The 101,904-nt window shown below is 34.4% G+C and overlaps 1 long non-coding RNA gene and 1 pseudogene across 1 annotated transcript; one reads left to right on the top strand and one right to left on the bottom strand.

Moving 5' to 3' along the window:
• Positions 1-33,209: 33,209 nt before the first annotated feature.
• LOC129924748 (dynein axonemal heavy chain 6-like) lies at positions 33,210-97,756 on the top strand (annotated as a pseudogene).
• Positions 39,293-41,357, bottom strand: LOC129924804 (uncharacterized). Its single transcript, XR_008776737.1, has 2 exons — positions 40,735-41,357; positions 39,293-39,445 (listed from the first exon to the last, which is right to left on the bottom strand). It is a non-coding gene; the product is annotated as an uncharacterized LOC129924804 (long non-coding RNA).
• Positions 97,757-101,904: the final 4,148 nt, after the last annotated feature.

Raw genomic sequence — 101,904 nt, forward strand, 5'->3', positions numbered from 1 at the left:
ATCAGAAAATTATTCTTTAAATGTTATATAAACATTAAAAATATATTCTCAAATTGCATGCAAAAAAAAAAAAAAAAAAGAACATAACTGAAACATTAAAAAAAAAAAACAAAAAAAAAAAACAACTTGCTAGATCGGTAGTTCCACAGCTTTCCTGTTCCTAATTAGCATACTTCAAATGAAACAATGAATTTAAATGAAAAATGCCTAAATCACAATGAATGGATTACTTGCCTTAAATAAACTTTGTAGCATAACACTTTACACATGTTTTAACTTCTGACCAGTTCCTCACAAGTGATGGTTATAATCATCTGATAACTAGACATTGATCTGAAAATGTTCACAAATTTAACTATGATAATGAATATATAAAACATTGACTATGAAATCAGAGTTGTTAAGTTTTTTTGAAGATAAAATTTCAACTTAACTATTAAAAATAGATCTATAAAAACTATATGAAGCTTAATGAGTTATTAATTAACATAATTATTCTTTAAATAACTTCAATTAAAAACATGCTCAATTTGCATGCAATAACACAAAAGATAAAGCAACACACAAAAAAAGAATGAAACTTACAGATATTTGCTTTGCTAAATCAGTGGTTTAATAGCTTGCCCTTGCTTATTAGGAAAATTTTATGACAATGACATTAAATTCAAAATTGTTAAATTCTACCTTTGTCAATGACTACTTGCCTTAAAGAATGCCGGCATCCTTGATACACCAATTTTTTTAGCGTTTTTATTTACTGTCTGCTTCTCAGAGGCATTAATTTCTAGCAATCTGTATGATGTTCCCTTTTTATATTACAAAGAAGAGATCTGTGTTTTGATCTGAAAAGAAAAGTTAAAAACTATTCATTACAACACTCCTGTTTAAAATATAATTGGTTGCTAAATTTTTTAAACACTATTATTATAGCTTTTATATAGCGCTACTTTCATGCCTATAGCATGCTCAGAGCGCTTTGGTCCAATCTTATTTGTGGACCAGTGGGGGGGGGGGGGGGGGGTATCTAGGAATTGGTTTTCCGTGCTGCCTTTAGGCGCTCAGTAAGCGCAACTCTGCCTGAGTCAGGTGTCGAACTTCGAGCCCCCTTCTAAGTAGCCAAGACAAGACAAGGTCAAGCACACTTAGTCTCTCGACCACGCTTCCCACTAGATCTAAGTTATATTTCTAGCATAATAAGGCACCATCTTTAATACAAAGGACTGTGAAGGTTATGGATAAGCAGACAGTCTTTAATACAAAGATTATGGATGAATGACACCATCTTTAATACAAAGATTATGGATGAGTGACACCATCTTTAAAACAAAGATTATGGATGAGTGACACCATCTTTAATACAAAGATTATGGATGAATGACACCATCTTTAATACAAAGATTATGGATGAATGACACCATCTTTAATACAAAGATTATGGATGAGTGACACCATCTTTAAAACAAAGATTATTATGGATGAGTGACACCATCTTTAATACAAAAATTATGGATGAGTGACACCATCTTTAATACAAAGATTATGGATGAGTAACACCATCTTTAATACAAAGATTATGGATGAGTGACACCATCTTTAATACAAAGATTATGGATGAGTAGGCCTGCAGTATTTCACATGGCTATGCAGACCAAGTCGTCAATGCATATTTTGACACAAATGAACAACTTAAGACCTAAAATCTAAACTAAGTAACTAGTTATGTTATTAAGGCAGCATTTTCTTTTCACAAATATGATAAGTACAAAGTAAGACTAGGCCTAGGATACACTTGATGCAGGTAACAATAACACAACAGTAGTTAGATGTTTACTAGATCTAGAATTCTCTCTCTCTCTCTCTCTCTCTATATATATATATATATATATATATATATATATATATATATATCTATATTATAAAGTAAAGTTCCCCTTTTAGACCTTGTGGTTTATAGGGCAGATGATGTAAAGGTCATCTGATGCTGTGGCCTACGGTTAACGAGGGTGTCATGTGGCCAGCACAATGACCAACAGCCTTTACTTTTCCCCAACTAATGTCAGGTACCCATTAGAGCTGGGTGGACTCAGAGGCGCCCAAGGATCCCGATATAAAAATCCCAGCCTTCACCGGGATTCAAACCCGGGACCCCAGGTTCAGAAGGCAAGCGCTTTATGGCTCAGCCGCTGCGCCTCCATATATATATATATATATATATATATATATATATATATATATATATATAATATACTATATATATAGATCTTTAGCCTAGAAATATATAGTAATAAATATGTAGATCTAGGCTTATAGACCACTAGAATCTCAATCTAGATTAGAGCTAGATCTATCTAGACTTCTAGATACTAAGAGTCTCTAGATCTAGATACAGATGAGCCGGTTATCGTTATCATGACGTAAGCAAATTTACTTTATCTAAAAGGCCTATATTCCCTATAAGAGTGAATAGTCTATATCTATAATCCATATTATAGTCTATAGCCTATACATCTCTAGAATCTAGACATAAATTAATCATGTTATAAAAGTTATTTAATCTTTGACAGAATTACCATAAAGTTGATAAAGAGTTAGTTGCCAAAGCAAGTAAATATTGACTAGATAATAAGATGGCATTACTAAATTTAAATTAGATCTAGAAGACACTGCAAACATACCTGGAACCGAAGATTATACACAAGGGACATAACGAGATAGGCAATAGATAGGATTAGCCTCATAGGAGCGTCCCATTTCATTTGAATGCTGGCAACACACTGAGCTCTATTCACTTCGACCGCACGTGACCAATAGGCTTCTGTGTCAAAACTTGACCGAGATTAGGTCTAATAGATTGGGATTGGCCAGTTTATCCGAGACATGTGCATTTGTTACATCCGGAACTAGATAGACCCACACTTCGACGTTTAGTTGCTATGACACAATAGATCGCTTAAATTACTCTGACCCGTGACCCCTCAATACACATACACACAATATACTAACCAGTGGTCGGCAAACTCGTCATCCAAAAGAGAGCAATATAAACAATACAAAATTGAAGTTTGATCAGAGTTAGTAGCCCTGGAGACACTTTTATTTGAAATAATTAGGATTTAAAGTACAATCTCGCGACTACCGTTACCTTTGTCTTAGGTTGGGGGGCCTACATCAAATTAAACTTAGTATTATACCAGGGCCGGATTTACCTATAGGCAACACATGTTAGAACTATAACTTCCTCACAAGCTACGGTCTGCGGGCAATTTCTGTGCACGGACCAAAGGTTTGGAACTCACTCCCCATTGATCTCAGACAGACATGCTACACTAAATTCAAGAAGAACATTAATAAGACATATCTGTTTAAAACTTTTTATTTAGATTAGTTTGTGTCATTTTAGCTCTCCTGTTAAAGTTTGTAATGGCCTTGAGCCTACATTTTTTGTTTGTTAACTGCTCGAGTCGGGTGTCGAACCTCGAGCCCCTTTTATAGGTAGCCAAGCAAAGTTAAGTTCAAGCGTTCTTAGTCTCTCGACCACGCTTCCCAGATGTGCCGACAAATTCGATGGTTAGATTACACAAAGGATTGCGTAATAACATGTCCTTTTTTTCACTAAATTATTATGTTTGTTTGTAAAATGTTTTACATGTTTCGGATGTTCATTCAGAGTTGAAGATAATTTACTTCCTAGTCCAAACCGTCCTCAGGACGACGGGAGAGGGGAGCGGGCTGGGTTTGAACCCGGGACCATCGCGAACGACAGTCCAGCGCGCATACCGCACGACCATCCTCGTAAATAATCCCCCATCGTAAATAATTAATAACCATTCCATCAAATATTGACTATGTTTATGACGTTGTTGATCTTTTTTAAATTAGCATTACATGTTCGTAATAAAAATAAAAGAGCTGTCATCTACAGATCGTTCGTTATCTCTGCACAGTGAATAGTGAATAATAAGATGTTTTTTTTTTAATCGGTAAAAATTGAAGCTTAAAATGTTTCTCTCTATAACCAACGAACTTTGTCATAGAGCAGAATATCTGCATCATAGATACACACACACTCTCTCTCTCTCGCTCTACTTCAATTAAAAATTCTTAAAATGTGCGAAGATAAAGATCACTAGATAAAATTCAAGTAGGCCTACTTTGCGAATTTCGGGAATTGTTTGCGCACTTAGTGATTCCTAATTAAAAAATCTCGTGAAAAATTTTTTTCTTTCAAAATTGAGACAAATCACAGACCTATAGGTCTTTATATTAACACCAATTTCTTCCACCTGTCTACTGTTGAAATAAAAAAATCTTATTTTCCTAATGGAATTATTTTTTTTAAGCACTTAGTTATAAAATTTGCTAAATCTACCTCAGGTATTATTCATTCAATTGGAAATTAATCCCAAAATTATTCTATTATATATGAGTATTGTGTATTGGAATGATTGCATGCCAAATGCAATCTTTAAATTAAGCGTAATGAAGGATGGCGTAACAGAGACCCACCCCCTCCCCCATGCGCTATAAAGATCAAATGAGGCGCCATTTTGATCGAGGTGACAGAGAAAAACAACTGCCAGAAAAGAATACATTTCATTAGAGTAGCACAATGATCAAAATCACTCAGAAGGTTAAAAAGTAAAGTAGCAATACTACATGACACTAGCTGTACCATAATTTACAAACACGAAAGGTCATCTGTCTTCATCGAGAAGTCCATACAAGTCTAACTTTTAAAACGCTGGTTGTGAAGTCAATAGAAGTCTAATTTATAAAACGCTGGTTGTGAAGTCTAGAGAAGTCTAACTTCTAAAGCGCTGGTTGTTAGGGTGTATTTGTTCCGTGTGTGAATGGTGTTCGCATTTGCATCTATATTGTTATTGTTACAGTAGTTACTTGAGGTGGTCAAAGACAAAGACAGTTCTATACAAACAATTTCCATTTGATTGGATCAATAAAAATTGTCTGAAAGTTTTCTGAAAACAAAATAAAATACTCAGAAAGACAGCAGGGTAAAGCACATTACTTGTTCCACGTGCTATGACAAATGTGTACAAGTGCTCCTTCTTCAATGGTGCTATTAGAGCATGGATAAGACAGGCGCAGTGGACGAAAAAAAAAAAAAAGAACGTAGACCTCAGAGAACCTGCTTTTTATGCAAAATATGCAGGTCGCAACTGGGTCTGCTTTGCCACGTTAAATGGGGCATTCATCTTTAGTCACACAATCTTCGGAATCAAAGGCAAAGAGATGAGTATGTATAAAGTTACTATGAAGCAAGCAGCTGGTGATCTCGTATGATGTAACCTTTTCTCACTGCTCGCTGCCACAACCGTGACCTCCGTGACCCCACAACACACCTGACCAGAGATTGATGTGCTGTTAATGAACAGATGCCCACTGTTGCAATAGGCCTACTTATCCATTCTCGCCCCATCTCTTCATTTGTGTGTGTGGGAAAAAAAAGAGGGTGCGAGTCAACACCTACACCTACACCTAGAGACGGAGGTCGGTCTGCACGACTGGTTTAAAGTCCCCGAGATTGTGGGCGCCTAGCTGGATCTCAGAATTCAGGGTCAGGTCTAAACTTGTATCAACTACATGTTATAATAATGGGGAAATGAACAAAAGTAAAACATGTAGAAAATCGTTAGAAAGCATAATTAGACTTTTTTTTTAAACTGAATTTGTGGAACTACTCAATGAAAGCAAACATGCTTTCTCTCCCTTGTTTTTAGTACCGGTATTATAAAAAGTATCCTTTCAGACCTCACCATTTGTAGGTCAGATGATGTAAAGGCCATTGTTTTTAGGGCCGGATTTAAGTGAGATCATGCCGGGCTACAGCCTCTATAAAAAAAAAAGAAAAATATTACCGAATTATGACGGGTCTGAACTTTTTTTTTTTTGGTCAAACATTCTATTTGTATTTTAGCCACCACAATCTTAAGTCGGTTGGCAACATTGTCGTGATTAACAAGTGCCCGCTTGTTGCATGCTCATGAGTCTTTAATAATAATATGTAAATGTAGCTCCGGATTTAAGTACCGCTATTGTTATTCATAATAATCATATAAGTCTTTTTAAAGCTTTTCGAAAAAGTGTATGGGACAAAATCCTGCCCCGGGGCCTGGACGCATTTTAATCCAGCCCTGTCTGTTTAAAAAGCCAACGCTTAACGATAGTGTCATGTGGCCAGCACAACGACCAACCTCCTTTACCCCGCCCCATTAATGCCAGGTACCCATTAGAGTTGTGTAGACACAGGCGTCATAATTATCACGAAATTAAAAATACCAGTCTTCAGAAATTCTTGCTGAGAACCATAGGAAGCCAAGTGCTTCACCACACAGGTATTTATCCCCCCCCCCCTTTTTTGGAGTATTTAGAGCGGATAAAACAAAATGGAGCTGGGGTTGTAGCTCATAGTGCACCCACCCACGTTCCCCTGTGTCGACCAACTGACATTTATACTGTTACGAAGTGTCCAGTTCGGCTGACCCATCGAACAGTTCCGTCTTAGTCTTACAGGTTTTCCCGCGCCACAGACGTCTGCCAGTCTACCATCACAACCGTCTATGAAGTAATCTTCTATGCTTGAGATTTTTTTTTCTGGTTGCGCTACATCGAAGAAGGCGTAAGTCACGGAGAGTTCATAAGGCTGTCTTTCCACAGCCAACGTGATATGACACGGAGGTCACGGTCTTTCCCGAGCGGGTCCTTCGCGATCAGTGCAGAAGTTGGCTCAGTGCAAAACATCGTGATTTAATATAGACCACGGCGACTCGTGCCAATAAGTTAATGGTCTTACCCAGTGCTTTTTATTTTTGTAAAAAGAAACTAGATGCCGGCACTCAGTGATGGATTGCCTTACTTTTAACTATTTATAAATTAATAATAAACGTTAAAATACAAGAAAAGCAATTTTTGGCCCACATTGAAAAAGGTGCCGGTACGCCGTAGCGGTGCGTACCGTCAAAAGAAAAGTAATGGTCATACCATATCGCCCCCTTTCCCAAAATAAACTATTCCAAATCAAATCAAAATAAACTATTCCAAATCAAACAATCTTTTACCTACAATCACTGACTGGTATATTGTTAATTACCAACACTGATTCATTGCTACACTACTGATTACCTACAATTGTGTAATCATCCTCTTTTTTGAAGCAACGACTGTATTAGATAAGATAAGAAAGATACGAATTATTGATTGGTACATTACCTAGTAGGCTATTTACAATCATTGATTGGTACAGAGCCATAAATTATGAGCCGATTTTTTTTTATTTATGTTTTTAAAGACATTTATTATAAACTTGTTATCTTGTCTCTGATTGGATATTCTAACTCCCCCACCCTTAGCGGCGAGACTAAAACTTGACACTCAGACATGACAGGTAGTAAGAGTTGTCTGCGTGGGTGTGCAGACGTCTGGTGGCCTTATTCTTTTCCCTACGTGTACTAGCACAAGGTCAAGGTTATTAATGGTTGGAGATGTCGTTGCATACTTGGTGTTGCTTTGCAAGAGACATGGAATCTTTCCAACCCAATATTATTACGATACCGCTACTACAATAAATTGTAAAAAATGTCATATTTTTAAATAGATCTATATTTCCCGGTGTTGAAAAACCGAAAACTAAATTTCTAAAATGTAGCTTATTGTTATAACAATTAGATCTATACTATCCCCACACCTTTTTTTCAAGTCTAGATTCTAGACTAAATCTAGGTCCATAATTTCCCGGGTACGCTGTTCTGCCTCATCGTGGCACCTGGGTGGAAACGGCAACTTGAGGGGGTAGCTAGGCTAAATGAATGGCGAAACATAACTCCCGTGGGGATGCCCACGGGTAGACGAGAGTCCACCTCTTGCACGGGAGGGGTTGTAAAAAAGTCCCCACAAACCTGTCACACATCCATGCGCTGTTCCTCAAAGGGCCCGTTACATAAATGGCGAGTCCCCCACGGTTAGCTTGGTATAACGAAGGAAAATGGCGGAGGCTCCCGGTGTCATCGGCCTTCGGCCATGTGCAGCCAAGCATGCGTCGGGGGCCAAATGCATTGGAAACAGCAATGCTTTACATAGGCATTGACTCGGGTCTCTCTCAAACAGAACTGTGTTCTCACAGGTTTTTTTTTTTTTTTACTGTTTGGCGTCCAAACATGTGTTTTTTTCAAACTTAGAGCTCGAAGAGCCTTCGGCTCAGCCCTTGGACATCAACAAGGTCCATTACTTAACACATAAATCAATCTTCCTAGCTTGCCATTATAAGATTCTAAGAGTCATTGGTTAATATGCCTGACTAAATGCATGACGCGTAGGACGTAATCGTCTTCTTTTTTGAAGTAACGTCTGTATAATTTAAGATAAGATAAGAAAAATGGCCTACACATCTCGATCGTTATTTCCCCTCGGAGAGTCGGACCACACTTACACCCGTGTACAAATCGGTTTTAAAAACAACAAAACCCGAAGTACAGTCCATTCAGTCATGGTCTGACGACGCTGTTTTACAGCCACAAAGTTGCCTGGAGCAAACAGATTGGGACATGTTTGTAAACAACTGCCCAGACAGATGAACTTACCACAACTGTTAATTCGTACATCCAGTTCTGTGGAAACTATAATTATATCAAAGAAGAAAATTAAAACATTCAGTAATACTAGACCCTGGATGACTAACATAAAAAAAAAAATTCTGTCATCGAGAATTCATAGAAGTCTATTTATAAAGCGCTGGTTATGCATGTGTATGTGTTTTTCGTGTGTGAATGTTGTTCGTGTGTGCATCTATATCGTGCATCTATATTGTTATTGTACAGTAGTTACGCTGAGGGTGTCAATTGTAGTCAAACTGAATTTCCATTTGATTGGATCAATAAAGTTGTCTTACATATTACAAACGTTACTTCAAAAAGGAAAATAATTACGTCATATCACGTGTCAATCTAGTACCAAGTGTCTGCAGTCAACCCCGCAACGTGTCATACAGCCCAAAAGTATCTCCGTGCTTCAACACAGCCATCGCGTGTGTCCATTAGCGCACGAGTTTCTCGTCAAAATAATGCCAACATTGGCAAGACTGCACTGGGTCGGAAATAAGGAAAGTAATTCAAGACATTATAATAGGTTAATGAAGGCCTGCTACCACTGTAAAAAAAAAATATGGCAGACAGAGAAAGCGATTAGAAAACAACAAAAGAATGGACGTGCCTGTCTTAGGAAGAGATTTTATACAAAGCAAAGGACAGAGAGGGAAGGAGGAAGACGGTTGACCGATCATTAGTGGTGCCCCAACGGGCTAACAAACCAAGGGATAGGTTGAGGTCAATAAAGGCGCCACGACAAATGGTGCAGAGACAGCTGGTTCAATGACACCGAGTTAATTCCAGATCCCCCTGGCCTTAAGGTGGCGCCTCGGTAGAAATGTTAGTGGAAGCAGATAGGCGAACATCGGGTAGTGAGTCTCGCTTCTGTCCGTTTTTTTTTTTGTTTTGTTTTTGTTATATGTTTTGTTTATGTTGTTTTTTTTTTACTCTTCATGTTGAGAATGAAAGGTACACCCCAGTCCCAGTCCAAAAAGTCCGACACGCCGTTCCACAAATGGGGCCGTCATCAGATACCCGTGGCTGGAGTGGCGGTCCCCGTGGTTTGTGAACGTGTGCAACTGGAGCTCCCACGCCTGTCCGTCAAATATAAAACGTATGTTAACTCTGAAGAAGATTCAATGACAATTCTTTGAAAACAATAATTAGTTCACTGGACAAAGAGTTTATCGACAAATGGCTCACGTGACAAATGGCGCGAAAAGCATACCAGGTCAAGACTACACAAAGAGAATCTTTCGACACCTTTAGTCCATCGTACAAATATTCGTGTCCCTTTTGGTACTCGCCCAGGGTCCCGTGCAATGCTGAGAAGCCATTGATTAATTGCTCTTGTAGTAACGCTATCTTCGATTTTTTTTTTAAATAAAGTTTTGTAGAAACAAAGGGAGGATAGTAGAATCAAAGCATACCGAACGACGAGAGAGAGAGAGAGAGAGAAACAAACAAAGAGAGAGAATAAGAGAAAGAAAAATATAGAGATGTTGACATTGTGTTGATGTGTTTGTATATAGAGCTATTCCCCTCGGTAAGCAAGCTCCTATTGTGTGTTATGTGTTATTAAAGAGTTTGATGTACCCAGCATCGAGTGTTAGCGTCGCATATAGAAAATCTAATCGACCACCGGCGAACAATTGTTATGCAAAATATGTAGGTCACGGCTGGGACTGTGTATCCACGAGAAATGTTGCATTCCTCGTTAATCTTCGGACTCGAAGACAAGCCTTATTATTTTTATTATTATTTAAGCTCACATGGATGTCTGGAAATTTAGGCACCGGATATTTAGGCTACCGGATAATTAGGCACTTTTTGACAAGGCGGAAAATTAGGCACTCTTTATTTAGCGACCTTAATTTTGAACATAATTAAACAATTTTAACGGATATTTTATCATTAGGCTATGGGCTATCGTTGACCTAAAAATAAATATAACGATTCTTACTAATTTTGATGATACAAAAGAAAACCAGAAACAAAACGGGGAAAAAAAAAATAATCATGAGAATGTGTGGCAAAAAAAAAAAGACTCCCAATTAAGAGTCATTATATAATATAGACATCACATGATTCAGGGGAGGGGAGGTAGAGATGATTCTCCGCTCATTGCTTCACCTCCATCACCAACCCCCATGGTTGTCGGATGAGTTTTTGAAATTGATAATTACGCGATTTGTGTACATGTTTAGTTACCAATGTAAATACGTTAGATTAAATAATATTATAAAATATTTATTATATATTATGTCGGAGAGTGTTGGTGATAAATATAATCGCCCTCTCCTCAACTGAAAAGGGAAGGGGGGGGGTCGTACTTTTGAAACGGAGAAGGGGGGGGGGTAAAAATGTTGATGTTGATGATTATCGGCACATAAACCTTTATTTCTTGTGAGATAGTCGCCTGTGTAAGGGAGCCTGACTCATTTTGTTTATTTTTTTTAAGAACTCAAGGTAATACTCATAGTAAGAACTCTACCGCTGAATAAGCGCTTAGGAGTATTCATAAGAGACCAATTTTCTCAAAACATTGATAAAGACATTTTTAACACACAACCCTAACCCAATACTCACAAAATTAGATCTTCCAAGTAGAATTGTTCATTTTTAATTAATATAAAAAGAGAGAACTATAGATATTTGGATTACTATTGTATATTGTATATAAACTAAATACTTGTATTAGTTTATTAACATAAAAACCGAGACATATTGCCTATTGTTATAGCGATAACAACGATTGGTCTTGTTTAAACCTCGAAGTAACGCACGTAATGCCCTTTAGCCCCCCCCCCCCTTTCCACGCACTCCCACTAAAAGGAGAGGATTAGTCGTGGGTAGATGTTGAACATGGCCGTGAAAATTACGTAATGAGTCTCAAGGCTACACACTGGCGGTGTAAGGAAAGTAGATCAGCTTATAGTACAAATGGACGTTTGGGGAATTCAATTTTATAGGCTTTGCAGAGCTTTCAAAAACTTTGGTAGACGAATTTCAGTTTTAACCATCATAATGTTAATAACAGTAATACAAATAATAATATAAAGGAAATGCAGATAGTTAAATTTCATTAGGCAGTGTTGAAAGGGAAACGAATGTGTCACCGGGTTGATTTTATATGTTATGAATGTGGCTGTGGTTATCAATGTAGGCGTGGTGGTGACATTGGGTTCTTGTTACAAATCACTGAATAATGAAATGACGCTGGGTGTAGCAGATACAATAAGTTTAATATAACACCACATAGTGAATACACCATACAATTCGACCCAGGAATGGTCAGTATTAATCCAACAGTAATATACGAATATCACAACTTAGTACTTATTCTATAACCAACTACTTTAAACATCTAACTCTACTGCTTATATCTTAAGTGACTCAATACAAGTGCTTGCTACAAGATCTCTATGTGGACTGACTGCCTTTAACTCTCTGGTTCACCTAAGGTCAAAAGTGTTCACCTTAGTGCAACATGGGTTGTGAATAAGATTCACAATATGGAATTAACATACACAATACAGAATTAGGGTTTCTACTCTATGGCACCAACTTTGAGGTGGTGACATTACCTATCACCCCCCTTTTGAAAAAAAATTTGAAGAAATTTTTTTCAGCTTGACGACATAATTATCATAAGTAGGATCAATTGGAATTCTTGGGGTCTATGAAATGTACAATTGCAGAGTTCAAATAGAACTACAAACTTGCAATAAAATATATAATATGACAGTGTTACACAAAATATTTGCTGAATCAAAAAAATTCATACAAGGGCAAAATTCTCTAATTCATCATATTCTTGTAAGGCAATTCAAATAATTCTCTGAGTCAAATACTTAACATCCCAAATAATTCTTTACATGTAGTTCTAATATATACATCAATATTCAAATGTGTTCAATATTTACAAGTCTTTTTCATAATAATATGTGCAAAGTGTGACAAAAATTTCAATGACAATCTCCTATGTCACAATGTGAAAAATTAATACAAGTTTTTATTCACAATATCTATTTATAAAAAATCTTTGACACTATAGAAATGTTAGAAGTCTGTTTTTTTTTTTTTTAACACCAATAGTACAATATGTACAAATCATGTAGAAAATGTTACAAGTAAGTCTCAATATGTAAGTGATAAGTATAGAAAAATTCAAAATATATGTCAAAATTCAAGATTAAATTGATTAATGATCATTGTTACAAATTCAATGTATCCATTTACTTCAATATGAGGTTTGACATCTCCATAAATAATTGTTGTGCATTAATATTACACAAGTAAATATGTATAATTCAAGTATCAAAATATTGGATCAAAAGTATCAACATGAAATCAAAATAAATATCCTTCATAGTGCTTTTACATGCACCTTATGTTTCCATTAAGTATTTCTCTATATGTCAGTTCAATTAATTTGTAGCTAGTAATGGCAAAAGTTTAATGTTACATTGTTTATCAAATAATTATTGAGTACAAAGTTCAAAAAAATCTTTGTCGAAAAACTTCAACTGAGAAAATGTGTCAGTTGTGATACAATCTTTGAGGTTACATTAATTAGTTCAAGCATATCTATACAAGCATAACATCATAATGGTTTAGTTGTATTTATTTTAATCTGTTGTGAAAAAATGTGTAAGTCCAATTTAAAAGAATAATATCAAGTGTCTCTTTCAGCACTTGAAATATCAAAAAGTTTGTACAACAATCTTCTTGTTTACATCAATGATTGTTACAAAAAATATAGTCCATAAGAATAGTTTGACAAAAATGTTTTCAAAAAAATACAAGTGTATGTCAATATTTCATTACACTAATTGACATTGAATAAATAAGTTACATTATGAATCAATCTCCTTTTTCAATAGTATTGAAAAATGTGACTAAGTTATATAATTGTGATAAATGACATAGTAAAAAAATTCCAATCTTGTTTACAATAGCTGTAGAAAAAAAAATTTGTCAAAGTTGTTCTCAATACAATGAGAAAAAATAATGTTTACATTGTATGGAAAAAAAATTAAGCTAGGTACTGAATAAGTTTGGAAAAAATTCAATGTTTGTTTACATTGTTGAGTACAAAAATGTTATTCTTGTTGACAAAAGAATGTGAAAAAAAAATTGTTGGTTACAATGTAGTAATCAAATTCCAAAGTTTGTTTACAAATAGAGTTTTTTTTAAAAAAATGGTTTCTAGTTCAATGTTTACAAATAGTACTCATTGTTTACAAAATAATGCTCAATATTTACAACATAATGCTCAATGTTTACCAGATGCGATGTATTAAGTCAACAACACTGATATTAATTGTGAGTCCCTTAATTGGTGTTCCATATATTTTATGTAATAACTCTTTGTAATGGCCAAAGTTTTTTATTTGTACCCACATTGACTCTCCAAGTTCTGGATGTTTCCAAACTTTTTTATATCCAAAATCACAAGTTATATCTTGTACTATTTGAAAAATTTCTTTCTGAAAATCAGAATCAGACAGGTCATAAAACCATATTGTTTTATGTATTACTGGCTTTTGATGCACTTTAACTTTTGGATAAGATCCAATAATTACTGGACTGATAGTATTTTCAAGTACTACAACTTTTATTTTCCCTTTTATAAATGGTGATTTGATTTCAGCAATGGCAGTTTTACATTCTATCTTTCTAGAGTTTGGTAAGGTTACAATGGCTATATCATTCAAATAATCTTCTTTTTCTACTAAATTGGGCTCTACAAAAGTGATTGTGGATTCTTCATCAACTATGCATACAACATCCTGATAATTGACTTCTAGATCATATACTTCTATCTGTTTGCTGTTTTTAAATGTCAAGGCTAATATTTCTTCTGTTATTATTACTTTAGGTGAGCTAGTGTTAATGTCATTTTGTATTTCTTGTTTTTCAGCTTTATCTTTATCATCTATTTGTATTTCATCTGTTTGTATTTCACTATCATTTGTTTGTGTGTTAATTGTTTGGCAATCTTTATTTAGTTTAGATGCTTCTGTTAGCAAGTGAGTTTGACATTCTACATCTATTTTATTTGTATTTGTAATTGACTGATTATCTTTAGTTGCTTCATGTATACTGACATTGTTGTAATCATGTGAATTAGTAGTTGATGCTAACTCAATATTTTCTTGATTCACACTATTAGCCCATTTTACTAAGGCTTCTTCTGATAGTTCAACTATATTCTCTATGTTCCCTATAATTAGTTCTTCAGCTGGGTTGTTCATTACTATGGCTTTGTATTGACCAGTGAACCATGGTGATTCAATGAAAACTAATGCTGTTTCACATACTTCCCATAAGTCTTTATTCGCATAAGTCAGTGTGACCTTGTCTTCAAGTATCTGTTCAGGTTTTACTAGTGATTTCTTCACAATGATTGAGGTGCAGCCGCTGTCACGTAATGCATATACCTTAATGCCATCCACATAGGCAGGATACACTTTTAATTTGGCTACCTTTGTCTGTATATATGCTACTGTTTCATATTCTATTGGTCTTTCAGTTGCTACAGCTGCCATGTTTTGTCTGGTATGATTGTTATTGTGGTAAGTATGTTGTCTATCTTGAAATTGATCTTTTCTAGACATTCTGTTGTTTTGCCATCTTCTGTTTGTTTGATGTGATCTACTGTTAGTTGGACTGTAGCTTTGCCATGTTCTTCTGTTATATTGTTGTTGATAGGATCTATTATAGTTAGGACTGAAGCTCTGGAAAGTTCTGTTATCTCTTCCATATTTATGGTTTCTATTTACATGTTGCTGTTTTTCTGATGCCATTCTCTTTCTGCACTCTGCTTTGGTGTGACCCAATATGCCACAGAAAAAACATTGTATGCTCTTGGCATATTTAAATTTATTTGTAGATCTTGGATGGTTTTCTGTCACTGTTGCAGCTACATTGTATAATTCCCTTTTGTCAATGGTGATGTTTGGGTGTGAGTCTTTATATGTTGTTAAGTTTGATATCAATTCAGCTTCATTTTTTATTTTTCTCTCCTTCAGGAATGAGAATGCTGCATCTGTAACATTAATTAGCACATTTTCAATGAGAAAGAAATCTAAGATCTGTTTGGGGTCTTCTAAGTTACAGTTTGCGAGTTGTAGCCACTTTATCATATTCTGGCGCATGTCATGTATTGTTCTTTTTAAATCTGTATTCTTTGCTAGTTTTATTTCCCTAAAAACTTTTCGATAGTGTTCCTCCGTTTTGCCAAAATGTTCAATAAGTCTTTGTTTTACTGTGTTGTAGTCTTTTCTTTGCTCCATAGTTAGTGTGTCGATGATGTTTAGTGGTTCACCTCTTAGGTTAGCTAGAAGTTGTTGAGCCATTTGTGCACTATTCATATTTGCTGTTTGACAGATGTATTCAAATTGAATTATGAAATTTTCCAATGTGTCTTCTTTTTGGTCAAAGTTCCTAAATTTGCTATGATACTGATGATGAGATGAAGTTTGACTTGCTGAATTGTCTTTATTTTCTTTTGCTAGCTTGGCCATTTTTTCTTCATGTTCTTTTAATTTTATTTCATGCTGGCGTTCTTTTTCTTTCTCTAAGTTTTCTTGTTCTTTCTCTCTCAGTCTTCTTTCATGTAGCCTTTCTTCCCGTTGCTTGTCTTTTTCTACTCTAATTCTATCTATTTCAATTTTAATGAATGCAGCTCTATCATCTTCTTTTAACTTTAGTTTATCCACTATCTCTATTAGTTTTTCATACTCAGCCATTTTCAAAGATTCAAATTAGTAATATAGTTTATTAATAGATATGTGTACACAAAAAGGTAGTTGTAAATGAATATTGTACAATAAATACTTATTATTGCTCAAATAGTAATTACAGGTAATAGTAGATATATATTTTGTGCGAAACAATTGAGGTTATGAGGTATCTTAAGTTATTCTTGGTACTTTGTCTAGTTCGTAATGTAATACTTTACTGATCAATTATGTGATTATGTATTTTTAGTATCTCCACTTGCAATGTAAAAGTTTATTGCAACAAGTAATTCACAATTATGTGAGCCTTATTAGTCTGATAAATAGTGATCAATGTATCAATAGTATCAAAATAGTTGAATGTGTTTGAAGAGTATATACAATATAAATCTTGTCAATCTCAAATCAAAATATATCCCATAGTGTATCAAGTGTGTAGTGTAGTGTTGATAATAATAAAAAATAGGTTGAAATAAGAAGTAAAATAAATATATATTAATAAGTAATTAGACAAACATAAATACACTATAGATACTAAACAGTCTGCTTTAAAGAGACATTACAAGATAGTAGAAATAGTAGACAAAAGAATTACAATGAGAAATAACTATGACGCAAAAGAAAACTCAACAGATGTAAACAAGACAATATCAATACAAGAGTTTAACAATATGATAGATACTTGACGAAATACAAACTTGACTAATACAGCTATACGATCAAGTATTTACTTTATCTAAAAGAGTCCCTACCAATACCTGGATGCTTACTTGAAAAAAAATATAAATGCTCAGACTCTATAGATAATTAAATTTAGTCCCTAAAGTCAAATGTATATATATATACAAATGTAAAAAAAATGTGGTGTAGTTCAAGAGAACTAATCAATACTGATAATACTAAGGGTAATTAAAGTTACTTCCCTTAAATATTCACTTGATGCTTGAATTGTACATAAAGTTCCGGTGATGCTCCACATAAAATATGTCCACGGTACAGTTCATAAGTAATCCACTTGCTAAATCCGCAGCACAACGGTACAGTTCATAAGTAATCCACTTGTTAAATCCACAGCACAATAGTACAGTTCATAAGTAATCCACTTGTTAAATCCACAGTACAATGTTACAGTTCATAAGTAATCCACTTGTTAAATCCACAGTACAATGTTACATTTCATAAGTAATCCACTTGTTAAATCCACAGTACAATGTTACAGTTCATAAGTAATCCAATAAATACTTCATATGTTTGACAGATAATCCATTAAACAATTCATATAGTTGACAAGTAATCCAATAAATAATTCATGTGCTTGATAGGTAATCCACTGTTTCGTACAGTTGCTGAAACAAATATAAATAACTAAAAATGACCTTAGGTAGTGACGACAAGAGAGGTCTAAGAGTGACAGCGCTCTCTTATTAAATGTGCTGTTATACAGCGACAATATGAGTGTGTCATTAGAATTATGACGAGCACTCGACGTAGATGATTCTTGAATATGTCAGCTACTTCGACTGACCATATATCAGCTGTCTTCAAACGATGACTTGAATGACTTGTAGTACTAGATTTTCACCCACACCGGTTGTAGTATCACGGTTGTCTAGTTTCACCCACACAGGCTGTAGTATCCAGGTTGTCTCAGCATATCATGTTTGATCTCTTTCGCTTAGGATGTTAAAAAGTAACTTTGAACAATGCTGTGCTCCTAAAGCTATCTCAACTGGTGTAAAAATACAACCACATAAATCAGGCTTCCAGATAAATGACACTTAGGACAGTAGTCAACTGGAAAAGTTGAAAATACAGCTCACACAGGAACAGTTCAAATTGTTCATTTCATCACAGATGAAAAAATAGCTTGCTAATGGTAACTGTGTCATGGCAGGTCAATGTGACATGTAGTAGTAGGTCTAGATACCAAGTGTGTAGTCAAAAAATTTAATAAATTCTGGATTAGTTGCAATTCATGTAAAGTTCAATCTTGAAGTACAAGTTAAAATAGTAGGCACAGTTAACTTTCAATTTCAGCTGTTTTCTGTTAGTAGTGTTAGACTAGCTGAAGATAATAATAATGTCACTCTTGGATCACGTGAATCTCACTTGAAAAATTGTGTGCTGGTCTCAATAAATGTAGATCTAGGTCATCTCTATAATGTTGAATGTGTCGCTGAACGACCAAATGAGAAAAATAGTAGAGTCTGTAATAATCAGGTTTTAGCTTTCTTGCTCGTTGAGTGGCGTCATGTGTAAACAAATATTTTTAGAGTTACTTTTTCATGTGTTAACTAAATAGTTCACTTGCCAACTTCAAAAATATCCGTATAAATGTTACTGTAAGTAACTGTAGTATTAAAATACTTCTGACAGCAATCGGAAAAAATTTCTTGACTTGTTCCTCTGTTAAATCCTTTAAGTTAGTAGATCTGACACTTCTGATATCATAAAATATCGTTTGCTGACACTTCTGACACTATAAATGCTGTTTGCTGACACTTCTGACACTATAAATGTTTGCTGGCACTTCTGACACTATTCTGACACCAAAGATGTCATTTTCTGACAATAAATGACTTGCACTTTGGACACTTCTGACACCAAGAATGTCACCGAGTGATTTTATATAGTATTGAATGTGGCTGTGGTTATCAATGTAGGCGTGGTGGTGACATTGGGTTCTTGTTACAAATCACTGAATAATGAAATGACGCTGGGTGTAGCAGATACAATAAGTTTAATATAACACCACATAGTGAATACACCATACAATTCGACCCAGGAATGGTCAGTATTAATCCAACAGTAATATACGAATATCACAACTTAGTACTTATTCTATAACCAACTACTTTAAACATCTAACTCTACTGCTTATATCTTAAGTGACTCAATACAAGTGCTTGCTACAAGATCTCTATGTGGACTGACTGCCTTTAACTCTCTGGTTCACCTAAGGTCAAAAGTGTTCACCTTAGTGCAACATGGGTTGTGAATAAGATTCACAATATGGAATTAACATACACAATACAGAATTAGGGTTTCTACTCTATGGCACCAACTTTGAGGTGGTGACAGAATGTTTTGTTGTTGTTGTTGTTTTAATCATATATGTGTGTGTGTGTGTGTAAGTGTTTGTTTAATAATGTGTGTATGAAACCTTTTTTGACTTTTTTATTTTTCATTCTAAAGAGCAAAAAAATTGTATGTGGTACTGAACATAAAAGGAATGGGGGAATATCATACCTTCTCGAAAATTGTAGTAAATAGGCCATATATTAAATTTGGTTTATGATAGAGAAGGCGGGGTTAAATTGAAACATCAACAATCTGCTATAAGCAGACTAAGTATCTACAAGAGACCAATATTCCATTAAAAAAACATGACATAGAAATGTTTAACTCATCTGTCTTTTCAAAACATATTTGATCGTGATTTCTAGCCGTTTTGCAATTTCCAACCATATACCTATTAAATATTATATTACATAAATTTACATATATATTCAATAAAAATTAATTACCACAAATAATATTTGAAAAAGGTAACACACCTATACACTCACACAATAGATCTTCGTAAAGGGGCTACCCATTAAAAATAGAAAGAAGGAGTGTTGATAATGGAGATTAAGACTGTTTATAAAATATGAATACTACGTAAGTTGATCAGTATATTTTAATTCCTATAAGTAACGCGCATAAAACCTTCCTCCCCATTCCCACTCTAATTTTAACACCTTGGCCTTGGTATACAATGCTGTTCCCTGCCCTTAACTCCAGTGTATAGCCTTGAGACTCATTGCGTCATTTTCACGACCTAGCTCAACATTCTACCCGCGACAAATCCTCTCCTTTTAGTGGGAGTGCGTGGAGGGGGGAGGGCTAAGGAGGTGAAGAAATGAGAGGAGAATCATCATTTTATAATGGCTCTTCATCCGGAGTTATTTTTTTCACACATTCTCGTGATTGTCATTTTCCCCCGTTTTGTCAGCTTTTCTTTTATATCAAGAAAATTCAGTAAGAATCGTTATAGATGCTATTTTTTTTATAACGTCACCGATAGCCCATGGTCTAAGGATGAAATATTTTAATATTATTTTCAAAATTAAGGTCGCTAATTAAAGAGTGCCCATTTTCCAGTGCATAATTTTCCGTCTTGTCAAAAAAGTGCCTAATTATCCGGGTGCCTAAATTTCCTAAACCGAGAGGGAAATAGAAAACCAGAAAGAAAAAAAAGAGAAAGATTGAAGCCCCGCCTCAAAGAGAATCTTTTGTCACCTTCAGCCCATCGTACAAATATTCGTGTCCCTAATGACACTCGCCCAGGGCCAGGTCCAGTGATGAGACAGCCTCTGATTATTTGTTATTGTAGTGATGCTATTTTAATTTTTTTTAAACAAATTTTTGTAGGAACCAAAGGAGGATACTAGAATAATTGCATACTAAACGACGAGAGAGAGAGAGAGAGAGAGACAGAGAGAATAAGAGAAAGAAAAATATAGAGATGTTGACATTGTGCTTATGTGAATGTGTTTGTATATAGAGTTATTCCCCTTGGTAAGAAAGCTCCTATTGTGTGTTGTGTGTTATGAAAGAGTTTGATGTACCCAGCGTCGCATACAGAAAATCTAATATCGACTACCGGCGGACAATGAAGTGGCAAAATATGTAGGTCACAGATGGGACTGCGTATCCACGAGAAGTATTGCATTCCTCGTTAATCCTGGGACTCGAAGACAAGCCTTATTATTATTATTTAAGCTAACATAAGAGGGAAAGAGAAAAGGAGAGAGATTGGAGCCCCGATGATACTCGCCCAGCGCCCCGTCCAATTTGTTATTGTAGTAATGCTATCCTCATTTTTTTAAAATAAATTTTATTAGAAACCAAATGAGGATACTAGACTCAGAGCATACCAGACGAGAGAGGCAGAGAGAACGAGAGACAGAGAGAAAGAAATAGAAAAAAAAATAGACATGTTGACATTTTATTTTATGTGTATGTGTTTGTATGTAGTTGTTTCCCTTGGTAAGAAAGTTCATACTGTGTTGTGTGTAAGAGAGAAAGTAGTGAATTAAAATGCTACGAAAATAAGGGCATGCGCCGACCGAGGCTCGAACCTGTGACACTGGATTCGACACCACCGCCTCCCCCACCCTCGCAGCATCCGTTCACTAACAACTTCGATAGAGCCGACACAGACAGCCGTTAGGCATGTATTAGACAAACGATGGCTCTATCTAATTGTTTATCTTTTTAATTCACTACTTTATCTCTTAAAAACTTGGTCCCTGGTGCTGTTATTCATTTATGTTTAATATATGTATGTATCATTTGTTTCAGCACCTAGCTTCAACTCTATGTTTACATTTGTGTTGTGTGTAACCTGTGTTTTAGAGAGTGTGTTATGAAAGAGTCTCGTGTATCTAGCTTGCAGTGTTCTTTATTGTTATATTAGGCTAATGAGTGTATCATTATTTTAAGATAACAAGAGAGGGAAAGAGAAAAATAGACACAGAAAGAGAAAGATAGAGAGGGAAAGAAATATATATATATATATATATATATATATATATATATATATATATATATATATATATATATATATATATATATATAGAGAGAGAGAGAGAGAGAGAGAGAGAGAGAGAGATTATTTGCAGACTCAACAATGAAAGCTTTGGCATGCTTTACTATCACCAATAAAAATAAATAAAGATTTGTTTTAAAAGACATACAATCCTAACTAGTCATTGAACTTGTTTCTAATATAGAGTCTGCTGAATTATATAAGCTCCCTAGCTGTTGTAAGATAAGGCTATTTATTCTAGGTTCTTATGCTTGAAAACAAACAGATGTGTTGAAGAAGGGCACATGGGATAAAGAAGTTAATGCTTTTTTCTGCATAAGCAAAGGCTTTTCTTTTGTAATCAAAGTAAGCCTTGAATATTCCTGATGTTATTTTTTGAATTCAGGCTTTCATAAGTAATGGAACATAGTTAAGATACTAGTGACTATAACTGTAGCTTTAGATCTTCCTACTTTCTGTAATTTTTTAATCAGGGCACATCAGTTTGATTCCCTTTGTCATGCTAAGGGAGAGAGAGATTAACCACCATTTTGTCCATTAAAACCTCTGCCCTACTCACTTTCATCTACTGTATTATAATAGCTTACAAAAATCATATCTAAATCTAGAGCAGTGGTCTTCAACTTTTCTTGGCCTACCGCCCCCCTTTTTTTTCTTTCAAAAAATCTGCCAGCGCCCCCTCTCTAAGAAAAACACTTATAAAAAAGGTTAAGAAGGCAAATTTGAACAAAATGTCATTTTTAAATTAATTTTTATGCTGATGAGAGATGACTGCATGCCAAAGGTGATCTTCTTTGTTGCCCTCACTGGCATAGAGGAAAAATACCTGGTAGCAGATGTCCTCTGAAAGAGACAGTTGAAGAGCTATCACACAAAAGCTGCGGAACAAACATTTGAGACACAAAGAAAAGCCATTATTGAAGACAGGCGCAAAAGAAGGAAAGAAAACTAGAATAGACTGCCAGCAGACAATGGCTTTGTCTGCACAAAATTCTGGAAAATATGCAGGTCTCAACTGGGTCTGCGTAATTATGTGAAACAGTGCTCTCACCTGTAATCTTCGGAATTGAAGGCGAAAACAGCCAATATTATTATTATACAAAAATGATGTCAAATAATTTGCAGTGATTACACACAAAAGTTAATCTCACTTTCATGACTTTCTTTCAAATCCTTAAGAATAACCCCCTTTTAAATATTTGGGCCTACTGTTTTTAGTTTAATTGTAAATTTAGTTTTATTCTTTTAATATAAACATTATTATTGCTGAATTCACTACAAAAAGAAATTAAGCTAATGGGAAACTTGTGCCTCCTGCAGTCTGACAATATTAGAAATTTCAAGCTTTAAATTAGCCAAAGCAAGTTAAAGGTCTCCTCTAGTCGCTACATCCAGTCTATTACTTTGCTTATTCATTAAGTTTGTCACCCACTAAATCTTGGTTAACCATGTATGTTGATGAAAAAGCTAAAACATAACTCCATTTTTGACCACAGTTTTGGAACTTTACTGAAACATTTAAATGCAGCCACATCTCAGTTGTGCCTGCAGGGGCGAAGCTAGGAATTTTCCATCATTTGGGGGCCAGGAGGTCTTGAACTCTTTGGGGGCCCCTGCATTTTGCGTAATATTTAATTTATTTAATTAAAAAGACACTCATTTGGGGCCCCACAAAGTGGGGGCCCAGGGGATTTTCAAATTGTTCCCCCTCTTCCCCCCACCATAGCTACACCACGTGTGTGCCTTCTATGTTAACATCCCAGCGAACTTAAGTTTTAAGTCTAATCTCTTTTTTTATCATTTGTTTCACAAAACTGTTGAAAGATGAGATTATTTTTGACATGGGTTTGTATTTTATTTACAATTTTATTTAATTAGATTCAAATAGAAATGACATTGCAGGCTTAACTTTTTTGTGTATCATAACTTACTAGGTGAATAGTGTGAATAGGTCTGTTCTTTATTCTATATTACTATGAAGTCATTGTTGCGTTCAACCACTGATGGTTTCCTATATGTGGTCATTTATAAGCTACATAACTAGACAATTTTAAAATATTTCATCACTAACAGAATGTATAACATATGTTTTAAAAAAAATTTTTTGTTTTAATCAATTTTCAAACAGTATCATAAGACTTTTAAAAAAGCTATGCATTTTTCTAAGAGGCTACCAAAACATATCCAGCTTTGCCATTTTATGTTTTTAATGTTGTTTTAATAGTAGATCTTTATAATTGTTCATGAATATTCTTTTAAAAATTATTTTTTATATTGCTATATGTTCGTGAAGCAGACTTGGTTTCATAACCTCATCTGAAAACGCCATCACATTCAAAGTAGAACATACTTTTTATCTAGTGGCAATTCACTAAAACTCTTAGTACGGCTGATATGCAGATAGCATCCCCATCGGAGCCCACTGGTGACTGATCTGGAGGCTGGGGCAGATTCATCAATGGTTTGTTGGTTTTAGTGTGCATAGGGCCTATGCCATAGGCTATTTAATTTTTATAGCTATTTTAATAATTCTATGGAATTGTAAGCTAATGTCCTGAATGTGAAATACTAGAATCTAGAATTCTAGATCTACTACTAGACTAGTCACTAGACCTATATTTGCCCAATTTTTAAAGCTACAATGTACCTAGTCAGTTAAATTTAGCCTTTTTTTTTAGGTCGATAAATAAAATACTAATACTTAGACTCTTAGTACTTACTTGTACTACTTGTAGCTTTTTCACAAGAAACAGACACATGACTATCAAGTATAATTGAGACAGACGTCAATTCAACCTACACAACTATAGTCTCCAACATCTTACAAGCAGCAAAAAAATACATCCCCCGAGGCCAAGTTAAGAAATACAAACCTTTATGGACACCTGAATTAGATAAATTAGTAAAAGAAAGAAACAATGGCCAGGAAGACTATAGAAAAAAATCCTACTAGAGAGAACAAGACAACGTACAACAAATTGACAGGGCTTATAAGATACAAAATTAAAACAGAAAAAAAGAAAAAGTGGACCACAACATGCGAACAACTAGATCTAAACAAGGATGGTCGAAAGGCCTGGACCCTTCTGCACCGGCTAGCAGGAAAGAAATAAATAACAAACCCCCAACCTATAAAAGGCACTGACGACATAATAACAGAAAACCTTAAAAAGGCTGAAACCTTCAATAAATATTTTGCCAGCATTAACAAGTCAAAGCCAAGAAAACAACTGGACCAGGCCTTCAGTAATATCTTAAAGAAAGAAGAAAAAGCTCCAACAGTCAACTGTCAGATCTTTGACACTCCCTTCACTCTACATGAGCTCAATACTGCCCTAAAAAGCCTCAAGTAAAGAAAATCCCCTGGACCCGTTAAAATAACAAATGAAATGATTAAGGGACTAGGACCACAGGCCCAAAACTGTATACTTAACTTTATCAACCATACATGGAAAACTGGAGACATACCACAGGAATGGAGAACCGCAAACATAATACCCATTTTAAAGAAAAATAAACCACCTGGAGACCCAAAAAGTTATAGACCAATATCTCTAACATCCAACATTGGCAAAATGGCAGAAAAAATGATCAATAACCGACTTTATTGGTGGCTAGAAAGTACTTGCTCACTCCACAATGCACAAGCTGGCTTCAGGAAAGCAAGTAGAACAGAAGACCACCTCTTTCGTTTTATCCAGGACACAGTAGAAGGGTTTCATGAAAACAAGCACACTACAGCAGTATTTATAGATTTGCAGCAAGCCTATGATAGAGTGTGGAGAAAAGGTCTATTTTTGAAGATGAAAAAAATGGGCATCCATGGAAAAATGTACAGCTGGATCAGGGCATTCTTAAAAAACAGAACCATCCAAACCCGATTCAAAGGTGCCATCTCTAGTAAAAAAAAGTTTGGAAGAAGGACTACCACAAGGTTCAGCCCTTAGCTGCACTCTCTTTCTAATCTTCATGAATGACCTCCCAGACCTCATTTCGGTCAATAAGGCACTTTATGCAGACAACCTTTTAATTTGGACTACAGAGAAATATCCAGTGCTGACTAGATCCAAACTAAATAGAGCCCTCACAACTATCTCCACATATTCAAAATTATGGAAAATGGAAATAAACAAAGAAAATCTTTAGCCACAGCAACAAAACAGCAAAAAGAAACTACATCCTAAAAATAGACTCTCAGCCAATAAATAAAGAAGAAAATCCAACATATCTTGGTGTATAACTAGACCAAAGACTGTCTCTAAAACACTTTATGGCAGATTTAAAAGAAAAGGCATCACAAAGATTAAACATAATAAAACACCTAGCAGGAACATCCTGGGGAGCTGAAAAGAAAACCTTAAGACAGTTATACACTGGATATGTCAGATCTGTAATGGATAACTGTCTCTCCATACAAGTAGCTGCCAACAAAACCTATCAATCATCATTAGATACAATCCAAAACCAAGTCTTGCAGTTAATTAGTGGAGGTATGAGAACTACTCCCACAGCAGCCTGTGAAATAGACTCCAATATTGAACCTCTTAAGTTAAGGCGCAACAGAGCAGCATTAGAAGCTATTGAGAGATACAGAAGGTTGGAGGACGATCATCCAAATAAATTACTAACACAGAGAAATAGGAAAAACAACCAAAAAAAGCAAAGGACTCTGATCCAACTTACCGACGAACTAGCCCTAAAACACCACCTACCCAATAACAGAGAAAACATTGCCAGGTTTTCAAACATTACACCCGGACTAAACTACAAACAACCAACCATCAAAACACATATTTACTAAATAACACCTTAACAAAAGAATCAAATCCACTGGAGCTCAAAGTAGGCACGCTTGAAACAATCGAAAGCTATCAAAAAACAGCTATCCATATTTATACAGACGGATCGGCTTTCAAAGCTACCATCAATGTTGGTCTTGGTGCCTTCCTGGTCTTCCCTAAAAATAAACACTTTGAGATAAGCCCACCCTGTGGTGATTACTGCTCAAACTTCCAAGCCGAAATTGAGGCAATTACCATAGCACTCCAGACAGTGGAAAATAAATTATATGAAGGAGTGCAACCACCATCAGATATTGTTGTCTTTACAGACTCCCAATCTACTCTGCAAGCACTTAACAGCAGCACCTCAAACAGCCCAAGAGAGTTGACAACACTCATTGTGATAATCCACCAGATGATATCAAAATTAAATATCAATATTACACTACAGTGGATCCCTGGACACATTAGCATCATGGGAAATGAAAAGGCAGATAAGCTATCAAAGGCAGGTTCATCTATGGAACAACCAGATAGACCTGTTAACTACCTCACCCTAAACCCTAAGGTCAATGTTAGTCAACAATCACAAAGAGGAGTGGCTCAACCAATGGGCATCAGGAAACACAGGCAGAGCCATGTACAGAGAAATGACTACGCCTAACAAATTGGACAGTATTAACTTCCTCCCCCGCAAAGAACAATCTACAATCTTCCAACTAAGAACAGGACACACACCACTATTAAATTACCACCTGAACAAAATAAACTCCACACAACTACCCCTTTGCAGACATTGCGCCCACCCCTTTGAAACCGTAAACCATATCCTCTTTGAATGCCCCTCCCTAATCCACCTTAGGCAGACCCTACTTCCACTACAGCCCAACATAACCAACACCCTGTACGGCAGTGCTGAACAGCTGAAGAAAACAGCACACTTTTTTTCCTTGGCACAGTCTGTAAAAGAGCTCACAGCTCAGCAGCAATAAAGCTGGCTAGAAGTACTGCTTGTAGTAATACTAAAACTAAAAGAATTTAATAAATAGATCTAGATTCTAGATTCAAAATTTCAATCTAGATAATAAGATATACTTTGTGAGGTTGGAGTTAGATTCATATAATATATAAATCTATACTCATACGGCATAGTCATACTCATGATACTCAGGACACTGGTAACTGGTTCTACTTTTCTAGATTAGATCTATATATAATATATATATATATAAATATTAATACCAAATATAGACTCTCTAGTTCTAGTAGTAGATCTAGTAATTCTAGTAGTTACTAAGTATAGTAGTAGTAGTAGTAAGTAGACCTATCTATCATAATCTATGGCTATAAAAACAAAATAATAGCCTATATACTAGTAAATACTACTATTACTTAAATTACTACTATTACTAGTAGTAATTACTTATTACTAGGACTAGAGACTAGTAGAGACAGAGAGACTAGACTAGACTTAGGACTAGATCTAATCAAATCTAATCTATATAAAAGTATAGATCTAGATATAATAATAATAGTATAGTAACAGTATAGTTACTAGATCTAGGTAACTAGTAGTATAAGTATAAGTATAAGTATAGATTATAATAGATCATAGACATAGACGTCATAGACATAGATGTAGATTGTAGTCAATAAATATAAATAAAAATTAATTAAGTCTAGTACATACCATTAGATAACAAGTCTAGGAATAAGCTGACACACTGAAAGGTACTCCACTTTGTTGGCATCAGCAAGATCTAGATCTAGATATTCTAGGTCTAATTAGTAATAATTAGTCTAGATGTCTAGAGTCTAGTTCATTAGACAGTAGTTGAAATCTTCGCGCATCAGCGCAAGAAAAGAAAAAGTTAAATATCGTAGTAAGAATAATCCATTTCCGGCATGGATGCACTGATCTATATAGTTCTATATGATTGAAACAACTTTTTGTTTTTGGTTTTGTTCTTTTTGTTTTTGTTAGTTTTGTTGTTGTTGTTGTTTTTTGTATTAATTTTTTTTATAAATTTTTATAAAAATTTTTAAAACTTTTTTTTTTGCTTTCGCGGGAGGAATGCGTATTTCCTTTTCAGATGTTAAACCGTACTCGCGTGTCCATTTGCGTACAAAAATACGCAAGATACTTGTGGCATCTCTGTGAAGATATAATTTTTTTTTTCAATTTTGTATACCAAAAATTAGGTGATGCTTTCATTATCTGCTGGTGTGTGAGCATTTTAAATTACACAGACTAAGATTTATAAAAAAAAAAAAAAAATTAAAATCTAATTCTTAATTAGTAAAAAACAAAATACAAAAGAAAACTTCGGTGTATTCATAAAGTTGTTTCTGCCTTTTTTTCAGAAGCTAAATCCTACTATAGAATTTTATAGGGCCTATTGATATTTTAATATATAACTATTAAATTTTTGACATCATTATTCTCATATTGTGTGTAATTGCTATGTCTCGCCTAGATTGTAATTTGGTTCTAGATGACAATTTCACTTTTTGTGAATCGTGTGAAATTGGGAGGGGAGGGGGGAGATTCATTACTTAGAAGAGGAAAAGAAACTAATTATTCAAACAATGTAAACTTATCGCGAATACCGAATAATTGTAAACAGCTGTATATGGGACGGGAGGCGAAGGAGGTGGAACTACACATTAATTCGGTGACGGGTGCAGATTTAGCCAAGCTATGGTAGGCCATTTAAAACAGAAAACTATGCCAAAAAGAAGAACTAGAATCTATTCAAGTTCTAAGATGATACAGGGTGAGTAGGGGAAGGGGGAGGGGTAGACATAAAGAATAAATATGTAAGGCTTTCAAACTTTCAACGGAAAAGTCAGGAAATACACGATATAACAAAAGTATGATCTGTGATGTAATGGAATTAGCAATGTAATGGAAGTAGTTATGTAATTAATGTAGTGATGTAATGTAATTAGCAATGTAATGGAAGTAGTCATGTAATTAATGTAGTGATGTAATGGAATTAGCAATGTAATGGAAGTAGTCATGTAATTAATGTAGTGATGTAATGGAATTAGCAATGTAATGGAAGTAGTCATGTAATTAATGTAGTGATGTAATGGAATTAGCAATGTAATGGAAGTAGTTATGTAATTAATGTAGTGATGTAATGGAATTAATAATGTAATGGAAGTAGTCATGTAATTAATGTAGTGATGTAATGGAATTAGCAATGTAATGGAAGTAGTCATGTAATGAATGTAGTGATGTAATGAAAATGATGATGTAATGGATGTAGTTTTACAATAATAGTAGTTATGTAATGGAAGCAGTTATGTAATGGAGGTAGTGATGTAATAGGAGTAGTGATGTCAGTGACGTAATTATGTAATGGAAGTACTTATGTAATGGAAGTACTTATGTAATGGGAGTACTTATGTAATGGAAGTACTTATGTAATGAAAGTAGTTATGTAATGGAGGTAGTGATGTAATAGGAGTAGTGATGTCAGTGACGTAATTATGTAATAGAAGTACTAATGTAATGGAAGTACTTATGTAATGGAAGTACTTATGTAATGGAAGTACTTATGTGATGGAAGTACTTATGTAATGGAAGTACTTATGTAATGGAAGTACTTATGTAATGGAAGTATTGTTGTAATGCAAGTATTTAGAAAATGACGTTCGTTAAATAATGAGAATGAGGATACAATTAAAAAGACGTCTACTGAGAGTTGAGGCCCCTGTTGTGCTCCTACACTTTCTCAAAAGCTTTTTTAAAAAAATACTTAGTACAAATAATAATGTTTATATCTAAAAGCATGCCATTTTTTACATGAAAGAAATAGAGAACTAGCACATTTTTTTGCCATTTTCCTTCTTTAAAAAAATAAATATACAAATATTCGTAAAAAAAAATAAAATATTTTTGAGTTTATGGAGGGTAAGGCCCTGGGTTGACGCACTGCTGTAAATACGGAGCTGCATTTTTATATTACGAACACGCTACAAGCGGACACTTCTTAACCACGTCAGAATTGCCAACCGTAAGATTTAAAGTAGGCCTATAGTCGTACTAATGAGAACAAAAAATATGAAAGAAATGTTAACAACTTAAAGTTTCTGACCCGTCGAAATTGATATGTTTGATTGTGGGGGTCCCTTTTGCTCTTGCGGAGTCCCCGGGTCAGTAGCCCCGCCTGCCAATGGCATTGGAGAGCTTATATCCTTGCCACTTCCGGTCATAACAACTTTACAGAATCGGTAGGAGGAGTTCGTTAGCCTTGTCTGGCTAGGTAAAAGAAAATTGAACCTTTGCGGCTATATCCAAACATGGGAAAGGATTTGTGAGTCAACCCTAAAAAAAAAAATAGGAGCTGATTACCCTTAGGCAGCATGCAGCATACAGTTCAACATTCTGGCAGAATGTGCGACGCCCCTTATCCCATATTGTAGCGGCACTTGATGTTATTAGACACGTCAGCTACGTGGAGAGTGGGGGGGGGGGGGGGGCTGTTATGTGGGCGACATCGCTCCGAGTATAGCCAATGCCCAGGCTTTCATTTTATTATTTCTGACAGATGATCCACAGTCACTGTGCGACTGAAGGAGGCTATAATGTTTAGAGTACTGTATTAATATGTTATTGGGAAAAAAAAGATACAAGAAAAAAAACAGCAAGAAAATGAATGATAGGGGCCTATCAAATCATTTGTATAATATTTTTTAGTTGAAAGCAGGTCTCTAAGCTTATTGACTTGGCGAGCTACACAAAATGTTAGAATCTCAAGGCGCGGGCCGCACAAAATTCCTTACACAATCTGAAATAATGAGGTTATTATGTAGAGCCTCCCCTTTATCACTCAGCGTATAAGACAATGTATTATGTATACAAGTAGGATAGTATATGTATGCATTTGAGATTTTTAAATATAGTACTCTGTTTTCTTATATTAATCAGACTGTCTTTTTAGTGATTATTCTAAAATAAAACACATTAAAATTGAAGTTAGCCTACATATATTTTTAAACAGTAGTTTGATTTTTTTTTTTTCGGGGGGCGGGGGGGGGGGGAGTCAGGCGTGACCTCCGTGACTGTCGAAGGCGCCTGGTCAGGAGTCAGCTGACCCGTGACGACTATTAATGGTCGCAAAATTTGGTTATTAGGAGAATTGCGTTTTAAGACGTTTGACGAATAATATCCTATATTGCATATTGCTGTATATTGTCTGTCCACTTGCTACGGTTGCAGAAGGGAAAATACAGTATGTATTAGACCAGTGATGCCCAAAGTACGGCCCGCGGTCCAGAACCGGCCCGCGACGTAGTTTCATCCGGCCCGCCGAAACGTCGGCACAAAAGTAGAAAATCAAATCCTCACCCCTTCAAAACTGTTAGGGCCTCCACTTTTTCTCTGAAGGATTGGTACCTTGACCTTTAACGATTGTGCGTTTATGAGTTTATGAAATGGGAATCTACCGAGAAAAGTGAATGGATCTTTTTTTGTGGAACATGATAATTAGCCAGCATATTTGTTTTGTAAAGAAAGTCTGGCTGTTTCAAAAACAAGAACATATACAGCGGCATTATAAAACAAATATGAAGGCCTTTTTGGTTTGAGCCGCGTATAAAAGATTGGTCAAACTACGCCTAGAGATTGGAGGGTCGATGGGAATATTAACCAAAAAGAGACAAGAAAATAAGTTGGTGGTAAAGGTAGCTACAATGTCGCTCACATTTTAAGTAGAGAAATGATCCCATTTTTAGACGCGTAAAAAATGATGACTTTAAATATCCCATTAATTAATACTAGATCCAATATTTTCAAATAGTTTTTGGAGAATTTGGATTTCATTATTTTACCTTTTATTGATGTGGCCCGCGACACGCGTGTCGAAAGTTAAAATGGCCCGCAGGTCGAATTCGGTTGAGCATCACTGTATTAGACCATAGCCAGTGTCAGTCTGTCATGGAAAAATAAATGTATGAAGTCATTATGAACATTAGTCCGTCTATCTCTGTCAGTTTTTCCTATGTTCGTGTGTAAAAAAAAAAGAGGTAATCGCGGAATAGAAGGAAATAAAACTTGGGAGTAACTGTGTATGGAAATTAATGGGAAAATAATGGTAATAATTGTTTCGATAACTTGAATACCGCATATGAAATATTATATGCAAGGTTAAGACATTCTTGTTTTGTTCCCAGACCATGGAGCCTATCATCTATAACTCTAAAAATTTGATTGACCGAGCATTGTCTGGGAGAGATGCCATTCTTGTGAAGTTCAACAAGTGTGCAGAGAAAGATGGCCAGACTTATTTGTCAGAAGCAAAGAATGTGTTTGAGAAAATGCAGGTTGGACATTTGAAATACCTTGTTTACTTTCCGTATATGTGCATTGTTTATTGTGTTGATTTTTGTTGTTGATTAATATATGGATGTGTTTTTATACTTGGGAACTTTTACTTTACTTGGTTCGCCCATTTTCTAGTGTAATTGTTGGAAGAAGTCCGGCAATATTTGAATGACCTCTTAGAGCAAATGGAATCTGTGCAACAAAAGTCTAAGGCATTAAAAGATCGTCAAAAGGAGTTGAAGGTTCGTCTGAAGTTCTTTAAATGAGTGCAAAGTAGGTCATTTGTAAAGTAGTTCATGATGGTCGTAACAAGAGATGCGTGGATATCAGATTTCTAGTGTGCACCCTCCCCTCAAGAACTAGGTCATGACACCATTGCACAATCAAATGCGTCTTTTGGGAATGGCAACATCCAATGTTCCTTTTTTTTTTTGTTTGTTTTGTCAATTTTGCTCTTCATTTTTTTTAATTTCCATCCCGCCTCTTCGCTTGCACGCAAAAACTTAACAATCGTCTGCTAAAACTTCATTGATCGTGATGGCCAACATTTTTTTTTCTCTCCATTACTATATAATTTGTTTGTCCAGTAATTCGTTGTTCGTTTGCAGTCCATCAGTCTCTTCATTTATTTAATTAACCCACATAGCTAAAAAGATCATTTACGGTTTAGGTGGAGGTGATTAAACTGGACTATCTACATGAAGTCCAAACCGAACTTAAAATGAGAGATGTGATGTGGACATGTATCGATCAATGGGACAACATCGTACAAAGATGGACAGAGGTCAGAAAATTAAATATTTGTAGAAGATAAATACTCGTTTCGATGTTCACAAGTTTTGTTTTATTACAAAGATAGACCAACCTGTATGGTATGGCAGCAACCAGGGTTAGGCCTATAACTCGGATCTATAGTGATGACTTTCCGAAGCGCTAATCATACGACTATTAGTCAGCTATCCCAACCAGGCAGTTAATTAATTCTTCTCTAAATTTGAAAAACGATTATATTATTATTATTATTATAGCTTTTATAAAGTGCTACTTTCATGCTTATAGCATGCTTATATACGCTATGGTCCAATCCCATTTGTGGACCAGTGGGGAGAGGGGGCATCTGTAGATGGTTTTCCGTGCTGTCGTTAGGCGCTCAGTAAACACAACTCTGCTCGAGTCAAGTGTCGAACCTCGAGCCCCCCCCCCCCCCCCCCCCATAAATTAAAACAACAATTAATAAATAGTTTTTCATATTATCGCGTGAACTGCAGCGATGCATAACAGCCACTAGACACTCCAACTAAAGGATAATATTTTTTTTTAAGGAAATGTTTTGTTTTTTTAAGAATAAGAGATTGACCCTTTACAAAACAATTAGATCAATTATATATATATAACTATATATATATATAGTTCGTCCATCGTGATCCAATGATAACCACTTTTGTCTTCCAGGGGGCTGAGGGCTTTGCACTGGGGTTTTGTGCCTCCTCATGTGGCTTGTGAGACCTATGTGAGCCTGGAATGTTCGGCTGTACACTGTTCAGGTTATTCCAGCTGGAGCTAGTGTCATTGGCCTTGCTTTTCTTCTCTGGCGTTTTTCTTCTGCCAGCGTTGTTCTGTTTTCCTCAGCAACCTGTGCGTCAGTTTTCATAGCGCGACGCCTTGATGCTCTGTCATGTGCCTCTATCTCCCATGTGGCTGGGTCTATGCTGAACGCCTTCAGAGAAGCCAGAATTGGCCATACAGTAGTCGTTTAGGAATGCGGCGGTCTTCCATTCTGCAGACGTGTCCTGACCATCCCAGCTGGGACTGCATCAGGATTGTGTGGATGCTTTGGTGAGCCGCTCTTCGAAGGACTTCAGTCAGTATCTGGTATCTTGTCTTTCCATTTGACATTCAGTATTTTTCGATAATGAAATCGACCTGCGCATTGCCAAGGCCAGACGGTCTAAAAATGTCTGGAACAGACGATGTATCACAACAAAGACAAGCTAGGGAGCTAGGGATCTATGGAGCTATCATCCTCACTACATTGCTTTATGCCTCAGAAACGTGGACAGTGTACAGAAAACATGCTAATAAGAAACTGAACCACTTCTACATAACATGTCTAAGAAAAATACTGATATGTCTAAGAGCAATTAGATATTCATTATCAGTTCACAGCTAACTTCACATCCACTTTCACCTATCCATTGGTCTGCTGGGGCACCACACAAGATCTGTCAACCTTCTTTCTCCATTTTTCTTTGTCATTTGTCTTTGATAGAATTTCATTCTGATGTTCTTTCTGAAAATATTGAAACCTGCCTTTTTACCTGCCTGGGTGGACCACTTCGGGTGTCGATTTTGTGTTTCCACACAAACTGTCTTTGTAACCTTGTTTTAAAAAGTTGCCATGATAATGTTCTCTCATTCAGTATTTGATCATTTTAATAGATGTAGCTCTAGCGACTAGCCGCGCTAGGTCTAGAACAAAAACAAAACCTTTACTTATGTGATACTCGATTTTGTTTTTAATGTTGTAATAAATAATATTTGGCCTGCATCACAATCTGGCCGTATTTATTCTTCCTTGAAGTCTAATCTATATATATCTAGATCTATATATAGAATCTGTCAAAGATCGTAATATAAACAAGCATGGCGTCTGCTACACATGTTCAACATTTGTGCAGTTCTAGCTACGTTATCATTGAATGTGAGTGGCGATAGCAATATTTATAAAAACAACACCGAAAGTCTTAGTCAAAAATTACACCCTCACAAGACTAGATCGATCATTAGTATCATAATTATGAAAAGCCTAGATTTTAGTCTCTGCCTCTCTAGAGTCTAGAAGTCTAGAGTACTAGATCTATAAGTAGATTCTTATATTAGGCACACCGTATTCGGGAACTAGGTCAAATTTTTATTTTATTTTTTTATTTGGTGACGGTTTAACTTACAAAAAAAACTGAAAGCAGATTCTTATTCTGCAACTAAAGGACTATAAAAATAGCTGTGTTCCTTTGTATTACCACCCATAGTCAAGATTTTATTTTAAAATAAATCAGGTCACTTCATGCTCCTATAATAAACGCAGTTTTTGTGCTTTCTCCTTCAGCACACATCGAGCACCCGTTAAGAAACACCACTATGTTATTGCTAATAAATTATATCTGTTAATTAAAAATTATTTAGATTGTATTAAAAGAAGTAGATTCACTTCTGCAATATGTATTTATAGTATATTGCCTCTCTCTCTCTCTCTCTCTCTCTCTCTCTCTCTCTCTCTCTCTATATATATATATATATATATATATATATATATATATATATATATATGCCTACCTATATAATCTATGTGTAGAAACAGAAATAAATCTATATAATTATAGATCTATAAATTAATTATTATAATCCAACAAACATGATATTTTCAACTAGGCTACATGTATTCTCTGTCTCTTTCTTTTAATACCCATCCAAGGACCCTCTTCTTTTCATAATTTGGATGTTCGTTTTGTTACATCCCCTCCCTCCCATAGATGCTTATAATTCTTTTCATGACTCTTTCCCCCTTCCCTCCACTGCCTGTATGATAGGTTGTGACACTACACGCTTAGTGTATACCTCTCCTCAACACCAGCGCTCGCCTGGCGTGATCACCTGCAGTGAGCATGGTCTCTGGCTTCAAATTAGCAGCCCGCACTTTTTCTTTCATTCATAAATTATATATTCTAGATATCTCGATCTAGGTCACATTTATTTATTGAAAAAAAATCATAGATTTATTAATCCCAATAATATTTCTTATTACGATTTTGCCTTGTGCACTATAGGAGAATGTGTTTAATTCATTATTATTCATTGAAACACCTCCTTTTTTAATTTTATTTAACAGCTAACAGTATGAATGTGATTGGAATGTCTTTCTAAAGATGTTTGGAAGCTTATTTTGATAGATCCACCAGCCTACGATCAAACAGGCTCATAATATAGCCTTCATCCCTTATATGGGTATGAATTGCCGGGGGAGGTTTAAACAATAGCTTTACATACTTGGTTACCGAGAATCTAAAAAACTGCCATCTGCTTTGGAAAAGCGGAACAAAAATACAGGAACTTATCTTAAAGACCAACTGAAGAGGTTTTGGGGTCAGACGCGGAAACCGGTGTTATACTTTTTTTTAGATTCATAATGCTTAAAAAAACATACATACGAAATTTTAGACATATATTCTTTGTAATTATTTAGATATAAGCAATTTAATGTGAGTTTTAGGGACTATTAAATTTCACAATCTCGAAGCCATTCGAGATCAGTATTTCCCAGACAACCAAGGTCGATGACGTAGTTTAAGGGAAATTAGGTCAAATTTTTCAGTTTATGGCTTAGCGTATTTCCCTATTCCTTTTTACAGGAATGCTAGTTTCTAAAAACAAAGGCGACTAAAACACGCCAATTTATAAAAAGTGGATGTTAGAGTTGGGGAAATTAGGTCAAATCACGCAATTTATGGCTTTGCATGTTAGATCTACAGTTTGTCGGCTTATTCTTGATGATCTAGTCAAGCGAACATCGTTTCAGCCCACGCAGTACCGCGCGCCTCAATTCGTTTTAGTCAAGTTACGCTATTTATGGCTTATGTTACTGCTTCAGGCTTATAATATTCTAGTTCTAGATCTACTGCTTTTGATCAAGAGCAGAGTTCTTTTCTCAGATCATTAATGATGTACGAAGTAGACCTAAATTTAGATCTAAATCCAATTAGATGAAGTCTAGATCTAGTAGTAGTATTGGATATTTAGAGATAAGACCTATCTATTTAGACTGATCCGATCGAGGTGCTGGGCCTAGATCTAGAAAAACAAAGTTTAAAATTATATACTCTATCTATACACTTAGTGATTATTAACCTATAGTCGTCCCTAAATAGGCCCAATATGGGAAAAAAAACAATTATTACAATGTGAATGTTGAGCTCATTCAATGTAGTTATTGTAGTATACGATTATATTTAGTTTGAATCTAGAGTCACAACCCCGTACAACACTAGGCAAATAGCTTTAACTTAAACCTTAACTTAGACTTAAAAGTAGTCTGATTTAGATCTACTAGTAAAAAAAGTACTAGATCTAAATTTCTAAAAACTAATCTATAAGGCAAAAATTAGACCTAGATCTACCAATTCTATAATATTATTAATATACGAAATATGGATTTTATTACACTCTTATTTAAATATATTCGTACCGTATATTCGGGCCTATATACTTACATAGTTCTATAAATATATATCTAAAAATTTAAGAGTTTTCATTTATCTCACGCTTGACTCATTTGTTGATTGGAATAGAATCATTAGATTATTAGATAGTTAAGTTAGCAAGTTAATCTGTAACTGTAGGTAACAAAGTTTTAAATTGTGTTTAGACTATAAATGAAAGAGATTATCCTACTGGAGAAGGAGTTGTCGTTTTTTTCTTTTCTCTGGGACGTCAGGGAAGTGGAAAATAAATTATAGTATCAATATAATGTTAAGTAATGCATATAGGCTACTGTTGATGTAATTATGCAACTCATTTTATTAAATTTTAGTAACTCAATTATTGCCAGTTAATCACTGAATATATATTTTTTTTTATTGTTATTAAAAAATGCAGAGCTATTCATAATTTAAAGTGTTTAATAAATAAGGCTGGCAGTCGAGTCGAAAGATTAATGAGAAATGCAGTATTTTCCATGGCTACGCAGCCCCAGCTGCTAACTAGATATTTTGCCGCGTCCAGCGAAGACATAACCATATTCAGCTGGTGGTCAATTGAAATGTTCTTTACGACGTCTTACCTCATCAGTGGATTTTCTTTTGGCCTCTAATATGTATTCCACGTTGCAATTTCTAAAAAATAGCATCATTCGAAGAATGAGATCCAACTTATTTTTAAAAAATGTAACCCCTTTACAGATCAAGTCATCATTGCAATGGACATTCAGATCTGCATTAACATAAAAATGATCAAAATTTGAATAGGTTTCGAAACGCAGAAAGTTGTGTGGTTTGCATTCCGAACTGTCTTCTCTGTGGTCTCAGGTTCAAACATTGACCACTGCCATTAACTAACATCCTGCTGGAGTTTTGGGCTATGACTTAATAGTATTAAATCCTGATTCGAAACTTTGTCTAAACCTAGCAAGTGAAAAGGAACATACTAAAATAATGTTGTGTGTATAATGAAGAACTCTATTAAAATGTGATTTTGTATTTACATTTATTGGTATTTATTATATAAAATAAAATTGTAGAATGTTTCTGTGATTTGTTTCACAGGGAATATTGTATTTCCAAAATGATGAAAGATCCATCTAGTAAACTTGTCTGTATGCCACATGTCATATATGTTTTCTGTAAAATAGATTTAAAAAAATTTATTTATTAACATTTATACTTAATTATGTATACATATATAGAACTAGTGGTTATATATATATATATATGTTATACTGATTATCTGATCTAACATCAACATCTAACTCTTATTGTTCTTAATAATAATAAATTACTCTACTCTAGGTCTAGGCAATCTAATATATATAAGACCAGGGCCGGTCTTAAGCCACTGCAACCTATGCGGTCGCAGTGGGCCCTGCACTTTCATAGGCTTCGTGCTAATTCTAGGTGTAATAGTTAAATTGCAATATATATATATATATATCGGTATATATAAAACCTGGAAATCTCATAAAAATCTCCTGAAAAATAGACAAAATTGTGGGTGTCATTCATTCCGAAAACGCTAATCCTACGCGCGATAAACGAAATAAGACATTGTCAGCTTTCATGTACTAAAATGTAATAATCAGGCAAATTTTCACTTTAATCAGAAGTTTCCATACTTTATTTACTTTAATAGAGTGACTGGCATTTCAATATGCCATAGGTTGCAAAGTTCGTAAAGTAAAGTTAATTTGATCGTAATCTTGTACTTAGTAAAGATTTAATAAAATTCAAAGTCGAATTTTTTTAAAATACGAAATCTTAATTTCACTTATTATCCTTATTCCCACCCAGACTAGGCCCCGTGCAATCAGTTTCACATAGGGCCCCGCAATCGTTAGGACCGGCCCTGTTTAAGTTTAAGACTTAAAGAAATGTCACATGTGTTTAGTAAAAATCTGTATTTTATATTACCAATATAAATGATGACTTATTATTTTTTTAGATCTAAGTTTAGCCTTATTAATAAGTATAGTAAGGGCTAGTAAAGAGTATAAATATATTCTATATAGATTTAGCTTAGGCTTTAGGTTTAGTACTTGACTATTTTAATATTATATTTATATCTATGAATAATCTTTATGCTATTGCTAGGACACTACTCACTAGGTCTTACTATTACAAACTATTACCAAAAAATGTTGGCGACTGGGCTTAGGCTTAACATAGAGGCTAGTCTAGATTACTCTAGATCTACTTAATAAATTAGTAATTAGTTAAATCTACTAGTTTATAAACTATTAGTATTACTAGTACTACTAGTAAGTAGTATTACTACAATTAGTACAATAATACAAGTCAAGTATTTATAAACTCTAGATCTAGTGAGTGACTAGTAAAAGTGTTAGAAAAGAAGGCCTAGCTAGAATTAGAGATATAGAAAATAATATAGATAGTTAAGTCAAGATAGATCTAACCATTTAGTTTTGTTATAACTATTAGACTTAGTATAGTCTAAGTATAGTATACCTAGACCTAGTCCTAGATGATCTACTAGTACTTGATGATACTAGAGACTACTACTAGAGTAGACTAGGTCTAGACTCTAGAGTCACTCTAGAGTCTAGATCTGAGTAGTAGATCTAGATTTCTAGTGACCTAGTGCTAGTGATAATCTAGAAACTAGTCCTATTATTATAATCTATCTATAATTATATTAATTCAATAGTCTGCTCTAGAATATATTTTGAAAAAGTAGAAGAGTTCTCTTCATGGCATTTTGGTGCATCCCATGATAAGTATCATTTAAAATTGTTGGACAGCTAGATTTAGATAAATTTATCATCTGAATCGCTATCAATAACGTATCCAGCCATGTCTATTTTTATTTACATTTTCTCAGTCCATTACAATACGTCACTTCCGGTTTCGGCCATTGAAGCTGATTTTCAAATCTCGTTATTTTTTACACTTTCAAATTACTTTTTCTAATATAAATACGCTTTTCTAAAATCTCAAATTTTTAGGAACTAACTTTGATGCTATCTACTATCTAAATCAATCGCTATCTCAATTTCGAAAAAAAACTCTTCAGTTGGTCTTTAAATTGGACATGCACAGTCCCGAAACATCGTTTTTAGCTCCAAACATAAAAACAAATTAATTATAAACAAAAAAAGCGACGTGTTTCTAAAAGGAGAATTTGATGAGCTGTGCCTAATATAAGAAGCTACAATATATTATATAGCTACATTACAGCTTACTGTGTCATTACAATTACATCTATGATCTAGATCTAGATTGACTAGATTAGATCTATAGGAAAGGCCCATCAGCGAAATGGCATATAAAGCGAACACCTCCCCGTAATTTTTATCCATTCTTATTTATTTCAAAAGTAACTGCAGAACTATTAAAATGGTATTACAAAGACTCCATTTTTCTACATTTCCCACATATTCACTTTCGTTTTTCCTCATAAAATAAAGCATAGCTGAAGGTCAAAGTTGACATGCATGGAAATTTCATTCTCAAAACGTTTCCGGATAAACGAGAATAGGTCCGAACTTAAGGCGATTTTAAAGTACCAATGGACATTGGCCGAAAAAAAATCGCCTATTATGCTTCTAAATAGATGAGGAAATAGTTAGCTAGAATAGCTAAGGCTATTCATTCCGTTGAAAAAAAAATATTATGGGGTGTTCGCTCAAAATGACCTTTTTAACTGAAACCCTATTCAGCGAAACCCCTATTATAAGCTTAAAAAGCCATTAATAATAATTTAGTTACCGATTTAATCTGTTCTTCTTTTTGTCTTATCTATCGTTATTGTTTGTAAACTGAAATATTAAAATAATAGGCCTATTTTTAACCTTAACCCAATGTCTTCGATTTCGAAGATTAAGGATGAGTGCAGTAGCCTACATGTTTCACATGTCTACGCCCAGTTGTGACCAGCATATTTTCCCGCATTTTCTTTCCGTCTAAAATGTTTGACTCACACCTCTCTCTCCAACAGTCATATGCTGGCAGTTACTTTCCTCTATGCCAGTGAGGGTGAAATGACGCATCATTTGATCTTAACAGCGCTTAGGCCTATACGGTTTATACGGGGGGGGGGGGGGGACCTCTGTTTTGCCGTCCTCCTTTTTTTTAACTGGCTGGTTAACCTCTTGTTACTAATTAATGATATTAATATGTGTATAGATGTTTAAAAGAAGATCAGAATTCATTTTCACTGGGTTCCCCCACCATTCTGAGATTAGGATTTCAAAGAGTTTTCCAGGAGAAAATATTCGATTTCAGGAGCGGAAAAAAAACGCTATCTATATATTTAGTAATAAATATAAGAATTACCATATAATATACATGTATAAAATTACAAGATCTCTCCTGAGCCTTTCGTCTCCATGTCCGAAACCCAAGTTGTAGATCTACCTCCCATACATCATCAATCCATCGCATTCGGGATCTGCCTTTGGGTCAATCAGCGAGCGGGGGGGGGGGGGGTCGAGTTGATGTTTATTAAATTAAGTGCACTGAACATGTGTTCTTAAAAAAATAGTCACAGTAACGAGAGTTTATGAAATGGGGAGTAAAATGACGTGGACTAGCCTATAGGGAGGAGGCGAAATAGAATTTTCTAGTTTCTTTCTTTCTCTAAAAGAAAAATATTTGATCGCAAGTTTCGTAGGCTATATAGACATCAGTTCCAAGCAGAGAAAGGAGATGTGGAGCACGAGAAAAGTGAAAACAAATTTAAGCCTAATGTCACAAGGAGGACAATAGTTATAATGTTTCATGGAAGAAGTTAGATGATAGAACTAATTGAAGCATAATTTCCTATATTTTAACATGCTATTTCGCTATTTTTTACGGCCTTTCGCTCATTATGACTCCCGCGAAAATTGCGTTCGCTGATTAGGTCCGACCCCTACCGCAAGTTGACTTGAATTATAAATTTAATAGCTGATATGGAAAAAAGATTCAAATTTAGTTTTATCGCCCAATAGCTGAGGAGTCCGCAGATGTTTTCATTTTTTTAATAAGTTTAACCATTGCAGAGTTATAAATTCTAAACTAAAAACTGGCACAAAAGCGTTCGCCATTGGTCCTTTCCCATAGATCTAACTAGACTGCTAGAGTCTAGAGGACTAGACTCTACTGTCTAAGTGACGTCTACTTCTACTCACTAGAGTAGAGTAGTCTTAGGTCTAGGTCTAGAATACTCTAGAATCTAGATCTAGTCAATCTAGACCTAGACTCTAGGCTAGAGGACTAGTCTAATGATCTAATCTAATCAGACTAATCTAATCTGATCTTCGTGATCTTGTCTAGTCAGTCTAGTGACTCTAGTCTAGATCTAGAGTCTAGTCTCTAGTCTAGCCAGTCGATTGGCCAATTCCCTGCTTAGACCTAGGCTGGCTAGACCTAGAGATCTATGATTACACTTCACTATGACTATGACTATTATATTACCATTATTGTATTATACTAGAATCTAGTAATCTAGTATTGCCTATTGGTAATTAGATCTACTATTTTAGTATTTATTAATTATTAGTCTAGATTATAGAAATACATTTCAATGAATTTCATTGTTACTGACTCAACACTGATTGTAACATTTTGATACAGTCAATCTAATGACTAATCATATGATCTATAATAACCTAGAATAGAACTTAAGATGTAGTACAACTAGTACTATATCTACTACAAGACAATCTAACTAATAAACTAGAGCCCTTTCATGGCTCCTGGCCTATCAAACTTATACAGTTTTATACAGCCCTATCCTAACTCCAGGCACATCTAATACAGCCCTGTCATGGCTCGAATTACAGCCAATCTAACTGTATTAGTGTTATTTAATTAATACAGCTCTATTTTCACTCCAGGCCTGTTTAACTAATACAGCACTTTTCATGGGCTTATTTATATAATAATTTGACTCCAGGCCTATCTACCTAATGCAACACTATTTCAGCTACACGCCTACTCCAGGTTTATCTGCTGGTCATATTTAAATCTCAAATAAGTTAAATATGGGAGAGCAATGGAATGGAGTAGCACAGTTATTTCTCTCTCTCTCTCTCTATATATATATATATATATATATATCTTCCCTATAACATGCACATACGCCTACACAATAAACTGACTTTTGACCAGACTTTAGAAAACATTTTAAGTTCATTGATAACATGTGGAGCAGCTGTTCAACTATTCAAAGTCACAAGGATAGATATTAACGAGTGGCAGATGCATTTTCTTTTTGGTTCTAATAAGAAGGTTGCTGCAGTGTCTTTCATTTATCAGATGTCTTTGTAAAGATAATTCTGTTTCAAATGAAAATTAGGAAAGCTGTGTAAAAACAAAACCATTGTATTGTTAAATAAAAAGATTTACTACTACATATAGGAAACCCTTAATGTGAAAAGGGTAATCTATAAAATGAATGTCTGCATATGACTGTTAAGAATCTAAGCACTTCACTGTTAGGTGCACTGTCCCAATGTTTCCCTTGTTTATTTAAATAATAATAATAATAATTGTAAGCCCTAATATTTTTTACATTAAGTTTTTAAGTTTTATATATATCTAGGTTTAGCACCAAGTCATTGCTTGCATTTATTGAAATCATTATATTAGACATGCATATTGCAAATATTGCTGTAGTTTATAAGATTTTAAACACAAAAAAAAACAAGATTAAATAAAAAAATATATATATATTTGCAATAAAACAATAAAAAACTTTTAGAATTGTGTATTAATTATTCCTTTGGTTGTGTGTGCTACCAGGTTCCATTCATGAACTTGGAACCAGAGGAGGTGACCTCCACCACTATGAAATACCTGAAGACGGTTCAGATGCTAGAGAAAGGTCTACCACCCAATGATGTGGTCAGCATGTTGAAGAAGAAAGTTAAACTTATGAAACAGAGAGTAGGTGTTTGTTTTCTGTTTATTAGAGGCGTAATTCCTCAATTAGGTTTGCTTCATTTAGATTTTTTAATTAACACATAAAATATTTTTGTCATGATACATTTAGATGTGAAGTTTTTAGCTCTGTTACACTAGGTTTCGAGTATACGTTTGGATGTTTCCTTTGTTGTTACCACAATATAAATTGTTTTAGAGTGTGTCTCAGTAGCATTTCAGTAGGAAGTAAGGTTATTGTTGACAGCTTGAGATTTTCAATGATTTCATTGTCATGGCATGTTATTGGGTTTGGTAGGCCTTGGTGGCACCCATCTCTTCTCCCAAAACCAATTATTTTTTAGGCTTTCTCCAGACAATGGAAAGTATTACATGACTAATCCACTCATCCCTTGTTTAAGGTTTATGCTGCTTTTGATCTCCCCTTGGTATTTGATTTTCCTTTAGCCTGCCATATCTGGGGGGCATTCTTATACTAGAAAAAAATTTCAGTAATGCCATATGAAGTTCGTAAATAGTTCAGAATACTTATACAATTCGTGAAAAGAGAGGTGCAGGAGGAAATGTCTTAATATCTATTGCAGACATAATTAAATAATTACATTCAACCCATACCCATGTGTCAATGTAGTCATGTAGACCAATACCCATGTGTCAATCTAGTCATGTAGACCAATACCAATGTGTCAATCTAGTCATGTAGACCTATGCCCATATGTCAATCTAATCATGTAGACCCGTACCCATGTGTCAATCTAGTCATGTAGACCCGTACCCATGTGTCAATCTAGTCATGTAGACCTATGCCCATGTGTCAATCTAGTCATGTAGACCTACATTTAGGAAGTTGTAGGACACATTCAAGCAGTCTTATAAATTTCACACATATTTGAGTTATTTAATTGGTCTATTAAAATTAAACATTGAAAATATAAAGTACAACAGTTGACTAAATGTGAATAGTTTAATATTAAGAAAGGGCGGAAGTTGAAAGAACATATAGAATCAGAGAGTGATCACAGGCTAGTGTAAGGTACAAAACAATAAAGTTCAATGAAATTTAAATGCAAATTTCTTTTTGATAAGACTTCCAAAATTTGAACAGCACAATTAAAAATTTAAAGTTTTTTTTTCTTCTCATTACAAAAGTGGTGTGTTAACTAGACTGTTGGTAAATTGTACAATTCTTGAATTCATTTTATTCTTACTCTTGACAAATGGTCGAGCAAAAACTTTTGTTATTGCATGTACTCACAGCATCAGGTAGTAACTGACATGAGAAACCCACATCTTAAAAAACTTTTGTTATTGCATGTACTCACAGCTTCAGGTAATAACTGACATGAGAAACCCACATCTTAAAAAAAGGCACTGGGACTTGATCCAGGAAGCATTGAATTATAAATTTATCAAAGATGAGCCTCTAACACTTGGCCTGTTGATTGAGATTGATGCATTTGACAAGTCTGAAGAAATGATGGAGATAGCTGGCATGGCGTCCTCACAGGCAGCTCTGGAAGCCATTCTTAAAAAAGTAATTTAACACTAGTATTATAGATCTACCATTGTTTTGCATTTTTTTAGACAATTCATTATTAAGATGAAAATTATCTTAGATTTGTAAGAGTTTTACATTTAGTCCAAATTCTAATCATGATTGTTGACTACTTCATAATTCTTATAGTAGGCTAATGAATGCATCATGATACTATTTTTAAAGCACCTTTGACAACCTTATTTTAACCACCCTTATTGACTTTTTTAAAAACCAACTTTGGTGACTTCATATACACCTTTTGGAGACCTTACTTTAACAAACACACTCTATTTTAAAGTTAGTGACTATGGTATTGATTAGTGTTACATCATTGTTTTATAGCTATTGTGACATGCACTAGTCAGGAATCACTAATTAAATATGATTTATAGTGTTTATTATTTTTCCCGTCTGAAACAAGGGTCCACAGTTGAATGGTGGGTAATAAGTCTCGTTCTGAGAGTTGACCACATGGTCAGAAATCATTAGACGCCATGGACTAGGAAAGAAGATAGATGTTATAAGTATTCGAGGAATTCTATTGGACTACATTATCAGTTTATGTGAAGTATTACATGTGATTTCTTGATGGCTGAAATTGCCAGTATATTATGAACTGTTGTTTTATTTTAATAAATGTATATCTGTTAAGTCGACTTGAATCAGTGAATTTTAATACATGTTGTGTTGTGCTAATGTAAGTAGATATACCTGATGACATGTAGAATAATACATTGAAAAAGATAAATTTACAATTAGTAATTCATTGTTTTGGTAAATTCCACTTAAAACAATAGGAAACTTATGTCTCAATATCTTGCTCAGGTGGTGGATGCCTGGAAGCATGTGGAGTTCCCTGTACTGCCTTACAAAGATCAGAAAGATGTCTATATAATTGGGAGCACAGATGAGATTCAACAACTGTTAGATGATAGTAACATTAACATCCAGACCATTCAGTCATCAAGACATGTAGGTCCCATTAAAACCAAAGTGGAAGAATGGGCAGCTAGTCTCAGTTTATTTAATAAGACTTTGGTAAGTAGTTAGAAGTTAATTCGTAATGAAGTATTAAAAGTTTAGAAAGTCTTACAGTTTGTTGTTTCTCCCAAGGGTTCCTCCATCAAATGTTAAATATATATTTTATTAAGTTTCCTGACCATGTTTGTTGCCTCTGTATATTTTTGGTTTTCCAGTTGATATTCAGAGGCCATGGTGACTGATTGGTAAAACACTTGGCTTCTAAATCAAGAGGTCTCTGGTTCATATCTTGGTGAAGACTGAGACTTTGAATTTGATTTGTGTATGAAGCTCCAGAGTCCACCCAACTCTAACTCATTCGTTGAGAAATGTAAAGACAGCTGTTTGTTGTGCTGGTGACATGACACCCTCATTAAGTACTGAACAGAGAAACTGATGAACTTTATATCATCTGCTCTATAGATTGCAAGATCTGAAAGATCAATGTGTACACTTCCGTTAATCTAACTCAATGTTTTCCAAACATTTTTTTATAAATGGACACTTTTACATTCTGAGTATTTAGAGGAACACTTTGCTTATTTTTTAAGAGAGGTTAGAGTTAGGCCTACTAGTTAATTATTCCAGTAGTTCATGGAACACCTATTCAGACCTTGTAGAACACATTTGGGAAACACTGATATAACTCATCAATCCCGTCCTCTTTTTCTTTTTTTTGAATTGCTTTCCAACTATGTTATTGTTATTTTTATACCTTCTTACATACAATTTAAATCCTGTTTATTTTCTTAAAATATTAAGGTCCTATTTTTTTCAATTGCTTTTTGTCTATTTTAACACCTCTTACCTCCCTTAGAGAGGCGTGTGCTGACGTGTGGGCAGCCCAGCACTCGCAAATTTACCGCCCAGGCTTTCCCCCAGCAATGGAGAGGTCACTCCATCTCTGACAGTAATGTCTTTGAAAAAAGTCAAGGATTGGCCTCTTTAGTCACACAAGAAGATGCGAATGGAAAAGATCGTTTCTCGAGACGTAAAATGCCACAGACCTCCATTACAGTTTAAATCCATTTAAACTGTCTTTTATTCTATCAAACTTTTTGCTACCCCATTTTATCCTAATTCATTATACTACTATCCTAGATCCTTGTTCCGTGGATTGCAGTTTCTTTCCCCTGTCTTTAATTGTGCCATGTCATTATGAAATAGATTTATTTTCCAGGAATCATGGATCAACTGTCAGAGGACATGGCTATATTTAGAATCAATTTTTAGTGCCCCTGATATTCAGAGGCAGCTTCCAGTGGAGGCCAAACTGTTTGTTGAAGTTGACAGATCTTACAAGGAAATTATGAGGAGAGTAAAGAAAACTCCTCTAGCTATACGTAATGGAACACAGCCAGGTTTGTTTTCAGTTCAATTTTTACTTCTTAGCCCTACACAATAAATATTTATTTCATTGATATAATCAAAGCTATGGTAATATTTACATTGTATATATATATATTACTGATTATGATTATGGCTCTTAATCTTCAAGTTCATTATTGTAGTGTAACCATTTAAATTGTAGAGCAAGTATCAAAATGTAGGAACAGGGTTTGAGAAATCTGTTGTCTGATTCTATTGAAGGTGTCAAAATGTCATTACATTTTTTTTTTTTTCTATTTCAGTAACTTTAGGAAGTATTTGAACAAAACATAAACAAATATTGAAATGAAACATTTCTACATTAAAAGTAATGACATCTTTACAGGTCTCTGGGAAACATTTGAATATAACAATGAATTATTGGATACAATTCTGAAATGTCTTGAAGCCTACCTGGAAACAAAGCGTGTTACATTTCCAAGGCAAGATTTCAGCTTAGCTATAGACAGAAATTATTGTTAAGCTTTAGGTTAGATTACATGCACTAATAGAATCAATGACTTGGTTAATGCTCTAATTAACATAACCTAACACTACATGAATGATTAAGTTAACACATAGGTACAAACAGTACACTAAAATCTTTATTTAAAGAAATGTCTCTTCTTTATGTCAAGAAATTTTCTTCAAAAAACAATTACTTAGCTTAAGATTTATTTTAGAATATTCACAAGCAATTTAAATTTTGAATCTTTTTTCCCAAATAGAATGCTTCCTTTGTTTTATAATTTAAATAATTTTTTGGTCCAATTTTCTCATTTAAACAAAATTTAGAAAATGCAGAATATTAAAAAAACAACACCTTTGGGAGCTTTGAGTTACCTATAGATGTAATAGCTAAGAAAGTGAGCTAGTGTTTTTTTTTAGAAGAGATTAGATTGTATTTTTGTCCATATAATATTTGTAGACGGCATAAATTTCTGTCTCTTCTAAGGTTCTACTTTCTCTCCAATGATGAACTACTTGAGATACTTGCACAGACTCGAAACCCATTGGCTGTGCAACCACATTTACGTAAATGTTTTGATGCTATACACAGACTAGAGTTTGCTGTGGTTGAGGGACTTCCACCTGGTATATTTATAGTAGCTTAATAGTGTCTTCATATTTTCCAACTTGAAAAAGCTTGAAAAAAATACAAGTAAGTTATTAAATTTATTTTTTAATTGCAGAGGAGGAGATTCAATTTACAAATGACATATTAAGCATGATATCACCAGAAGGAGAGAAAATTGGATTGGGCAAAGTAAGTAGCTTCTTTTTTTTTTTGTTTAGGATTTTATGGCTTAGGAATTACACATACTTTTTATTAAAACATAGATCTGTTACAGAAACTGATTAGCTTTATATTTAATAATGTGGCCAAAGACAGGTGCAGAAGACAAAAAGAAAACTTAAATAAACCCAGGCTTTGTCTGCATTAGATTTTGCACCATATTTATTTATAGAAGCTTAATAGTGTCTTCATATTTTCCAACTTGAAAAAGCTTGAAAAAAATACAAGTAAGTTATTAAATTTATTTTTTAATTGCAGAGGAGGAGATTCAATTTACAAATGACATATTAAGCATGATATCACCAGAAGGAGAGAAAATTGGATTGGGCAAAGTAAGTAGCTTCTTTTTTTTTTTGTTTAGGATTTTATGGCTTAGGAATTACACATACTTTTTATTAAAACATAGATCTGTTACAGAAACTGATTAGCTTTATATTTAATAATGTGGCCAAAGACAGGTGCAGAAGACAAAAAGAAAACTTAAATAAACCCAGGCTTTGTCTGCATTAGATTTTGCACCATATTTATTTATAGAAGCTTAATAGTGTCTTCATATTTTCCAACTTGAAAAAGCTTGAAAAAAATACAAGTAAGTTATTAAATTTATTTTTTAATTGCAGAGGAGGAGATTCAATTTACAAATGACATATTAAGCATGATATCACCAGAAGGAGAGAAAATTGGATTGGGCAAAGTAAGTAGCTTCTTTTTTTTTTTGTTTAGGATTTTATGGCTTAGGAATTACACATACTTTTTATTAAAACATCTGTTACAGAAACTGATTAGCTTTATATTTAATAATGTGGCCAAAGACAGGTGCAGAAGACAAAAAGAAAACTTAAATAAACCCAGGCTTTGTCTGCATTAGATTTGGCAAAATATGCAGGTCAATATTGGGTTTGCAAAGTCATGAGAACCACTGTGTTCACCCTGAATCTTCAGAATCAAAGACATTGCCATTAAATACATTTTATTATGGACTCTGTAAAGAACTACTTAACAAAAAATTGAGAGTTATGTTTTGTCATTGTAAAATGTAATGTGATTGTGACCTTAAACATTATATTTTCTTTCTACTAAATGCAACTATAAGCCTACTAATATTGGTATTAGGGACAATAACAACGAGAATAAATTGAGGTTGTGGCTTCAAAATCAAACTTTGTCAATGACTCAACAAAGCAGAGTCTAACGTAAAGAAGAAATGTTTACCCCAAATTATGGAAATAGTCTACATTATGGAACAAATCTTTTTTTTTTTTACCTACAATTCATTTTTTTTTAATAGGGCTTGAAGGCAAGAAGTAATGTCGAAGATTGGCTTGGAAAAGTGGAAGAAGCCATGTTTGCCAGCATACGACGATTGTGCAAAAAGTCAATCAAAGACTATGAGACAATGTCATTTCTTTCTTGGATTATGTCTAATGCTTCACAAGTAAGTAAATAACTTTTGTATGTCATTTTATTTGGTGTTAGCTTGAGAAAAGTATTAGAATTTCTCCATTCAATTAGTTTGAATGCAGAAATGATGGGTACTATTACTATTCTTTTGAAAACAATTTTTTTTATTATGTCTATATAATAGAATGCCCTTTTTTTAATCTATGCTATAAAATAAGATATTTTTTAGGTTTCACAGCTTTGTCTAGTTTATCAAGAGAAGTTCAACATTTTTTAACTTGACAGTTAGTTACACTACCATTAAAGACACCTTTGTTCTGTCTCTGCCATGCTGCAGGAATTTAAGTTTAGGCTTTAACTAATAATCTTCATTTTGGAAAAAATGTCTGATACATTTAAAACAAATCAAAAGCAGTTGGACAAAATTGGTGTGATGTTTGGCTGAGAGGCCAAAACCACTGAGCTATGGCTTGGCCACCAATCAATGGGGACTCAAGTTTGAATCTGGACTTAAGCAGAGCTATGTTTACTGAGTGCATAAAAGCAGGAGGGAAACTTGTTTCTATGCCCCCCCCCCCCTCTCCACTGGTCCACAAAAGAGATTGGACCATTGTACATTGAGCATGCAATAAACATGAAAGCAATAACAAAAAGTATTGATTCTCAGAAAAATCTTTGACATAAAGGACAAATTATAAACTAGGAGGGCTAATTATAAATTAATAGGACACTAGATGTTGGTACATTAAATAATAGAGTACAAAGACACATAATTAACTATTTGGACAAATAATCGACTGTTAGAACAAATTTAATTTGTGAAATTATAAACAAGTAGAAGAATATAGGTACTAGCAATTCAAATTATAGAAAAGCAGAATAAATGTTTCATTATTTGGACAAGCTATTAGGTGACTGGGCTAAGTTATAAGTTATTACGACAAGCTATTAGGTGACTGGGCTAAGTTATAAGTTATTAGGACAAGCTATTAGGGGACTGGGCTAAGTTATAAGACTGTCAAGAAAAGAACAAACAAAGACAAGTAAGATAATTAATCTCATATTGACCTCAGACTTCTGTATATAACAGAGCTAACCCATTTTAGTATTGCTCTTAATTGAATATCAAATTTGTATTTAGGTTGTTCTAACTATATGTCAAATGATGTGGACCCGTGATGTCACAGCTATTCTTAGAGACTCTCGAACAGTTATCAGGGGAATGAGGGACTTTGAACAAAGAAGCTTTACAGTAAAAAATTGTTATTTGATTTTATATTTCACAAAACTTATCTTTTCTACCATTGTGTATCAGCACTTAAAATGTATCAGTAATTTCAAAGTGACTTTCTATCAATCTATCAACAGGAGTTAAATCTTCTAGCTGGGGCAGTGAGAGGAGAACTTCCTAAACTGGCACGAGCTACACTCTGCGCTCTTATTACAATCAATGTTCATGCACGGGACATAATTTCAGAAATGGTGAAAAAACAGGTCAGACATTTTAGACAGTAAACTTTTTAATCTTCCTAATATAATTAAATTCCATTTGATGGCTTAATCACATTGTTTGACATCATTCATAAATGCATATTGCTTCATTCAACAAAGACCAAGAACTATTCTTAAAAGATGACTGGTGAAATGTGCATTAATGGGCTGCTTTACATGCAGCCCTGAGATTACCAAAAGCTTTAAAATCTTGTTAAAAATAGTATGCCTGTGAATAAATCAAAGCTTTACAAATTTAATCAGTCAAATGGAATCAGTCAAATGGAATTTTGAAATGGTAATCCATTGTAAAAATGACAAAATCATGAATGTCCCAAATGTGGTTAATTATAATTATAATAATAATAATAATAATCTTTATTATCCGTATGGAAATTTGTCTTACAATTTGTGCATTACACCAAACAAAAAACATTATAACTATAAGAAACCAAAATGTACATTCACACCAGACTCACTCAAAATTTACATGTGACAAAGTTTATACCAGATTGTTCTTATTTAATGATTTGATTGCCAGCACTCAAGACTTAATAGTAAAAAAAAACAACATCATTTAAATAAATACAAGATCTTCTTTTTAAAAAGATAGAAAAGAAAAATCATAAGTTACAGTTTCATTCTTTCTCTTTTACAAACTGTGTTTTGGGGACAAAAAATTGTTTTTAAAAAGAAAGAATAGTTTTGGTTTTGGTGTAACTATAGGACTCATTTTAGTCATTTTAGGTCCATGTCATTATCATCTGAATGTAAATAAAAAATCTTTCTGGGTTCAGTATAATGCTAGGAACAAAAAACAAAAATATTTTTCTCTCTGTATGTGAATAGAAACATTGCTTGTGCATTGGAAACATTTACAACCTACAGGAGATATATCTTATAAATATGTCTAGTTGTAAGTTGTAGCTGCTGGCAGTTTTAAAATCTCTTTAGCCAAGTTTTTTTGGTGTGGCATTTCTTTTGATCTACTAAGTCTTTGCGAATTCAGTCTTCGTCTTATTCCATTTCAATCTCCTTGGGATTCTTTCATTTGTTTGTTAAATGAAGAAACAACAAAACTTGTGTTAACAGGTATCAGAACTTTTAAGTTTTGACTGGCAAAAACAACTCAGATATTATTGGAATATGGAAGTGGACAACTGTGTTGTCTGCATGTCAATAGCTGTCTACACCTATGGCTATGAGTACCTTGGAGCCTGTCCTAGATTAGTGATTACACCTCTGACTGTAAGTTTATTGATATGACTTTATTCGGGAAGTGGGGCTATCTACGAAGATCTGATTTATGAACATGCACTGTTTACATTAGATTTTTACCAAATATTTAAATTTTTACTACCTTTACTATTTTAACTGTGAATAGACCTTGATTTTAATGATATGACTGTATAGAATCTGGCCCTTGTTGTTTAGAGAGAGAGTAGTCCTTAAGGGACTGCAGGCACGACATGGCCTAAATTGTGCCGATGTGCCTCAAATCAAAAATCAAATCAAATCGTTGGACTATTTATATTTTTCCAAGTGACAGGCATATTTGTTTGATCAATTGATAGGATAAAACATTTGAATTAATGTCAGGATAAAACATTTGAATAATATGACATGACCTGACTAATTTTCAGAACATGCCTAGCTGACTATTTGAGGATTCAAGTGGATATTTCTATTGAATTAAAAAGATAAAATAATTGAATAGCTAAGTTGACATATCCATTTCATCAATGATTATTAACTGGGCAAACACGGTTAACAAATTTACTGAACACAACAGAATTAATTGCTAATAAATTCTTTAGTTTTAAATAAACTTAATAGCAATGCTTTTAGTTTTAAAAAATACAGCTACCACTTTTGTGTAGATCCCTACTTTTTAATTGTAAATTCTCAGTACTAGCCTGAAGATTTTATGATGAACATATTAGTACCTTATTCGTTAGTAATCTAGTAGAATGGGAGCTCAAAGTCTGTAAGTGATGCCAGATGTTACTTTTTGACAAATAGTTATAAGCACAATCAAAGCACAATCATAGAGACATTGACAAAATTCTTTCTTCCTCCTAGAAGGATAAGTTTCATCTTTCTGGTTTATGCATTAAAACAGCAACCATCTTTATCTTTAGTTTTCTATACATGCCACATTGCTCATTCATAGGACAGATGCTATCTCTGCCTTATGGGAGCCCTACAACTTGATCTAGGTGGAGCACCTGCAGGTCCAGCTGGTACTGGAAAGACTGAAACAACTAAAGATTTGGCTAAAGCTTTGGCTATATGGTGTGTAGTGTTTAATTGTTCAGACAGCTTGGATTATAAGGTGATTAGGACCTTAAATATAATTATGTTTCTTTTATAAAGACTTTATTTGAATTAGTGAAAATTGAATATTTAGTTCAAATTGTTCATTGACTTAAAAGAGACACCATGGCTGAGGGGCAGACAAACCATAGCTAAATGGTATAGAGAGGCTTACTTTCATTGAAAAACACCATGGCTAATGGCTTACATATAGACATGTTGTGACTGATGAGACTGGGTGACATAAACACTACAGAACTGAATGACATAAGACTCCACAAGGCTCAGTGACTTAGATAATTATATTAACACAATATATTTTAAGATTCTATACCAGAAATAAATTAATCCTCTCTTGATTTATATTTTTTTTTTTTTTTTTTTTTTTTTTTGTTTTTATTGGCGATGCTCTAGTGTTCTAAACTTCATGTAATCCATAATATGCTATTGGAAGGGAAGGCTGCTTCCATTTTCATTAGACTAGGCTCACAAGTCTGATAAAACTAAAACTCACCCCAAAAAGATGCAAGTCTACAATACATGCATTCTGAGTACAAAACATGGTCAATGTATGTGAAACAAGCCCCCACCTCTGCCAAGTGGATGTGATCAAAAGGAAAAAAAAAACAACCTTTGTGGTGATCAATATTTTTAAATAGAAAATAGTTGCTTTACTATCTTGATGATAAATGTGTGATCATCATTTACAAATGAAGCTTTCAGAATGCATCGAATCATATGAATAGAAGAGCATATAAATGCTTGGGAAGACATGGACATAGATCTAGACTTCACCATGTGTAGAGAAGTGGTAGAGAGACACTCTATAAACAGCCATGTAGCAGCAATGATGTTGCAATTATCTCAGCTGACCAACCAAGCTAAATGGAAAAGACTGGAACTACCAGAATGAATGGGAAAATGCCTATCAAAAATAGGGCTCTATAGCCCCAACAAGGAAGGCTCTATGTGATAGCTAGTCATCTTAGGACAGAGGTCTATCAGTGATGATAATAATTATTCTATGGTTTGACTCCTTCAGCTATATTAATGTTAATTACATTTTTATTGAGCAATTATTAGATGTTAAAATTTTATGTTATTTTAACATAACTGATAGTTTCAATTTCCATTGTATTCTTCCAGATGATGGGAGGATTCTTCTCTGGACTAGCACAGTCAGGGGCCTGGTGCTGTTTTGATGAGTTCAACCGAATCAATATTGAAGTTTTATCTGTTATTGCTCAACAACTTATTACTATCAGAAATGCCAAAGTAGCTAAGGTAGGATTCAAAAGTAGCTAAGGCAGGATTCAAAAGTAACATAGGCATGAAGCTAAAGCAGCAAATATGAAGCATGTCTTACCACCAATGAAAGTGTCGATTAAAAAGTGTAGCCTGAAAATAAATAAAATAATGACTAATCAAGATAAAGTGACTTTTATCAAAATGTAATTACTTTAATATGGTTATCATAATATAGGATAAACTGTTGTAAAAACAAAAATAATTATTTGCAAAAGAATCTAATGAGAAAATAATATTTTCATATTGAACATTGTGCATGAAAGTAAATACTTGGGTTCTAGGTTTCTGAATGAAGATTTCTTGTGTTTTTATTAGGTCTAACGACCCAGATGAAAGTTTACCTTTATTAGATTATACTTCGGCATGAAACTCAAGACATACATGTTTTTTTGTTGTTTGTTTTTGGCGTAAAACTCAAGGACTACATGTTTTGTTTGTTCTTCCTTATAAATATTTTTATGAAATAAAGCCAGACTTATTTCAAATTTTGGGATGTTATAAATGTAAAAAAAACAAATTTATCTTGGATTGTACTAAATCTTGCTCTTCCTTTTTGACCATTGCACAAATCTATCCTTTTCAGTGAGACTCTTCTCAGCCCTTTAATCTTTCTCTATTTTTTTATCCTTAAAGTAATGTTCTTTTGCTTGACTTTGACATGACTATATATTATTGGTTTAGAATAAGTTATTAGATTTGTCAAATGAGGTTAGTTAAAAATAGCTAAGTTGTAGTAGAGCTGATGGCTGTAAACATAGTGAGCTAAATCTGGATATAACGGAAGTTTGATCTTTCTATCTAAGTTATGACTGTCACTAAATGGTTCATCTCCTTGGTTCTGGATGCACTGATATATATTGCTGGTGGCTAATTCTTAATGCTTATCCTAATTAAGTGCTACTAGTTCTATAGTGCAGTTGCAGGTCACAGTTGAGACTGTGAAGCCATGAAAAATTTTGTACTCCTCATTAATCTTTGGACTCAAAGAAAAGCCTTACTATTATTATAGTGCAGTTGTATTAAAAAGTGATAGTTCAAATGGTGTCATTATAAGTGTCCATAGACATCAATTAGTTTTATAGTCATATTTTAAAGCTAGGATTATCTTTAGTCATAATAAGAATAATATATTTGTCACACAGACATCTTATAATGCAAGCACAAATCAGGATAACAAAAGAATACTAACATATTAGTTTAGGCTGTAGAAAATGTTAATAGCTTTACTCATGTAGATTTATTTAATACCCTTCTGTTGCATATATTTCTTGTAGTAATATTAAGACTGCTCGTGAGAGAGTAGCTAATGGACTTTCCAAACTGTTTTCAACCAATGATTTGGTTGACAATATGAAGAAAGAACTTGTTGCTTTAGAGCCTGAACTTAAACAGAAGTCTGCTGACACTGCTGCATTGATGGAAAGACTTAAAATAGATCAAGAGAAAGCTAATGTTGTAAGTTGACATTTGGAAATAGGACGTTTCTATTTATAACATAATGCATTATTTTTGTGCATTCATCATTCAATTATCTTTACTATTTAGATTTTGAAGTTGGGACAAGTAATTTTGTACGAGTTCAAGTTTCATTGAATGATGGAATTTTAATAAATGTTTGTAAAATGTTTTACATGTTTCGGATGTTCCTTCAGAGTTGAAGATAGTTTACTTCCTAGTCCAAACCTCGAACCCTCGACCGTCGATAAATCCGAACGACAGTCCAGCGCGCAAACCGCACGACCAGGCAGCCATCCTGCTGATCATCAGGGGTATGGTAGTATTGGTAATTATTATTGGTAATTATTAAGAAAGTATAGGATGATTGCTGTCAAACTCTTATTTAGCTTTTGAAAAAAAAAAAAAAATATATGTATATATATAATCACGGAGAGACAGAAATGAACTTTATATTATCACTATATTTGAAATAGGATCACAAAACGTGACTAAAGAAGTCAGAATGTTCATAAAGTTTACTTTAAAGAAACTTGTACTTTAAACTTACTGATTTTTATCTTATCTTATCTAAAACAGACATTACTTCAAAAAAGAAGATGATTACGTTTAGTAGTAATATAGTATTGATGTTCCTTTTTAAATGCGATGGATAAGAAAATAAAATTGTACATAGGTTATCGTTTACTAATTGTACTTTTTAATGATACATTTTAAGATTTGATGAACAAAGGGCTGTTTTGGCAATTAGTAATTTTTAAAAAAAGGACAAGCTATGGCTGAATAGTACCAATGTTTGATTTGCAGGAAATAAGAAGTAAACAAATCTCTGTGTTTTTCTGAAAAGTTAGCACCTCTAGACCATGAAAACATCACCTTCATTTATCCCTTAGCCTGTTCAAATGTTGGGACACTACACATGATCTGTAGACCATTTTCCTTTTCTTTTCCTTAAGTAGAATCTCTATCAGTGACAGGCTTATCCACTCTTTGATGTTGTCTTCCATTCACTTTCTATGCCTCTTCTTCTTTTTCCTGGTACTGTTCCCTGAACAATCGCAGTGTAATAAAATTCACTGATAATAACAATTATAAGTTGAGTGATTATTTAAGTTAATATTTCATGTAGAACCCAGTCAACATTTAAGAACAAAAGACCTCTATCAGTATTTCAATACACTAATGAGATTCTAGGCTGCTTTTGATCTATTTTACTATGTTCTGATAAGGCTCAGAGCTGTGGATTGTTTCAAACCTCTAACCAATATGAAATATTTAATATGTATGGGTAACAGTTTCTTTCAATTTATCAATCAGGTTCAGAAACAGGTGGCTATCGATGAAGCCAAAGCGAAAACAACTGCTGAAGAAACTCAGGCTATAGCAGATGATGCTCAGCGAGACTTGAACGAGGCGCTACCTGCGCTGGAAGTTGCAGAGAAAGTAAAACATTTTTATTTCTTCATCTTATAAATTACAGACATTCTTTCTAAACAGAAGATAGTTATAGATTAAGCACATCCATTTGCTAATCTGGTCATGTAAGTTAATTACAGTCTTAAACTCACCTAAGTCTTGATTGTCCTGGATGATTCAGGCAACATGTTCCTTGCTCCAATAGCAATAGGGAAGAAACACTTGTACCAATTGTCCTACCAGATGGAATAAGAAATGTTACTTGTTACTTTATCTTTGTGTCTTTTGGAGTATTTCATTAGGTTGTGCTTTTGTATTTATAAGTTATGGTTGAGTGTTTTATGTATTATTATTCCATCCCATCCCAGTGGTGCAACAGCCCATGGAGGGCTCTGGACTGCTTCAACACATCCTTCCATTCAGATCTCTCCTGGGCCTTTCGTCTCCACGCTCTAACCCCAAACTGTTAAAGATCATCACATCATCAATCCATCGCATTCGGGGTCTGCCTTTGGGTTGCCTGCCTTTTGTTTTTTGTCTGTATACTATTTTCTCTCCTCTATTTTCTGACATTCTTTCAAGGTGACCTGCCCAACGTAGTCTGTTCTTTTTTATTTCGGTCATTATTGGTGGGTCTTCATACAGTTGATATATCTCTTGGTTAGTGTGTGTCCTCCATCCTGTTTCATCCTGTATGGCACCATAGATTTTCCTAAGAATTTTTGTTCCCAAGTATTAATTAAATTTTCAGATTTCTTAGTCTGTGTCCAGGTCTCACTTCCATGCATTGCTGCTGGTCTTATTATGGTTTTGTATATTATTTTCTTGGTTTTCCTTGAAATATGTATTATTATTACTTTACTTTTGTATCTTCTGTCTTTCACAAAGTGTCATTACATGACAAGGTAGTAGTTCCTTCTCTGTCATTGAAACATGATCTCATTTTCTTTTAACTCAAAGACTGCTAGGGAAGATTATCTTCATTTTGAAAAACTGGCCGCACACATGGCATGAAAAGGTTGGGTATCTTGAGAGTTGCCCACTTTGATAAAAAAAAATTTTGTAAGAATGTTCTTTACTGATGACCATAATCTCCTTGTCTTCAATCTCATAATACTGCCATACACAACTTCATGCCTTGAGGTGTAATAATAAATAGCATTTCACAGTCATGAATGTCAATTTCATTTTCTTTGTGGGATCTCTTTGAGAGTTGCCTATATATCACTTGGGAGCACTTTCCAGCTCACAGCTCCACATAAAATGTCATTTGGGGAGGCAATTTTCCGGCAAAAGAACTACATGTTCATCCCATCATAGTTCTGATCTTTTTGCTGTGGCATGAATGTGACAGCTGTTAAGATCTTAAAATCTCATATGTTGTCAAACATTTTTACCTGGTAAGGTTCTTAGGCATCAGAAATGGGAGGAGCTCAGCTTTTTGATGTGACTGGAACATAAGGTCCAGGAATCTGAAGCATAGAAGGACTACAGTATTGTCAATTTTTAATTTTTGTACAAGTGCTTAGTCTTCTTGACCATTCTTGTTTTTAAAGTCTGAGGCACTGTGGCATGCAACATGGAAGTCTACCTCAGCATATGGGCTGGCATTTAGTTACCAGATAGACAAACATTTTTACGTTTACTAGTTTCTGGCCATCTTTAAAAATGTCTTGTTTCTTGGCAATTTTATTGGGAGGAGGTTGGTACAGAACTTTTGTCTTTGCTGCATTGATATTGAAGCCAAAGTTTTTGCCTTAGTGAAGAGGGTCAAGCTCTTTTGAAGACCCACTATATTTGAGGGAAGTAAAGTGCAGCCATATGTGAATAGCAGATCTCTGATTTAATCATATTTGACTTTTGCCTTTGCTATAAGTCTCTGAGATTTGTCTTGTTTTATGCTGTTTTTTTTTTCAAATTTTAAACACATAAAATAAATTTTAAATTTCATATTAACCACTTCATTAAAATTTTAAACACCTAATGTTAAGTTAAATTTAAACTTTAAAAAACTATATATATGTGAACTAATGAAACTCTCAGAAAAGATCTACACATAACCACTATGCATATGAAGTATTGATAACTTATCACCCTAGAAGAGTTGATTGCTGGAAAGCACTGAAGAGTTTAATGCTGGGGAAACAATAAATTAATTTTATTAAACTCATGAGCTCTACCACATTTTCTCATCTTCTTCATCTACTCAGCTTAGCTGTAGGCTCTCTGCAGTGGCAGGCTGTTCTTCCTAGTTGTTCCACACTGCCTTACAGAGTGTTAGTTATTCTAGGTTGTTCAGTTCAATTAAATTGTGACATTCTATAAGAAAATAATTGACAGTCTTGTAAGAAGATGACTACATCCTACGCGTCATGCATTTAGTCATGAATATATGACCTAAATTCTGCTAAGTCACTGATTTTCCTGGCTAGATCAGGCAACCCATTCCAAGCTCTAATAGCACTGGGGAAGAAAGAGCATTTGTACAAATTTGTCATAGCATATGGAACGAGGAATATGCCTTTGTGTCTTTCTGAGTATTTTATTAGGTTTTGTTTTTGTATTTGAAGATTCTGGTTCAATGTTTTATGTATAATTGATTCCTTACTTTTGAATCTTCTATCCTGAAGGCTTTCTAAATTTAGTGATTTTACTAAAGGCTTTACTCTTGTCAAATGTGAATATTTGTTTGTTATAAATCTCACTGCTCTATTTTGTGTCTGTTCCAGTTTCTTAATGTTTTCTTGAGTTGAGGGGTCCCAAACAGAGGATGCATATTCTATTATGAGCTTAACAAACATTTTAGTTATGCTTAATGCTTTGTTTGATTTTTTTTGATAGTTTAATCAATATGGGGATTCCATGGCAGTTTTTCATTTATCATAACACCTAAGTATTTTGCGTTTTTAGTCTGTGTTACTGGTTAACCATGAGTAAGATAAGTGGAATTTATTTGTTTTAGTTTTTATAATAAGAATGACAGTGATCTGTTATGACTCTGCACTTTCAGGCTTTGTTAGCACTAGACAAAAATGACATTGCTGAGATACGAGTATTTACCAAACCTCCAGAACTTGTTCAGACAGTTCTAGAAGCTGTTGCCATACTCTTAGGCAACAAGTAAGTGGAATAAACAAATGAAACATTAATGTTTTATACTTGGTGAACGTCTAATGACCGTGACCTTCAGTAATTCATTGCACTAAAATGTTGATTGCATATGCAATAATGTCTTTCAGGACAGACTGGGCGAGTTGTAAAGCCATGCTGGCAGACACAAACTTCTTAAAAAAAATTTATGAATATGACAAAGAAAATGTCCCAGCCGCCAAGCTGGCTAAAGTCAGGAAATATACATCCATGCCAAGTTTTGTACCTGACGTTGTAGCCAAAGTTTCAAAGGTAACTTATTTTATTGTCAGAGGAATCATTAAATTATTTCTAAAAACTCATTAGACTGAGTCCCAAAAAGCCTGTGGAGTCTGGGAGCACATGAGGCGCCCTGACTGCACTCCCCGTGGTGGAGGCTGTCCAGGCCTGAGCAAGCTATTATAGCACAGTGCAGGACAGGCCACTGTCCTGTTGGCTCATATTTCTCGCGGCTATGGCCAAATTTTGATTCACTGTGCCCCGCTGCGGGGAAGAAGAGGAAACCCTGCCTCATATTCTGTTTGACTGCCCCAGAGTTGCTGATCTCCGTCTCGACAGGTCTGGGAAACCCAAAATTCTCTACCTGTATGGCGACATTTATGCACTACGCTAGACAGCAGGGTTTCTGGCCAGGGCTTTTGCAAGAGAGGATTTGAGCCTCTCAAGCCCTCACTCTAATGGAGTTTGATGATGATGATGATTAGACTGAATAATGAAAAGGTAAAAAGCTGGCAACACATGCATTCAATGGACAAAAAAAAAATGGAGGATCTAGATTTCACAGAGGATATCTGCCTCCAAAAACTACAACATGCTCATTTCAAATGAAACAAGATCATTATAGAAGTGGAGAAAACTGATTTAAAAATCATAGAAGCACAACTACAAGTTCAAGGAGAAAACCTAGTCGAAAGAGATGATACTGTCTATATTGAAAGCATCATAAGCAAAGAGGGATGATTAACATAGATGAAACGCTCTTCCAAACTGACAACAGCCTTAGCTGATGAACAAGTAGGTTATTTTAAAATCTATGAGAACTATTATAACATTAAAATATGATTCCTAGTCAGACCCCAGTTTTTATAATATCAAAGATAAATTGAAATGATCAAACAAAAATATCACCTTGAGGAATAAATTAACGATTTGAAAATATGTGCATTCATTCACTAAAACCATATTTCCATATTGGAGATGAGACATGCATGACACACAATCTTGGAAAGAATTGTGAGACTACAATGATTTTGTCACTTTCTTGGTGTGATTTTTTTTCATATTTCTACTTTAAAAAATATACATTTCAGTAGCTCAACTATCTTTGAATCCCAAAACAACATCTCAATCTCATGATTTCATGTTGAAATAAGAAATGGGACATTACTAAAAACTCATTTATTTCTCATCTTTATCATTGAACTATTTATTCTCTGCTCCTTGAAATATTTATTCTCTGCTCCTTGAAATATTTATTCTCTGCTCCTTGAAATATTTATTCTCTGCTAATTTAAATATTTATTCTCTGCTCCTTGAAATATTTATTCTCTACTCCTTGAAATATTTATTCTCTACTCCTTGAAATATTTATTCTCTGTTCTGCAAGGTTGTTAAAAGTGGTAATGGATATAAGCACTCCACTACCTAAAAAATACTTTCTATGGCTTTCAGATAGCCTCTGACAAACAGCCTCTACCCGTTAGATGTTAGATATGGGAGAATTGTTATCACTAACTGGGGAAAATGTGTAACCAGTGCCTAAACCAGTAAGCTTCAGGCAGGAGGGGCTCATTAGCCTTGGTTGACTACCCACCTAGGAGAAGGAAAACTGAATTCAAACCTCTGCTGCCTAGCGGCTATACCCAAATATGTGAAAGGCTTTGGGAGTCTATCTTGAGGAAAAATAAGGAGCAGACAAGGCAGTTTGCAGAGCCTGCGCCACCGCATTTCGCATTCTGTATCAGCAGTTGCTGTTCCTTTGGATTCATCAGCTGTGCTGAGAAATTGGAAAATAGCTGTTTGGGTTACATTGTTCCAACCATAACTAATGCCCAGGCATTCATCTCATTTCTCATTTCCATAGTTATTTTGCAACTGAAGGAGGCCATTGTATTTATTCCCTTTCTACATCATGTTTCTTATAGGTTCGCTGGGAGGAAAGTGTTGCCAACTTTGATGTACAGTTGAAAAATGTAGTAGGAGATGTTTTTATAGCAGCAGCTTGTGTAGCTTACTATGGAGCCTTTACTTCTACTTACAGGCAAAAACTTGTAGAAGGTAAGTCTAAACATCAAAAACAATGTACTTTTAAAATGTTTAGATACAGACACCCTTGAAAACTAGTACCATTAAGAGAGCAAACTGGTCGTGTGGTATGCCTTTAGAACTGTCATCAGTTTGAACCCTTCCCACTGCTGTCTGCTTTGGTTCTCAAGAAGTTTAGATTGGTACATGATAATCTTAATTTCTGAATGAATGTCCAAAACTTAAAAAACGAAACCTTTATTAATGCAATGTCTGCTTATACCATATTAACTGATTGTTTTTTGACTAGCTTAAGTCTTGTGTTGGTTACATAAATACATTTTTTAGACCTTTGTAGCAGCTTTTGATTCATTTCAGTTGTAAGTTTTCCTAATCTCCCATTAATCTTGATACATGACAACTAATCATCCTCAATAAGAAAATATGAAAAGTACAAAATGAATTAGGTTTTGAAAATGGTGAAGGCTGTTTCTAAAAAATGTTTATAAAATGTTTTGCATGTTACGGATGTTCCTTCAAAGATAAGGATAATCTACTTTCTAGTCCAAACCTCCTGCTTTCTGCTTTTGAATTGATCATTTGAGACTGTATACCTTCCTGGCCAAACATCAAATTATACAAACTTCTTGTTCTCATAACTCTTGAAAAAATTATTAGGTCTAGCTTGATTTTTCATTATTTAGTTATGCTTTACTCTCAGATATATGATTTAGTAGTTAGAAACAAAATATTTTACATCAATTATTATTAACTTAGAAGGCGCGGTGGCTGAGCGGTAAAGGGCTTGACTTCCTAACCGTTGTCCGGGGTTTGAATCCTAGTGAAGACTGGGATATTTAATTTCAGGATCCTTGGGCGCCTCTGAGTCCACCCAGCTCTAATGGGTACCTGACATTAGTTGGGGAAAAGTAAAGGCGGTTGGTCGTTGAGCTGGCCACATGACACCCTGCTTGTTAACTGTAGGCCACAGAATCAGATGACCTTTACATCATCTGCCCTATAGACCACAAGGTCTGAAAGGGGAACTTTACTTTACTATTATTAACTGTATCTTGTATTTCTCACATTTAATTATTTGTTAAAAACTTTTAGAAATATTTATATTAAGAAAGAACATTTTTAAGAAAGTAGCATAACATAACCTAAATATTACCACAACGACCAATTGATATGACTGAAATACTCTGATGTATCTAGAATGAATACTTAGATTCATTATAAGACATTTGAATGTATTTAATAATTTGGATACAAAAACTTTTCTACAGGTTGGACTAAACGATTGATTGAGCTTCAAATACCTGCAACAGAAAATATGACGCTTGTGTCAGTCTTGGCAGATATATATGAAATTCGACAATGGAATGCTGATGGTCTGCCAAGAGATGCTGTGTCAATTGAAAACGCTGTTCTTGTAACTAAAGGTCGCAGGTGGCCTTTGATGATTGACCCACAAGAACAGGTAAAGTTTCTAAGTAAACAAATAATGTTTCTAGTATGTACTTGTATTGATTAAAGCTGAGTTTTATTGTTGACACTTCTTTCAGGCCAACAGATGGATCAGAAATAGAGAGGCTCTAAATAAGCTTAAAATTATTAAATTATCCAATTCCAACTTTCTGAGAACACTGGAAGCTTGCATAAGAGCAGGTTTACCTGTTTTGATGGAGGATGTTGGTGAAGCTTTGGATCCAGCACTAGAACCTGTCTTGTTAAAACAAACCTTTATACAGGTAACATTTTTCTATTACATCTAAACATTTAAACACTTTATTGTATACCAAAATTTTCTCTGTGTGTGTAAAAGCTGTGTTTGTAAAAGCAAAAAGGTTTAATGATGGAGTTATGTCTCCTGACTTGTTACAACTTCACGTAATCTACCCTTGGACTCCAATATCTTTTGAGGGTTTGGTCAGTGCAACATTCAATTCATTTCTCCATCTATAACTAAAGTGCTTTACATTACAAGTAACATATCAATCTTTAAACTCCTTTAGGTAATTGAACCTTTTATGTAACCTTATTGACTTTCAGTTATATATTCATAAGTAAGGTCACTTTTATCAAATTTGACACTATGAAAATGCTTCATTTCTAAGGACTTAACATGTTTCTTTATAAGAGTAGATCCAAAAATTTTGACTTTTTTGGTGTGCCTAATTAGGTATATGTGAAGTAAAGCTATTGCTTGTTTTAATCCCAGGATTCTCAAAGAGATGCCCAGAACAGTGTTAATGCAGAGTGTTCAGATGCAAATGTATTGTTGAACAGAGAGGAAAAAAAATGTTACTGTTATCTTTTAGAACACCAATCTTGGTTGCTGAAGTTATCAAAATATATTTTGTACAAAAATAAATAGTATAGTGTTGTAGGTAACTGTGAATGAAAAAATGCGAGGCTAAAATGATAATACATAAAAGGTTAAGGATGATTTTATGGAATGCCTCCCCCCTCCCCATTTGCCAATGCTTTCAATGAATTTCTTAGTGTTGTATCTGGTCTCCTTAGTGGTTGTCTTGGAATGTTCCTGGTTTTTTTTTAATAGAGTATATGTAGTCATAACGTATTTCCAATTAGAAAATTATTTTCTGGTCAGAGCCTACTTGTTATATTATAGCAGAGAACAGATCATCTTATCCTATCTTGTCTGCTTACCATATTCCTTTGTAGATTGAAATCTAGATAATGATATTTTAAACATTCTCGAATATCATTCTCATTATAACTATGTTATGGGCTGATTTATGATAATTTTTCTTTCCTTTTCTAAGGGAATGAACTAAGTTTTATGTTTAGGCTCACAATAGATTTTATTGGAAATATAAGAAAATATAAGATGGAGTTCATTTGCCCCTGAGTCCACCCAACTCTAATGGGTACCCGACTTTAGTTGTGGAATGTAAAGGCGGTTGGTCGTTGTACTGGCCACATAACACCCTGCTTGTTAACTGTTGGCCATAGAAACAGATGACCTTAACATCATCTGCCCCATAGATAGCAAGGTCTGAAAGGGGAACTTTACTTTTACTTAGCTCGTGTCTCATGTTTACAGGAAGTATTCAATGAACAGCGTTTTGGATGTAATCTTTAAAATTAAAACAAAAGTTAGTTTATCTTGTAATATTTCTAAAAGTAATGAAGTCTATTCACATGTAAAATATTTCACATGTTCCTTCAGATTTGATGGTAATTTCATCCTAACCAAACCTCTCGCTGAACTGTAGGTTATGAATCTGGTACTATTGAGACCATCGAACAACAGTCCAGTCAGCATATCACACTACCTGGCTGCCGTCAATGAAACGATAAGGAAAAATCTTAGCATGAATAATATTATAATAAATGAAATGACCATAAATAGAATCATGATGAATCAACTAGTAATTAATAAGATTATTATAAATAAAATCAGCATAAGTGAAATTATAATTGAATTTGTCATGAATGAGCTTAAAAGGGATTGGAAGGATAGAACTTGCAGTTAAAAACTAAATTTTCAAAGTGATACCCAATGTGTAGAGTTTTAGGCCAACATTCTGATTAAATAAAAATTACTTTTTAATCTTTTTTTTTCGTTGTCTTTTTTCAGGGTGGGCGTGTGTTGATTCGCTTGGGGTATAGCGATATAGACTATGATCGAAACTTCCGTTTCTATATGACCACCAAACTGTCTAATCCACATTACTTGCCAGAAGTCTGCATCAAAGTAACAGTTATCAATTTCACAGTCACCAAGAAAGGCCTTGAAGATCAACTTCTTAGGTTGAAAATTTCTTTTTCGTCTGTTTTTTTTTTAGTTACATGCATTTTATTTTAGCTCTGGCTTAATATCCAAAGCATTCTTTCAAGACTAAATTAACCAGTCGAATTGTTAAAAAGATTTAAAAAAAAATAAGATTAGTTAAACTAAATACATTACAATTTTTATTACCAAAATAAAACCTACATTTATGTAAATGTTGTTTTATTGTTTTGATTATGAAAATAGAAATAGAAATTTTTTTTTGGAATACAATCTGTTTTTAAATAGACTAATTTTCAACTAGGAGCAGTAAAAATTTCAACTAGTTACATTTAAAAGGTCAGACATGAAAAGGTTGTTTTTCTTTCTATTGGTTGTAGTGATGTTGTCAGTTTAGAGAGACCAGACTTGGAAGAACAAAGAAATGAACTCATCATGAGAATGAATGCTGATAAGAACCAGCTGAAATCTATTGAAGATAAAATTCTTAAGTTACTTTTTTGAATCGGAAGGAAATATATTGGACAATGAAGAACTTATCAATACATTGAATGATTCTAAGGCAAGTATCACATAGGCCTTGAAATGTGAGAGTTTCACATGTGTGAGTTTCACTTGTTTCCATTGGTAATGTGGGTGTTTATGACCATTAAAGCATCAATCAAATGTCCCAAGCACATCTTGAGGATCTCTCATTCCTTATATCTCTCGGCAGAAGTAACACAGCACTAAAATAATTTTTTTTATAATTCCGCTAGCAGAGTTTAATATGTAATAATGATCATATAATTATAATGTGATTTAGAAAACAAAGATGTAGAAGACTAGAAATCAAACAGAAAAAATACCATTATGTTTTGTTAGACTTGGTTCAAGAAAAAACAATGTTCATAAAGTTAAACAAAATTCTAAGATTAAAATGGGTCTAACAATGTTACCAGAAAATTATATCATGAGGGTGTCTACCAATAAATTTTACTGCTATTGGGAAAAAATTGGTTTTAGTTGCCAATTTAAAGTAAAAACATCAAGTAACAGTGTAGATACACTTGTTGAAATAAGTTCAGATGTAAAATGTATAGCAGACATGTATTAACTAGTTTTTAATTCTGATCAACTTAAAGAAAAATATTGAATGGGTTCTTGACAGGTCACCTCAGCAGTTATCAAAGACTTACTTACATTGAATTGTTTCTTGACAGGTCACCTCAGCAGTTATCAAAGACTTACATTGAATTGTTTCTTGACAGGTCACCTCAACAGTTATCAAACAAAGACTTGCTGAATCCGAGACAACAGAAGAAAAGATCAGTGTGGCCCGGGAGAAATATCGCTGTGTTGCTGAGAGGGGTTCGGTTATGTACTTTGTGGTGTCTGACATGGGGGAAGTAGATCCCATGTATCAATTCTCTCTCAAGTATTTTAAACAGGTAAAGGAATGGATAAGCCAATAAAATCATCACATTAGTATGTGTAATTTACATTCCTAAACCAATAAGTATTGATCTTAGTACCCAAAGTTGGTCTCTTTCAAATTGTGGTGGGCCCATGCATAAATGTAAAATTTTTAACTTTACCCATATTTACTTCATATACATTTTGCAAGTATTTAAAAAGGATATTGTTATAAATGAACTTATTGATATGGGTAAGGTTAGATGTGCATATGACACGCTCACACAGGTGACAGAAGCCATCTACTGCTAGCATTAAACCAGGATGAGGGATGGCCCTTCAGGAACACTCTACTTGAAAATAGGTTGTGATGTGGTCATGTGATTTGTCTAAAAAAGGTCTGGGGACATTCTGTCATTTCCTAGAAGGCCTTCATTGGCCCTTTATAAAGAGAAGAGGTGGCAGAGTCAAGATAGTCTGGTAGAGTCCAGGTTCAGTTCACTTCTGGACAAAACAGATAGTCTAGTATGATTCAATTAAGTAGAGCAGTACCTTTTTGTAAGGTTCTCTACAGTGAAGTGCTTGTGCAGTCTTTCAAACTTCCAACTGTACAGTATTTGACATAGTTTATTAGAGTTGATAAAGTACCCGGCAATCTGAGTCCAGTGTTTCCAGGCAGCCAGATAGATAGTCATAACAATAAAAACAGATAAACAGATAATTTACTCATGTGTTTTTTTCTCATATTCTTTGACAATCAGTATATGTCTTATCCAAAATATCCATTATTTACAGTTAAAGTTTGAAATACAGTGTCATTATTAACTAATTTAGAAAATTCATTTTAAAATGTTTAGCTTCTTTGTGTATTGTGTTGCTGATGGGCAGAACCACTTTAAACATTACCCCTGTAAACCGATTATAATAATAATCTTTATTATCCATGAATGCTTTGCTAGATGGTATATTAGATGACAATGACGGTATATAAGATGATAATGACGCCAACCTGCAACAAATTTTAGCACTGCAGCTATGGTTCTTGACAAGGCTAGATGGGATTCTTCTGTAAAATCCATTGTTTCTTTGTGATTAAAAGAATGAATTACAAGGTGTCAACATTTTTTGTCATCTGTGCCTCTGTAATAAATTGGTAGGGTTCGAAAACAGGACTAGGCAGTAGTCAAAAGGACCAAGGAGCCATCTGTATGAGTATGAAGTAGAAATTAGTTTGGTGTATTTTTTAGAAAATCTGAAACAAATTTGAAAAATGAAATGATGCTAGAATAGAGTAGTTTTCTCCCCTACACCCACATTACTCATAAAATAAAAAAATAAAAATCTCCCTCCCCCATCATCTGATTGTCTGAAAGGAAAATTGATCCAGTCCAAAGTTAGAAAATCATGTCTGAGTTTAATTTGAATTTTAGCCTTTATTTTTGAGTTTAATTTGAATTTTAACCTTTATTTTTCCAATGTTTCAAATGCTTAGGATTTAGTCAGAAACATCTTAACCATTTTATTATTTTAAAATTTTATTCAGCTATTTAACAATACAATCTCAACCAGTGAGAAGTCCGATGACCTTCAAACACGACTGGACATTTGCTTAGAAGAGACTACAGTATGTATTTACAAGAATGTTTCTAGGTAATTCTTGTATTGTTACCTGCATTTTGTCTCATGGTTTCAGTAATATTGACATTACTGGAATTGGTGTAATGCAAAAAAAAGCACTCCACTGCCTATAAAATGCTTCCAAAGGCATGCGTCTCAACTAGCCTCTGACAACTAGTCCAACTCAGATATTGGTATGTATTTACAAGAATGTTTCTAGGTAATTCTTGTATTGTTACCTGCATTGTGTCTCATGGTTTCAGTAATATTGACATTACTGGAATTGGTGTAATGCAAAAAAAAGCACTCCACTGCCTATAAAATGCTTCCAAAGGCATGCGTCTCAACTAGCCCTCTGACAACTAGTCCAACTCAGATATTGGATCCGGCTTGAACTGTTATCTATAAAGAAGAGCACTGGTGCTTTCACAAGTAATCTTCAGGCAGGAAGGGGCTCCTTAGCTTGCTGGCTACCGACCTAGGAGAAGGAAAACTCTAATTCAAATCTCTACTCATTTGCAGCTATATCCAAACATGGGGAAAGTTTTCAGGAGTCAACCCTGAAGAAAAATCAAGAGCCAGTGACCCTTGGGCAGCTTACAGTGCTACACCCTTGGGCAGAGTCTGGGATGCCCATAAAATTTACTCCTTATCTTTATTGGCATTAACCTTCATTTGGAGAGATCAGCTGGTTGCAAGGGGAGGGGGGGGGGGGGAGGACAGCTGCATGTGTGCCATGGTTCCAATCATAGCCTATGTATTCATCTCAATTACATGAGACCAATAGTTGTTTCATAACTGAAGGAGGCCATAAAATAATCAAATGTATCTCATAGTGCCTCTAGTATATCTTGTTTTGTGGGTCATGCTTTATTTTGTAGTATGCTTGGTCCCCTTTCACATCCTTCAGATGCAGATGATGCAAAGGTCATCTGTTTCTATTACTGATGGTTAACAAGGGTGTTCTTAGCTAATGTCAAGTATTCATTATTTATATTGTAAATCTTAAAGAATTCATTAACTAAATTAACTTTGATCTTACTTACAGATTAATGTGACATGTGAAATGAGATATTCCTCTAGTGATTGCTTTGATTTTCTTTCAGAGGTCTCTTTGAAAAACACAAGCTTGTATTTTCATTTTTGCTTTGCTCAGAGATTATGAAAACTGAAGGGGAAATAACTCCCTTGGAGTGGATTTTTTTTCTCCGTGGACCTATTGGAGGTATAGAGAAGGTACTAGACATTTTGATTATTATTTGTCTTCTTCTCTTATTTCAACTTCATTTATTTTAGGAAATGCCTTCACAGAAATGAAATGACTTTCTAGAGATCCTAGAGATATATAAATATGTTATCATTTTATTATATACATTAGGAATAAAAAGTTTTAAATAATAGTACACTTGTATGGAATAGTGATTTTCTGTAACCGTGGCTGTGTATCAATGATTAGCCTCTTTATGCAGAAGAGAAGTTAAAAAGGGAAGATTGTAAATTTCAAGAGATGTAAATTGTTGAATGCCACAGAATTTTCTGTACATCTTAAAGATTGTAGCTTATTCAAATCAATTAGATTTGAGAGTTTAAATTTATATAACCATTGAGAATCAACACACTTTGTCACCACTGACAACTTGACATATTTATGGATTATTTAGAATCTCACTGAAAGACTTAGACTTAGGTCCTCCCGCGCCGTTTGGCGCATTGGGCGGCAAGCTGTCTCCATAAAGATCTGTCACTGGCAATGTCTGAAGCCTCCTCCCACCTGGTGTCCACTGTTCTGAGGTCCCTGTTTGCGCTTTCCTCGTTTTGGCTTCCATGTTATCACAACTCTTGGTGTGCGTAATTCATTTTGACGTAGAACATGTCCTGCAAACCTCATGCGACGCTCAGTCACAACCTCACTAAGTGTTCGACTCCCAGTTCGGCATAGGATTTCCTTGTTTAAGACCCGATCTGTGTAACTGACTCCCTGAAAGAGGAAGGTTAAACAATTATAGAACACACAACTTCTATCAAAATAAAAACTTTTTTTCTTTTTTTGTAATTAAAAGCCATTACATTTTCTACAGCAAAATGTCCCCAAACCAGAAAACACAACGTGGCTTCCATTAAATGTTTGGAAAATGGCCTGCGAGATGAGTGACACATTTGAAGACTTCCGTAACATCCATTATGATTTGGATAAAACACCTGTATGGATAAGACTGGATGAAGGCCCTGAGGTAATGATAATGATAACAAAATGCATTACCCATATAAAAAAATATTAAAACAATCAGTCTCAATCAAACTGAAGGCTACATATCTTAATAATTAGGACATCTTCAAAAAAGATCGTTTCATTCTTTGAAATCTGTCTCTTTAATCTATTTGTACATAATAATGAGAGATTTAACTCTGCAAAGGCATTGTTTTTCTGGCTGATTCAGGCATCCCATTTCAGGCATAGGAAATAAATAGCACTTTTAAGAATTTGTCCTAGCATTTGGAATGAGAAATATGCCTTAATCACTTGTCTTATATTAAATTGTTTTATTGTGATTTTAAATTATACAAAATATTTTACAGTTTGTGGCATAGTAACCATGGCACAAATGGGTTCCGTGAGCCCAGGCTCATTACCAATAGGGGCCCACAACAGCTCTTAAAAAAAAAGAATGTGTTTTGATGTTTTGAATTCTTACATTATTTTATTTCCCATTAATTCTGTGATTATAATTTTTAAATTGTCTGCAGTATATTGCAATTTGATAAAGAAACTGATGGGGCCTCCATACAGGATGACTAAATTTAGTTTTGTCATTCTAGATTCATTGTTTTAATACTGTGCCCAAGAGACTCTTGCTACCCCTTCTGTTTACTCTGTAATGCTAGCCAAACACATTTTCTGTAATAGTATGTAACCTGGTGAGCCAATACACATAAAGCGATGAACAATCAAAATAAGCCCCCTATATTTCTTATGGTCCTAAAGAATTCACATTAGTCTAAACACATTTGGATGAACCTATAATAAAAATCTGTCGTTGAAATCATTAATGTATACTGTGTACAGCTCTCTGTATTTTAGTTCACGTGTTACTGAATTAGACTCAGATGGCGAGTCCAGTCACATTTATTGGGTTGGTCAGTTCTTGGCTTCATATCAGGATTTCCTGACTACAAAATCACTCACGAAGCTCTATTGCTATCTTAAAAAGCTGAACACATGGACCAAATGAAGATCGTAAAATAAAGAGCAGATAGTTGCTATCTTTGCACCAAAAATGCAACAGCTTTTGTTGAACCTTATGATGATAATATTCATGAGGTCGAAATGCATTTTATTGATTAAGCCAGTTACCTGATGAAAAAACAACTGCAAAAGTGCAAACATAAAAAAAAAACAAAAGCAGAAGATGCAGATTAAGGAGACGCCCACAAAAATTCAGACTTAACAAACAACCAGCAAGCTTGCAGACAAAAGAAACAAGCATGAAGATTAAGACAAGAAACAATTAGCAGAAGATGCAGACAAAAGAAAAACACCTTCAAGATACAGACATAAGGTACAACAGACAGAAGATGCAGACATAAACCTTTAAATTCAAGAATGTAAATTTGAGCCTCCAACTAGGAACAATTAAGTGACTTGGCATCTTTCACACAAAAATTGTAGTGCTTGTGACAATAACAAAACAATAGTGCCTTGTGACGATAATAAAGTTTTTTATTTCACTTTCTCTAGTGGGTATTCCCATTTTACATAATGATTTATCAATTTATGTAAGCAATGGACATAAAGTTTATACAATAACTGTTGGAAATAAAGAAAATGAACAAGATAACAATTATTTTGGTGTATGATTAGTTTAGTTCTTTCCTTGTAAATCCTAGGCACAATTTGAACCGAAGGGGGTCTGGGGTGAAGGTTATGAAAATGATTTAATGTATCAGTTGTTGTTGTTATGTAAACGTGTGCTTGTAACTATCCATAAGAATGTGTTCAGCAAATATTAGAGATGTGTGTTGTGTAGTCATTCAGTGTATTTTGACTCTATTGTACTATTATGTTCCTAACAGGAGGCAAGAGAAAAAAGTGTTTTTCTTTACAATAACTGTTAACAGAATTTTAAAAAGGCTAATTTTATTAACAAGGATGTATTTTATATTCAGCTTGACTTGGGCCTTTAGGTCTAGGTTTTACAATGTTATGAATGCAAGAAGCTTGTGAAAGTTTCTGCGTTTTAAAATTGTATAGATTATAACTGAGAAAGCATGATTTTTTTTATATCAAAAACTTTAGGTTCGAGCCAATCCTCCTCCGGAGCACTATCTCTACACTGTCTTGGATCCCCCTGAATATAACGATGGTGATCTGCCTCTTCCAGATAGAGTTAATGGAAATTGGAATGATCGCCTGACAGCTTTCAAAAATTAATGTTTGTTAAAGTTTTCCGTGAGGAAAGGGTGAGTTTTCAATTAAAAGTTTTGTTGTGTGCCCAAATGAAAGAGCATCATACTCACGTCTTACAAACCAGTACATAGACCTACTATTCTAACGGTGAAACTGGCAAATGGGATCAAAGGATCTTGCGCCATAGCCTTAAGTTTTCTTACCTTGGTCATAGTTTAAATATTAGATCTATGTTCTGTGGCACAGGTTCTCTGTAAAATCACATCACATCTTAGATCCCTGGGTTAGGGCAGTCAAATGGATAATCTAGATCTATGGCCTGCTAACCAAACTCCTTCCCAGTTAAAGGCTCATTCTGGCTTTTTACAATATGATGAATTAAAAGCAATGCTTACACTCACAATGTTCAAATGTTTAAAAGGAGTTGATATTCTCTGTAACATGAATTAACTTAATGTTGAGGTAGAAAGACTAATGGAATAGATCTAGATTAATCTAAATTGATACCAGGGTTATCCTTCAATGCTAATAGATATCTTGGGGCTATTGAGATTGTTGATCCATTGAAAATGATAGAAAAAAGTAGCAGTTAGGATCAAAATAATCTTCTAACTATAAAGCACTGTGTGTAAATTTTTTTCAACAAAGATATTTTTCTTGGGTTTTATGTGAAAAAAAATTAATTATATCCTTTTTGGATTTATTGTTAACTTTTATATTATGTCAATTCTGTTTTTATCCTAGACAACATTTGCAGTGACAGAGTTTGTTTCTGAATGTTTAGGGAAACAATTTGTTGAAAGTCCTCCTGTCACATTGCCAGAACTCTATGAAAGTGTGTCTAAGACTACTCCACTGGTCTTCGTTCTTTCTCAAGGATCAGATCCAATGACATCATTTCTACGTTTTGCTAAAGATATGGGAGTTCATGAAAAGTAAACACAGACATTTTTTCAATAAATATATTCATTAAATTATTTTTCTACCATAAATGTCTTCTTTAACTTAAGCTAAATTCTATGGGAATTTAAATATGATTGTTATGGAAAAGAGAAACATAAAGCTTACATGGAGAAACTGCTGCCATTTTTGTGACATCTTTATTGTCTGGTGTCAGTCTGTTGCCCTTTCATATCAGTTAGTTACTTCTTGAAAATTAAGTTTTAACCAAAACAATTAGCTTCTTTTCAACATAGGGAACTAGATTTCTTTGTAACACTAGCTTTTAATACAAGTAGATCTACATCATCTCATTCACAAAGTCAAGGCTCTAACTCTAGTTAGACTGAGAGTTTCTTATTACAGTGTTCCCCCTGCTTCCTCATTTTCCAAGAGTTTCTGAAATCTCAAATTTACCCATATGACTGAAACAGTTCAGCTTTGTCTTTTCACATTATAGACTTGAGAAGTTCCTCCTTTTTTTTGTCATCCAGAGTGTTGACTTGTAAGAGTAAAAACCCAGCATTTTTCTGTAGCATTTATTTGAATTTTTTCTGTCTGTGTTCAGTATCCAACTTTCACAACCATGTGGGGGTTCAGAGACCACTAGAGAAGAATGCAGTTTTAATTTGGTTGGAAGCTGTTACTTTTCCAGATTCTCTAGTTTGCTCATGACAGCAAATGCCAAGCTTAAAAGGGTTTTTATTTCTTATTGATTTGAAGTCCATCTCTTCCAATGTTTGACCATAGGTATTTAAATGAGTCAACTTCTTCTAATGTTAGTTCGTTCGACTGTACCCCAACATCCTCAACATCTCATTATATCTCCAGCACAAACTAGTATTTTGAATTTATCAGCACTGATCTCCATGCAGACTGCTCTAGTATACAGTTTTGAAGTAATATCTTGTACCTGGTCTGAAATTTCCCCAATGAGGTCTATATCCTCTTCAAACCCGAGATGGACAAAGGCTGCCTATATGGTCAAGTAGGAGTAAATCCTTCTAGAGTTTCCATCATAATATGCTTCAGAAATATGTTAATTAATAAGAGCTGGAGAGAGAATGCATCCTTACCACACTCCTATGGATGTCCTAAAACTTTCTCAAACTTGGTTGTTCAGAAGTATTGAGCTATTTGCCTTTTGGAATAGGGCTTTGATAATATTGATAATGTTTTTATCCAAGCTGAACTCCCTCATCACTTGCCACATATCATGATGCCAAAACCAGTCAAAAGTTTTTTGAAATCTGTGAAGTCGTGTACAATTTATTTTGGTGTTAAAGGCATTTTTTTGTTTAACAGTCTAATGTTAAGTATATGTTCAAGAATGCTTCTACCTTTGCAAAGGACCTCCTCAACTTTTGAGTCTGTTGAAATTATTTTTAGCATTATTTTGCTTGGTTAACCATTAGACTTTATCGTTCTATAGTTTTGGGCTTTTTTATTGTCTCAAGTTTTCTTTCTTGAGCATTGGAATTTTAAAAAATTTGGATCTATTCTTGTGGCAATATTTTTTTTAATCCCATATTTTCTGGCAGAAAGTCCTAGTTATATTTGAGCCATTGTATTTTGAAAGTTCTTTGGTATGTTATCCCTCTGATGATACGATAAAATACCATCAGAAGGCTAGAAGTGCTAATTATTTGAAACCTATAAATTTTTTATGTGTTTTATCTTTATACAGTATAATTATATATTTAATAAATTCTTTGTATAACTTTTAATTTGGAGCAAGCTGGCTGAGGGAAATTTAATTATTATGTTCTTATTAGAGTTAACAAAAGACATGACATTTCCTAAATTTTATTTATGTATAAATAATTATTGCTTAATTACATGGTGGTTGTTTTTTTTATTAACTCCTATTCACATTTAGAAAGTAATTTGTAGGTTTGATTCCTTATTTTAACTATTCACTTATAGTGTAAAATCAATTTCACTTGGTCAAGGTCCAGTGGCAGATACAATGATCAAGAATGCAACCAAATTTGGTGACTGGGTTTTTGTACAGGTAAGGAACAGAAGCTAGCTTTTTTTTTTTCTTAGACCTTTCCAATCGTCATTTTCAAAAAGTATATAGGTAACTGTTATATTATAATCTCTCCTAGCCATTGACTAAACAGAAATCAATGTTTATTATTTTTGAATAAACATAGATTTTTTTTTTCCCAGATTTATAAATATATTAATTAAAAATTTGATTGTATTATTTTTAAAAGACTTAACATTTTTTGCTTTAAAAAGTTATTTAAACCAAAACATTTAGTTTAAATTTAACTGAAAAATTCTTTTTAGAATTGCCATTTAGCCGCTTCATGGATGAATGCCATGGAAGACATTATAAAAAATATCCAGGAGACTAGTTCACTTTTACACAGTAACTTTAGACTCTGTCTTCAATGCCTGCCAAACATTTCCCTGTCAGTGTTCTTCAGAATAGTGTCAAAGTCACTAATGAGCCACCTAAAGGGCATTAGAGCCAATCTAAGAAGGGCATTCATAGATATGTCAACTTCATTTTTTGAAGACCACCGTAAGACTTTTTTGTTTTTTGTTAGAAAAATTTTTAATAATTAACAATAAATTCCAACACTATGATAGTATTGAGAGATGATAATGTAGTCCTCTGTGTTAATAGTAATAATGTTATTTACACTATATATTGTGTATGGATTATTATAGTGTTGGTTTAATCCTGTGCACTCCCAGGGGAGCATAGGGCCGCAGCCACACCTCTCCACTGAACTCGGTTCTGAGCAGCTTTCTTAATCTGCTGCCATGTCATTACAGTACCCTCAGCTTCACTGATGACTGACCTCTTCCAGGTTTGCTTGGGTCTGCCCACTTTCCTCTTTCCTTGTGGGTTCCAGTCAAGTGCCTGCCTTGCAACATTGGTAGCTGGTTTTCACAGGATGTGTCCTATCCAGCTCCATTTTCGTTTTGTGATGTCTTGGGCTATGGGCTTTTGTCTAGTTCTCTCCCACAAATCGATAGTAGTTATCTTTTCTGGCCACCTAATTCCTAATATGCGGCGTAGGCATCTGTTAACAAAGGTCTGGAGCTTTTCCATATTTGTTATATTTGTTATTATAGTGTAGGTTGATTGATTTTTTAATTTAAAAATGACAAAAAAAAGATATTTTAAAGATTAGTAATAATAATGACTGACTTAACTTGTGTTATTGTTTCTATATAAATTAAACATTTTTTAATAACAGCTCTGGGAATGGACTGGAGGAAGATCATTTTCGGCATTTGTTTTTTTCATGCTGTTATTCTTGAGAGGAAAAAATTTGGACCATTAGGCTGGAATATAACAGTAAGAGTCATGTTAAGACTGTAGAACTGGAATATAGCAGTAAGAATCATGTTAAGACTGTAGAACTGGAATATTACAGTAAGAGTCATGTTAAGACTGTAGAACTGGAATATAACAGTAAGAGTCATGTTAAGACTGTAGAACTGGAATATAGCAGTAAGAATCATGTTAAGACTGTAGAACTGGAATATTACAGTAAGAGTCATGTTAAGACTGTAGAACTGGAATATTACAGTAAGAGTCATGTTAAGACTGTAGAACTGGAATATTACAGTAAGAGTCATGTTAAGACTGTAGAACTGGAATATTACAGTAAGAGTCATGTTAAGACTGTAGAACTGGAATATTACAGTAAGAGTCATGTTAAGACTGTAGAACTGGAATATTACAGTAAGAGTCATGTTAAGACTGTAGAACTGGAATATCACAGTTAGAGTGTAAAACTGGAATATTACAGTAAGAGTCATGTTAAGACTAGAACTGGAATATTATCTATTAGTGTAAGGACCCATTCAATTTTTTTTTTTTTAGATATTATTAAAGCTATAACATAACAGACATAAACTCAAGTGTTAAAATGACCCATTAATCTAAAAAAAAAAGTTTTGAACAGATAGGTCTTAATGTTCTTCTTGAATGTAGTAGTGAAGCAAGCTGTTTGTCTGAGATCAATGGGGAGGGAGTTCAAAACCTTTAGACAAACACTGAAAAGGCCCACAAACTGTAACTTTTGAGTGAGAAACATGTCACATTGAGTCCATGGACTGCAGGGCTCTCCGAGGGACATATGGAGTGATCAGTTCACTCAAGTAAAAGGGCGTTCTTAGCTTTGTAGTCGATTCTTGCATTCTTAGGAAGCCAATGGAGTGTACACAAGAGAGCAGTAGCAGAATCACTTCTTTGTTTTTCATAGGACCATTCCTGCAGCATTATCCTGAATTTGCTCTAGCTCAGCAGTTATCAACCTTTTAAGGTCGGCGACCCCTTTTAGAATCCCCCACTCTGACGCGACCCCCTAACACACACAGCAATAGAAGAATAGAAAAAAACAATCTATATTTTCAATGGTCTTAGGCGACCCCTGGCAAATTGTCAATCGACCCCCAAGGGGGTTGCGACCCACAGGTTGAGAACCCCTGCTCTAGCTGAATGATGATGTTGTCCTGTATACCTACCTGCTAGCACGGGATTGCAGTAGTCAAGGCAGGAGAGTATGAATATCACAGCTAACTTTTTTTTTGTTGACTCTGTTGTCAAATATGGTCAGATCTGGCCTAATCTGCACAGCTGCAGATAGAGATCTTTGCAGAGCTGACTTATGTGTGGGTCAGAAGAAAAGAGTTGAGGCAAAGAAAACTCATATTAGCTTAATTTAAAGAACTAAGCCACGAGCTAGCACCATCCATCCATCCATCCATCCCAGTGGCGCTACAGCCCATGGAGGGCTCTGGCCTGCTTTAACACATCCTTCCATTCAGATCTCTCCTGGGCCTTTCGTCTCCACGCCCTAACCCCAAGCTGCTTCAGATCTGCTTCCACGTCATCTATCCATCGCATTCGGGGTCTGCCTTTGGGTCGCCTGCCTTTTGGTTTTTGCCTGTATACCATTTTCGCCCCTCTGTTGTCTGGCATTCTTTCAAGGTGACCTGCCCAACGTAGTCTGTTCTTTTTTATTTCGTTCACTATTGGTGGGTCTTCATATAATTGATATAACTCATGGTTAGTGCGTGTCCTCCACCCTGTTTCATCCTGTATGGCGCCATAGATTTTCCTAAGAATTTTTCTTTCCCAAGTGTTGAGTAAATTTTCAGATGTCTTTGTCAGTGTCCAGGTCTCACTTCCATACATTGCTGCCGGTCTTATTATGGTTTTGTATATTATTTTCTTGGTTTTCCTTGAAATCGTTTTGCTCTTAAGTAAATGGTGGGTGCTATAAAATGCCCTGTTGCCTGCTGCTATTCTTTCTTTTATTTCTGTTAGTAGGTCATTTTTGAAATTAATAGTATGAGCTAGCACCAGTGCTCAAAATACTTTTTCAGGCAACACTTAATCAGGGTAGGGTACCTAAGATTGCAAACTAAGTGGATAAAAGAAACCTGGCAGTTCATGATGAATAGGGAATCTATACTCTCTACATTTGTCATGTAGTTTTCTTAATTGCTTTTGTCCTATCTTTATTCATAGTAATATATATATATATATATATAATCCTTCAGTCACAAAAATGAATGCTGTAGTTGACGACTTATTTGACTTAATCCTGTGCACTCCCAGGGGAGCATAGGGCCACAACCACACCTCTCCACCAAACTCGGTTCTGAGCAGCTTTCTTCATTTGCTCCCATGTCATTCCAGTAGTAGTATAGTGCTTATTGCCATTACCACCTCCAGCAAAGAAAACCTTACAATCTGAACAATGAAAAGGAATAGAAAAGCAATCTCAGCAACATGTGTCATGAAGTTATCTAAAAAATCAAAAGTTATTTATGTTAAAAAATAGCTGGAAAAAAAAAAGAAAGAATCAACTTGTTTATTAAGGCTTGTCCCATTAAATTAATTATGACATGAAGCTGATATAAAATAATAATTTGACGAGAGTTGGCCTTACTTAATGCTAATTAGGCATGGGGCATCTGACTGTGTTAAGATTATTAAATTTCATTTAGTGCTGGATATTCAAAAATAAATCTTTTCTCTAGGTTACTAGGACAACATTTTGTTAAACATTTATAATTGTCTAACAACCTTTTTTTTTCGAGAAAATTCATCTACCTGGTATATTGAAAATACATTTTTTGACCTTTCCTTATAACAATTGTGAAAGACTATACCAGTATAGAGTCAGAATTAATTGAAGCTGGATGATTACTTATATAATATTGTTATTAAATCTTATTTGGATAAAAGATTCCTGGCAGACATTAATCAACTGGCAAAGGAAGTTATGTATTAGAAAAATGTATTCCCTGTGCTGTGTAGAAAAAAAAAAAAAGAGAAAGAGATAAAGAGATAATCAATGTTTGAAAGTAATGAGAGGCTGTATTATGGGAGTAGCTACTGTGATATATGGTAGACTAGATTTGTTCAATTTAAAATAGAAAATGCAATTAGGGAAGAAAAATGTGTTTTTGTTCAGTACAGACCATCCTGGCAATGCAAGTTCTAAAATTGGTGGCTCATGAATATAAACAAAAAAATGCTCAACACACACAAAAATATAACAAACACACATATAAAGTATAAATATTTCTTTTATTTTTTAAAAAAGAAAATGTTCAGCATCAAAACATGCAGCAATATGGACCTGTTAATTAAACAACTAATAAATCATAATGAACCTAACACAGTTAACAATAATGATATTGTTGTGTCTCTCTCATTGTTTCTTGATTGAAATCAAAACAGCTACCGCCAATTGCGAGAATGTGGCAACTCAGATTCTAAATAGGGTGATACTTTATTGAGTCTAATGTATTACATGCCAAATAGTGTACTTTATTGAGTCTGATGTATTACATGCCAAATAGTGTACTTTATTGAGTCTGATGTATTACATGCCAAATAGTGTACTTTATTGAGTCTGATGTATTACATGCCAAATAGTGTACTTTATTGAGTCTGATGTATTACATGCCAAATAGTGTACTTTATTAAGTCTGATGTATTACATGCCAAATAGTGTACTTTATTAAGTCTGATGTATTACATGCCAAATAGTGTACTTTATTGAGTCTGATGTATTACATGCCAAATAGTGTACTTTATTAAGTCTGATGTATTACATGCCAAATAGTGTACTTTATTAAGTCTGATGTATTACATGCCAAATAGTGTACTTTATTAAGTCTGATGTATCACATGCCAAATAGTGTACTTTATTGAGTCTGATGTATTACATGCCAAATAGTGTACTTTATTGAGTCTGATGTATTACATGCCAAATAGTGTACTATTGGCAACACAAAATTTCTAATTGAATAACTGTTGTACTGTTCTGATCTTGTACTGGACTCCACTGTGCTAGACTGTCTTGACTCTGCAACTCTCTCTCTTTTTTTATATAGGGTTTCTGAATGTCACTAGTCCTCTCTGGATGATCATTTCTTCACTTTCCTAAAGTAATTCATTTCAAAATATTATCTTTTTAGAAAAAAAAATGTATGTATACAGTTTTTCTTATAAATAAGTCGTATCTATTTTTATTTTAGTAGGCTTTTAGTGATAGTGATAGAGAGTGTGCATTGCTCAACATGGAAATGTTTTGTAAAGATGGTTACATCCCTTGGGAGACACTGATCTATATAACAGGAGAGGTAGAGTATTGTGTGTATTGTCATTTGCGCATGAGATATAAATATTTTAGTTTCTTTCTAAAACACTAAGCCAAAAATATTTATCTCTTGACTTTTCATGACTTTGTTATAAACGTGTAATTAAAAAGAAAAATTTTAAAGGAAATTATTGTAATAGTTTGAGACAACTTAATTAATAATTTTGTAATTGGAATTGACCAGACATGTATGCCCACTTCATGTGGAGCGAAAATGACAAAACAGTGCACATTATATCATATATTCTATATGGATTTTGCTCAGCAGCTAGACATGCAATATCAGGCTTTGAGACCAAGCTGGATTAAAGGAGTAACAGAAGTGGGCTAAATTGAGTCAAGAGAGAAAAGTATCATTTTGTCATCAGACCACAGATGGCTCACATTGAATTATTATCGCATTTCTTAAAATGCAATTGTGCATTTTAACATTTTAAAATAAAATACCACCACAATTTTCAAACTACATACATCCATAAAAGACTTCATACATTAATCTATATTCGTTAATTTCCAAATTTTAGTTTAACATTTATGAATGATTATTTTTTTGTACAGTATAATACACAATTAGTTGAATGATTTAAAACTTCTTTTATCACCACAGATTACATATGGTGGTCGAGTCACAGATGCCCAAGATCAAAGATGTCTAAGGACAATTTTAAAGTTTTTTTTCATACCTGAAACCTTAAAACCAAAATATAAATACTCGGAATCAGGTAATTGTATGTTGAATATAAAGTACATTATAAAGGAAGTCCTATTCATTTATTTGCGGCAGATGTTGATGTTTATTAGCAGGTTTCAAACTAGAACTAAAATAAATTGAATATGTTTCCTTTTTTTCTTTTTATACACCATATCTGTGATCTAACCTTTGAAAGTAGCATCTTCGTCTTCGTACAAGTATTACTTCATTCAGTACACACACACATACACACATTGTCCTTAACACTGATCAACATATTTTGATGTAAAATACAAATATTCAAAATTGATTTCTCATCAGTAAGTTTGTATAATGTTCTACTAATAATTTGTAAAAGATTAAGATGCTGGTATAGTCAATAGCTTATGGCACATCAACATTATTTAGATCTCTATTGATTGTAGAGAAGCTGCAGGGTTTAGAAGCGTTGACAACTGATCAAAAAGTTTGTATTGCTATTAAGATCAATGTCATAGAGAGGGGTGTAACATGCACTTTAAAATAGTTGCATGGAGTGATCAAAGCAAAATTCCTTTTCAAAAATATGCAAACAAAAAACATACATAAATTATAACCAGTTACAGAATTGAAGTATGAGCCTAATCAAAATTGATATAACAAATTAGAATAAATCCATTCTAATCTGACTTCAGAATCCTATGCAACTTGAGCAAAGATTTAACATAGTGAAAGTAGATTTGATTAAGACTGTTTTAGTCTGTCAGGGTGAGGAACTTTTTAGCTCGTGATACATTGTTTATTTTACTATTCCTCTTATCAGCTGGCAAAAGGGTAAAAAAAAAAAAAAAACTTGGATGGACACAGATCTCAAAAATAGCTCTAACAAATTTAACAGTTTAAGTATAACTTTGGGAAAAGAATAACTAGCTAATTGGCCGCACTTGAAACTTGTTTGACCATTATAATTTTTCAAACTATAAATTTCTTACAATTAAATTTTGTCTGGAGGTTAAAGAGTTCAATAAATACATAAACTTTTTCAAGAACATTTGACATCTTTGAAACTTTTATTACTTGTATTAATATCTAGATCCAGTATTCTAGTCTAGGCTACCCTTTTTTAAAATATTGCCATGTCTGCATCTGTATCACCAAGCTAGAATTTTATATATTCTGACTAGATTTATACATGCCCTTAACCTTGATTTATTTCAGGTATGGGGGAGAGGGAATTGTTCTTTTGTTTAAAATGTAGTATTCATTAGTAATTAATAGCAAAGTAATTGCTTACCAAAAGTCATCAGCCTCATAAGAAATAATGTCTTTGAGAAAAAAAAGTTATGTTGTTTTGTATTAAATACAATGGGCCATGGAAGGTAATTGTTTAAATTTAATCTATTTTTGAAGGTATTTATTATCCACCTCTTGTCAAGACATTGGCTACTGTCAAGGCTTACATTGAATCTCTACCACTTATAGATGAGCCAGAAATCTTTGGGCTCCATGAGAATGCAAACATAGCCTTTCAGTTGAATGAAACCAATGCTTTACTTGGTAAGTCTGTGTTTGTTTTGCTAACAGTCGCAATTTACTGCTATATACACTTACACTGGTTTTGTTTTGAAATACTTTAGTTAAGAATATAAATCATTGTCATAAAACACTGGTTTTGTTTTGAAATACTTTAGTTAAGAATATAAATCATTGTCATATAATAAATTGTCATATAATCTTTTTTACACTGCTTTATTATGGCTTACAACATTGTAGCCATCAGTGAGTCTTATGCTCTATGGACAGACTCCTTTGCCACTTTTCTCTCTAAAAAGATTCAGATTGTGGGTCGTTTAGAACTTTCTTTTTGTTGATCTCAGGAGAACCACATTTGATTACTCTTACTTTATATATCTGTTTTGTTCACCTATTACCTTGAGCCTACTGTTTTGTTAGCAGCACTAATAAATCAATTGATTCTTCTTATTCAAATAAATCAACAAAAAAAAAGGGTGAGATGTTTGGAATTTAAAACAAAAATTTTTGTTCATGCAGAACTAAAGGAGTAAAACAAATTTTTATCTAGCTACAATACTTGATGTTCAACCGAGAATCGTAGCAGCTGATGGTGGGATGTCTAATGATGATATTACTTATGAACTTGCTGAGGCTGTCCTGGATCGATTGATTGACAAACTGGATATTGAAAGAGCGAATCCCAATATGTTTACAGTACGTACTAATATTATTAGTTCCAAGTAAAAATGGTAGTTTTTAATTCTTAGTACTTACTTTACTTAGAGTCCATCACCCCTATTGAAGTATGGGCCACCAGCAATGGATTTCCATATTCCTTTATCCTGGGCCATCCTTTTAATTCTTAGTAAGCCTTTCTGTTTCAAATATTGTTCGTGATCCTATCATTCCATAGTTCCTAGTATTACATGATAGTCTTTTAGTTCTTGTGATGCTTTAGTGTCTAGCTTTATATAGCAGTGTCTTAGTTTTTTATCATGCAATACCTAACATAATAGATTGCTCTCTTGGCATGCAATAATACCTAACATAATAGAATGCTCTCTTAGCATGCAATAATACCTAACATAATAGATTGCTCTCTTAGCATGCAATAATACCTAACATAATAGATTGCTCTCTTAGCATGCAATAATACCTAACATAATAGAATGCTGAATGTGAAAACTACTACATTATTAAAAGCTTCTTATTTAAAGAAAAACAACATAATAGTGCATACAATATTTTTTAAAATATCAAAAACCATGTTGTTGTTTTTTCAATAATATTAGATATGCTTAGTAGTAATTGACAAATTGATTGCAAAATATTGTTTCTTTATCCACTAGCTTGACGCCAAAGGTCACATAAACTCTTTAACCATAGTATTGATGCAAGAAACTGAAAGATTCAATAAACTGCTTATAATAATCAAGGTACATGTTAATAAGATTTAAATATATAATAATTAATGAGTATGTTTTATAGTATTGTATACAAAGACCTTACTGAGGTTTAATGTAAACAAATCTGAAGCCTAGATTTATTTAACGAATAGTTCATGAGGCAAATTACAAGAAGATTGCTTATGATATGATATTGACACAGAATAAGTTCCCCTTTCAGAGTTTGCAATCTTTATGGCAGATGATGTCAAGGTCATCTATTTTGCTAGCCAAGGTTAACGAGCAGGGTATCATGTGGCCAGCACAATGACCTACCGCCTTTTCTTTCCCCAACTAAAGTCAGAATTTGGATTAGAATTAAAATTTGAATTAAATTAAAATTAGAATTTGGTGGACTCAGGGGCGTCCTAAAAATCACTAAGCCAAGCACTTAACCACTCAGCCACCACGCCCTCAATATCTCATGTAGTGAAATCAAAAATTCTTAACTGGCCATTTCTTGTAAAAGCAAGTTGGTAGCTCCATTCAATTTTCTAGGCTTTCAATGCATTCAACAACTTGAAAAAATTACTCTGGAATCCTCGATACACTATAATGAATCTCCACCCTGGGACGAAAGCCCTCTTCCTACTATAAGGGACCATATTGAAAACATAAAAAGAAAATCTGACTACAGACCAACAGAGCTCAAGGAAATAGTGAATTGTTTTCTACAAACCAATTATCCTAGCAATCAGTGGATCAGAGTTTACAGGGACGGCTCATCCCATAAAGCCACCACAAATGGAGGAGCTGGAATACTCATCGAATGGCCAGATGGAGGAAAACTAGAAAAATCCATTGCCACTGGAGAGCTCTCTGACAGTCACAGAGCAGAAAGGGGAGCACTAGCACTAGCTGCTACCATGCTAGCAAATCATCCACACAGTTCCCCACACAGTCAGATTGTCTTTCTAACTGATGCGAAAACAACCCTCCAAAGCTTGCAAAACTCTGATTCCTCTTGTATTAAAAACCTCAGAACAGCACTTACAAAGCTCAACAACAACAGCAAAAAAACTGTTATTCAATGGATACAAGAATAGAAAATACCCAGCAATAACTGTTGGAATTCTCGTGATAATGGTGAAATGATAGTAAGTCAGAGCTTCATTTTAAGAGATAATTTGGTCAAGTTTTTTCAAATTTATTTTTACTCCTTTAGACATCATTAGAACAACTGAAAAAAGCCATCAAAGGTTTCGTAGTGATGAGTGAGGAATTGGAGAATGTATACAATGCTTTTTTAAATAACCATGTAAGTAATTTATTGTTTACATTTAGAATGAACGTAGATCTATCTGTTAAATTTTAGTTTTATTTTTCCCGAAAAACTTCACACATTTTATTGGAAGCTTCAACTTAACATCAGCTTCTCTTATACAAATTTAGTTCAAAAAGAAGATAATAATTCCAACCTGAATTCATCTTGTTACCCACTGGCTCATGTGAAACCTTACCTTTACCTTTTACCTTTACCTATCCCTTAGTCTGTTGGACCGTTGGGGCACCAGGCAAGATTTGTTGACCGTCTTTCTCCATTCCTCCCTTTTTTTGTCTTGTTTAGAACCTCTCTCAATGGCAGGCCCGTTCATTCTTTAATGTTGTCCTCCCATCGCTTTTTCTGTCTGCCTCTTCTTCTTCTCCCTGGCACTGTTCCCTGAAGGAAGGTCTTTGCGAGTCCCGTAGATCTTGTAATGTGGCCAAAGGTTTTAAGCTTTCGTCTTTTTACAATAGTTAGCAGGTCGTAATGGGCTCCAATCGCTACAGTAACCCTGTCTCTGATTTCTTGGTTTGTGATGCGGTCTTTGAATGTGATGCCTAGGATCTTTCTGTAGCATCTCAATTCCATTGCTAGGATCCTCCTCTCAAGCTCTGCATTCAACGTCCACGACTCGCAAGCATATAAAAATGTGGCCATGACCAGAGAGCGCATCAGTCTGATTTTGGTGCCGAGGGCTAAGCCCTTATCTTTCCATATTATTTTAAGTTTTGAAAGGGCTGCTGTGGACTGTGCTATTCGGGCCAATAGTTTGGGTTTTGTTCCCTCATCTGAGACAATAGCTCCGAGGTATTTGCAGCTTCAAATACCTCATGTGAAAAAGAGCTTAAAATTCTTTTTTAACTCATTGTTTTTCTTTTCCTTCCTTCCTTTTCATTCTCAAATTGTTCTTGGAAAGAAAGATTATTTATATTAATTTGTTCTAGCATATGGAATATTGTACTTGCAAGCTACAATTTAGTGTTTTAGGTATTACTACTACCTGTAGTTTCTTTTCTAGTGTTTTGTCTTGGAATTCCTCTAAATGTTTAGTGATATCCTAAGGTGCTAATTTAGTTTAATGTAAGTATCCATTTGTGATATTCCTCATAGCTCTATATGACATCTTTTAGATTCTTTATCTATCACATGTTGAAGGATCCCCCAAATTAAGATGCAATTTTGCATAGTGGTTTAAGGTGAAATAGAATTTTGTTGTGATATTACTGTCTGATTTGCAAACATTTATGATAAACTATAGTCTTTTTTGTTTGATTTCTTTATTATGTCAATATGGGAATTCCAAGATACTGGTAGCTTTTCATTTATTTAGGTATTTTGAGTTTCTAGTCCTCACTCTTCATTCAATGTATCATAAGATTAAACATTCATGAAGTCAATATATGAATTGTTGTAGTGGTGTTTCTTGTTTGACATAATTGATTAACTGTGTCAGGGGGCCAGGACAGATAAGGCAAGGCTTTAAAATACAGCCTGACACATGTATGGATCAACTTTCCATTCATTATGTTTTTTCTAACAAAATCATTGTTGTGTAAATTATATGACTTACTCAATTTCAATAGATTTTTAATTTGGTTAGGGTTATTTCTTTCTGTTTGTAAAGCACAAGTTTCTTGCTTTATAGCAAGCTTCTTGAATTATAGTCCAATTCCTTTTGTGGATCAGGGGGAGACAATGGGTTGCCTTCAGGCACTCAGCAAACACAAGTCTGTCTTCTACTGACTGAATAGAAGCCATCTAACTTCTACTGACTGAATAGAAGCCATCTGTCTTCTACTGACAGAATAGAAGTCAACTTACTTCTACTGACTTAATAGAAGCCATCTAACTTCTACTGACTGAATAGAAGCCATCTGTCTTCTACTGACTGAATAAAAGTCATCTGTTTTCTACTGACTGAAGGCATCTTACTTCTACTGACTGAATAGAAGCCATCTAACTTCTACTCACTGAATAGAAGCCATCTGTCTTCTATTAACTGAATAGAAGTCATCTTACTTCTACTGACTGAATAGAAGCCATCTAACTTCTACTGACTGAATAGAAGTCATCTGTTTTCTACTGACTGAATAAAGCCATCTAACTTTTACTGACTGAATAGAAGTCATCTGTCTTCTACTGACTGAATAGAAGCCATCTGTCTTCTACTGACTGAATAGAAGCCATCTGTCTTCTACTGACTGAATAGAATTTGTCTGTCTTTACTGACTGAACTGAAGTCATCTCTCAGTGCTCGTTGAAGTTCAAAAAGCAAGTTTGAAAACATGTTTCAACTATAAAAAAAATGACTGACAAAATGGAAGATCCAAAATAATGCAAACAAATATTGTTAGACTTAGAGAAAGTGATGACAGAAATGAAACCAAGAGTGTCCTAGTCTCGTCACAATTTATGTGAACATGACTCTTATACACACTACAAAAAATTCAGCCTGAAGAAAAAAAAAATAAAATTAACTCAACTACATAGGACAATGTAATTTAGAAATGCATTCCCTGGAAGATGAGAATCTGAACCAGCGACACAGACCCAAGTAGAATAGTTCTAAAAAATGTTGTTCAGATCTGTGCTTTTCTTCATAAGAAACTGGCCTCAAGCTAACCTTATAAAAGTGTAAAAAGAACTAAGCTGTTTGAAACATGTAGGACTATTTATGACCTCCATCAATTGACCGTAATATAAAAAAACAAAAAACTTTCTGTTTTGATAGTCATATTGAGGGGAACAAATCAGAAAAAAAGAAATTACTGCTTTCATTATTTCTATACAAATTGAGTCATTTAATTCTTTGTTTCTAAATGATATCCAGTTTGCCTGTAATGCACATGGATCCTCGCCTAGACTATGAACCAGATTTATCTCTCTATCCAGCGCCACTCTACAAAACAGCTGCAAGAGCTGGCACACTTTCCACTACAGGTAACAAATTAACAAATTTCTTTACAGCTGGGATCAATGTTCTCACAAAACACTTTCTATCTTTTGTTAACTCCTACCATAGCTTTCATGGGCATGTCTGGTTAAGTCTTGCTACAGCTCTCACAGGTTTATTTTCTCCAAGACCTAACTTGTTTACTTTAAGATCTAGCTCTCACTTGTTTCTTCTTTGTATATGTCTCACTGATTTACTCTGTATATAGATATTGTTAAGGCTTCCGCACGGTGTTGATTCTTTGAAATATAACTAGTGTAGATCTACGTCTGCCTGGAAGTAACACTGAACTCAAACTACTTCAGTAACACCGGCGAAAGGCCGAAACAATCAAAATATGTAGTCGACGCTGATGTTGTTCTACAAATATATTTAATAATCAAGAAGGGAATTGTCCGATGTCAGCTATGTCCGTAAATCCGTATATCTATGTTACTGCTCTACACGAAGCGTCTTCTTTTTAGCGTCACTTGGAGCATTCTTGTTTTTTAAAGATCTGTCACGTCACTTGTCACTAAGTAAAACTTTCCCCTTATTCCCGAAACAAATAACTAAATCCTATAGTCATAACAATATACAACATTTTTTTCTGTTCATAACAAGATTGGTTAAATATCAAGATAGATTTTTGTGTTCAATAGTTTCTGTAGCTAGTACAATTAGTCTTTCTGTGAATAAGAAGAGGATTCCTGCATTTCTCAATCATTTCTGTGTTGAGAACATCCTCATTTGCACAGCTATTCATTCAAAAATTCATTTAGGAAATGGACTAAAGTCATGCCTACTACATACCCAGCCCAGCAGAGTTTGGACATTTTTTTTTTAAGTATGGACACTGTTGATTTGAGATGTAAAGGATCTTACTATTACATGTGAAATTTTTCTTAGGAGGCACAGATCAAAAAAGAGTTCAGCTATTGAATGTGTCAAGACTATAGAGACCATGGCTTATAAAAGTGAGGGAAGAACTGTGGACTTTCAGCTTTGTTGATGCTGAGTCCTCGCCTTGGCCCTACTTGTTCTTGAAGTCTACCCAATGCTGCACTAGCATGTGTAACAAAAAGTTTGTTTAATCATCTATATTAGCATATATTGTTACAGTGCTCCCCAACTGGACACATTATTGCATGTTGACTCTTTGTTTTAATACATTGTGGGTGTTCCTTTAGAAATGAAGATTATTACCTCTTAGCTCATTCCTCCTGCATGACGGCCAGCTGGCAGGCATTGAAATCGGGACTAGGTTGATGACTATTCAAAGTGCATACTGCTCAACCTATCGATCAATGACCTGACATCAGGCAGTTTATGGTCATAGTATTTCTGGTTCCATGCCTACTGTGTTTGTGAAGCCAAAATGTGTACAGGGATAAGATCTGCTTCATTTGAGGCATTCAGGGTGCAAGCATCAGTCCATAGCAAATCTCTAATGCAGACATATTTTAGTCTTCAGTCTCTGTGTGTTGAATAGAGACCTGCATCAGAGAGATATAAGATGTCATAGTATTACTATAAGGCTTCTAGCCGTGTTGTTTGTGTTTCAGGAACTCTCAGATTTATTCATTGGTTTCATCAAATCAATAATGGTGTTTGCATTTTGGCTGTGCTAGTCACAGTATATAGAGTGCATGTGATCTTTCTAGTGGTTTTCCAGTGTAAAGATTGTATTTGAGGTTTTTGATAAGTTCCAGTTTGCTTTCTGTTGTTTTTTTTAGCTTTAGTACATCCATTGGTTTAACATGATTGGTTTCCTGAAGCTGTCCATTTTCTTTACAGCTTAGTTTTAATATATGTCCAGATCTCAGCTCAGTACATAGTTTTTGTGATTGCCTGACAATAGTTAGGTATAGATCTATTTGATGCCACTGCTTGGGTTCATTCAAGGGAACTGAAAAAGTGTATATGTTATGATTATAAAGTAAGGTAAAGTTCATCTTTCAGACCTTGTGGTCTATAGGGCAGATAATGTAAAGGTCATCTGTTTCTGTGGCCTATGGGTGTCATGTGGCCAGCACAACAACCAACTGCCTTTACTTTTTCCCAACTAATGTCAGGTACCCATTAGAGCTGGGTGGACTCAGAGGCACCAGAAGATCCCAAAAAATTAAAATCTGTCTTCACCAGGTTTCGAACCCTGGACCCCAGTCATCCACCATGCCTCCTATGTTATGATTATGAGCTGAGCATATTTCTAATAGCAATATGCCATTACTTCTATAAAATGGCCGATGACATGTTTGCCCAGAAAATGACTTCAGGTTGTCCAATCAGATTATGTATTTCAATACTGGTATAGTAGGCTTATCTGGTTTCTTTGTTTGTTTAAGTTTAAGTTTGATTAGAAGCTTTCTTTGATGTAGTATGGATTGGACCAACTGTACTTTATAGAAAGCTAGACATGTTTCCTATTCTTTCCTATATGTTGACTGAAACAAGAGATGTACTATTTTGAGAAATGATGTTAACAAAATGCTAAAAATAAGAAACTTAAAAAAAAAAATCAACCATTTAGTAGTAGAAATTACTGAATTTAAAATTATGATCAGGCTTCAGTGCCTGCTTTGAGCATTTATTTTTTAATTGCTTGCATTTAATGTCTAATTTTTTATGTTCTTATTTCATCATAATTAATTTTATTTTACACTTTTTTTTTCTGATTTTAAATAATAAGCATAAAGTTATATTTATATATTATAATAGAAGGCTAAAATAGACAATAATTTATTAGGGTTAATGACGAAATGTGTTCACATTGACATTTCTAAGATTACCTTTGACCATTCAATAGATTGGTTTTTAATATTAAGTAGATTTAAAAAGTGTTTTATTTGTGTAAGAACGCAGCATACAAAACAGATTGGCTGACATCTAGGGGTGTTTTTGTGTTTTAGAATATTGTTATTACTGATTCATGTAGGGGTAATTGTGTGTGCAATCAGCTGACACTGATAGCACAGGCCAGAACTCGGTGAGTGGTCTACTGTGATGAGGGATGACACTTCAAGAATGATCTGTATTCTGAATACTACATATGCAATTCATGATGATAGTCTTATGATCATCCATCACTTTCTAGAAGGTCTTTGAGAAGCCTATATTAAGAACAAAGGTGTCAATCTAGAGGATTCATGAGTGAGGGTGTCACGATTCATTGTGAAGGCAATAGGAAACAGTTCAATCCAAGAGGAGGTGGAAAGGCCTGTAGAGTTTGGTACAGATGTATAGAGGCTTAGACTGCAGTACAGTTATTGTTCAGTATTCTGTATTCATTGTGAAGGCAATAGGAAACAGTTCAATCCAAGAGGAGGTGGAAAGGCCTGAAGAGTTTGGTACAGATGTATAGAGGCTTAGACTGCAGTACAGTTATTGTTCAGTATTCAGTATTCATTGTGAAGGCAATAGGAAACAGTTCAATCCAGGAGGAGGCCTGTAGAGTTTGGTACAGATGTATAGAGGCTTAGACTGCAGTACAGTTATTGTTCAGTATTCAGTATTCATTGTGAAGGCAATAGGAAACAGTTCAATCCAAGAGGAGGTGGAAAGGCCTGTAGAGTTTGGTACAGATGTATAGAGGCTTAGACTGCAGTACAGTTATTGTTCAGTATTCAGTATTCATTGTGAAGGCAATAGGAAACAGTTCAATCCAGGAGGAGGTGGAAAGGCCTGTAGAGTTTGGTACAGATGTATAGAGGCTTAGACTGCAGTACAGTTATTGTTCAGTATTCAGTATTCATTGTGAAGGCAATAGGAAACAGTTCAATCCAAGAGGAGGTGGAAAGGCCTGAAGAGTTTGGTACAGATGTATAGAGGCTTAGACTGCAGTACAGTTATTGTTCAGTATTCAGTATTCATTGTGAAGGCAATAGGAAACAGTTCAATCCAAGAGGAGGTGGAAAGGCCTGTAGAGTTTGGTACAGATGTATAGAGGCTTAGACTGCAGTACAGTTATTGTTCAGTATTCAGTATTCATTGTGAAGGCAATAGGAAACAGTTCAATCCAAGAGGAGGTGGAAAGGCCTGTAGAGTTTGGTACAGATGTATAGAGGCTTAGACTGCAGTACAGTTATTGTTCAGTATTCAGTATTCATTGTGAAGGCAATAGGAAACAGTTCAATCCAAGAGGAGGTGGAAAGGCCTGTAGAGTTTGGTACAGATGTATAGAGGCTTAGACTGCAGTACAGTTATTGTTCAGTATTCAGTATTCATTGTGAAGGCAATAGGAAACAGTTCAATCCAGGAGGAGGTGGAAAGGCCTGTAGAGTTTGGTACAGATGTATAGAGGCTTAGACTGCAGTACAGTTATTGTTCAGTATTCAGTATTGGCTGTGTATTTATTAGACATTAAAGTTTTTACATTATTTGGAGCCTGAGTTGTGAAGTTCTTTAAGTTGGTTATGTTGTGTTGGCAGAAATCCTGGATAGAGTCGTTATAATATTATATATCCTTTTTTTTTGTGTCATTCCTTTGGAACTAGCAGCTGCCAGGTGAGGGGCTTCTTTGTGGATGACAAGATCTCCTAACCAAGACCATAGCTTCAGGCTTTGATTTAATAACCCTATAGATGTAGTTTTATAATAACAGGCAGTAATATTCTTTATGCAATGATGTTAGGAGCCTCTGCCCTGGTCTATTATATTCACATTTTTAGAGAAAATTAAAAAATAAAAGTTTTTTTTTAGCTGCTGCACCCTAGGTGTATAGTATGATCTATAAATATTTGAACTCCACTGTTTTGACTTTGCTTTCCTTGTTTGTTTCTTTGGCAGGACATTCTACTAACTTTGTTGTAACTGTCCACCTTCCTTCAAGCAACACACAAGATTACTGGATAGCCAAAGGTGCAGCACTCTTATGTCAAATTTCTGATTAATTTTGCTTACAGATAAGTTGTAAAGCATTGAACAATAAAAACAATGTCCATTACAAATGGTTCTCTAGTTATTACTTTGTGTTTGTTCTCCTGTTTGTTTGTTTGTAGGCTCTCACAATGTTAGATATGTTAGTGAGCAACTTTCTTCTCTGATCACTATCTAGAACATGTTGTGTTCATATCACAAAAATAAAGTCTTTAACTACTTGAAGATAATTATATTTTTTACCACTATAAAAATGAAGTAAAAAATACTTTATAAAAATTTCTATTTAGTCATAATAAAATACAATTTGTATACATTGAGCTTCTCTGACACATGAAAGAAAATAATATGAGACTATGTATCTATACAGTTGAAATTATATGATCCAGGCATTCAAATCCACTCTCATTCAGTTAGAATCACATTGCATAGTTAAGCAATAAATTATTCTCAAGGTCCGCAAAGTTGTAATTGTTGGAAGTGGTAATGGATATAAGCAATCCACTACCTATATCTGCTTCCTAATGGCATACATCTCAAATAGCCTTTGACAACCAGTCTAACAACCAGTCTAATTCATGTGTGGCTCATATATTTGATTCCGGTGGAAGTTGGTTTGGTTCTTAGTGGGGTATAATACCATGCCCCCAACTGTAGAAAATCAACTGATTATGGGTGTGATACTAAATGTATAGAGCAATGAGTACTGGTCATTTAAAGTATAAATATTTATTGTACTCTGGTCATTCAAAGTATAATAAATAAATATTTATATCTATTTATATTCAACTTGAAGGAGATGACACAGAAGTCGACTCTTTGATAATATTATTATAGACTGCACAAACTAGTAAGCTTCAGGGAGATGGGGCTTGTTAGCCTTGGTGAACAGGATACTGTAGAGAGACTTGAATTGATGCATTCATGACTACATAACTTATTGTATTTAAAGGCTGGTATACTATAAATATAATAGAAATATGGAGTGTCCCGGCTTGGCCTCCGGTCTTTGCATAAAAGAAAGTGTAGGCTATCATGGTTCCAGTTAAAAATCTTACCTTTCCTAATTTTTATATTGAGGATTAACAAAACTCCCACGGATGCCAGGAAAGGTTTGAACCCGGGATTTCGAGACACATATCACTAGACAATATCCCACGACCAGGCAGCCATCCGTAGTTTCATAGCTCACACTATGCACAATAATAAATGTGATATATTATTTATTGCATATGTATGTTTGTGTTTCACATATGTTGGCTTGAGCATGTTTGTTTATTAAGTGGAACATTTTTTAAATGGTTAATTTAATTTCATTAATTTATGGACTATCCAGCTATATATAGGCCTGCTACATTCAGTGAGGTCTTGTCTTCAGTTGTTTGCCTTTATCGGTGCCAATAGAAAATCCTGTTACCAATATCATCCTTACCCAAAATAATTTGTTCAATTAAATCTACCTTTTAAAAGTTTCTTAGCTTTTACAGACATTTTAGCCTAAAAGTCTATTGGAAATAGAAATCAATGGATCTAATTTAATGCGCTTGGCAGAGCTCGAAAATAATATAGGGGGGGGGGGGGAGTGAAGCTTGATCCTAATAAAATGACCATATGTCCATGCGACCAAAATAAAAATTAATGCTACATTACCAATACCAGGCAAGGTTGACTCATCCAGCTGCACAGTCATACAATAGGTCAGCGTGTGAGTGTGTGTGTACTGTATCGTTATGAACTGTTTTGTCATTCGTATGTAAAAAGCCTTAGTGTTCTGTATAAGGTTATTACCATTGTGTTATTCCACTGCAAAGTCTATGTCAGTGATGATAAAAATGTAAAAAAAAAAAAAAAGGGACACGAAAGGTCATCTGTCGTAATCGAGAAGTACATAGAAGTCTAACTTATAGAGCGCTGGTTGTAAGTATGTATGTGTTCCGTGTGTGAATCTTGTTCGTATTTGCATCTATATTGTTATTGTTACAGTAGTTACTTGAGGTGGTCAGTTCTAGACAAACAATTTTCATTTGATTGGGTCGATAAAAATTATCTTGTCTGAAAACAAAACATAATAAAATACTCAGAAAGACAGATGGGTAAAGCACATTACTTGTTCCATATGCTAGGACAAATGTGTACTAGTGCTCCTTTTTCAATAGTGTTACTAGAGCATGGAATGGGTTGTCTGAATCAGCCAGGAAAAGCTATGACTTGGCAAATACTAAATCACTAATTAACTAGCATAACTGTATTCTCACAGGCCGTAATTATATTTTCTTTTGAAGTAACGTCTGTAATTCATCAGATAAGACAGGCGCAGTCGACGAAAAAAAAAAAGAACTTAGACCCCAGAGAACCTGCTTTTTATGCAAAGGTTGATGGCAAAATATGCAGTTCGCAACTGGGTCTACTTGGCCACTTAAGGGCAGGGGAAACACTCAAAAATGATAGTTTTGGAAAAAAAAAATCGATTTTTAGTTTTTACATGTTTCAAATAGTTCAACATGTTTTGCTCGTATTTTACTTAATGATAACATTGAAAAAAAAAATTAATATGTAAAAAATACATTTAATAATTGTCATCTTTTCATAATAAGAGCTGAAAATGACCAAAATACCAATTATTTTTACTTGATTTTCGTTAACAATAATTAAAGGGAGCCCGCCATGTTTAGCCTCATTTAAAATAAACATTCTGTCATCGAGAAGCTCATAGAAGTCTATTTATAAAGCGCTGGTTATGAGTGTGTATGTGTTTTTCGTGTGTGAATGTTGTTCGTATGTGTATCTATATCGTGCATCTATATTGTTATTGTTACAGTAGTTACTTGAGATGGTCAGTTCTAGACAAACAATTTTCATTTGATTGGGTCGATAAAAATTATCTTACATATTACAAACGTTACTTCGAAAAGGAAGATAATTACGTCATATCACGTGTCAATCTAGTAGGCCTACCAAGTGTCTGCAGTCAACCCCGCAACGTGTCATACAGCCCAAAAGTATCTCCGTGCTTCAACACAGCCATCGCGTGTGTCCATTAGCGCACGAGTTTCTCGTCAAAATAGTGTCAACATTGGCAAGACTGCACTGGGTCGGAAATAATAATAATAATAATAATTTTATTTATAAAGCGCTGTTAACAAACAAAATGTAGGCCGTGAACTGAAAAAGCACGCAGACCGTAGCTTTTGAGGGAGAAACGTGGCACTACTAAAAGCGTTGAGTCCATTAAGCGCAGGGCTCTCTGGGGGACATATGGAGTAATCAGTTCGCTAAGGTACAAGGGCATCTCATTGTTATATATACACTGATGACAAAGTGTGGCGACCTTGTAATCGATTCTCGCTTTCACGGCAAGCCAATGGAGCGCGCGCAAGAGCGTAGGAAAGTAATTCAAGACATTATAATAGGTTGATTGAAGGCCTGCTGACCACTGTTAAAAAAATATATTATGGCAATACCATTATGTCCTCAGTACTTGCAAAGTCCTTCATTCAGAGAACAATACCAGGAAAAAGAAGAGGCAGACTGAGAAAGCGATTAGAAAACAAACATAAAAGAATGGGAGGGGCTTGTCTCTGAAAGGATAGACAGGGATGGAGGAAGACGGTTGAGCGATCGTGAGTGGTGCCCCAACGGGCTAACAAACCAAGGTATGGGTTGAGGTCAATAAAGGCGCCACGACAAATGGTGCAGAGACAGCTGGTTCAATGACACCGAGTTAATTCCAGATCCCCCTGGCCTTTAAGGTGGCGCCTCGGTAGAAATGTTAGTGGAAGCGGATAGGCGAACATCGGGTAGTGAGCCTCGCTTCTGTCCGTTTTTTTTTTTTGTTGTTTTTTAGTTGTTTTTTTTTTAATGTCTTTGTAACATTGTTGTTTTTTTTTTTGTTGTTGTTGTTTTGTTTTTTTTTGGTGCTTTTTAAAAATGTTATTTTTATGTTTTTGTTATGTTTTTTTTTTCAATGTTTTCCAGTGCCTAAAGAGAGAATCTTTAGTCACCTTCAGCCCATTGTACAAATATTCGTGCCCCTAATGATATCTTCAATTTTTTTTTAAATACAGTTTTGTAGAAACAAAGGGAGGATACTAGAATCAAAGCATACCAAACGACGAGAGAGAGAGGAAGAGAAACACAAAGAGAGAAAGAAAAAATTAGAGATGTTGACATTGTGTTGATGTGTATGTGTTTGTGTGTAGAGTTATTCCCCTTGGTAAGAAACCT

Source organism: Biomphalaria glabrata, chromosome 2, assembly GCF_947242115.1.
Source record: "Biomphalaria glabrata chromosome 2, xgBioGlab47.1, whole genome shotgun sequence".
NCBI lineage: Eukaryota > Metazoa > Mollusca > Gastropoda > Planorbidae > Biomphalaria > Biomphalaria glabrata.